At 33.4% G+C, this 130,520-nt stretch overlaps 3 protein-coding genes and 1 long non-coding RNA gene across 4 annotated transcripts; 1 reads left to right on the forward strand and 3 right to left on the reverse strand.

The window, feature by feature from the left end:
- Positions 1–17,565: 17,565 nt before the first annotated feature.
- LOC133171594 (WD repeat-containing protein 97-like) lies at positions 17,566–76,031 on the reverse strand. Its single transcript, XM_061306377.1, has 29 exons — positions 75,929–76,031; positions 74,286–74,576; positions 73,971–74,126; positions 73,608–73,724; positions 73,081–73,233; positions 72,753–72,876; positions 72,282–72,444; positions 71,123–71,251; positions 70,630–70,805; positions 70,112–70,213; positions 66,114–66,322; positions 65,551–65,623; positions 61,020–61,202; positions 59,418–59,465; positions 50,368–50,506; positions 49,715–49,821; positions 47,672–47,819; positions 46,874–47,126; positions 46,338–46,398; positions 45,838–46,094; positions 43,503–43,811; positions 42,923–43,273; positions 35,474–35,802; positions 34,993–35,142; positions 32,646–32,793; positions 30,324–30,408; positions 24,065–24,257; positions 23,320–23,396; positions 17,566–17,858 (listed from the first exon to the last, which is right to left on the reverse strand). The coding sequence occupies exons 2-29, from the start codon at positions 74,553–74,555 to the stop codon at positions 17,614–17,616; spliced, it is 4,755 nt and encodes a 1,584-aa protein (XP_061162361.1). The 5' UTR covers positions 74,556–74,576; positions 75,929–76,031; the 3' UTR covers positions 17,566–17,613.
- LOC133206336 (uncharacterized) lies at positions 54,512–58,758 on the reverse strand. The gene is made up of 5 exons (XR_009723748.1): positions 58,213–58,758; positions 57,703–57,776; positions 57,169–57,217; positions 56,613–56,680; positions 54,512–55,750 (listed from the first exon to the last, which is right to left on the reverse strand). It is a non-coding gene; the product is annotated as an uncharacterized LOC133206336 (long non-coding RNA).
- A 1,270-nt stretch (positions 76,032–77,301) lies between the features above and the next one.
- On the forward strand, positions 77,302–104,961 carry LOC133171943 (sodium- and chloride-dependent glycine transporter 1-like). Its single transcript, XM_061306736.1, has 14 exons — positions 77,302–77,381; positions 93,738–93,981; positions 96,171–96,302; positions 96,566–96,971; positions 98,522–98,654; positions 98,955–99,089; positions 99,508–99,611; positions 100,242–100,366; positions 100,609–100,721; positions 101,750–101,881; positions 102,534–102,633; positions 103,111–103,211; positions 103,595–103,762; positions 104,753–104,961. The coding sequence occupies exons 1-14, from the start codon at positions 77,343–77,345 to the stop codon at positions 104,903–104,905; spliced, it is 2,085 nt and encodes a 694-aa protein (XP_061162720.1). The 5' UTR covers positions 77,302–77,342; the 3' UTR covers positions 104,906–104,961.
- A 2,797-nt stretch (positions 104,962–107,758) lies between these two features.
- LOC133171944 (GTP-binding protein GEM-like) lies at positions 107,759–121,663 on the reverse strand. Its single transcript, XM_061306737.1, has 4 exons — positions 120,849–121,663; positions 115,513–115,598; positions 110,676–110,859; positions 107,759–108,520 (listed from the first exon to the last, which is right to left on the reverse strand). Exons 1-4 carry the CDS (start codon positions 121,357–121,359, stop codon positions 108,264–108,266), a joined length of 1,038 nt encoding a protein of 345 aa, XP_061162721.1. The 5' UTR covers positions 121,360–121,663; the 3' UTR covers positions 107,759–108,263.
- Between the last annotated feature and the right edge of the window lie 8,857 nt (positions 121,664–130,520).

The raw sequence follows: 130,520 nt of genomic DNA on the forward strand, positions 1-130,520 counted from the left end.
CAGTTTTAGCTATATTAGTTACATTACAACTTGTTAAAATTTTTCAAAAGTCTATGGAATTTGGGTCATTGCTGCCAAGCGCTCGATCGAACTAGTTATAACATTTTATTGCAGCTGCTTTGTACGATTGTACATTTAAACCATCGACTTTCTTACAGTGATCATGCAATCTCATGAAAATTGAAGATATACAATTTTCAATTTAAATCATTTTTATACCATTTAAAGGCCTAAATTAAAATATTGTTTGTTTGCCCTCAGCCGACCGACCCACGAAAATTCGCCCGACTCAAAATATTTTATTGCTCTTTTCATTTACGATTTATTTTATATTTAAATAATTTCAAACTAGTTTGTTTTAATCTTGTTAAAAACTTCTTTAAAGTCATTTAGATGCTTTGATTAGTACATATAGCATTTAAAATAAAATGTAATTGGCGAAATCTGTGTTAATTCTAGAATATCTATTTTGTTTATTGAGTGCATGCAGCAATATCGCCTTCGATATTTAATGCACGCAAAGGTGTGAAATGTACAGGAAATCGCATCTCGCTTGAATGCACACAACTGACAAAAGTAGTAATAGGGGATAGAAAATAATGACTGAGAATTGGAGCATAATTCGTAAAAGATATCAAACATAAATCATAATTAAATAAATTTAAAATAATTATCAAAATTGGAGGTGCTTTTTAAAACCGAAAGTAGGGGAAAAAACCCCATCATTGATGAGGAAAAGTGGAAAACAAGGCTGCTGATTTTACCTTCAGATACATTAAGTCAACTTACATAAATGTACTAAAATTTAAAAGATGGATGAGAAATGGGCTTGGAAACACAGAGTATCAAATCAAAAGTCAAATACATTAAATTTATGTTGTACAAACTTTAAAGTTGATACCTGCAGGTCAATGTTTCTGAGCCAGAAAGAAGTTCTCAATAGGATTTACGTCATTTTTTTTTTAAAATAAATTTTAATTTTTTTTTTTTATAAGTTTTCACTTGATATATAATTTTCCATAGAAAAAAATGTCCTTTACATTTTTTTTCTAATTTCTAACCCCCCCCCCCCTTCCTTGATTTTTTCTTTTACACTAATTAATACAAGCAGACAAAAAGTAACTTAACCACCACAAGGTCTTATAAATTTTAAGCATGCAACAGAAAACATGTCTATTCCTTTTTCTTATTGCAGCATAAAGTGCCCTTCTGCCCATGTACATGTACAATCATGCATGTAGGGGAAAGATCAAATTCGGTTATGTCATGTGTCCTTAAGTCTAGGGTGGACCCAAATTTTTTCATGGGATTGTAGAAAATCTTTCAAAAACAACCATTAGAAGAGCAGCAATATCGAAAGTGACACAAATGAGCGTTTTGGCTGTTATGCTTCTTTGTATAATTTTCAAAAGAAAAAATAAAATATTTTTCCTACCTACCTACCCATTGTTAAAAATCTGGGTCGGAAAACGGCAAACAAACAATTTTTTAATTTTGGCCTAATGTAAACTCACTCATTAAGCACTAAGTATCGTAATTGTAAACTCACGCATTAGCTAGGCACTTAAAATCGTAATACATGTAAACTCACGCATTAGGCACTTAGTATCGTTTTTGAAAGGGGAAGCCAGAAAAAAAGTTGGCAGCTTACCTGAAAAAAGTTTAAAAAGCTTAAAAGGAAAATTTTTCAAACTCAAAAATCTTATTTCATGGGGGGGGGGGGGGGGGGCTAGAATTTAATTTTTTCACAACCAAATTTCACAACCACATTACCGCGATTTGACAATACTGCGACATAAAGTGGGGGAGCCTTTCAATAAACATTCTCAACAGTAAAAGGCTATGTTTGAAAAACGAAGGGGGGGGGGGGGCACTGATACTATGTGCTTGCGCATATCAATAAACAGAGAGAAACTTAGGCTCTTGCGCTCTTTTTTTAAAGGAATGAATGTCACCGACGACAATATGTACGTACAGGACCCTCATTTTGGGTTTGACACTTTTCAATTTGATAAGGCACATTCATTCCTTTAACTGTTTAAAAAAAGAGAAAAATATGTAAGCTTTAAAGTTTGAATTTTTGTACAACTTACGTGATCTGCTTTTTTCTTTCTCCCACGGATTCCCACTCTTTTTGCCAATGCCTCTTCCTTCTTTTTTGGTCCTTCGTCTTCTCTGTTTAAATTGCTGTCGTTGTTCAACGCAAGGACAATGTCTTCATCGTGAATAACACTGTCTTGAGTATTTTCCTTAGCGTCACTGTAACCTTTGCCCTTTTTCTTTGAGTTCGGTTTTCTATCTGTTGACCTTTGTTTTGATGTTGTTTGCTTTTGCTCTGTATTTGTCTCTTCCATCGACTTTTTGAAATCCGTTTTTTCACAAACATTCTCTTTTCCCTGCAATGCGTTTCCTGCACCAAGTTTCTAGAATAAAAATGGGAAATGTTTGAGAAATTTATCAAGATAAATTTTCGTTTTTTTTTTTGTTTTTGTTTTTTTTTTTGTTTTTTGTTTTGTTTTTTTTACTTTTTTCTTGCTGCTGAATGTTCCATGTAATAATATTAATTTTTTAATAAGTATCTCAAAGATTACACGAAGGGGTGGCGTTATGTAAAGTAAGCTGCAGACACAGGTACATGTACCATTTACATAAATACCTCTGTGTTTTTATTTATTTATATTTTGTTGGCGACACTTTTTAAAATTATGCTGATGCTTATGACGTGCATTGCAAACACCGTGATAAAATTCTACTTATACATGTATGAGAAATGTCCAGTAAAGATATACATATTATATCAGTGGATCAGTCATTAGTGGTTACACAACACGCTTATCATATCATTCAGTGTGTAGTAAATAGGAGGATCTCTCTCTCTCTCTCTCTCTCTCTCTCTCTCTGTGCGTGTGTGTGGGAAGGGGTATACGTACCTGTGGTTGGTTTGGTTTGCCTGCTAGTTTACCAGGCCGACCTCTGGTTGTTCTCTTACTGGATACAGGTTCCTCTTCATTTTCAGTGTTCGAAATTTTTGATGCAGCAGACTGCAATAGGATAGATCTCGATAATGAAACAACGTATGGTTTTACATGTAAATACATGTGTCATATTGTAATTTTTTAATTTACCGGGTGGTAGTAAATACAAAAATTACAATATGATAACTAGTGTCATATTGTAATTTTTTGTATTTACTACCACCCGGTAAATTCAAAAATTACAATATGACACATGTATTCAAGTGGATAAGGGGGGGGGGGGTTAACACGCTAATCACTACGTTATTTACCTTATTACAATTGGAGATATTTAAATCATGTTTGTGATATGATCCTTGATTAAATATTTCTCGGAAAAAATATGAACATCGTTGTCATTAAAGTGCGTTTTAAGGTACATTTGTATAGTGGATCTCTGCTCCATGTTTTTGTTACCCAGTAATCGTATATTTTTACACGTACTTTGAGCATAATTAATCTTTTAAGAACATGTAGCGAATATGTGGGGGAAAATGTGTTACAGCATTAAAAATGGTCATTTTACCAATCTAGTGTGTGTATGCTATATCATAGACAACTAATTATAACAATATGTTGTAAATTGATGTGATTTTGCATAAAGTATACGTCTTTTGTCGCAAAACAAGCATTTTGCTCCCACGGTTCGCCTATCTTCTTTATATAGTAAAGAAGCCTAAGAGAGACTTTTGACACCTCCCCCCCCACCCATCCCCAATCCAAAAGTTGATAAGAGGAATCATATATAAATACATTTGTAGCTGACGATGGTAAATGACTTGCTGAAGGCGTTGGAAGGTGGTTTTGCCCCCCCCCCCTTACATCCCCAAATAAAATCTCAAAAGTTGGGAATAAATCATGATAAGATCGAAACACAATATTTACTATTTCAAATATTATTGAAACGGAAGTTATTTCATTTGTACCTTTTTACCAAGCCGTACTCTGTTAGGGACATTTTGAAATTTATCTATTATCTTGGAATGGGGGGTGGGGATGAGGCTAGACCCTTTTAAGTCCGCCAAAAAATGACTAAATTTGTATTTTTTGAAGTCACAACATGCTACACTAATTAACACTGCCACTTACATGTCGCAATGTTTTCATTGGTCTCAACTCAAACGACGTGTAAAATAAAAGATAATAACATATATATAGGTATTTTTTTTATAAATACAACAAACACCGGGTAAACACGTGTTCGATAGAAACACGCATATATACATGTACATGTATGTGACTACTACATGTACCTTGAACAAAATCACACGAAAAATGAATGTTGCACGAACTGACGAATGGAGTAAATGTAATATTCAATATAAAAAAGTATATAAACATTAAATGTACAACCTGTGCTGCTTGTCTTCTTGGCATTTTTCCTCTTAGAGTAATACCTTGTGCGATCGAGTGATTTCAGTTTGAGAATCGCTCACCTGTACGTGTGTATATTTACATCCTCGGGCGAAGCGCTCATTATCTCTTACCAATTCCGGTATTTGAGTACATGGTGGTTAAAAGGTCACATAACTGTTCTCAATTAAGTATCTGAATGCTCACAACACATATTAAATTATTTTCTTTAATCCAAAAATAGCAGCAAATGTTAATTCCTACTTTTGATTGAATTGTTCTTTCGATTAATAACGAAACGCAATCATTTATGCCTCAATAGTGCTATGGACAGGAACTTACTCCGCCCAAGCAATAAAAATGGACACCGGGGATTTTCATTTTTATGCCCCGTATCGAAGATTCGGGGGCATATAGTTTTTGCCCTGTCCGCCTCTCTGTCTGTCTGTATGTCTGTCTGTTTGTCTGTTTGTCCGCAAAAACTTTAACCTTGCTAAAAACTTTTGATTGGTTGGAGCTATGGCTTTCATATTTCACATGTGTATTCCTTGTGACAAGACCTTTCTTTGGGTATCACCATATTTGACTTTTTGACCTTGGAGTTTGACCAAGTTTTGCAAAATTTTACCAAACATTAACCTTGTCCATAACTTTTGAACGCTTGGTGCCAGGGCTTTCATACTTTACATGTTTAATCCTTGTGATAAGACCTTTCTTTGGATACCAACAACTTTTACCCTTTGACCTTGGAGTTTGACCTACTTTTGAAAACTTTAACCTTGGCCATAACTTTTGAACGGTTGGTGCTAGGGCTTTCAAACTTCACATGTGTAATTCTTGTGACAAGACCTTTCTTTGGATACCAACAACTTTAACCCTTTGACCTTGGAGTTTGACCTACTTTTGAAAACTTTAACCTTTGCCATAACTTTTGAACGGTTGATGCTAGGGCTTTCAAACTTCACATGTGTAATTCTTGTGACAAGACCTTTCTTTGGATACCAGCAAATTTGACCCTTTGACCTTGAAGTTTGACCTACTTTTGGAAAACTTTAACCTTGGTCATAAATTTTGAACGATTGGTGCTTCGGTTTTCATATTTCACCTGTGTATTTCTTGGGAGAAGGCCTTTTCTTGGGCACCATTAATTTTGACCCATTGACCTTGATGTTTGACATACTTTTGGAAAAACATTTACCTTTTCCATATCTATTCAATGGTTGCTGCTAGGTCTTTTATATTTCACAGGTTTTTTTCCTCGAGACAAGACCTTACTTTGGGTACCAACATATTTGATTTGCATTTGAGAAAGTTTTAATTTTGCTATAAGTTGCCATACAGGGGCATCGATGTTTCACAAACACATCTTGTTTTTTTTCCATAAATTATTTTTAAGTTCTAACATATACATGTATATTAGAAAAGCGTTCCACAACAATTAATTATTTTGAATTTCTTTCATATACTGGTGATTGTAATTTTTAATGAAAATCCAGTAAATATATTTAATTCTTTTTATATGCATGGAACGCATTTCAAATATGTGTAAGAAGAATACTGGTATTTGGAAATCACGAGGGTCTTTTTGGGATGAGTGAGTATAGTTATAGTCCACAAGCATCTGCTAGCTGTGCGCCTACAATTGCGCATGAAAAGGAATCCCAAAGCAAAAAAGACCCCACGGATTTTCGAAGTTTTTTTCTTGCGGGATTTATCTCTTATTTTTGCATCCAAATGATTTCATAGTACATGTTCATGAACAAAGAGATAAATACCGGGTACCTTATCCAGACAATGTTATCAGACTAGGATATATATACCGGGTACATATCAGAACCTGATATTTATATATGTCTCTGATATTATACAAATTTATTGCCCCCCCCGCTTTCGCGAAAGCGAGGGTACATTAAATCTCATTCATCTGTCAGTCCACCCGTCTGCCAGTCTGTCCGTCTGTCAGTTTGTCACAAAAACTTTAACCTTGGTCATAACTTAAACTTTTGAATGAGAAAAGATAAGGCTTTCATATTTCACATGTACGTACATTATCTGTGACAAGACCTTTCCAAATATAATATGACTTTTGAACTGTGACCTTGTCCTTGAAGTTTGACCTACTTTTTAATCATTTTAACATTTCTTTCACCTTGGTCATAACTGTTGAATGAGAGGAGATATGACATTCCTATTTGCATGTACATTACCTGTAACAAGAGGCTTGCGAACATGCTATGGTTTTTTACCCCGTGATCTTAAAGTTTGACTTGATTTTCAAAAAAATTAACATTGGTGATGACTTTTGAATAAGAGAAAATAGTGAGTTCATATTTGACTAATGAATTACCTGAAGCAAGAAGTCCCCAAATGCACAATGATATATGACCAAGTGACCTTGACCTCCAACTTAGACCTTCAATTTGTTTTTTTCATTAATTAAAAAAAATCTGGCTAAAGGGAGGGATTATCCCTCCAGGATTCCCCCATCGATCCCTTTTTTTCAGAAAACTGATGACAACCCTGAGATTCCCCATAAAAATTTGACTCGGCGTTATATATGTCCAGTGAATGTTCATTGACTGCTCCGCCTACATCTCTGGTTCAGTTTTCGGTAAAAATTTTCGTAGTGTACCATACAGATAACAAAATGTAAATTAATTAAGTGTAATTAAGTGTAAAATAATTTAGTTTCGAATTAATTTGATGATGTTAGAGGGGTCGGAAGAGGGAGCCACGGTATTCAGCTTAAGAATATTTACTCTTCAGCAAGGATTGAAAACTCTTAAAAATATTATTTAAATTTAAAAAGTTTCAAAATGAAGCTTGAAATTGAAAATCTTAGCAACGATTTTCATTTCATGCATCTAAATATGATTTGAGGTTTTTTGAAGTCTTAGATGTGCCATATCATAAAACATAATGGTGATGTATATGTAAAGAGTTGGCATTTATATCCCATATAAAAAGTACAAAAAAAAATACACTGTACATTTTTAGAGAAATCGAATTTCCTCTAATCTAACCTTAGATACCAAGGTTATTAGCATGATATGAAATTAGACGTGATTTGTGGTGTCTTGCAATGATACATTAACTTTTTACACTTTGTATTATATAATAATTGAAGTAAAAAGAACTTAAAAACTGAAGTAAAACAAAAAATTCATTTTTCTCCAAATCCCTGGTTACCTATAGTTTTTCTTCCTAAACTATATTTATAGATCATTTTTCAATAAGGAAAAGTTGGTTGCTTTAATTAGCATTTCCTGAAAATATATTCGAGATTTGATAAGGCCAAAATAAAAAATACCTTTGTTTCCCCTAACACGACCGACCCAATTAAAACGCGCCGACTGGAAAGTTTTTTTTCATAAGATTATTCAAATATTTTTTTTATGTTTATCAACTTCTATAAAATAAAATTCCATCAAATCTGTTTTTTATCAGAACGACTGATTTTGTTCTGTGATTTTCAAGCGTTTATTGGAAACAAAATAGCGCCTACAACATGTGGTCACGGAGGGTTAGTTCGTGTTTTAAAAGAAAGGCAACGTATCAACCTTATGCCTTTAGCATATTAGAATCCTGCACTCTCGAAACACTTTGTTTATAAAATATAATATCCAATGACTAATTGAAAGTGTTTGGGTTGTATTTACTAGCCTGTCTTAAAATTAAGGTACGTAGAGAGCATGATTAGGCCCATATGTCCTCCTCATGATACCCCTCATGAGCAGACAAGGGGCCCACCTTGTGGAAACACCAATCAATTTCATTGCATTTTATTTAATTTGAGTTTTGATCTTATACACAGTTCATCAATATTCCAATGTTTACTATATGGGACCATAGGAGTTGTAAATAAGTCTGCATATTTCATCCTAATGAATAGAATTCAAATGTCCTTTCTTCATGCCTTTTAATTATGAGTTAAACTTCGTAACTTTGAAATTGTGTATGACATGTTATCATTTTTAAATATTGTTTTTTAATTAAATATTGTTAATATGCTTTTTCCAAATAGATTTGAAATTATGATACAAGCTTCCTGAGACGTCCATGTATTTTTCTTTAATAAGGCCCTGGAAGATGCATGGGTTGTTTCTTTGATTTGAATCCCTTTGATAATTGTTGGGACAACATTTATCTACACATTTGTCTGGTGAAGGACTCCAAATTTAGACGTGTACGCGGCACTTTAGGCCATGAGCAGTGAGGATTTTTTCGTGCCAGTATCTACTGCGTAACTGGACCTAAGTTTTTACTGTGCCATTCGAAGAACCGGTCGGTCTCAACGTCCCGCATTGGGATTTGAACCTGCAACTTAGAAATAGCTCCTTACTTCGAGACTCCAAAACGAAATGCTCTAGAAGCACTGCACAATTCGAAGCCCTTGAAAAAGTACAAAGCAATAGAAGCTGATAGTAGGTATGAAAAATATACTCTGGTGTCCAGTCTTTGCGTACCCGAGAATCTTTTAAACAGATTTATTCGATTTCAACAAATTTACTCTGGTATGAGATATTTCGATTGAATAATAGTTGTGAATTAATTTACCTTAAATGTTGAGTTTAAACTGCATTTGTATGGTATTCTAGCAGTTTACAAATCACTTTCTTTTGTACTTAACTTATTTATAAAGATATCATTCCATTAAATTTTAAGAATGTAGTTTCAAAGCTGATGTCAAAAAAATTATTTGCCTACCTACCTACCCATCTTGAGATTTTATGGTCGGGTTAGGGGAAACAAAGATATTTTTAATGATGGCCTAATTTTCCATATATAATTTGGTTAACTTTATTGAAGAACTTTGAGGAAATACCACGGGTAATTGAATACACATTACTTCGTGAATTCAGAGACATTTCTGTGAGACTTAACTATTACTTAATTGATGTTTTTTTTTAAATTTCCTTTGACGTAAATGATCCTCGTGGTTTTTTTGAAAATTTGAAACTCAATTAAGTATAGTTAACCTAGCAAAAAAAACCGGAATAACCCATTTTCTCTAAATTATTGAAAATCAAATTTGTATTTAATAATTATCACTAATTCATTATAACATTAAGCAAAAAAATTATTTTTTTCTTATTTCCTCTGACATATATGGGTTGTTTTCGTAAAACATTGAAATTGAAATTCGAGTTCAGTACGTAGCTGAAATCAAAGTTTCTTTCTCTTTAGCAATTAAGATGGAGGTTTTAATTAGCATTGAAATCTCTTATAACAGTGACTTAATAAACATTAAACGAAAACACTTCGTTTTTAGCTCACCTGAGCCGAAAGCGTTTGTTCGTCGTCCATCTGTCCGTTACCTTTCACACTTTCACCTTCTTCATAATCAATGAATGAATTTCAACCAAACATGCCGCAGAGCAATCCACACGTGAAGGGAACGCGATTCAAGTTTGTTAAAATGAAGGGCCACGTCCTCTTCCAAGGAGAGACAATTAAAAAGTTAAAATTTAATGTCATCTTTCAAAACTCTTCTCAAGAAACACAAGGCCAGAAAAGTTGAAAATTATGTGAAAACTTCGGTACATAGTGTGAATTCAAGTTTTTCCAAATCATGACTCCAGGTAGATAGGGGCTACAATAGGTGACAGAAGTTTTACATAGAAATATATAGGGGGAAAAATCAAAAAAATCTTCACAAAAACAGCAAAAACATGATAAGTTATATAGATATGGAAGCATCCTCAGGTAGTGTAGATTCAAGTTTGTTCAAATCATGACCCCCAAGGATGGGTTGGGGCCACAATGGAAGATCCAAGTTTAACATAGAAATGGAACGCATAGGAAAAATGTTGAAAAATCTTTTATCTCAAGAACAGAAAAAGCATGATTAATCGTATGCCATAATATATTTATGATCATATTATAATCATAATGTCAGCGAATACAAAATGGAATTTAATTGCGGTTTTTTCATTGGATATAGTTTAATTTGCATCGTAGAATCCAGTTTTAATGTTTGAACTTAAAAATGATGCAAAATTTTATAAACTAGTGCTACTTGTAACGGGAACCATTACAGATGTTCCCCAAACGGCTCCCCAATCCCTTATGATGCCCCATTCCCTAAAAGCTTCAATAAATTAGACAATACTTTTGTAATATAGATGGACACTTTATTTTCAAGGGTATTTCATTGGAAAACTACTCCGATATAGCCATATGGGTATTAGCCAATCAAATTTCAACGCATGTGCTTGCACATGTTTTCTACAATTTTCACAGTAATTTTCTTATAGTGTCTCACAATACATACATTTGTGTTAAATATTAAAGAATTTCATTGAAAAATAAGAGAGATGTAACCCTTTAAGTATTAGCCAATCAGAATTCAGCATACGCGCATGCATGGCCTTGCATTCAGTTTTGATAGTATCATAATGTAGGAGCTCTATGTGCCTATCCATGTCGTAAATTTCATCCTGTTTTGTTGAAAATCAACGGAGTTATAGACATTTAAAGTTTCAACCAATCAGATTGCAGCACACATGCATGCGCGTGTTTTCAAGAAATTTCCTATATAACATGTTGTAGCACCTTATAATATATACTTATATTCTAAATTTCAAAGTATTTTGTCAAAAAACAAGGAAATTATTGAGATTTTTGTATCAGCCAATCAGAGAAGAGCGCACGTGCATGCGCGTGAGTTCATCCTAATTTGACCATGTTATCTTGTCTAGACTACTAATATATCTTTATATTTTGAGTTTCAAAGCAATTCATCAAGAAATATAAAAGTTACGGCTTCATCAAGCGACTGTGTCGGGTCGACAGAGGATTCTTACTCCTCCCTGGCACCTGATCCCACCTCTGATGTTTTTTAGAGGCCTGTGTTTGCTCTGCTCCTGATTTGTATTGTTTCAATGGACTTTTGAGCTTGATTATTCTGTTCATTATCTCCATACTTCATTAATATGGAAGCATCCTTGGGTAGTTTGAATTAGTTTGTTCAGATCACAACCCCAGAGGTAGGGTCGGGTGACAGTAGGTAATCAAAGTGTAACATAGGAATATATAGGTAATAAGAGGCCCAAGGGCCTTGAATCACTCTTCTGATAAACTGTACAACCTATCACTTCTATTTGAAGCCTCTAAGTCTCCTGTATATTTAGATAAAGCCTTGAAATTCCAAAGGTAGGTCATCATGACCTACATTTAAGATGAAACACTCTGAGAACCCTAGATGATTCTACGCCAATTAGTACCTGAGAGTAGGTCATGGTGACCTACTTATCACTTTTCATTCTCTGAGGACCAAAGATGCATCAACTAAGTTTGATGATTCTAAGCAAATTAATACCTAAAATATTTTTAAAAATATAACCATAAAATTTCAAAGGTAGGTCACAATGACCTCCTTTTCAGATGACAGATTTTGAGAACCCAAGATGCATCAACTGACAAAGTTTGGTGATTCTAAGCCAATTAGTACCTAAAAATATTTAAATAAAGCAATAAAAAATTTCAAAAGTAGGTCACGGTGACCTACTTTTCAGTTTTTGTACTTCTAGACCCAAGATGCATCAACTGACAAAGTTTGATGATTCTAGGCCAATTAGTACCTGAAAAATATTTAATTAAAGCCATAAATTTTCAAAAGTAGGTCACGGTGACCTACTTTTCAGTCGACCTACTCTGAAGACCCAGTATGCATCAACTGACAAAGTTTGATGATTCAAAGCCAATAAGTACTCAAAATATTTAATTATAGCATTATAAATTGAAAAGTAGGTCACAGTGACCTACTTTTTAGTTGACCTACTCCGAGGACCCAAGATACATCTACTGACAAATTTTGATGATTGTAAGCCAAATAGTAACCCGAAAATATTAAATACATGTACAGCCATAAAATTTCAAAAGAAGGTCACGGTGACCTACTTTTCAGTTGTCATATTCCAAGGACCCAAGATGCATCAACTGACAAAGTTTGATGATTCTAAGCCAATTAGTACCTGAAATATTTAAATAAAGCCATAAAATTTCAAAAGTAGGTCACGGTGACCTACTTTTCAGTCGACTTACTCCGAAGACACAAGATCCATCAACTGACAAAGTTTGATGATTCTAAGCCCATTAGTACCCGAAATATTTAATTATAGTCAAATAAATTGAAAAGTAGGTCACAGTGACTTACTTTTCAGTCAACCTACTCTGAGGACTCAAGATACATCAACTGACAAATTTTGATGATTCTAAGCCAAATAGTACCCTAAAATATTTAAATACAGCCATAAAATTTCAAAAGTAGGTCAAGGTGACCTTCCTTTCAGTTGACGTTTTTTGAGGACCCAAGATGCATCAACTTACAAAGTTTTATGATCATAGGCCTTAAAATGTCCAAATCATGCCTCTAAAATGCTTTGAAATCGAATGCCTGCAAAGTTCAAAAAGTAGGTCACTGTGACCTACTTTTTAATAAATATGCTTTATGGCCCCAAGATGCATCATCTTACAAGATTTAATGATTCTAAATCTTTAAGTATTTGAATTAATGACCTTAGTTGTTTTGAAAAAGATTAGCCAAAAAATTCAAAAAGTAGGTCAAGGTGATCCTACTTTTTAGTTGACGTAATCCGAGGACCCAAGATACATCAACTGACAAAGTTTGATGATCATAAGCCTTAAATTGTTCAAAATATGCCTCTAAATCAATTTGAAAAAGAATGGCCGCAAAATTTAAAAAGTAGGTCACCGTGACCTACTTTTGAGTTGACATGATATGAGGTCCTTAGATGCATCAACTGACAAGATTTGATGATCCTAGTCCTTATAGTAAGCAAAATATCAACATTTTAATAAAATGTAATTTTAGGTCAACTTTGAAGTGACCTTGAGACCACGCCCTTTGCCCCAGGGTAATTCCCCATGCAAATTTTAATCTACAACATATCCTCATCGTTTTGTGTAAGTTTGGTGATAATCTGCCCAGTGGTTCTTGAGAAGAAGATTTTTTAGCAACCAGTACTTTTGTTTCTATTTTCCTAATTATCTTCCTTGTTTAAGGGTCACAACCCTAGTTTTATAATAATTGGGAGCCCTTGGGCCAAGGATACCCTGTGACAAATTTGACAATAATTGGCTGAGGGGTTCTTGAGTTATGGCCCGTATTCTAAAAAGTTTACGCACACCGCACGCCGCACACCGCACAAATGGCCATAGCATTAGCCCTTTGAGCCTTTGGCTCAGAAGAGCTAAAAATCTTAGTGTAGATAAAGATTGTTCAAAACAATCCCCCATGTGGGAATAGTTTGGGCCACAAAATGTGATCAAAGTTTTCCATAGAAATATAATGTACATAGGGAAAAAATCTGCTGGGCAATAGTGACTCAGGTGAGCATTATGGCCCATGGATCTCTTAACTTGTTGAAATATCTGGTCTAGGTGATTAGATTTATTCCTAGCTGTAATGGCAATTCCAATTGTCCTTGAACAGGTGGATGTCATGCAATCCAACTAACAAACACCATTGAGAGAACAAAGGCGGTACTAGCACTGGCATGCCCCCCCCCCCCCCTTTCCTGTTGAGACTTTTTTGTTTTTGTACATTTTGTTTGTTTAACTAGTATTATATACTCTCCATTGATCCTTAGGTAACATTCAGGTACATTGTAAAAGGACTCGGAAGGTATCAGAGCAGGTTCATTCTAAAGTCACTATAAACCCTATGGTGACCAAACTTGCATCTTTTAGATGTTTCATCTAGGAATGCATGCTGTCAGACTTGGTTTGGATGCTAGATTTGACCTACATTTTTTTCTAGATGAGTGACTAGATCAAATTTTTGAAGCAGGTTCATTCAAAATAACAGAAAGCCCTTTGGTGACCAAACTTTCATAGCTGAGACATCTAGGGATATAGACTACTGGACTTGCTTCAGATGTTTCAATGGAGTTTTGAGCATGATTACTGTTTGTTAAATCCATATTTTATGCTAAATCTGATGTACATTTTATGTATGTATTATCTATTCCCAAGTAACTAAAAGCCATATTGTGACTTAACTTACATGAATGATGCTTCGAGGGATGCACTGTTGCAACAGTGCACACTACCAGGCTTGCTTTGACTTACACTTTCTTGATGAGTGATCAGGTTGTTTTTGGAGTAGGTTCATTCCAGTGTAATGTTAAAGCCCTATGTATACCAAACTTGCATGGATAATACATGTACATCTAGGAACACAACAAGACTTAAGATGCTGGATCTGACCCGATCTGATCTGGAAAAGTGTCAATGTTAAAGTTTTTGGAACAGGATTATTATAATTACTAGTGTAAGCCTTATGGTTACCAAACTTGCATGGATGATGCATCTGAAGATCCACACTTCCAGACATGATCTGGATGCTGGATCTGACTTGGATTTTCATGATGAGTGACAGGATTAAGTTTCTAGAGCAGGTCCATTCCCATGTAACTTTAAGCCCTGCCTAGATAAACTTGCATGGATGATTTATTTTAGGGATGAAATCTACCAGGCATGGGTTCTGATTCTAGATCTGACTTGTATTTTGTCTGCATGAGTCATTAGTTTTCTTCAGAAGGTTTGTTTCAACTTTACTATTAGCCCTATGCTGACCAAATTTGCATGGAAGGTGCATCTAAATATATACACTCCCAAACATGGTTTGCTGAATCTTACCTATATTTTCTGGGTGATTGAACAGAAAAAGGTTTTGGAGCAAGTCCTGAGTGATTCCAAAGTAAATAAAAATCCTACCAAACAATACCATAAATGTTGCAATTAAGGATACATAATACCAGAATATTTGTATAGTGTAAGAATTTGCCTAAGAGATAACATTCATGAAATGATTGAGCTGTATGTAATCCTTATTTACCCATGTTTTGTGATCTGTTCATTGTAGCAGTGGCTTCTGATCAATAATATTATCTTTTTTTTAGCTCATCTGAGCCAAAGGCTCAAGTGAGCTTTTCTTATCGAAATTTGTCCGTTGTCTGTCGACGGGGCCAATTTCAACCAAACTTGGCATGGACTATTCTTGGATAAAGGGGATTCAAGTTTGTTCAGATGAAGGGCCATGTCCTCTTCCAAGGGGAGATAATTACAAATTAGTGATAAATTAATGGCATGATTTAAAAATCTTCTTCTCAAGAACCACTGGGCAGGAAAGATAAAACTCATGTGGAATCATCCTCAGGTAATGTAGATTCAAATTTGTTCAAATCATGGCCCCCAAGGGTAGGGTGGGGCAACAAAGGAGTTTTACATAGGAATGTATAGGAAAAATCTTTAAAAATCTTCTTCTCAAGAACAGCACAGCCATGATTGGTCATATTTATATGGAAGCATCCTCAGGTGGTGTAGATTCAAGTTTGTTCAAATCATGATCCCCTGGGGTAGATCTGGGCCACAATGGACGATCAAAGTTTTACATTGGAGTACATTGGAAAAATTTTCAAAAATCTTTTTCTCAAGAACAGCAAAGCCATGATTGGTCATATTTATTTTGAAGCATCCTCAGGTGGTCTAGATTCAAGTTTGTTCAAATCATGACCCCCAAGGGTAGGGTGGGGCCACAATGGACGATCAAAGTTTTAAATAGGAATATATAGAAAAAATCTTCCCAAGAACAGCAAAGCCATGATTGATTATCAACTATTAGGAAGTATCCTAAGGTAGTGTAGATTCATTTTTGATAAAAATCATGACTCCCTGGGGATAAGGTTGGCCACAATTGATGATTAAAGTTATGCATAGGAATACATAGGAATTTTTTTTTTTTAGAAATCTTCTTCTCAAGAATAGCAAAGCAATGATTAGTAATATATTATGAAAGCATCCTCAGATCGTGAAGATTCAGATTTGTTCAAATTATGACCCCTGGGGAAAGGTTGGTACCATAATGAAAGTTCAAACTTGTAAGAAAAAAAGTCACAGTTAGTCAAAGAAATATGTAAGCATCTTTTATAGTTAGTGTAGATTCAATTTTGTTCAAATCATAACCCTCCCCCTTTAAGGGGTAGGTAAGGTCACCACTTATGCATTAAAGCTTTTCAATACTGAACTGATTTTTGCTTTTTTCCTAGCCACAGTGCTCAGGTGAGCGATGTGGCCCATGGGCCTCTTGTTTAATCTTAATTATAATTCTCTGGACACAAGGGTTTAAAGAATATGAAGTTAATAATTTTGAAACAAAATCTTTTCTCCAAATGTTGTAATACATTACAGACACATGCAGCTATTTAAGAGCAGGTAAGACATTCACATTATGTAAGCCTTGCACTACACCATTATAATATGCATGGTTAAAATGAGAAGAGAACACATGTACTCCTTTTTGTGTTTTAAGTTTATTACAAAATGGTGATCAAAATTCAAATATTTCCAGCAAACATTACACTTAAAATATCGTCTTCAGAGGAATTGTTTATGCCGCTTTAACCTCTCTTTCTCTCTCCCTCTCTCTTTCTCTCAAGTACATTGGCACATCGTGACTAAAGGAAAAGAAAATATTTTTGTATCACAAAAATAAACAAGTCTAGTCTTTGTTGCAGAACACATGACCTTAATGTTAAATATCACAGCTAAAATAAAGAATGTCAAATTCAATAATAAGGCTTACTATATATACACATATTTATTACATGTAATTAGTTAATATTAATTTACATGTAAATAAAATAGAGGATAATAAAATCATTTACAATAATGAACACAAAAGCATAAACAATAATTTAAAATAGGTCTGAAAAAACCCCCACAAGTTATAGGATAAAAAATATTTACTTCATTTTATATTACTACTTGTATCTACAAAATCTATGTTGTAACCTTAAAATATCAATTATATAATTTTTATTTTGCAGAAGTACATTCTACATGTATTTGAAACTTTGTACATTCAAATTTGAATTAAGTACATAGTCAATCACAATCAAAATATGTATTCAAACACACTTTTGCAGTTGTGAAGATCTCAAAAAAAAAAAAAAAACACTTTTATCTTCCTATAAAAATTTTAAGATAAAAATTGTCATAATTAAACAAATATAAACAAAGCTTGCTTGAGAAATATGCATGTCTGCATTATTAAGTTGCTACCTGCATAGATATATACATGTACATGTATAAATTTACAGAGAATTGAAATGAACTGCATGATCATTTCTATATTTTTTTTTTTGAGTTCTAATGATCTATACTTTGTGATGAGCTGCAGGCAGCTACTAGTGCAATCTTTTATTATTTTTTTTCCTTTTCAGTGAGCTGGTGCTACAGCCGGTTCTGTTTGAAGATAAGACTGGTTATGGATAAAGTACTTCTGTGATGATTTCAGAGTTATTAGAATAGGCTCCTGGTAGCTTGGCATCAGAGCATCAATAGCACTAGGAAATGGGTTTATATACAAGGTCTTCATTGGGAGGTTTATGCTTGGGGTAAAGTGAGAAATGTCCCCTGGTACCGGCTGATTTCCTCGAGCTGTGGTAGCTGGATAACGGTAATCTGTAAAAGAATATAGTCCATTTAACAAAAACAAGAAATCTCACAAATCCTCTACATGGACCTTAAGGACCCTCTAAAATTAAGGTTTAATAATTGAGTTAATCTATTTCATTTTCAACATACATGTAGGGTACCTGAACCATTTACCCCTAGGCCTAGGAAAAGTGTTCCAAAACTAAAGAAGTGATGAATGGAAATAACAATAATTATTGCTTACTTAATGGGAAAAATTCAAATAAAGGGTTAAATTAACTACCAGTAATACTCTGGTCTAATACAATGGAAAAATATTTTGGCTTCAACCTAGGCTGAAGAAGTTATCAATATGACTAACATGGTCCTCATTCTCTGGAGAAGATCTTTTTACGATTATACATGTATGCACGATGTAAAATTTGATCTCTGATTTTAGCCCTACCCCAACCCCAGGACCCATAATTTGAAAAATAAAAAAATTCCCTAGGCCTTGTAACACTCCGATCCCCTATTTCCTTTTACTCCTACATAAAACTTTGATCGGCTACTGTCGCCCCACCATACCTCCAGCAAACCTGATTCGAACAGACTGGAATATACATTATCTGAGGATGCTCGCACAATATGACTAACCATATGGCCCTTCTGATCTTCATCATCAGATTTCCAAAGATTTTTTTCCCTATATAACCCCTTCTGAAAAAACTTGAATCTACACTATATGAGGATACTTGCCTAAAGTGTATTAGTACAGTAAAACTTGTTTAGTATGAACATGGATATAGTGAATTCACGAATACAGTGAAGTTTTTTGAAATCCTGGGCAAAATTCTTAACAATTCCTTTTAAAAATGTTATGGATATTACAAATTTGGGTATAGCAAATATAGGGATATAGCAAACAGATTTTGTGTCCCCTTACACAGAAATTCTTCTCTTTTGGTAACCATGGCAACACTATTCATTGAAATCAAAGGTCAATAAAAGAATAAGGTATCTTAGTGTAATCTACTTGTGTGCCAAGTTATATTGAAATCAGACCAAATCTGTAGGAGGTGGAGTAACATTTTGAAAGTATTTCACAGAAATATCTATTTTCAGTAACCATGGCAACACTATTCATTGAAATCAAAAACCTATATAAAAAATTATGTATCTTAGTGTAATCTATTTGTGTGCCAAGTTATATTGAAATCAGACCACAACTGTAGGAGGAGTAGTGTTTTGAAAGTATTTCACAGAATTTTTTTATTTTTAGTAACAATGTTCATTGAAGTCAAAAACCCATAAACAGAATTATGTCTCTTAATGTAGTCTACTTATGTGCCAAGTTATATTGAAATCAGACCAAAACTGTAGGAGGAGTAGCTTTTTGAAAGTATTTCTGGAAATTCCTATTTTTAGTAACCATGGCAACACTGTTCATCAAATCAAAAACCGATAAAAAAAAATTATGTATCTTAGTGTAATCTCCCTGTGTGCCAAGTTTTATTGATATCAAACTAAAACTGTAGGAGAAGAAGCATTTTGAAAGTATTTCACAGAATAAATTGACCAAGTGATGCAGAATTTCAAAAATCTGGTAAAAATACTCTTGCTTATTACAAATTTATACACTCTGTTTGCCTCCTAGATGCTGAGGAGCAGAGAAGATTTTCAAAGAAATAATGCATTTTTACTATAGATTCAACATATCCACTCTGACACCACAGCCCCTGACCCAGGGGCTAAGAAATTAACAATTTTGGAAGAGGAACCCTTGCTTATTATAACCATGCATTTGCCATGATTGCAGAGAAGATTTTCAAAGAAACAATGCATTTTCCCTATAAATTCTTAAGAACCCAGCACTAACATCAAAACCTATGATTCAGGAGTTATGAATCTAAACTTTTTGAAAAGGCATCCCTGCTCATCATAACTTGTAATTAGTATGTCTGCTAAATACTGAGGGGCAAAGCAGAAGATTTTCCAAGTAAGAAAGCATTTTTACTATATATTCAACAGACCCCCCGCCCCAACCTCAATCCTTGACCATAGAGTCACAAATTTCATAATTTTAAAATAGCAGTCATTGCTCACCATAACTATGCACTTGGTTTATCTGCTAAATACCCAGGAGCAGAGAAGAAGATTTTTAAAGAATTAATGCATTTTTACTATGTTATCAACAGAGAGCCCTGCTCTAACACCAGAATACCTGACTCAGGGACCAAGACATTCACAATTTTGGAAGAAACACCCTTGTTCATCATAACTTTTCTTTTGGTTTGTTTACCTAATGCCAAGGAGCAGAGAAGTAGATTTTCAAAGAAATAATGCATTTTCACTATATAATAAATACCCCCCCCCCCTACAGAACCCCTGACTCTGGGGCCACAAATTCACAATTTTAGAAGAGACACCCTTGATCATCATAACCATGCACCTATTATTCTGCTTTACATACAGGGGCAGAGAAGATTTTTAAAGAATGTATGCATGCATTTCTCTATATGATCATTAGAGCCCCATCCTAACTCTAGAGCCCCTGACCCTGGGGACATGAAATTCACAATTTTGGAAGAAGCACCCTGTTTATCATAACTACCCATTTTGTTTGGTTGCTTAATGCCCAGGAGCAAAGAAAAATTTTTTTCAAGAAATAAAGCACTTTCACAATATAATAAATAGAACCCCCCTCCCGCACCCCTGTTCCTGGGGCCACAAATTTCACAATTTGGGAAGATGCACTCTTAGTCATCATTATATAAAAGGAGAGAGAAGAAGATTTTTAAAGAATTTATCTTATCTATTTACATGTAGTGGGTGGGGGGAGGGGGGTGGGTTAGGGACCATGAAACTCATAATTTATGTACCCCTTCACCCATTGATGCTATATGCCAAACTTGGTCAAGTGGTCCAAGAGAAGCTGAAAATGTTAAAAAGTTTATGACTGGCGCATGTCGCACGATGACTGACGAAAACAGAGAGCAATAAGTCACCTGAGTGACTCAGGTGACCTAAAATTCATATGAAAGATCAATACTGTCTGCATGAACGGCAGAATCATTTAAGAACAAGACACTCAAATATCATGTAGAAACATGTAGCCCTATATTAGGTTATTTTCATAATGGATTGACATGTATTATAATTTAAGGATTTTTCTGTGAGACTAGCTGTTTAATAAAAGGTTGATAAGGACATGTAGTAAACCATTTACTCCATGCAACCACCTTACTATCTCCACATGTCTAAAACTTAACAGTAATATATTTATGTTCATAAATATAGCCATATCTTTATATACTCTACATTTTTTAAATAATCTATTTTCCATGCAAGTCCCACCTATTGATGAATCATGACACACTTTTGTTCATAAATACAAATATGTATGTCAGACTTTTTATTTCTTGGGCAACATGTAATTGACTTTGGAAATACCAAGTAATAGGCATGCTTCATCAAATGGTATAGACATATTTATTTTCTGTGTAAGGGTCATTAGAAATGGTGTAGTAATTAAATATTTGAAACAAGAAGTCTGTGAGCCAATGCTCACTAGTAATACCCCCTACTCTGATATGAATATACGCTCTCATGTGAATATACACAAGTTCAGTTAAAGAGAAACAGGAAGTTGACATTGGATTCTTACAAAAATAAATCACACCATATGGCATGTATAAACAATGAGTGTGCTAAAATATCAAGCATCTGCAATGAGTAGTTGCTGAGAAATTAAACTGCAATGAAAATTTGTTATGGAAATTTAGTACAGACAGACACACAGATAAACAGGAAGTTGACATCAGATTCATACAAAAATGAATCCCACCATATGGCATGCCTAAACAGAGTGTGCTAAAATTTCAAGCATCTGCGATGAGTAGTTGCTGAGAAAACTGCGATGAAAATTTGTTACAGACAGACACACAAGGGTAAAACAGTATACCCCCCTCTCCTTCGGAGCAGGGGTATAAATATTGTAAATATTTACAAATATGGCAAACACTATTTAAAAAAGGATGCAGCATGTGTAAGGTATGATTCTTAATTACCAAATCTTGAGTTACGTACTGTATCCAAAGAACTAAATTTTTAATACTAAAGCAAATAAGTTAAGCCACTAATATTTTTCAGACTGTTCAAGTTTTACTTTATCAGGGATTATTTCCTTTTAATCATTGAGAACATAATAAATTTTTCTACACTTTTTCGTTTACTTTCAAAAAAAAAACAAAAAAAAAAAAAATTCCTGCATCAGTTTGGCAGATCACATGGACCATATATCAGTTGTTGATATTGTTTTTCTTCTGTTTATTTTTCAAATTTATATGCACACCAAATCTGAATTAATTGTGACAAGGTGAAGTGCATAAAAGAAAAAACAAGATGTGTTTGTGAAACACTGATGCCCCCATATGACAGCTTATAGCAAAGGTTAAAGTTTCTCAAATGCAAGTCAAAATCCAGGCCAAAAGATAAAAAATGTTGGTACCCAAAGAAAAGTCTTGTATCAAGGAATATACCTGTGAAATTTGAAAGCCCTAACTGCAACTGTTCAAAAGTTATGGCAAAGGTAAAAGTTTTTTTAAAGTAAGTAAAATGTCAAGGTTAAGGTCAAAGTTGTTGGTATCCAAAGGAAGGACTTGTCACAAGGATTACATATGTGATGTATGAAAGCCCTAGCACCAACCATTCAAAAGTTATGGCCAAGATTAAAGTTTTTCGAAAGTAGGTCAAACTCCTATGTCAAGGTCAAAAGGTCAAAGTGGTTGGTATCCAAAGGAAGGTAATGTCACAAGGATTACATATGTGAAGTATGAAAGCCCTAGCATCAACCATTCAAAAGTTATGGCCAAGGTTAAAGTTTTTCAAAAGTAGGTCAAACTCCTAGGTCAAGGTCAAAAGGTCAAAGTGGTTGGTATCCAAAGAAAGGTCTTGCCACAAGGATTACATTTGTGAAGTATGAAAGCCCTAGCTCCAACAGTTAAAAAGTTATGGCCAAGCTTAAAGTTCTTCAAAAGTAAGTCAAACTCCTAGGTCAAGGTCAAAGGGTCAAGGAAGTTGATATCCTGAGGAAGGCCTTGTCACAAGGAATACACATGTGAATTTGAAACCCCAGGCACCAACTGTTCAGAAGTTATAGCCAAGGTTAAAGTCTCATAAAATTTTGCAAAAGTGGGTCAAACTCCAAGGTCAAGGTCAAAAGGTCAAATATGATGGTACCCAAACAAAGGTCTTGTCACAAGGAATACACATGTGAAATATGAAAGTTATAGCTCCAACCAATTAAAAGTTATGGGCAAGGTTAAAGTTGACAACAGACAGACAGACAAACAGACAAACAGACAGACAGGACAAAAACAATATACCCCCGGGATCTTTTGATCCGGGGGCATAAAAAAGACAAAGAAATAATCATTGCTAATAAAGCACCTGTTCTTATATGGCTGTAATTTTGATAAACAAACAGTATTTGATGTTGTCCACTTACCAACATGTAAATTAGTCTCCCTCTCAGGTCTGCAGGTACTTGTGTGGGTTTCACCCAGACGAACAAGGGCTGGTTTGCTGCAAATAAGATTTTTAAAAAAATTCAGCTGGGAAAGTTTCAAAATAATCTTTAGAAGCAAAGTACTGTCAAAATATGATTTTTTTTTTTTAATTTCTTGCATATTTTGCAGGTTCGTAGGAAGCAAATTCAATTTGGGGGGGCACAGCCATACATTTTCAGTTGACAGTTCTGGGGGCACTACCAAAAATTTCCTGACAAGCAAAAAAAAAAAAGAAAAAAAAAAGAAAGGTCATCAGATGTTTTTATTGAGGGGGCACAAGCATATAGTACCTATGTTTCCTATAGTAATCTATATATCGGCAAAATTATTGCCCCCCCCCCCCCCCCGGTTCCTACGGCCATGTTTTGAAATGTTTAAAAAGATACATCAATCCCTATTTCAACTTGTGTATACATAGATTTTAGATCAAATGCATAAAATGACACCTATATGAACTAAAGGTGTATCTCTTCAGAGTTCATTGATCTCAAAAATTATTCATACATTATCATATTTTACCATTGGCTCTTCGTATCAATAATATGGCCTATGGTGAACAATTGGGATTTTACATTCCTGCAATCTAATACAAAAACATGACCTCATGGAAATAAAATAATTTAAAGATTGTGTATTTAATTTAATATTTAAGAAATCTGCCATCACCATGCACTTTTTACATACTGTGGTATTTTGGGCAGCACAAGCACAGTGTTTTTAGCCTGCACCACATTTTCTTTGGATCCGGGTGGTTTCCTGCCTCCACGCTTCAGTGAATCCAGTGCCTTTTCCATCATCATATCACAGAAATAATTAATTGCATCAATGTAAGTGGCAGAATCGATGAGTGCAGGATCAGGTGGTTTATCAAATGTGACTGAAAAATCATAATTTAGACATTATTAAACAGGCCGGGGTACATTAATCTTTCATATACATGCATGTACGAGGGTTGTTCATAGGTTGACATGGACTACCGTCATAACTTTTTTTACTTAACGTCATATTATATATATCCAAATTTGGAAAAAATATTTCAACTTACAGTAAATTCAAATGATGTGTATTAAAAATTTTTGAAATATCATGGTTTATTTCAAACTTATTAAGAGTTAAAAAATGTGAAAATCAGATCACGGAGCTGGTCAAAATTTTGTAAATTACAATCAAGACACTGAATAATGTCTGTAGTCATATCTTCTGTAAAATGACACAAAAACAGAAAAATTCTACATGTTCAAATTAGAAATTGTTTCATTGTTTCTAATTCCAAATTATGACTTAATATTTTGCATCATTGAAAAGAAATCAGTTTCAGAAGATAGGTATACATGTATTTCTTATTGAAAAAGGCAAAAAAGATGACGTTGTAGAACGTCATGGAGCAGCAGTTAACCATACAATGTTGTGTTGTACTCTGGAAAAGTAAAAAAAAAAACTCTGAAAATGCTGAAGGAAGTAGGAAATATATCAAAAGCGAGCCATGCATGTGTGTTAAGTGGTACAAGTAAATATCAAATACAAGTATTTGAATGATAGACTACTCTTCTTAGAAGATGGTGATCTGTGAGAAAACGGATTATCTGTAAAATTCTTATCAAAAACATTGAAAAGTTAGTAATGTCAAGCTAAGAGTTTGGTGCTTCACAGATGCTGATCTTGTGAAAGCACACTTTTGCAGTGAAAAAAATATAACATTGACAAACAAAATGATGCTACTGGAACAATTGTTAGCAAAATAGATTTCAATTGATAGAGAAATGATTTTAATGAGTGCACTGGTATTGGGCAATACTGTGTGAAATGTATAGGGATAGTATTTTTGAGAACCTCATGTCGGTATGTTTTTGATGTAACAGTGTTCTCGAGTTTGCTCCGTGGTTTCAAAACGTGTTGATTTTAAGATTAAATAGCATGAATTCTATTAAATCACATAGAAAAACTTCACACTTAAACAACATAAATATTTTTTACATATGATAAAGTGCTCATTTTAAATTTCTTGAAGATTATAGTATAACGAAGATTTGCATTGGTCCACAAACTTTTCCAATAACCCTCGTATTTTTGATAAAACACAAAAAATTTACTTCGTGAATATGCTCTTTTATTGCTATGGTATGAATGTAGGCTGAAGATATGAAAGCTAGACACTATGCAGATATGAATATAAGATAGATTCAAAACAAGTAATTCCTTGTCAATTAATGCATGTCTGCACATGACAGCAATTAACCTTTAAATTTAATTCATTAAATGTCAATTTCAGACATTACAAATTAAGATCTCAAAATTTGTACATATTGAATTTACAAATGATTTATAATTGCCAGGGACAGCAGAGATTTCTTTGTTATCCAGTGTATCAGTAATTACATCCTGTGAATGATTAATTAATTACCATTTTCTAGCACACAAAATTAATATGCCCAGCAATAAAGAAAGGGCATATATCAAATTAGCTTAAAAATGAACTTTTCTATCTTGATTATACTGGAAATATTCCAATGGCCTTAATCTTGTTGAAATGTATAAAATGGTTGGTTAAATCATAGCACCTCAGTAGACCATCCACAGTCTATAAGCATTGAAATGTCATGGCCTATAGAGCATTAAATGACTTTGAGTCATGTGATCTTGACCTTATACAAACAACCTCTGAATCATAACTAGACTTCTTGGTGACAATAAACTTTTGTTCCAAGAATGATTTCCTGTTGCTTTGGCCCCCAATACAAAGTTTTTTTCTTTAAAAATTGCAAATTTTCCAGACCTTTAGAATCTGACACTTCTGAACTCTGTAACTTTTACCATTGTTTATATATTGTATGATTAAATAAACTACCCTGAGGGAAAATGTGATTTTCTGAGGAAATTTCATTTAAGGTCCATTGATACTCTGATAAGAGAGGTAACTCTTAATAACATAAATGTCTATTATTCCTTTATAATTTGCAAGTTGAAATGTCTTTTTTGTCCAATTTTGCCTTGCAAGCTAATATGCTATAATTCTTTGTATTTTACTTATAAAATACATTTCTTTTAGAAAACCATAAGAGTTAAAGCAACATTTTATATGAGTGATCAGAGGGTTTACGAACCTTAAAAATTTGTCAGAGTAAACAATAATACCTTGACCATGTCCTAATGACCTTGGTGTATGTTGTTACATACGCTTTTGTCACAAACTACCTTTGTGCCAATACAATCCTCTAATGTTTTCTCCACTTCAAGTTCTGGCCAAGGCAACAAAATCATATTTTTAAAACCTGTGACCTTGACCTGTCAAATTACTCCAGGAATTAAGAACAGGAAATACCCTCAAGTCACAAGCAGCCATTGTCTTAAGTATACGTATAAAGCTTCCAAAGTTTGTCCCTTTCAAAGTTGTGGCTAGAATCAGAATTTAATACTTTTCACCCTGTGTCCTTGACTTTGTCCAAAAATGACCTTGGTACAGTGTAAAGGGTCAAGACAGACCTCTGGTCACACACAACCTTGTATTATGTATGAGCCCTCTCAAGTTTCTCAGTTTCAAAGATAAGTCCAGACAAGAATTTCACTCTTTTTATTCATGTCAAAGAAGTTATGTACAAAGTCAAACCCTTAAACTTGTTTTTTTTTTTTTTTTGGGGGGGGGGGGGGGGGGGGGGAGGGGGGATGAAATTAACTTGTGATATCCATGTTTGCTATATCTGTGTGACTGTCATACTTATTAAATAATAAAAAAATAATTCATCTGGTTCCCATGCTGAAAAAGCTGTAGTCTTTTTTTTTTTCAATTGTTGGACAGTGTTTTGGTAAGTGAAATGAGTTTCCCCAATATTTGACTTGCAGAGATCATAGAACAAAGAACACGAAAAGAAGCCAGCAATTTGCTGATTATAAAGATGTCCTGCATTTCTTCTAGAAAATCCCAGAGAAAAACCTGAGTGAGTGAGTTGCTATATTAATTTGCAGACATTTAAATTTCTTGAGACCTTTCAGAGTTATACTTAAGCCCTTTTACCAGTATAATGCAATGGACCTCCATTTTACTAATACAAAAAAATAATTAAAATTTGATTGAATTTCTCTAATTATTGTAAATTTTTACTAAGTAATCATGTGTACCCAATGGTAATCAATCTCTGGATAACTTTTAATCTTTTCTAACATCTTACAGTGTGTTTTCAGGTTACTGTTCCCATTTCCATCAGGAAATTACAAAGGTGTATTAAATTTTTATCCCTAAGTAGACAGAAAAGAAATTCTTTGATATTTAGTAGTATTTGCTTAACCAGTTAAAGAACACTGAATTTATATTACATGAATTTATTTAATTAATCATGCATATGCTATTTATCTAATGATTGTTTTTTCAGGTTACAGTTAACACGTACATTTTACTGTACAGGTTACACACAGGCCCTCCATCAGAAAAATTATTTCCTTATAGATGGGGAGAAATTTGGTATAAATTTACTAATTAATTAATGGATGCAGCTTTGCATATCAGGACCTCGTTTTACAAAAGGACTTACAACTAAGATAAAAAAATATTTGTGATTGTAAAGTATTGCAAAGCTATGTCAGTTCTTTTGGGTCATTTTTCTTTGACCTGACAACATTATGACCAATGCCTTACAGTCAGGCTAACGTATTACATGTGACTGTCTAAGAAAGATCAACTAACAAGTAAACAATTTCAAAATATTGAAACCGTACTTTTTTTCCACACTAACAGTCAGGTAGAAAATTGTGCAGATTTCTTAAGATTACCACTATATGCCTTCAATGTACTCTAAGTAGGCAGTGGGACAAATTTCTCACAGCAAATTTGTGACTGCGTACATAGCATACATTAACACCATGTGTAAAAAAAAAGTACTTGTACAATAATTAAGGTTCTGATCATGACCTATGTGTACTTTTGGGTTGCAGCTCACATTCTTTCCAAGATTCATCAACTGATACGATTTGAGGATCGATTCCTCTCAATTCCTTTGCAGTATGCAAGATATACCTAACCCTAAAACAATTTGATCATGAATAGCAATATACCATATAGCAGGTTTCTTAAGTGGGTGTAAAATTTTGCGTTTTGCTTGTACGTAAAAATAAATGTATGCCAGTACTTTAAGTGGAACTTTTTTGGCGGACACAGAGATCCATGACTTTTCAAAAGAGAGGAAATTAATCCATCTTTTCGATGAGTTTCGATCAGTATGTTTAGTATACGTTTGAATATTGATTTAAACAAGAGTTTGAGTAAATACCAATACCAGATGAAGGATACAGCATGTAACGAGAGACTGATCAAAGTTATTTATGATAGTTTCCTTGTATTCAGTACTAATAAGCAAGGGTGCAAATTTAGCGATTTTAAATTTTAACGATCTACTACAAAACCCGCTAAAATAAGCAAATTTAGCACCCCGCTAAAATTTTTCGCTTTACAGTAATTCCTATACTGGGTCAAAGTGACCCCTATATTATACCTTATACTTTTTGGTGATGTCGTACAATACAACTTTCCCCCATGATGCACCAACTGATATGGTTTAATTGGTATACATGTATCAATTTGACTTGTCAATACATTGGGTCAGAAAAAGAAGATAACTGGTATAATATTGTGGAAATAAATATAATATAAACCAGTGACTGGAAAGAATTTAAGTTAATAAAAGGTCCCCTAAAAAATGAGAATGGTTAAGAGTTGAAGAGATTAAGAGTCCAAGATCATCAATGAATGGTTTCTAAAATTATGCACTCTAAAAATTGCATTTTCTATGCTTCTTCAAAAGTTTCTCAGAGATTTATTGCTATAATAAGAAATATGTTGCATTTACATGTAATTAGTTGATAGTGTTTCCTTATTTCAATTAATTTTCATTGCTCATTAAAATGAAAGTACAATTGGCTTCAGAGAGAATGACTGATAATAAATAACTTATTATTGGACAGTTTTTATTACATCTTTTCCATACATTACTTTATATACATATATCTAATATTTACTTATCAAATAAAAGTATATATTGCATGTTTTTGTAGAATTTGTTTTGCTGATTTTTACTGCTTACAAAAGACCATGATACTTACATAAATGTGACAGGAAAAATTGCAATTTAATATTACTAAAAAAAAATTATCATTACTTTGGGCCATTTCAATTAACAACACGTGGGGTATATGTGTCTGCTTACTGGTACTCTAGCCCAAGATCTCCAGCCAACAGGATGAGTGTTCTAATCATGAAACATCTTATTTTTCATTGTAATTCACGAAATTCTCTTGGTTGAAACAACACCAAGGCATGCACCTTTAACATTCAGTATATTTTGTTCCTGGTTGGTTCGATAAAATCATAGATTGATCTTATTACATGCTATAATTGTACTTTATTATCACCTGTACTTCCAACTACATTGTAGCAGGAGCATATTTAACAAAACAAAATTTAAACCAGACATCTCTGATGAGACTGTAGCTTTATGTTTTGTACTTATTTAAAATGGAGAAAGAAGGAGCACATACCTGACTTTAAACCCCCCTCCCCCCCCCCCCCCCCCCAACTTTTCATCTAGTTTTACAGTAACAGAAATATATATTTTAGTAGCCAGGGCAACATTGTTGTCAAAATTAAAATACAATATGTATAGAAATATTTACATGTATGCATCTTAGTGAAGTGTATACCTATACATTTTACTGAAATTAGAATACACTGTTGGAGAAATAACATTTTATAACCACTTTACAAAAATTTTATTTCCTAAGCATGGGCCCATAAAAATGCCATTCATTGAAACATAAAAAGCAATAAGCAGAATTACATGTATTATCTTAATGTTTAGGTTCTGTTGGTTTTTTTTTGAATACTATTAGTAAGATTTCTTGAAATAAAAAATCATTTTCTTATCAGTGTTTTTCTATCAGAATGTTAATGTATATTTACCTGTGATGCTTCTACTTCTTGATGTGCGTTCCTCTGGAAGTGTTGTGACTGTCTCCTGATCCTCAGGTATCACATCTCCTCCACCCTGTAAACAAATTTACAGCTGGTTAGATATCAAAATGTAAGTTTGCAAATTGCATTTTTTGTAACATACACATATATAGCTGGTTTAAAATTTCATACTGTATAAGCATTCATATTTACTGCTGGTTAAATGACAGATTGTAATTAAACACATTTACAGCTGACTTAATATCAGGTTGTTACCATACACATTAACAGCTGGTTGAATATCAGATTGTTACCATACACATTTACAGCTGGTTGAATATCAGATTGTTACCACACACATTAACAGCTGGTTGAATATCAGATTGTAACAATACATATTAACAGCTGGTTGAATATCAGATTGTTACCATACACATTAACAGCTGGTTGAATATCGGATTGTAACAATACATATTAACAGCTGGTTGAATATCAGATTGTTATCATACACATTAAACATTAACAGCTGGTTGAATATCAGATTGTAACAATACACATTATTATACTTTCATGTTAAATACTAAAATCTGATTGGTTTAGACACATTTAACAATCCGTAATATTACCCTCAGCGTTAGCAACACACTTGACAACGGGTAACATTACGAAAATATCACATGCGTTCAAATCATGCGCGTACGGTTCACCGTAGAATTCTCAAAACGTCGGTTGTGCGTTTGAAAGAAGCCGAATAAACGACGTCAATAAAAGCTTGCGTCCGATGTAGCTTACTTGAAAAAGACAAACGACAGACGAAACATCCTTGCGAGTGCAAACTTTAGGTGATAAAGGACTTTTTGAGTAGCAAACAAATAATAAAGAGGTTGGTAAATCTTTTACGAAGCTTTCCTATTGAGAAAAATAGAAGCGGGGAGTTTGAAAGCTTTCTAAGCGTGAAGTTAACGACGATCTCCGAATTTTTTTATGACATCCGAAATCAATAAGACATTCAGTATAATAAAATAAATAGTGCACGTTTTTGAGGGTAACAGTTGAAATTGACACCCCTCGGAAAACCATTGTCAACCTCCGCTGACGCGTCGGTTGACAATAGTTTTCCTTGGGGTGTCAATTTCAACTGTTACCCTCAAAAACGTGCACTATTTATATATTAACAGCTGATTGAATATCAGGTTGTTACCATACACATTAACAGCTGGTTGAATATCAGATTGTTATCATACACATTACATTTTAACAGCTGGTTGAATGTCAGATTGTAACAATACACATCAACAGCTGGTTGAATATAAGGTTGTTACCATACACATTAACAGCTGGTTGAATATCAGATTGTTATCATACACATTACACATTAACAGCTGGTTGAATATCAGATTGTAACAATACACATTGACAGCTGGTTGAATATCAGGTTGTTACCATACACATTAACAGCTGGTTGAATATCAGATTGTTACCATACACATTAACAGCTGGTTGAATATCAGATTGTAATCATACACATTACACATTAACAGCTGGTTGAATATCGGATTGTAACAATACACATTAACAGCTGGTTGAATATCAGGTTGTTACCATACACATTAACAGCTGGTTGAATATCAGGTTGTTACCATACACATTAACAGCTGGTTGAATATCAGGTTGTTACCATACACATTAACAGCTGGTTGAATATCAGATTGTTATCATACACATTACACATTAACAGCTGGTTGAATATCGGATTGTAACAATACACATTTACAGCTGGTTGAATTATCAGATTGTTACCATACACATTTACAGCTGGTTGAATTATCAGATTGTTACCATACACATTTACAGCTGGTTGAATATCAGATTGTTATGATACACATTTACAGCTGCATTATTATCCATAAACAATGTACTTTCTATCATTAGTGGACATTACATCATAACTGATCAAGATGGTGCTTGATGAAACAGTTATATCATAAATAGACATGAATGTCTATAAATTCTGCAACATTTCATTGGTGGATTTTGTATCATTTGTAGATTTTAGTCTCCATGCATTAATTGCCAATTGAATTTGCAATACCATTGAATTGTTCAATGTTTTATGCAAAATCTTTTATCTGAAGTCCTTAAAATTTAAAAGAAAAATGTATGTACATGTATTAAATCAAGCTTTTAAAGTAATTTTATTGACACTGATATTTTCATTTTCGTTTATAATTATATTAGTACATGTATATATCATGCAGGTGCATGCAGGAAATTGTTTATTTTTAAATAATAGACATTTCTCTTATAACGAATGAGGGATATGCTGCTTACAATGGCTGGTTTTTTCAGGATGCTCCTGCTGGAAGGGGGCGGAGTTCCCCGGTTTTTCCCACCACCTCTCATCCTCCCTTGAATATTCTGCCCTTTGTTCATTCTCTCAATGGTGTCTGTTAGATGAAGTTTGTATGAAGTCATCCACCTGTTCAAGGACAATTAACATTGTCATTAGCAGCTAGGAATAAATCTAATGAACCACACACATTCACCTAAATCAGACAAGTTCAAGGAAGACTAAGTGTCTGTTCAATATTTATTAAGTTTTGCTGAAAGAGATTTCCACGAATGGTAAAACTACATTTGTATGATCTTCCACAGAGCTGCTTCAGTCAGAAATGAAATGAGCTGCTGTACCCAAATTTCAAGCTTTGAGAAAACAATCAAGGCACATTTTAATACAATGAATTAGTGAAAATTTGTCGTAATCATTGATTTAGTGATAATGTAATTTTTTTTCAGGCTACTGTACCTGCATGAGATTCAAGTTTAAGAAAACAAGACACATACCATAAGGTTCATATTAATTAAAGGAAATTTGAGAAAAACAAACTCAGTATAATGAATTAGTGATAATTTCTTGTTGACATTGACATAGAGAAAATTTATCTAATATATTCATAGTCTAAATTACAAATAGCTAAAAGGGGGTGATTAATATCTTCCTTGGGTGTGAAAAACACTCAGAGGAATTTGGTTATTTGACAAGTTTAACATTTAAAATCCAATAATTCATTAAACAAAGAAATTTCACTAAATATTCTTGTGCATGTCAATCTTTTCTTATGTTCTCTCTTCATCTCAGGTGTCTTTAATAATTCTGTCTGGAACTTTGTTATTTGCAACTTTAGTAACTTAACTCTTCTCTGGTTGAAGACTTTGCAATCTAAAGTTATTCTTGACTAATACAAATACCATAAGGCATTAGAATTTTTTTCTGATTCTTGCATAAGACATTTTTAATTTTATTCAAGTTTGCTTTAAAAAAAAATGCTTTGAAACTATACATGCATATGTATGTTCTAAAGAAAAAGGAACATTTTTATGCCAAAGTCTTTGCAGCATAGTATAACCAGAGTTTTTTTTTTGCTTTTAAATTGATGCTAAAAATCTGATCTACGATTAAAATGCATTCAATTTCAGCAAACCTGAGAGCTAAAGTTCAGTACAATAAAAAAAGGTAATATTTATTGCACAAACACACACAAAAAAAACTCCTCAAGGTTTCTGAGTAATATCTAGCTACAGATCAGCACTTAACTTGTACATGAAACATTTTGAAAAAAATTAAATATTCTATTTTTGGTAACCAAGGCAACAGCTTTGTTTAAAATTAAAAAAATTAATAGAATTATGTATTTTGGTTTTGTTTACTAGTACTTTAATTAGGTTTATTAAGATCAGACCAAAACTGTTGGAGGTAAGGCATTTTTACAGATTTCACAGAAATTTCAGGAACCATTGGCAACAGCTTTCAGTGATTCAGAAATAAATAAAAATATGATACACAGAATTATGCATCTTAGAATTATGTTTCTTATTGTATCAATTTTTCCACCTATAGCCACTTACACACGTATCCAACCTCAGCTCTTGCATCTTCCATTTTTTAATCATCTACCTACCTATTTACTCAGAGCTGACATCTTCCAATAAAATATCTTCAACCCATTTATCAAGCATCAGCTGACACATTTTCCATTTAATTAATCATCTACCTTCTGTCTAGCCATCCCTGACATATCTTCCAAGGACAAATTATCTACCATAGCTGAGACATCTTTCAGTAACAAAATTCACCTACCTATCCAGCCATAGCTGACAGATCTTCCTGTTACAAATTCACATACCTATCCAGCCATAGCTGTCAGATCTTCCTGTAACAAATTCTCCTACCTATCTAGGCTAATAGATCTTCCAGTAAAATTTCACCAACCTTTCCAGGAATAGCTGACAGATCTTCTTGTAACAAATTCACCTACCTGTCTAGCCATTGCTGACAGATCTTCCTGTAACAAATTCACCTACTTATCCAGTCATAGTTGACAGATCTTCCTGTAAAAATTCACCTACCTATCTAGCCATTGCTGACACATCTTCCTGTAACAAATTCACCTACCTATCCAGTCACAGCTGACAGATCTTCCTGTAACAAATTCACCTACTTATCCAGTCATAGTTCACAGATCTTCCTGTAAAAATTCACCTACCTATCTAGCCATTGCTGACACATCTTCCTGTAACAAATTCATCTACCTATACAGCCATAGCTGACAGATCATCCAATAACAAATTCTCCTATCCAGCCATAGCTGACAGATCTTCCTGTAACAAATTCACCTACCTATCTAGCCATTGCTGAGACATCTTCCTCAGTTCACCTTTCCTGTCTTCTTCATCCACATTCCAGATATCCCAGGAATCCATCTCCTTAGAGAAAAACTTCTGTGGATCTTGATGTCCAATGGAAGACAAAAGATCCAGTACTGTCATCCTGTAAAAGTACAGGTAAACCCATTCTTACCGATATTTTACAATAACTTTAATATTCACTGTATCTTTAGGAGACTTGTAGAAATTAGAACACAATTGAATCTACACTATATAAGGGTGTTTACTTAATGACTTGACAATTTGTTACCTTATGCTAATTCGAGAGAAGTTTTTACATATTTCTAGATGAAAAAATAACGTTTAATGTTTTCAGTGGACTTGCAGATTGATTACTATTAGAAAAAAATAGGATGATAATCTATTCTTCAGGGCTTGAGCAGTTTCACTGTTTGAATCAGTGGTAAATGAAAAAGATTTGTATAGCTATTTACCTAACTTCTTTATCTCCATCCAGGAACTGTACCATTAACTCAGAGACAAACTCTTTGTCCTTGACCCCAAACTTGCTCATGGCCCTAAGAGCTGAGATTATAAAATTCTTCTGCTCTTCCACCAGACATGTTGGTGGTTCTTTGTGGTGGTTTAACACAGCAATGAGGTTTTTGGAAACAGAGTGAATGGTCCCATCTCCTATGTCCTCTTGGGTATATAGCATGGCCATTGCATCTGTGACTGCAATTTTGTGCATGTACTCAGCAATACGCAGAAGTCGACTCAAGGTCATCATGAAGTTATCAGCTGTCCAGGGCTTGGGAATATTCTAAAATATAAGTAATACAGATACATAAAATTTAGGCATACATTAACATAGAATAATGCTTAATTGTTTTATGGGAGGGGGAGGGAGGGGGGTTCTGTCCTCAAGAACCTTTGCTTGGTTTCGGAGGATAATAGATCTTATAGTTTGAAGAAATAAAGACAGCCCACTGCTAGTTGTCATATATCGATAACTTGTATTTTCATGGAATATGCTGAGTTTATATTTTTTTTAAATTTCTGCAAAAACGGCCATCAGGTTTGGTATTGTGCATGTATTTCTATACAAAAAAGGAAGTAATTATTCATGCAGCAGACAATGTCCGATGCATGGTTAATTTGTCCGATGTATGGTGAAATATATACATTTGTGGTATCTCTCTATTATATAAACATGCAGAGAGCAAATATCTTCATACCTGTATGAAGTTTTTTCGAAGGTCATAGGTCATTACGTGACCTAATCACATAGCGCAGTAATATCTACATAAAAAGACTTACTCCACTAAGCAATATAGCATGTTTTTCATGCATAAAAATGTACAAAATACGCAAGTAAAATAATAATCATTTTATTTACAATGTAAACGAGTATTTAATACAGTTTTTGATCTGTTTTACATAGAGAATAGAAAACTACATGTTATAAGTTCCATGTCTGAGCTGCATAGTCTCAACGTTTACCCTTATTTTTCTCGCAGACCTCTGAATGCTATATTTTTTTTTTCATTAAACTTTACTCACAATAAATTTGAAAATCTGTTGAAAAATATCAATGTAATGCAATCACGCCACAAACAGCTGACAAACACTGCACTTTGGAAGTTCGGTAGGCACACCTCCATCATCGAGATCGTTGTGACGTTGTCTTAATTAACAATGTAAGCTGTCGCCAGTGTCTCCACGTCAACATCATAAATTAAAAAATATGCCTTACTGAAATCGTAGATTTTATGTTTTTGATCAAATTTTGTACTTGATTTCAAGTTATTTGGTCCGGACAAGTGTCTCCATCCATCCCTCTCCGACCGAAATTCCTCCAACTTTTTATTGTCAAACATCGGACGTGTTTCTTGTGTTTTTTAACATCAAATATGGGTTCTCATGAATACAAAATTTCCCAGACACCAATATGCTCACTATAATTGATCACAAGTAGCCTTTCACAGAATATTCCCTTCGAAACAGAATCTTTTGCCAGATGAATTTGAAGCGTAACCGCTTTTCAAGCCGATTTACACCTAGCGTAATTTGTCAAAATCTACGACGTACAGTTAGTGCAATATTTATATTCGATTACATTCTATTGTCCGTCTCAAATGTATATATAAGTAATAAATAACAAGTTTAAAAACTTCAATGGGAATTGAAGTGGGTCGTTACGTGATCAAATCTTCTGAGAAGGCCTTCGGCCTTCACAGGATTTGATCACGTGACCGACCCACTTCAATTCCCACTGAAGTTTTTAAACTTGTTATTTATTTCTTAAATGAATATACTAGTAAAAAACAGCTCTAAGAAAATTAATACAAACTTTTAAATGGCATTCCTTGAAATTTTCTAATATAAAATTATCAATTAATAACAAAATTCACCAAAGACGTACTCATTCCCGTGAAGTATAATGAAAGAAAGACAACTCTAAAAATTTGCAAAATCATAAAATTCTGGTTATTCCCCTTTGATGATGTCAAATATGACATCACTTCAAGGCCATTATTGTGGTATTTATATCACAACATTATAATAAAAATCGGCATCATTAAAAAGTTTAAACCTTCGGCTTTAAGACAGTAACATGTCAAAGCATTCATGATTGATGTAAATTTATTGCTTGGGTAAAGTTGTCCGAAGCAAGGTATGTGTCCGATGGTGGACTCACCCCAATTTTAACACACTATGGAAAATTAAAGTATTTGTTTCCTTACAATTTATTTTTAAGGGTTGACCTCACTCATACTTTTGATAGCTAGATTATGTTGTGATAAAAATTCATCATCTTATATACAGTTGACATTATGTATGTCAACAACTAATACATCAAACACTAAAGGACATTTTGAAATGAGTCATTGTTTCTGACCATATGGTATAAGTTTTAGTCACAACTCTGATATCTTCAACCCTCAAACATCTGGGTTTTTTTTATACTGTGCAGTCAGATTTCTTCAAATTCGAGATACAGTGTATCAAGGTTTGACTGTATGTTTAACAAAGATAAAACCCGCAGTTATATGTCAATCATGCTCTTAGCAAAGTAAAGAATAATGTACTGCTTACTAAAGAAAAGTTATTTGCTTCAAATGTAAAAAAATTATCAAAACGGCAAATTAAATATTCTTTAAAACATGCAAGATTCATTTATTGATAATATCTTGTTTTCAGTACAAGTAGACAAATATTCTGATGATCTTAATAATGTTAAAATTTGCTAAACATTTAGGACCTATAGCATTATATAACCCTCTGGGGATTTTGATTAAAATTCTAGCCAATAACACATCCCCTTGATTAAATGTTACAAAACAAAGGGCCGTTTGTGATTACAATAAATTAACAACAGCTTGTTAAACTTGCATATATATATTATACCTAATTATAATTCTGTAAATAATATAATTAAACCATGTGACATATACATGTAATCAACAAATCAAACTCACAGGGAGACCAAAAAAATGATTATATTTCATTATAATTGTAGCTCATTTTAGCCAGTTAATAATGATATAGTTTACATTATATGTATAAAGTACAATGTTGGGGGGAAAAGGACTTTATTTTTATCACTGATAAGCACAAATATTTGTTGGATGAATTCAAGGAAATATACATTCCCTGAGTCCACACAGTAGATAAGTCAACAAGATAGAGGTCCATGGGCCACATTTATGCTCACCTTTAGAATGGTCCCCAAATTAAACTTCATAATTATATCCGTTTTCAATTACATTTATTTTATATTGAGGCTTGATGTCAACTTTACATATTGTGGCCCTTGTGTTTTGTGAATATCTGTACATATATTTCTGCACTATTACATTTTCCCCCAATTTTGGTTCATATCTAGTACCTAAAGTCTTGAAAACAAACATTATTCTAAATTATGGGTATGCTAATGCATATTAATGACTTGGCCCATATACATGTTGATGCTTGCATATTTTAAATATGACTATAAGTCTACTTTCTTCAGAAGATGATTTTTAACAAAATTTCAGTGTTAAACTTTTACACCCTATCATGGCTCCGTTTTTGCACCTGGGATAACATAATTTGAACAAATTTACAATTTTTTTCAAATTGATTTGACTAATAATGCCCCCTGCTTTTCTTGTGAAGATTTTTGCTACATATTCTCATGTAAGCTTTATTGACAATCGATCTCCTCCTGTGCCCTCACCCTATCCTAATGGGTCATAATTTGAAACCTGAATATACACAATATGAAGATCCTTGAATTAATATGACTATACATGTATAGTAATTTTGGCCCCCTTGTTCTTGAAAGATTTTTCCTATGAATTTTTCCTTTGAAAATTTGATCCCCTATTGTGGCCCCACACTACCCCCAGGGGTCATGATTTGAACAAAGTAACTGAGGATGTTTCAGTATTGATATGACTTATCTTGGCTTTGCTGTTCTGGAGAAGATGATTTTTAAAGACATTAAATTTTCCTTTATATTCCTATGTATACTTTTGATACCCCGTTGTGGTCCCACCCAACCCCAGGGGTCATGATTTGAACAAACTTGAATCTACATTACGTGAGGATGCTTTTTTATTAATAAGACAAATCATGGCTTTGCTGGTTATCAGAAAATGATATTTTAAAGATATTTTCTATATTCCTATGCATAACTTTGATCCCCTTTTCTGGTCCAACCCTACCTCCAGGGGTCATGATTTTAAAACTTCAATCTACACTACCTGAGGATGCTTCTATATTAATATGACTTATCATGACTTTGCTGCTCTTGAGAAGATTCTTAAAGATAATTCCTATATGTTCCTGTCGAATCATTCGATTGTCACTAGTGTAAGTATAATTCATGCCCCGGAAATCTTGCGAGATTTAGAGTTTCCTCGACTTCACATCAAAAGAGGGGCATTAAGTTAGATAACTGTGAGTTAATCGCGATACTAAGTATCCTTAATTATCTTCCCTTTAAAGAGGATGTGGCCTTTTGCTTGAACAAACTTGAATCCCCTTCGCCACAGGATGTTTGTGGCAAGTTTGGTTGAAATTGGTCCAGTGGTTCTAGAGAAGAAGATGAAAATGTGAAAAGTTTGTGATGACAATGAGGACAACAACAATCATCATATTATGACAACAACGCCATATAATGGACATATTTTGATCAGAAAAGCTCACTTGAGCCTTTGGCTCAGGTGAGCTAATAATAATTGAATAAACGTGAATCTACAGTACTTGAGGAATCTTGCATCAAAATGACAGTCAGTTGTAGCCTGCGGTTCCTAGAAAACTTTTTTCCTGTATGTTCTTATGTAAAAGTCCAAGGTCAAGTAAAAATCCAAGGGTCATAATTTGAACAATTGACTTAAAATTTACACTCTTGGACATAAGTTTTGACAGAAAATTCCAACTTCTTCATGTGGTAGGTTAGTGTGGGTTTGTCAGTGCAGCTAATGCTATATTGTCTAAAGGAGGCACACACTGACAGAAAAAAAAAAAAAAAACCTTAACTCCTGCAGGTAGCAGGTTTGGTACATGTATGGGTCAAGTCACCACAGTCACTAACTTGTCTGATCTCAAACACTTAATTCATTGGGGAACATGCATAATTTTGGTGCATCACCCTTTTGCCACAAAATACATTGTTTAAATTTCAAAATATTTTTTTAAAAAAATGTTTAATTGTACACAATGAAGGGGGGGGGGGCATGTTATGCAAATTCAATACAGAGAAAAATCATAAAATAAAAATAGATTTTACATAACAACATTTGAGTAATTTTTTAATTAAGCATGAAAATTTAAATGGAAATTATATAAAAAAAAAAAAATAACATTGTAAACTAAAAAATTAATGGATGGAGAAAAGCCAATCAAAGACTTCAATTTATATATTTATCAAATAACAATTAAAACTTAAAAATTAATTGCTCTTAGTGGAGGGTATCCCCCAACCATGCTTGCAAGTTTACCTCCAATTTCTAATTAAATAATACTGTTTCTAAAGTTTAAATATACTTAATATTGTTTCTCTCTACTTCAAACTAAATTAACACTTCGTTAGATTTAGTTAATTTGTCTGACAGGTAAAAATATATATTCTCATTTAACGCATAAGATAATGTTAAACTTGTAGTAACACATGTACATGCATGTATCACCACAAATCATGAAATGGTAGAATTTTCATTAAGTGGGCCATGGACCTTAATTAAATATTAGTAGTACTATGTATTATGAAGTACTAAGAAATAATACATGTATTATGTACATGTATTGAAGTTGAAGATATCTGTACATTGTGGAAATGTATATTATAGATGGCTGGAGGCTCATTTAAATATATATTATAAATGGATGGACACAAATGAGTTGTAATTAATCTCTTGATTTACACAAGAACTAAAGTAATATTTTAATTGTGGACAATGATATGATGCCCCCTCCCCCAATTCAATTTCAATTGATCAATCTAGAGAGAGAGAGAGAGAGAGAGAATGTTTAGCAATAAGGAATTTTGCAGGAAAAAAGAGAACCTTATACTTAATTATGACAATATGCATATGTTTTAATTAATGTTGCAGTCATACTGATATTTCGAATTTTTTTATAACTAACAACTAGATATGTCCATATGCATAGGACATGAATGCCCCATCCAGAGTTCATCTGTAGTGTAAAATGAAAATTTGTATTAGTGTATGAAGCTTGATGAAAATATCTTGAAGAGTTTCTATAAAACTGAGTTTTACATGTACAATAAATAGTAAAGTAAAAGGGCATTGGGAAGGTCAAGAAAAAAAAAATGAACAGGAATAATGAATTCTCACCAAGTAATGGACCCATGCATAAGCTTACATGAAAATATCTTATATAATAATAAAATCACAAAAAAAATATAATAATTATAATATAATTTCTTTGAGACTAATTAGCTACTGTACATGTAAACACAAATTTAAGATAAGTGAGGTCAAGGTGAGAGGCAAGGTCAGTGTCAAAAATGTTCCTGCTATTTAATACCTTTCACAACATGTATAAGCATATGCAGTTTAATAACATATCTTTAATAGTTTCTTTGAAACTTGGCTGAACACAAATCTTAGAAAAGTGACGTCAAGGTCAAAGGAAAGTTTAAGGTTAAAAAAGTTGAAAAAATTGAATACAAGCTGTAGCTCTCACCAATATGCATCAGCATATTAAGTTTGATAGAAATATTTTTGAATAGTATCTTTGAAAATGAGTTATAATATAAACGCAAACTTTTTGAAAAGTGAGGTCAATGCAAGGTCAAAGGAAAGGTCAACAACAAAAAATGTTGATGCATTTGAATAGCTTTCAACAATATGTATCAGCATATGAGGGTTGATTTACATATCTTAAATAGTTTTTTTGGAAACTGAGCTAAATGCAGTGTGACAGGACAGACGGAAGGATGGAAGACAGACATGACAAACACTATATGCCCCAGCCATATTCATGTCAGGACATGACATGACAAAGAAAAATTCTTTGTGATATCCCTTGATTCAAGATATCAAAGTTGAGACAAGTTGAAAATTCAAATTAAGGTTGAAACTAAGACACTTATCCCTGGTAGTCAACATGTTGGTGATATTTATGCCAAATGCCATTTTATGTAAATGCCATGAAAAATGAGACAATTTAACCTAAACCTTTACATTACATTTAGACTGAATCTCTTAAAGGATTAAAAATATGACATTCATTCTGACTTTTAGTCTTAAAAAAGTTATCACTATATAATGAAATGCATATTCTATAGAGCTATAATATTTTCTTTAAGTAAATTTGATAATAGAAAATATAATAAAGAAATAAGAACTTGTTTCCTTCATACAGTAGGCCCAAGTTACTTTTATCCTACACTTTCGCATCAAAGAATTACAAGGTAGAAATCTTACTGTTTCGCCAGCATCTGGAAAGAATTTTTCAAACCACTCTGCACCCTTGAACTGTGTAACAAAACCAGGAAGTGGTGTCTCTGGACGAGGTGGTGTCAGTTCTCTCTGAGGTGGTGCCACAGGTCTGGGCTTTGGTGGCAAGGGTTCTGAAGGGGGTGCTGGTTTGGTGTATTTTACAAGGGGTTTCAGGGGTTTAACTTCCCTCTTAGGTGGAGGGACTGAGGGGGGTTTAGGTTCACTAGGAGGTTTATCAGAAAGTGTAGATTTCATTGGTGATTTGAATGCAGTGCCTGACGGCTCTGTTTCTACTGGTGATCGGGGTGTCATGGTCACTGTGGATTCATCATCCTCCTGAAAATTAGTGTAAAGAAAAGAGTTAAAATACAAAAAGATTGTATGATGAATATGCTGTGCTGCAAGGCTTTAAATTGATCATGGGAAATATATGGTTCATGAAAACCATTATTAATGTGAATCATGATTTTATTTACTGTATTTCACATGAATGGACCCTATATAGTTTGCTTTCCTACATCAAAATGCAGAAAATTAAAGCGACTTGAAACATCATGCCATATACCTTTTCTTCTTCTTTCTTGGTCAGCATTTCATTGAACTTGGACATCAGTGAACTTTGTCTGGAAGAGGCTGGAGGGGTGGGAGTTTTGGGAGGGGTCTCTATCACATGGACTGTTGGCTGTCTGCTAAATGTGACCTCCTTCCTGGGTGGGGTATAAACAGGGGTCCTGGTACCACTGGATGGCACTGGGCTCTGTGGAGCTGATTTTTCATCTTCCCAGTCATCAATGATAAGTGTTCGGTCCTGATCCACTACCTCCTCTGGGACCAGATCATCAACTGTCAACTCTTTTTCTTCTTCAACTGGCTCCTTTTTTCATTAAAAGACAAGCTCTAATTAATCTTCAGCTTTTAACATCAGAAAACTTGCAACTGCACATGTACATGTTATTAAAAATCTTTTTAAATTGGTTTAAGTGAATTAGTGTAATGTTACCAAGATACATGTAAATACGTCATATGAAATTCATACTCAATTGGTGCAATATTCCTAAATAGACATTTCAAATTGGAAAAATTTTAAAATTTCACATGGACTTCTTATTAACATTAAAATTTCTTTGAAAGGTATTCTGAATTCTATTGAAATCATGTTCTAAACCAGGATGAAGTATTAATACATGTACATCACATGTAATGGCTGATGGTAATTTTTAAAAGTCACAGATATCAGATATCATTTGAAATATAAAATCATTATCTAGAGAAAACTATGGCTTGGCTACAATGGATATCAATGAGTTCCAAAAACTCTGGGTATTGATATCCGATATTGCTTGATCAACTACATCTGTATAAAAAAAAAATAGCAGCTGATGTTTCTTCAAGCAGTCGTGTAATTCTTGCTTGTCTCTTTTTAAATTAAAATAAACAAAATTCTATCTAAATATATCTATCTACATGTAGCAATGATAAATATTTAAAATGAGAAAAAAAATAGTGAATATAATTATATACATGTACAGAGTACATTTATTTAGTTAGTTTAAAGGTATAAAGGAAATACAAATGTGAAAAATATTATTTCATCAAACACTTACTCAGGAAACTGGACTCCTCTGATTTAATTCTCATTATTTCAGAAATATATTCCAGAAATCATTAACTTACATAGTTCACAAAAAAGAGCTACTATCATATGGATGTGATATGCCTGATATGATGCAATATTTATTTCAATGTGGACTACCCTAACTGAAAAATACTATTTTTTCTATGCTTTATACACAAACATCCACCTTTGTTATAATAATAAATAGGGGTCAAACACAAAAAAAAAAAAGAAGATGAAACAATATTAGACAGGGAATACATGTTTAAAATTTGATTGATTCTCTGTGTCATATGACAATAGGAATATATGTATAAACAGAAGTTAGTAAAAGTAACTTGTATTTCTCCAAATTCATTATTCATTAAGAGACTTGTAACAGGACCATTTTCCAAGTGCAAAAGAAGGATATTTTAAGTGGAAGTTTGTTTTCTGAAAGTTATGCCCCTTTTCCAATTCTGCCCTTAAATAAAAAAAAACTTTTGTATAAATCAGTTTTACTAAATACTTTTGAAATATTTAGACATAAATTAATTCGTATCATTAGTTTAAGGACAGAGATGGATAAATGGGCAAACATTTCAATGAATACAGTATATTTCTTAACTACTGTAATTTGAATAGGCAAGAGTATAAGGAAAGAAAAATAACAATTAAGGTTGAAGCGTACCTGTATACCCAATAACCGGCTCCATCTATGCTGTTTATAAAAGTAACAATGGAGGTCAAGAAAATCAGCTAAGACTTACATTTATAAACAATACAGTTGAACACCAATACAATGGAATAGATGAACTTTTGAATTTCATGGATTACCTTGTGTTTTCATCAAGTGGCGTAAGTGGCATTTATACCTAGTAAATATCTTTGCTTTTGCTTATGTAGGTAATGCAGAAATGCCAAAAAATTGTGGGCTAATTTTAATAAAATATTTTGAGAATGCATGGACGTCAAAGTAAATTAATGCCTGACACCAGATCCTGTACCTGTACTTTGATATAAAAAAAATATTTTTATAATATGGGATTTCTAAGTTTTGAAATAAAGGTGGGAAGTGGAAGGGGACATCAGTAAAACTTGTCTAAAGTTTACTTAAAATACTGGTACATACAAACTACTATCTAAGGGAATAAACCAAAGTCATCAAGGGAGCTAAATTTCCACTCTTGTAGGGAATATACTACACAATTTCACTCACTGGGAATAAATTAAAGCTTTCAGTCAATTTGATATAACTGAAATACATTTATCAGTTAATATACACAAAAAATAAATATAGTAATACCTTTTCTTTTTCTATTTCATCCATTTGACCTTGAGACAAAGATGGTGGACGCCAGGAATCTTGAGATTTTTCTGGCTTCGGAGGAGGAGGAGGCCATAGAATTTTGACCAAAACCGAGTTTGGCACGTAACCACTTGATGTGGCGCTCTGGTATGCAGGCATGAGGGGTTCCTCTGCAGCAGTGGCAGGCCTTGAGGCTTTGTTGATAGGGGGGAAAAACCCTGTTGGTTCCTTTTCTGGTATCCATGGGTACTCCTCTGCAAAACAAAATTGTTTCAAATTTTTTTCATTAAAGCTAAACACAATAAAACTTAATTTCATAATAAAAACATTTTTACTAGGCACCCCGGGAGTTTACTGGGAGCAATTTTGTCATATTTTTTGTAAATTGTCAATTCTTCTATATATTAAGAGTGACAATTTTGAGAATTTTGAAAATTTAACTTTTTATGGGACATATTATGACATTATCCCTTGTAGTCCTTTAAAGCTAAATTTACCTTCTTCAAATTCACCTCTTCTCAAAAAGTCCTCCAAAGCATAGGGATTTTCAGGTGGAAGCTGCACAAAGAGAGAGTAACTGCATGTACTTTCAAATTGTTTTAAAACTTTTGATGAAAAACAGTTGTATTTACAACCAAGTGCAAAACCTGAATCGTTCTATCCTCTCCATTCATAATCAGCACTTTGCTGATAAGGAAAACTTGATTTTCAAAATTCTGTCTAATTTTTGGGGGAGTATGGCATCATAAATTAATATATTGCTGCTTTGAAAAGGTTAATTTTATGCACTTTTAAGACTTCAAGACATTCTCAAGTACTTCACGACAATACATGCCTTCTAAATAAATGCTATATATAATGTGTTTGAAAATTTTACCAGAGTTACAGTAGCAGATCCAGACCACATTTGTTGTCAGAAGGGGTGTGAGAGAGAGATTGGGAGGAATACTGTCCACTCCTATAAATCTTACAGTGATTTTTTTTTCACACAATTTTCTGAGTGGGACATGAACAACATTAAAACACAGCCCACCTGTGGCCTTTCTTTGCTATAGTACATCTTGAAGTAATTGATGAAGGCTTCACTACTGATGTGAACATCTTTCTTTTCCTTCTTTTTCTTCTCCATGGCCTTGGTCCTCTCTGCCTTGATAAGGCTGTCCTTGATCCTCTCTAGCTCCTCCTCCCTGGCCCTCAGTTTGGAGAAGGCCTCCTCCTTAATCCTCTGCTCCCTCCTCACTTCCTCCTCCTCCTCTTTTGTAAGAATGTCCTCAAACTGATTGTATCTTAGATTAAAAAAAAAATATTATGGTAAGAATGTTGATGTTAACTTACATGACACCTCTTTTTTAATATCTGTCATCTACCATGGAATCATTTTCAATTTGTCTATGGGGTCAATGCTTGCAGAAAATCAAAATTAATTGGTTCATGGGAGACATAATTTTCTGGGTAACTTGTATATACAGAAGATTCTCAGTGGGATACTTTGACAAAGTTATATGGCTTATAGGGATGTGAATTTATGGGTAAGGGTGACCAATGAAACCAAACATTGGTCCGGCCTCCACAAACAATGATTATTCTACAGTAAGTTTTTTTCCTGATATTTATTTGTTAGTATTCCTAAAATAGTTTTGCATCTTGCAAGAGATATCACTTCTTCTTTCCTAAATGAGCTCAAATTAAAAAAAAAGAGAGACTGTGTGAGCCTTTTTGTGTGGGCTTCTTTCAAAGGACTGGGGGGAAAACTAAAATGCTTCAGTAACTTGGGGGGGGGGGTTCAATATAAGTTCATCCAAGGAAAAATTCCAACATTAAAACCATTTACTTGAAGGAGGAATGTGACTTTTTCAGGCGTGTATATTCCCTCTTTGAAAGTTTGTTGACTTGGTCTTCATCTAGAGTAAACGGTGCCTCAGGCTTAGGGTCAGCAAATCTCATGGACACCATCTTAAATATGTATGACTTGGGCAAATCTATATAAAACAATTCTGATGTCAATTTGTTTAAAAGATGAAATAATCATTTCAAATACTTAAAGACTACTAGTATCTATACTTCATATCAGTCATGGCCATAGCATATTGTGGAATCATCATTGTTCATGGGGGATCAGTTTCGTAGGAAATCCTTACACATGCATGAATTTACATCCACATGTACATTGAAACACACATGCATTGAACACTGAAGAGTTAGCTATCTTAATAAAACATACAATTTACCCATGAGATTTAGTCCCCATGAACCAGTAAAATCTCGGTTACCCACGAACATTGACCCCCAAGAACAATGATACGATTCCACAGTATATATATACTAAACAGTGTAAATATACATGCATGTACAGTAAAACCATTTATAGCGAACACGCTTATAATGCATTGATGCTTACAGCGAAGTTATTTTCATTCCCCTGGCTCTAAAATATATTATAAACTAAGCGGGTTTAACAAAATATGTTTATAATGAACCAAAATCGTCCGTCCCTGGGACTTTGTTATATGTGTGTTTTACTGTACTTCAATTCTACAAATATTTTCTCCAAGTCTTAAATACTTTTTGTGCATGTTTGTGATATCATATTAAATACCAGTATTGTAATATTATAGTTATTGAGAGAGTAAGAAAGCAGCTTATGGTTTTTAACCTAAACAAAAGAATGATGCCCAAATCCAAATTAATTAAAGACTTAATATGCAACTTTTGTTTGCATGAGGATCCAACAAATAAGATTTGCCTGAATCTCAGTCAATTTAAACTGTTTTGTTTTATTATATGATTGAATAATTTCCCTCTTTCTGATTGGCTGAGATCCAACAATGTTAGAAAAATACTACGTTATATTGACCTACACGTGACCTTCCAGGTCAATATAAGGAATTATTGCAGGTCAATATAATGAATCACGTGACCTTCCAGGTCAATATAAGGAATTATTGCAGGTCAATATCATGAATTATTCCTGTTCCATTTTTTCATGTTACAATGTGTTCTTGTTGAAATTTCTCGTTAAAACTTTCAATTAAAGCAAAGAAAACAGTCTTGTAGGAGTTTGCTATCATTTAATCATATAATAAAACAGTTATTGCTGTTTTTTTGAGGTCAATACGATGATTTAGACACCTTCGAAGTACAATATTCACCTCGCCCTTCGGGCTCGGTGAATATTGTACTCCTCAGGTGTCTAAATCATCGTATTGACCTCAAAAACCAGCAATAATTGTATAATATCCTCCACTAACATTTGACCAAAAAATTTTATAATGCACAAATAATATCAACACCTACTCAATAAAATTTAAAGGTCACTTAGACTTTCCTCAAAGAAAATGTTAGCTATAAGCAGTTTTTAGACTGCATGCATGCTTAATAAATTAACTCAACATGTGCATTAAATAAGGAATGTTTTTCTGCTTTGTGTGAGATATTCGTTCGAAATCACACAGACTTAATTGTCACATAGGCATATTTCATGAAGTGTGCTAGCACTTCATGAAAAATATGCTTACATGCAAGTCTGTGTGATATACACACCAATAATTCACTTAAAACTAAAAAAAAATCCTTATCTGTAAAATGTAAAAAAAAAAAAAAGTAGCAAAAATACTTTTAATGTTTGAATTTCGAGACTCACTGTCCTATATAGTAATATTTTCATTTACGTCTCTGTAGCCTCATTGTCACATCACTTTCTCCATTTATATTTCTACGCATATAAGTACACATGCATGAAAATGGCATTCATATTGATTTCTTAGTTGGTGTAGTAGAAAAACACAGAAAATGCAAATATTTTTGTGTACTTCTGACATGCCAAATATAAACGACTTCTAATTAGATCTGACAATTATTTTTATTAAAAACTTACATGCAGTATATGGGATTCTGTACAGATGATGACTAATCCCGACTAGAAGATCCCCCCGTTCACTACAGAATCCCACACTGTATGGCATGGTCTTCAACTTCAGCAGTCTGTAAGAAAGGACTCTATTGTTTCATATCCTTTTTTTTTTACCTTCAACAATTCAAATGACAAATTTTCCTTTAGAAAAAGATGTGAATATATCCATATAAGATTTATTAGCTTCCTATCTATCCAAACATGCAAATCACCACACAACTTAACCAAGCAGGCTCTTGAATGGAATCCGAAAAGGGAGTGTTGGGAGACCCAGGCAAACCGGGAGAAGATCTATAGAAGCAGGAACAAGAGAGACAGGATTTACTTGGGTCTAGTTCAAGAAAGCAGTCCAGAATAGAGTCCATTGGCGAGGTGTTTTATGTGGCCCTATGCTCGATCCCCATGGAATCAACAGGGATAAAGTCAAGGAAGTCAAGTTTCTAAGTGAACTGGGGGGGGGGGGGGGGAGGGGACTGAAGATTTCCTTTCTGCCCATCCTGTCTGTTTGTCTGTTTATCTGTCAGTCAGTCTGTTTGACACTTGGCTTTTCAGACCTTTTCCTACATGCCTGACAATTTTGAGCTGATTTTTGGCGAGTGAGTCGGGTATTTATTTACCTGATCAGGTTATTGGTTTCATCCCAGATTCGGATTGTGCCGTCCAGACTGGACGAGGCGTACAGCTTCATTCTCTGGCAGCTGGTCAGTCCTGTGATTGTGTCTGTGTGGTCATCATCTGGCTGGTGGTCATAGCGGTCTAAAAATAGCATACTAAGTATGTCAGGAAATCTACCTAATTGTATTATCATTATAATGAAACTATTACATGTATCACTTAAAATTTGACAAAATTCTGATTCATAAAAAAAAAAAAAATCACTAAAATTTTTAACAATTACAATTGTTTGATTTAAACATGTGGAAATCAAATGATTTTTTTTTTAATTTACTGAGATAATAAAAAATTATGAATGGTTCTATTGGAAAAAGATTTCTGAGAAAGGGAATAATTTATTTCCATGAAATATTTCTGAAAATGGAAAAAATGATTAAAGTTAGCAGGTTGATTAGTAACTTGATTCCAGGACACAACTGAGTATTAATTAGAAGTATCAGGTAGAAATTATTGGTATTAATCTTGCTTCCACCAAGTACATGCACCTTACCTTTCACGAAGTTATAAAAACTATCTAGAATCATAACTTTCATAATCTCCTCATTTCAAATTGAAACATTTTTTTTAATTGTGCAGTTATTTTCTGGGGAAAAAACAAACAAAATAAAATCAGGAAATAAAAATCGGAAGGGGTTTTGATAGAGTTAAATCTAGGTAAATGATTTCTTAAACTTTTCATGCATTATAAGCAGTAATAAATAAATTATATATTTCAAGTTTTTTTTTTTTTTTAAAGACATAAGGACTTCACAAATATTACACACAATTTATGTTTACTATAATTATTATTAATTATAATCAAGCTGAATTTAAACCTCTTCAAGTTTCACAACTCATGCATTAATATTGCATGCATATACATCTTATTTTGTTAATTATAAAAATACCAGTAAATTATGATATCACATTCAACAACTTTAATCACTGGCTTACAAACAGATTATAAAGCATTAAAACATCTTTTCCACAAAAAAAAACTGCCATTGCTAGATTTTAGTGTTATTTGCCAAAAAAGTTCCCATCAAGGGAGACAACTCACATTCCTGATCATCTTCCTTTAGCTCTTCTACAGACAATTATTCAATTTTACAAAAATGTAAACTGGGTAAATCAATCTAATTTATGGTGCAGATTTATACAAATCTTTGAATAATTATCCTGCAAAGTATTGCTTGAAGAGGTACCCAAAAATATTTCTCAAGTATAATACGTGTATACATGTATATATATACATGAACAAATACATGTACATGCAGCTTTTTGATGACTATAAATATATACATGCTGGCTACCAATTCTCGTACAATGTCAATGTTTTCAGTATACTATGTAATTAAATAACTGTAATTGATTCATGCACCTAAAATCTATCATGAATAATATCTGACTGGTGAATCTTGTACATAAGTATAAACAAATTGTCAGGGCAAAGTTAATACCTACAAAAATCTAAATCTGAATAATAATGCATTCAAAAAACAGATGAAAAAAAATTACCAAAACGCTTCATTTCTTAAATCAAGATTTAGAAAATTTGAAATAAAATGAAAGAAAACACTAAAATTCACCAACTCCATGATTATTACAAAGAAAATGTAAAGCAAAATGGAAGCTTAGGAATTGAGAGATAAAATAGTTTCTGTAAGTCACTTCGAGAACCAATAAAACCTCCCCAGTTAATATTTCATGTTTAATATTATAGTAAAGGATGCTTCAGAAAACTGTTCCAACTAAAGAAAAAAAAGATCTAAATGAATGATATCAAGACTGTATATATAATATCTGTGGTATAAAATGCTGTGTGTGCTTTCTATCACCTGTTTCTCCTTTAGGCATGCTAAAAACTGTAAATAGTTAAAGGGTACAGACAGTTAAATTGGGTGGGTAACCTGGTCAATGTTATGCAAATCCCATCATCTTACACAAGGATTCAAAATATTCATAAAGTAGCGATAAAAGAGCATACAAATTAAACATTCGTGACATTCAAAGAAAAACACAACTGTGACAAAATCCAAGGTTTAATTCAGATATACCCATATTATGAATAAAGCTTAGTACTTTGATTCATTTGCAACAAAGGTAACTTATGTTATCTTTCTGTTCATAAATTATTGTAAAAGAAATTTATTGTAAAAATCAGATATAATCAAATTAGTTTAACAATTAAATGTCATCTCCTTCTGTTAAATTCTTTAAATGCGTGTCTACGAGAAAACCATGCAGAATGCTATGAAAGCAAGTTTTTCAAAATTTCTTGAAACTTTGCATACAAAGTGAGATCAAGGTCACTTACTTACTGCGTAAGTTTGGTGACGTCATTTGATTTGTTACCATGGATACAGGGAGAATTAGTTTATCGTCAGCCTATTTCTATACCCAGTATGGAAAAATAACACCTTTTGTACATATTCTGTTTGTGTATAAAAAATTTCCATAATATCTTCATAACTAATGGATTTAAGGAATTAAAACCTTTGAAAAAAATATTTACAGAATTTTTTCCACCTACCTTTTTGAATGTGAAGAGCTACGAGTGCAAAAAGGTCACGATAATTGTAAGAAATAAAGATATTTGAATAGTCTGCAGAAAAACAGCTATAAAATTCCAAGAAACGCTTCCATTGATTTCATATTTTTAAAAAGTGATTGTTTTTAAATATATTATTTAGTATTAATGGGATTTTGGTTGCAAATTTAAATTAATGGAGTTTTCACTCTTGTAAGTGCTGAACTGCAAGTGCAAAAAGGTCACAATAATTCTAAGGGATATTCTGTAGAAAAAACAGGCATAGAATTTTAAGAGACACTTCAGTGATTATATTTTTTATCAAGAAGTATTTGTTTTAAGATATTTAAGTAAAAATAACAGGCAATTTGGTGGCACATTTGAATTAGTTGATTTTTTCACCCTAGCAAAATTACACAATATCTGGGTAGAAAGGCATACTAGACTACTAGAGTGATTACATTTTGAACGTTAAATCATTTCAGGCACATGACCTTCAATCTTCATGACTGAAATTAGCTTATATTTATCCAGAATGTCACAAAGATGCATGATTTGAATATTTGTTTAACCAGAAGTCTTTTTCGAGACTGTAGCTCTACTGGTTTGTACTTCTAACAAAGGAAGAGATAAGTAGCAGTTGGACTTGACTTTGTAACAGAAATAAATAGAATAATGATCCTTGATTTGGTCTCTTTTCATGGAAATCTGACTAAAACTAAAGGGGGAGTAGATTTTAAAAGAATTTTACAGAAATTTCTATTTTAGTAACCATAGCAACACCGTTCATCAAAATCAAAATCCGATAAAAAAAATTATGTATCTCAGTGTACTTTACTTGTGCCAAGTAATATTGGAATCAGACCAAAACTGTAGGAGTAGCTTTTGTTGACGGACAGACAGACGACCAACCCCTTACTATCGCATAAGCTCTTCTGGTCTCTAACCAGTAGAGCTAAAAATCATGAGTTTTTGACAAGGCTTAATGTATTATAGCAATGAACTGGCTATACATGTAGCTATGGGGCTCATTTTACAGGATCCCTTAGCATGAAAATGCACATTGCAAAAACTGCAAATACATAAAATTGCAAGTTTAACAGAGAGATTGTTCAAAAGTGTGAACACATCAGTAAATAAAATCCACTTTTTCACAGTGTTGCCCAAATTTCATACAGTTCTTCATTGCAAAAGTTGTTTTTAAACATGCAAAACATTTTATAAAAATGCTGATTTTGTTTGCCCTAAAATTATACAAATGAATGAACAGAACAAAGTTTATGTCTTTTTTAATACCATAAAGTCATAAAAACACAACTAGTATTTAAATGAAATATTTGACAATGCTCAATTAAATTCCTTCAACTGCATTTGAAAAATACCAAATGTATCATGTACATGTACATGTTACTTTTACAGAGAAAATTTAAAGACAGCAACATTATAAAAAATTTTATTACTAAGATGATCTCTAATTTTAAAATGTCAAAAAAAAAAAAAAATTAAAAACTCATTTGAAGCTACTACGCTGAAATAAAGCAAAATAATATTTGAATTAATATGACAAATAATGGCTATGCTGTTCTTAACAAGACAATTTTTATTGATATAACATTTGTATTCCTTTGTATAACTTTGATCCCCTGTTATGGCCCCCCTATTCTCTTGGGGGGGGGGGGGGGGGTCATGATTTGAACAAAATTTGAGTCTACATTACCTGAGGATGCTTCCATTTAAATATGACTAATTATGGCTTTGCTGTTCTTGAGAAGAAGATTTTAAAAGGCTTTTTCCTATGTATTCCTATGTAAAACTTTGATCACCCATTGTGGCCCCACCCTACCCCTGGGGGGAGGGGGGGTCATGACTGGAACAAACTTGAATCTTCACTACCTGAGGATGCACCCATATAAAAATGACCAATCATGGCTTTGCTGTTCTTGAGAAGAAGATTTTTACAAATTTTTCCTATGTACATGTATTATATGCAAAACTTTGATCAACCATTCTGGCCCCACCCTACTCACGGGGGTCATGATTGGAACAAATTTGAACCTACACTACTTGAGGATGCTTCCTTTTAAATATGATCAATCATGGCTTTGCTGTTTCTGAGAAGAAGATTTTTAAAGGCTTTTTCCTATGTATTCCTAAGTAAAACTTTGATCACCCATTGTGGCCCCACCCTACCCCTGGAAGTCATGATTTGAACAAACTTGGATCTACACTACCTGAGGATGCTTCCATATAAGTTTCATATTTTCAAGCACAGTGGTTCTTGACAAGTTTTTAGGTGATGCCATCAATTTTTCACAAATTCATGATTATCTCCCCTTGGAAGAAGGTGTGACCCTTCATTTGAACAAACTTGAATTCCCTTTACCCAAGGATACTTTGTGGAAAGTTTGGTTGAAATTGGCACAGTGGTTCTTGAGAAGAAGATGAAAATGTGAAAAGTTTACAACCACGACAACGACGACGACAGACAATGGACATATTTCGATCAGAAAAGCTCACTTGAGCCTTCGGCTCAGGTAAGCTAAAAAAAAGTTTCATCCTTTTCCTTTGGAATGCCGTCGACAGCTTGAAGCATCAACTCTGTACCTTGGCATGGTGCAACAGGCCCTATTGCTAAATGTACTGACTGTAAAATATTCCTGAACAGCATTGCAAATAGTCCAATTTCTGAGATACTTGACACTTTAAGGGAGGGTAATCTCCATTTGACAGGATATGCTTTGCATGATTGAACAATTTATGCTGAGATCTTTCATCTTTTGACCAATTTATATGCACTGATGATATGAATTCAAAATCTGTAAAAGCAATGACAAATTGATGTTTGAATTAAAGTTCATAATTGATATTGCAATAATTATGATAATCAAAGAAGACATTTTAGTACAGTAAATTTTCATTTATACCCAAAAGCAAAAGAGCATGTATTTTGATGTTCTAAATGACATTGGGAATTAGGGAATAATTTCAATTTTACAACAAAGGGACCTTGGCAATGCTAGCCTGAATCACCTTTATTTCCTATTTTGTAAGAGATCCAAATCCCTTAAATGGCTAATTGAGTTTAATGCAAACCTGCACATGATCCAAATATAAAACAAGCTAATTCAGAGAATTGTGGCCCCCACTTATGGAAAAAAATGAGGATGGAAGAACTGGACCAAAAAAAATGCAGATGGAAAAAGAAAAAGGTCAACCTTAACCTTTCAGCTTTTGGCCTTAAAGTCAATTGGTGTCTTTTTTTATTAAAGAAATAAATTCAAGACCTCAAAGAGAACCAAAGTTATCACCAGGACATTATTTATTGCAAGATATGAATTTTTCAACTAAACCTTTTAACTTTGAAATCAAAGGGGATTTCTTTAAGTCATTGGGAATTATGATATAAAATTTAACAGAAAAAGCTCAAGGGAAACTAAAGTTATTATTTGAGTTTTTTTTGTATTGTAGGAATTTCCAACCTTGACCTTTTGACCTCAAACCAATAGGGATCTTCTCTAGGCTGTAAGGAGTTGTGATATGAAATGATATTGCAAAAGCTCAAAGGCTTTAAGAGATATTGTTCCCAAATTAAAGTGTTATAGTACATACATGTGCAGACAGAATGACCAATGGACAGACCAATAAACATTTATTGGGGGGGTTGGGGGGGGCTGTTACCTGCAGGTATTAGGTCATATGTTTTCTGTTAAGTCCATGACTTCTTCCATTTTCCTCCACTCTTTGCTCTGTAAAATAATTGAAAAAGCCATGAAGTATATATACCCTTATACATTACAGTTAATGCTAAAAAGGCTAATGCTGAAACATTTTGAATGAATCATAATTAAATAATTTTAAAGCTCAAAACTTGAACTATATGGACTGGACTTTTCAGTTTATCAGTCACATATTCAGGCATCTTCACCATTTAGACCTTACTTCACATAAACTGTTCTTTGTTATTTTACTTATCAGTAATGTGAATGAGCAGTTACATGTATATTATCATGATTATAGTAACTTGTATGTATACATTATAAAATGTTAACCACATGTACAAACTCTGGTTCATGTCATTGAACTGCATGAGAACAATGTCCACTTGGTTATATTTTTCAGTGTGGAAATGAAACATATTTGTTAATTTTATTTTTTGAGATATTAAACATTGACATTATCTTTATTATTATGTAGAACCTTAAAAATATTATATTATATTACAGTAAGTGATCACCTGTTTGGTTTGATTCAATTGTTGCCTTGTCAATAGGAACACATTTCTGCTAAAGAATAAACATTAATTTTAATATTAACTATACAATACTTAATAATCCTCATAGTTACATGAATACTTATAACCAGTTATGTACACATAAAATGAAACAGAAATCACACTTGAGATTTTATTTTTAGAACTAATTCAAAACAATATGCAATTGAAATTTTATTTCCAAACAGGATCGGATCATTTACATGTGAAATGATCAAGATTATGAAACTATTGAGTGTAAAAGCCATTCATCAACATTTACTGTAGAATCCTTAATTTATGTGAGTACTAAATATACTCAAATGAGAACAAGAATTAGCAAGTGGACTGCTGCTCAAGAGTTTTCACTTTTTACATGTATTTCAGCTATAACATAATAAAAGCAGGTAATTTTGCTTCATAAGTGAAACTTGATGTATAAGTTACTGAGTAAATTTTAGAAATAATTTGATAAAACTTTTACATATAATTATAAACACACAGTATATGTATATGTACCTTTAAGCTCTTCCTTCAGCTTTACTTCCATACTGATTTTTTAAAGTGTGTTTCTATACATCTTTTGCATATACCTGTAACAATTAGGAATCAAATTAGTTGATAGATATAAATCATTATAGATTGGACATGTAAGTTGTATAAACTTGATATCAATAGGTTTTCACAAACTATAAACACAAAGTCAGTAAATATTTCCAATTATGATATCACTTTGTGATATTATATTTACATGTATAGGGTTGTCCTTAAGACCTGTGGGACTGGGGAATTTCTTCACCTATAATGACATAATTCCCCAATTACTCTGGTATTGCCCTCTCAACCCTCACTAAGGGGAGGAACCCCCAACATGCTTTTTTTTTTTTTTTTTATAAATCTGTTTCATTTCTTATTGACAACCCAAATATCATGTACAGTGTCTCTCTGAAAACTTTAAGGTCAGAAATTAAGTTAATTTCAATGGTTTAGCAAAATTTCTTAAGTTTTTAAACTGCATAATGTTCTTACCAGTTCCAACAGGCAAAACCTCATTCAGCTTGACCCTCTCGGTTAACGGGTTTGCATAATAGCGTCTCCCCTATCAGGTATGGGTGACAACATGTTCTTTTTTCCTTTTCCAGTGTAGACCAAGTATATTTCTGTGTTTGACACATACATGTACATGTAGGTATGTTTACAGAAATTAGACTGTCCAAGTCCCATAACAGCTGTATGGTTCAAGATGGTTAACGATAAGAAGCGTTTCACGGACAGAAATGTCTTATGTGCTGCATTTAAAATACCTTGTATATTCAACTGAATCTATTTTACAATCTTTCAACAAAGCTAGAGATCTTTTATCATAATATTGTCCTCAAATCAACACTTCATCTTTTCGTCTGCCATTAAGACATCACACTTTTAATTCCTTTAAATAAGGAGAGTTCCACTAAGGGAGATAATTTTTCTAATAGTTTCAGCCAACTTCAATCTATTTTTAAATTAGCATAATGCCATTTGCAACCAAATTCCTTTTAACTATATATTGATTTTGAAGGATTTTTGCAATTAAACTGATATTTATAATGTTTTAAGCGTTTCTTGGGTTTTTACAGCATTCTAAAGATAGTGGTATTTTAAACACATTGATTTAATCTAATTTTAGACCCCACTTTTACAGAATCAGTGTTGATAAATGAAATTAAATACAATATTTCTAGTTAGAGCACTTCCTTTAAATTTATTTAATATGTAACATTTGAATAAAAGTGCATTTTTTCCTGCAATTTTTTTCTCTTAATCTATGGGTGTTTTTCAAAATATTTTCATAAAATGTGCTAAAAATAGAATGTAGGGCTATAATAGGGATCCCCAAAGGTACCTGACAGTTTTGATACTGGGATTTATTAGAGGACACATGATGCTAATCAGAAACAATAAAATCAGTCAAAATGATCACAATGCCTTTCATAATAAAATTTGGATTTTGCATGGTTTTCTCGTAGACACGCATTTAAGAAGACATTTAAAATCATTTTCTATAATATTACACTCTTTTTTCCACCTGATGTATCCTTAAATTCTCCTACCATTACATTTTATGTCAACACAACATGAAAGTTCTCTAACATTATATTTTATGAACAGAACATGAACACCAATGTGCTGGATCAAAGGGAGTGAACTGTGTGCATCATTTAAAAGTGCTTGTTATTCTCAGCCTCTCCACTTACTGGAATGAATTTCTAAACTTTTTTTGCTGTCCATTCCTCCCCCAAACACTAAAAGCATTGGTGTAGAAAGCCATGAAAAGGTGCATTAAGATGTTTTTAAGAGAACTTGACCAAATTCCTCATATAAAACACACACAATATCTTGAAAATGACTTCTGTTCTTACAATTACATATGATATGCTTTGCAATATTTATTGAACAGTTGGATCAAAATAAATATATTAGCAAAAAAGTAATGTAAATTAAAAGTAAACTTGACATTCATTTAGACTGGTTTAAAATATTGAAAGTATTTAAGCATGACAGTCTTAATTGCTGTTGAAGACATGCACGTCTCTACAACCGTTTTGGATTTGCACACAAGTCTATATGCTGATATGGCTTAAGTTCCCTAGTTGAAGACATGCACATCTCTACAACCGTTTTGGATTTGCACACAAGTCTATATGCTGATATGGCTGAACTTAAGTTCCCTAGCTTACATTTGAACTCAACAAAAACATCCACATACCCATAACAGATAATAATAATAATAATATTTCTCATCACATACATCTTTAAAAACTGGGTTTTCCTGTTTTCTAGATATATGTACATACATTTAGAAAAATAAAAGTCATCATAAATGTTTTCCATGTTTGCAACACTAAAAAAAGGAAAACCTGGTTTTCAAAGCAACATGGCAATAAAACAGTATAAAGATAATAGATTTTGTACAAAGGACCTCCAAATGTGAAACCTTAAAGTGACCCAAAACAGACATCTCAGTCATTGATACCATATACCAAAATGTCTAATGGTTTTATTACCATGCATTTTTTTTTATTTTGGAAAGGGGGGGGGGGGAGGGGGGTATAAAAATGTTCAGCAGAATCATAAACATAAATTATCCATTTCTCTTTTTTTTATTTTGTTTCTTTTTTTTTCAATTTTAATTTTATAGATTCCTTTAAGAGAACTTGTTATATGTAAAATTAAACAAGGGAACTTTGAATAAATGCCTTTGTAATTCATCATGATTTTCATTTGCTTATAAAATATATTTATGAAAAAAATGAATCATTATGCTTTAAAATGGCATAAATGACTTTGATGTCTGTTAAATAAAAAGAGAATAATAAATATGAACTCAGATTACCAAGAGCTGGTACAAGATCTCCCCACTTTGAACCTACCATAGAAAGTGGGAACTGAAAACATAGCTAAAACATGTGTATCTGACATCATTCATTATTTAAATATTCCCAAAATTACACCACCATGGACAGGTTTCAAATTATCTCCCTTGCTCTTTTTTAAGCTTGTGGAAAAAAGGACCTTTATAAACCTTCTTCAAATTGGGGAAAACATTTTACAAAGTTGGCACTTATTTTTGATTAACAAACATTCTATTGTACCTTTTTCTAATATTAATTTTTTTTTTTAATAAATTAACATACAGGATGTTTAACTTTCATATGAAACATTGTAATCAATACAATAATCAATGTACTATAGGTACTGAGGGTCAATCAAATGTCCTTGGTCTAGGTACTCTAGGTATCATCTAACCTTTTGCTAATTAGGCCATAATATATTACCAATAAAAACAAAACACTTACTTCTGTCCTTGAGATTGTAAATGACAATATTATATGTAGCTGTGGCATGATCCTGGAATGCTACACACAGATTTGTCTTCAACATGGTCATGTGAACAGGGGTGTGAGCGCAATAAAACGACATCAAGGGAGCCAGTGCTTCCTCAGCGAAAGGGTACAGACGCCATACCTTTATAATGTTATCTGTATGGAAAAACACAATGTAGATTGCATTGAAAGCATTGCTTCATATGCTTATTGGTGTTATATAAAACTTCTGATTTTATTGTGGCCAAATCCTCAAACAAGAGGCCCATGGGCCACATCGCTCACCTGAGCACATTGGCTAGGAAAAAAGCAAAAATCAATACAGTATTGAAAAGTTTACAGGGAGGGGGGTGTTGAATTTTAAACTACCTGATGATGCTTTCATATCAATATAACAAATGGTTTTGTTGTTCTTGAGCATCAGATTTTTTTCCCATATATTCATTTGTAAAAATTTGATCCCCCATTGTGGCCCCACCCTACCCCTGGGGCCCTCATTTGAACAAATTTCATTCTACACTACCCAAAGATGCCTCCATATCAATTTGACTAATCATGGCTTTTCTGTTCTTGAGAAAAAGACTTTTTCCTATATATTCCTCTGTAAACTTTGATCACCCATTGTGGCCCCAACCTATCCCCGGGGTAATGATTTGAACAAACTTGAATCTTCACTATCTGAGGATGCTTCCATATAAATATGACCAATCATGGCTTTACTGTTCTTAAGAAGAAGATTTTAGAGATATTTTCGTATATATTTCTATGTAAAACTTGGATCCCCCATTGTGGCCCCACCCTACCCCCGGGGGTCATGATTTGAACAAATTTGAATCTTCACTACCTGAGGATGCTTCAATATAAATATGACCAATCATGGCTTTACTGTTTTTAAAAAGAAGATTTTAGATATATTTTCCTATATATTTCTATGTAAAACTTGGATCCCCCATTGTGGCCCCACCCTACCCCCGGGGATCATGATTTGAACAAACTTGAATCTTCACTACCTGAGGATGCTTCCATAAAAATATGACTAATCATGGCATTGCTGTTCTTAAGAAGAAGATATTTAAAGATATTTTCCTATATATTTCTATGTAAAACTTTGATCCCCCATTGTGGCCCCACCCAACCCCGGGGGTCCTGATTTGAACAAACTTGAATCTACACTACCTGAGGATGCTTCCATATAAATATGACCAATCATGGCTTTGCTAATCTTAAGAAGAAGATTTTTAAAGTTATTTTCCTATATATTTCTATGTAAAACTTGGATCCCCCATTGTGGCCCCACCCAACCCCGGGGGTCATGATTTGAACAAACTTGAATCTACACTACCTGAGGATGCTTCCATATAAATATGACCGATCTTGGCTTTACTGTTTTTAAGAAGAAGATTTTTAAAGATATTTTCCTATTTATTTCTATGTAAAACTTGGATCCCCCATTGTGGCCCCACCCTACCCCCTGGGGTCATGATTTGAACAAACTTGAATCTACATTACCTGAGGATGTTTCCACATAGGTTTCATCTTTCCTGGCCCAGTGGTTCTTGAGAAGAAGATTTTTAAATGATCCCCTTGAAAGAGGGCGTGGCCCTTCACTTGAACAAACTTGAATCCCCTTTACCCAAGGATGCTTTGTGGCAAGTTTGGTTGAATTTGGCCCAGTGGTTCTTGAGAAGAAGATGAAAATGTGAAAAGTTTACAACAACAACGACAACGACGACAGACAACGGACAAATTTTGATCAGAAAAGCTCACTTGAGCCTTTTGCTCAGGTGAGCTAAAAAGGTTCCATAAATCAAAGAGACCTGCATCTGCTTTAGGATGTGTCAATACATTAAATGACACTGAAATATACATGTATGTGGAACGTTAACAAAATTTCTCTTACATTTTTTTTTGTAAAAATCAGACCTCATATGTTTCCAGAGAGAATATAATTATGCCACTTCACTTTTTTTTTTTTTTTGGTCTCTCTAAATTACCATGATTCCAAGCTAAAATGAGCCTTTATTTGAACAAGCTCAAAGAAACTACAGTTATCGTCTGAAAACTTATTTGCAATGTATGATCTTCTGACCTTGACCTTTTGACCTCATAACCAAAAGGAGTCTTCTTAAGGTCATAAGTAGTATAGTGGTATAAAATTTCACTGCAAAAGCTTTTCAAAGGCTTTTTAAGATATTTTAAAGTATTACACACTGACAGAATGTATGAATTTATGATCTTGACCTTTGGACCTCAAAATAAATAGGGGTCTTTTTTAGGCCATAGGAAACTGTAATATTAAATTTTATTGGAAAAATTTCAAAGGAAACTTAAGTTATCATCTGGAAAATGTTATTCGCAATGTAATTGATTTTCTGACCTTGAGTTTTAAACTTTTGACCTCAATATCAATAGGGGTCTTCTATAGACTATAAGGAGTTGTGATATAAAATTTCATTCCAAAAGCTCAAAGGTTTATTAAGATATTAAAGGTTTATTAAGATATTGCCCAGAAATGAAGGTGCTAAACATAGACAAAATGTATGAATTTATGACCTTGAGCTCTGAACTTTTGACTTCAAAATCAACAGGGGTCTTCTTTAGTCCATAGGGATCGAGTTGTGATATCAAATTTCATTCCAAAAGCTCAAAGACTTTTTGAGATATTGTCTGGAAACGAAAGTGTTACACACTGACAGACAGATGGACAGATAGACCCAAATTAATATCCCCCAATTTTAGTGAAAGCAGGTGACAACAAAATCAAATCTCCTTAACTCATAAAGACACTTTTAGCAATTCTTATACTAGCCCAGTAGTTCAGAAGAGAAAGTTATGTAAACAGTGTGGATTTACTGATCCATATTTAATGGTCTTTAAATTTGGATTTTTTAAGACAAAAGCTTGAGTGAAGTGTCCATCTTCCAAACGAATTTCATTAAAAAACAACTGGATTCTCTTTATTATGGCATTTACGAATGGCAGTGTAACTTAACATTTTCCTATTTGCCTCATACATAAGCTGAAAAGCCATTTTTAGTTTAAAACCAAATTTTCGGTACAGATAAAAAAAGAATCAGAAATATGTTTCCTCTCCAATAACATCTCTAATCTTTTTCATGGGCATGAAATTATGGATAATTTTCATAAAAACAATTTAATAATTTTACTGTAGATTACATGCACTTCTTAAGAAAAATAAATTAATTATCTAAAAGTTTTGTCCTTCAAACTTCCCTTGACATACATAATACATGTACTTTATACATTTACAATCAAAATATCTATACATATTGCAATCAATCTTATTTCTATTGGTTAGGAGATTTTGATATTGACATATTTTGTCAACAATGGATCTTACTTTTAAAAATAACTAAAAGAAAAAGTTCTTATGATACATTTAGGTCTATACATGTACTTGTTTGTTCTAGGTTCTATCTTGAACATCAGTGTTCAAACCAATAGTCTTGATCAAAACATACTCTACAGAGGGAGAAGCAATTTGCAATAATATAATGTTCTTTTTCTTAATTAATAGCAGCTAGCCATATATATTTACATTTCCAAGTGTTTTCTCTGTGATAACTCTTTGAAAGTTAAGTGTGTTGATTTAAGGAATCACTGTCTAATTTTTTGGTTTTATGGTGTGATCAAGCAATTGGCTTGTGTGATAATTTGCATAAAAGCCTTTGGCGTTTTTGCATAAAATTATCACACAATGCAATTGCTTGATAATCATCATAAAACAAAAAATCTGACAGTTATTTCTTAAATTTACATGCTCTTGATTCCATAAATTCACATGCTCTAAGCCCAACCTACTTCTCTTTCATTGTCTCTCTCTTTCTCCTGCCCCGTGCATGATTTTTTAAAACCATGCCCATCAATGAACTAGCAGCCATATGTAGAAATAAGTATTTTTATTATTTGTGACAGTTTTTATTTTTGACAAAAAAAAAATGTATATATTTCTCAATAATTACATCTGTATGCAAATTTCGCCAAGTGGAAGATCAAGTGACTATTATGCATGTCAATTTGCATTTGGTTGTCATTATATTTGACATCAGTGGACAAGAACTATGGAAATTAACATGGAATGCCTCATATATTTCATATCTCTTAGACAGCATTTTTTACTTATATTTACATATTTATTTCACATATAAATATAAAGAATCACTGTCTAGTTTGTTGGGAATGCCAGGTACTTTAAGGACAGTTAGAAACATGGGATAATTTATGCATAACAGGCAAGGTGAAGCCCATTATGCAAATAATTCCACATTTCCAACTGTTGTTAATGCCCTGGTATACCCAACAAACTAGACAGTGATTCCTTAAATCAAAACTGAAAACTGATGAACAGATTTATGTACATGCATCAAGTGATCGGGTCTTGTACATCATGCAGTATACTTCATTTAGAACTGAGCAAAGAGAAGCATTCTTAAATAATTCAATAGATGATTCTAGAAATACAACTGTAGCCTGCAGATATTACCTTTGCCAGCAGATATTAGTTGATCTTGTTTGGAATTAGCTTTCATACTTAACACTCCCTTTACTCCATGAGCCTGCCAAAAAAAATATAAATCTATCATGTACATGTACTTACATGTAAATATTTCTATAACCAACTACAAAATTCATTTGAATGACATTTTTACATGCAGTCACATTATTTATATACAAAGGGAAACACAAGGCTACTGAGATGGTAACAAAAATATAACGATATAGGGCAGAGGGATTCAAATATTGAATGCATTTTTTGGGGGTTCTAAATGTATAAAAAGCAAAATAAGGAATATATTTTAGTTTGTGAATGTTGTTAGCCCATTTCATGAAGTATGCCTAAATTACAAGCCTCCTTGATCTATACATTAACACTCACAAAACTAAAAAAAAATTCCTTAAATGTAGTCTCTTTTAAATAGATGAATTTTATGGTAAATTCAAGTAATTGGCAAAATTCAAAATGGAAGATGTATCAGCTAGTGCATAATATCTTGAATAGTTTCTTTGAAACTGTTTAAGTATTAGAAAACATTTAATAACACTTACATCAATGCTAAAAATAACTTTTCCGTCATCCCAATCAAACACACAGATGTGACCGTCTTTCCTTCCACCCAGGAGAATGGTTTTGGCCCGGCTGGTCTGGGAACTATTGTCACCTATCGTGTTTGTTGCTAACCCTCGTTTGAATGCTGCCCAGGCATCAGCCTTGAAGTCTGGGACATACTCATACACCAGAAGATAGTTACAAGCCTCTGAAGAGCCATGATCAGAAAACCAAAGGTCAGTATAATGTTTGAAGCCCGATATATTGATTACCAAAATATGAAAGACAGCAACCAGGATCACATGACCAACCTATTTCATATCCTAGTGAAGTTTTTAACTTCATTTTTTTTTATTTCTTTAATATAAGTGGATGTTGCATTTAATGATGTTCATCTCCCATAGTTTATTATTAATCAACTCATAATCTGAAGGATAACTTCACTATATTTTCTGGGGTGGTGGTGTGTGCATGTAGGCGGGGGGGGGGGGGGGGGGGGGGGATAATTAAGGAAAGCCTAAACTAGTTTTGGAATGTCCATCAGTCATTTCATAAGAACTAATTGTGAGTTAGTTACCAGATTTTATCCAGCTCAAGGTCCATAACACAAGCGGCTTGCAGAGTGTCTAAGCATGTATGTACAATGAAAAAGTTAAGGAATGAGAGTTGGAGAAAACCAGTAACTTACTGGTACACATTATGGAATCCATTTCTCCCTTTACTCTACTAAATTTTTTATGCACAAAACACTCACAAAACTATATAACATAGCAGAATGTGAGGCATAATAGATGTTCGAGAGCAAAAAAAGAATTACTGAATGGGAGTGATGAAACATATATTACATGTATAGCGGAGATAGGATAATATTTTCATGTCTATAGAAGTAAATGTTTGAAATTATTAAAAATAATTACATGATATTTACATAACATTAATTAGTTTTAAATTAATTTAAAATAAAATGACAGTATTTTTTATCTGGATAATATATACCTTGTTTGTGTGAAAAAAAGACTTGTTGACAATAACTTTTGAAATGCCAATTTTATGCAGGTGACAATAAATATCTATTAGTAGATTAAGAGACTAAACTTATCCACAAGAGAAAATGATTGGCTGGCATGTGAAATTATCTCTAAAATAATTGATATTGAAATTATGAAGTGTTATTAATGATAAGTTCTTGTTTACAATTTTTATATAAAATTAATGTCTTGTGTTTCCTTTTATTTCTACACAAATATAGATATTTTAATGAACACGTGTTAATTTGTTGAACATGTTATTTACACACATAATTTTTTGCTTATGCAATGATCACAGAAACTTTTTTTTAAACTCATTTTTTTAAAGATTGAAGTTGCATCAATGGTGCCTTCTAAGCCTCAAATGCATCTACATATATTTGTATTGCCTAAATACATGTAGCTATACAGGTATGTACACTATTATAATTAAGATACAACTATGTAGTGTAAAAATCTTCATAAGGTAAGTATATAAGTACTCTACATTTCCCAGGGCATCCTAAAGTTGATAAAAATGTGTTGAAGATTGCAATGGGTCAAACCCAGGTAACCTTCACAAGGAATTATAAATATGCATGTGAATTTTATGAAAATCAATGCTTATTATAAGATATAGTTTTAAAATTTAAATACAGGTAACTCTCGATACCTCGAAGTCCGCGGGACCGTGGAAAAACTTCGAGAGATCAAGAGTTCGAGTTTTCAAGAGTCCGGATTTTTCCGGGTTTGTTGACAGGTTTTAAAATTAGTCTTACCGGATGTAATGATTTTCATGCAGTGCTAACCTTTTACACGTGGTTTATATAAAACAACGATATTTTTTCGTAATTTAGATGAATATTTCATTAAACTGAGTAAAGCAAAATATGTAAATCATTTCATGTATATTTATTTATTCTTTGTAATATGGACATCATACTACGCATTCGTTACATGAAAACGACATTTTACCGCGTCGCATACATACATGTAGCATTGACTATAAATCCATATTAACATGATCATTGAACGGAGTTCTGTAAGTATTTGTCCAACAATAGTCATCATATTGACATTGAGGCTGTTAATGCTTTTTCATATTTCGTTTAACTTTGACACCGACTCGAAATAAAAATTAAATTAGTGTTTCGTCTTGTAATCAATTACTACTTTTCACTGACATTCCGTCTCTGAATCATCGTAAGACAGTCGATGATAATTATTTTAATAGCATATAGGCAAAAATGATTAATTATAAATCAATTATCACCTTGCAGCATAAGTGTCACCTGAATAAACATCCCGTTCCTCGAGACCCGCGTCTTCTGCCTGGGGCCATTTAAATGTCCAGGTAAAGGTGCCAATTATATAACCTTGTATACACATAGCCACTTCAAGCTATCGAGGGTAAAATCTAATAGAATATGCATAGCGGGACTGAATTTTGACTTCGAGGGATCAAGGGTTTCGAGAGATCAAGAGTTCGAGAAATCAAGAGTAAATTTGCTTAGTTATATAGGGGAAAAATTCGGGACCGGAGACTCACTTCGAGCGATCAAGAACTTCGAGAGATCGAAGTTCGAGCCATCAAGAGTTACCTGTATGCATCTAAACTTAATTGGATCCATAGGTAAATTGAAGAACCAAATAAGGTCCTTATCTTCCCACATCCTTTGATATTTTACCAATTAAAAAGTGTTCAAATTTTGATTTTTTAGAATTTCTTTTTTACACAAATGTTGGTTGGTGTTTATGAATTGTACATAACAAAATTCAATGCAAAACCTTCTATGCCCATCATATATGTAAAAATTTAAGATTTTAGGTAAAATAACTATCCTATGTTATGTGTGAACTCATTCTAAAAACTGAAAAAAATATAGCATTGCATGCTATAAATGAATAAGTAAATCATTCTGGGTTAGAAGTGAATCGAGGTTTATGCTGGAGTGTGACTGTGTAGAGGCATGTTAGCTGGGGTTGGGTTATCTGCTATTAAAAAGGGTTATGTTAGCTTGTTATATATTTTAATCAAATATTGGTTAATCTTTAACTTCAGGTTTCTGAATAGACACTTCATAGACAAGTGACTGTGTCCTGAGATACAAATATATCAAAAAACAGAAATACTTATTTTCCCCATTTAAACATTAAAAAAAATCCATTCTAGATACCTTTTTTTCCAAAAATGTGTATTTAAATGGGAAAAATAAGTTTTTTTTTATAGACTTCAAATCTAACTAGGCTGCATTCACCACAATCAGGGTAGGTTTAGGTGAAAACAAACATTAATATAAACTGTGGCATGCAAAATACAAGAGTGAATCTGAAATTATGAAACATGCATAAAAACTAAGTGTTAAAAGAAATAATAATGTTAAAAAAAAACTTATTAATTTGCACAAGATCTTCACTAATTGTGTTCTACTTAATTAGTCGTGGTGATCAGAATCAAACAGGGGGACTGTGCTTTAAAATTTACACAAGTATATCTATAATAGCAACTTTCTTCCAAATTTCTCTCTTAAGGAAGAATAATGCATGAGAACAGTATGCACAAACTGCAGTTTTCTTTCATATACAGTTGAACTTTGTTATCTCGAACACTGATATCTCAAATACCATGGATATGTCGAAGTGATTTGGAAGTCGCAACCCTTTTATCTTTAAGTTTTTACCCTGGATATCTTGAATTCTCGGATATCTCAAAGTTTTTTCTCGGTCCCATTGAGTTCGAGATGACGAGGTTTGACTGTATGTGACCTGATCAAATGTTGAACCTATGATAAATCTAGATATTGATTAATAATTATTCTAAAATAAATTATTCTAAAATAAATACCTAGCAGATTGGGAAAAAACTATTATTGTATTAAATGTATAGTTACATATTATATCAAATTAACACTGAGTCAAAATCTCTATCTTTAAAACTTGCATGTGTAATCTTAATGGGAGAATTGTAAGATAACTGAAGTGATACTGACCCCTAGGGTTCTGAATTTTCCAGGTTTTCTCAATTCTGACAGGATTGATTTTTGTACAGCACTTTAAGATATCTCCATTGTTCAGAACGACAAATAATTTCTCTGAAAAAGACAACATATTTCATCTAAATTCTAAAGGGACTGATTTTTGTACAGTACTCGAAAACAACATCTCCATGTTCTGACAGAATGACAACAATTTCTCTGTTTAATTCCTTCTCAGAAATGGAAGGATGCAATACATTATGTGCAAACATATTAACCACTACATGTACATGCCCTGATCAAATACAAGTCATAAACATTTCTGAAAACATGAACTATCACAGTAACACTATGGTTGTAGTAAAAATTAGTAATTAAACAGTACAAAAGTCATAATAAGATTAACAAAATGTATAGCTGTACATTGTATTATAAATCTAAAATGAAGGGGAAAAACTAGATGTTATAAACTGGAACATCCAATCTTTTGGCAGTTACTTGTGAAGAGGATCAAGATTTCAAATATAGCTTACCTTCATTGATTGCATATGCTGCATCTATGATCCCCTTTGCTGGGTCCAGCAGTAGGGTGGTGAGGACCTCCCCATTGGGAGGGGTGATGAGACGGACACTACTGTCCCTGCTCACCACAAGGGAGCGGATTGGATGGTGGGGGTGACTTGTCTGTTTTATGGCTACCACTCTTTGTCTGCATAAAATTTTACTTATATACTTAGTATATCATTATTGAATGACATGTCTCAACATATTTATATATCTGCTAAGGATCTAAATGATTCATTGCACGACATGTTATGTGTGACAAAAATATAATATCAAAGATCTCTTATGACATACAACTTCTCCAATACATGTACTGTGAATATTTTGAAGTGATTTTAAAGTTTCAACCACTTTTTCTTTAAGTATTTTAACCTCAATCTTGAATCCCTGGATATCTTAATTTTTTGTGAGCCTATTTGAGTTTGAGATAATGAAGTTTGACTGTCTAGTATGGTTTATTACCCAATTGAAGTATGAATGCTGAACAGGTGCTGGATTCTCCATAGGTCTACTGTTTTCCAAGAGTAAGTGAAGAACACAAAATAATTCAGCTCTGTGGCCATTCCAATGGCTGGTGCATCTAACTTAGCTCTATAAAAAATATGACTTTCATTTCACTGTTGCAATTTTTACATGAAATACACTGTATAAAGATATCGAACAGTAATTAAGTTCAAAAGTCCTTTGAAACAATACAAATTTGGAGCAGAGCAACCATGGACCTCTATAAACATCAGAGGTGGAATCAGGTGCCATGGAAGAGTAAGCATCCCCTGTTGACCAGTCATACATGCCATGTGCTTCTTACTGATTGGGAAAACAGAAAAATCTGTAGACAATTCAGTGTGAAAATAATAGGCCAACAATTTGTATGAAAAGGGCCAGTCAACGTTCCACTTAACAAGAGATTTGCTTACAAAGTCATGTATTGACCATAGAATTTGTAAATGTTAATTTCAATTGAGACTGTTGATATTCTTGTTTCATCAACTTATTTGCCAAAAGTTTGCCTTGTTTTAAAAATTGTTCATATGCAGAGCATGCTCTTGTGTAGCGAATCAACTGGGAGACATAAACTCCACTGCATGTACTCGCAATCTACATTGTACCTTTTCATGTACTCTGTTACAATTTCATGAAAAGAATTAAAAATTTTCAAACAATACTGAAAAAGGGTCTATATCCATACTTTATGATAAAAACATTTTTGAAATTAAATTTGAGAGTTAATTGTTAGACTCATGAACATTTGTTATTTTGACTTTGATTATAAACAGAAAAGTCAGTTGTTTATCACAAAGGTACCCTGGGTTAAATTGTAATTATCACTGAAGTAGATCGTCAACAGAATTATGCAATGGCAAGAAAAAGATTGTTTTAAATGTAATTCTCATAGAACTATAGTGCCTACAGAATAAAGTCCCAGGAGAGTGTAATTATCACAACAGAATTGTTTACAGTATAATTATGATAGAATTAAATTGGTTTACAGCAACTGATGACAGGAGTAGACTGGTTTACAGCACATTTTAATTGTATATTTATGACAGGAGTAGAAAGGTTTACAGTGTAATTATGACAGAAGAAGATGGTTTACAGTCCGTTTCCTGTGATAGCCTACCTGTCCACTTCATCACAAGAATCCAGGTTCCAGACTCTAACAGTACAATCATGACTGGCTGAAATAACAGCTGGGCCATCTGGATACACACACAAAACCGAAATGGCTCTGGTGTGGCCCACAAACACCATCTTTAGGTACCACTCATTGTCCCACACTTTGACTGTAAACAATCCAAGCAAATGAGATTAAGAGTTCAAAGTTCAGATATTCTTTTTTTATCCTGGTAATAAAAAGTTCTGAGAAATTTAAGTCCCATTTTACTTCACTTAGAATGAAATTGGATGTCAAATATCCTCAAGTGTACATATATATATTTATAGACTTAATGTAGATTAATAAGGTGATCATAAGCTGGAATATATAGCAATCATTGCACATGAATTGTTTTTATCTATATACAATGTACTTGTATATAATGAAGCTTAAAATATATATTTGATATTTTGATTTTAGGGTATCAATACTTACTTGATCCATCTTTAGCACCAGTAATTAGATATTTCAGCGGATTAAAAAATGTCATTCCAGTTATCATGCGCTCATGGAGGTCTTTTTTCATTGTGAGTTGATTTCCCCCAAATACATTGTAAACCTGTATAATAAAATTTTGAATTTGAGTGGAAAGTGGATGCTTTAAAATGTAGATCACTACTAATACATGCTTGATTTTTTTAAAAATATTTAATCTAAATATAGTATTTACAGTAAATAAGGGGTAAAAAAATAAACATTTTGTCAGTTTTACAAAAGAATTATTTTTGACCTGATTTTTTTTTTTCACTATTTGGTCACTTACCACAACATCTTTGCCATGAGACAGGTAGCAACGTTGCTGACGGCTCGCAGTTTCTTCCAAAACAAGATGAGAGAAAGCATTGTCTGCTGTGAATACTATTTTGTTCATCTTTCGAGGAATCAGATGTCTTGCACCATAGCGGAAAGCCCAACACTATAGATTAGGTATAAATAGTTGTGATATCAAGTCCAAAGTGATAAAATTAAAACTGATCCTGTTCTAATGACTTTTTTTAAAGTTTAAATTGACAAAATCATATCTTTGAAAAAGCAAATGTTAACATGAAAAGAAAGATAACTCGATCAGAATCCTCTTAAAATCTATATATAACAGGTACCTGTCAACATTAAAAAATCACAGATACATTGTACATTGATTTTCAACCCCCAACCTCACCCCAACCAAATGTATAAATGTTTTACATAATTCATTCTATTAGCAAGCTGAAACGTAAACAGGTAGAGCCAATAAACAATTAACATTTCCTTGGAGGAGATCTTAAAACGACAGCTTTGTTTTATACTTACCACAAAATACCCTGGTCCAAATGTTACAAACTCTGTTGTGTTATGGTTATACTTGGCTAAATTTATTTTGCATGGATTTCTTGCTTGAGAGATGATTTCAAATTCTTTATTCATCAACTTCAAAATAGATAGAAACAATAAGAAATAGATTATTTTTCTTAGATACAGCTGTAAGTCAACTATTCAAAATTTCAAAAATCTAAATCAAAATACCACATTGATTAATTCACTGTAACTATCTTCTTTTGTGAGGCAGATATTACTGAAGATTTAGTGTCCTTTTATAACATGTTGAATTTGAATATAAAATCAATTAATATGAGAATAATGAAAAGGGGAAAATGTTAACTATAATGCTCTTACAAAGAGTTCATCATCTCCTTTGGTGAATCCTACAAACTGGTCAGAGTGTGAACAATAAATAATTGTGTCCATCGTTTCCTCTGGAATGTATGTAGCTTTTTTGCGACCATCCTCCAAAAAAATGGTTACATTCCCTCCATCTGTTGTCAAGTATTCCTTAAAAATATAACAAAAATTTGTGAACAAAACTTGAAAATTTCATACACAGATTCTATAGAAGAAGAAAAAATGTCAAAGCCACAAATATTGAATTAACATCCATACACTACAAATATGAAAAAAATCTATGTAAGAGAAGAGATTATTTCAATTTACTTTTCTATCCTTCATAAAGGCTACTGATTTTATAGAGTGGTCATGATTGAGTTTGCGCAGGTGATGAATTCCATGAGACACAACTTTGTTCTTCAAGTCTGACTCCTTTACGGCATCAATTGTCTTTCTGATGGACTTCCGCAGTATATCCCAATGACCAAGGGCTTTCCTCTTCTCCTCAGTTTTACGACGTTCAATGAGTATTGTCAGCTGTTTACTGATAGGTTCCTCTTCCTCGGAGGGGTCACTCAAAAGACGACTGATCTCCATTTTTTTCCTAGTTTACACTACCTACAAATTCAGTGCTTAATTACACGTAAGAGCAACATCTCAAGTTTTTGCTGTAGTTCGAGGAACAGGTTTTATTGATATTTCTTTTTTTCTTCTTTTTTTTTGCATTTAAAAACTTATACTGTGCCATAATAATGATAATCTACAAAAATCACACCTTTTCTAAATAAAAGAATGTCTCAATCTTGAAGAATATAAACAAGTCTGGTACAATCAGTACATTTAGCTTCGAAGCTTGAATTACTTGAGATTAGCTTTATTCAGCTACTTGAAGTAGCTTTTTTTAGCTACTAAATCATACTTATTTTCTTAAGTGATCTTTTTTTTTCATTACATACAACTTTTTTTTTTAAATTCCCACTTTGATGCAGTGATAGTTTTCAACTTTCAACTGGTCTGAAAACAATTCATGAAGAAATCACTTTTCAAGGTGTCTCTCATTCACTGCATTTGCAATTAAATTTCTAAGTTTTGGGGCAATACACAACAGTAATAATTTGTGACCAAATGGCTATACTTTTAGCATGAAATAACAAAGAAGACAAATTCTGTTCATAATGATGATTGGTAATAATTCAGCACAATGAGAAGTCATAATTCTTATACATGCTTATAAAAGCAGGGTTCGAAATTCACTATTTACAATCGCAAAACGTGAGTTAGAATTCCTGAATTGCGAGTTAAAAATTAGGTAACTCGCAAGAACTTGCGAGTTGATTTTTTTTTTTTTGCATTGAAACTGTATTATATAATTTGACAGAACACAATGTTTTTGATTTAAATCAGTAATTTAACTAAAAGTCACACTGTAGTTGTATTTTGTGTATTGTACAGTAGTTACTTTTTCCTTAAGTTACATGTATTTAATTTATATAAATTTAACTTTATATGAAAATTGCGAGTAGTCTTATAATACTGCGACTTTTTTGCGAGTTCACTTTCTTGGTACTCGCAACTATTTGCGAGTTGTAATTTTAGGGAGTTTCTAACCCTGAAAAGTGTTCAAAAGCAGCAGCGTTTAACTATCTTTGCTTTGGGTTGCTTTTTAAAAGGTCCATAGAACAAATATCAGTAGTCAAATACTTGCATTTTTTTGGTCTATTTTATATAAAATGCAAACTTTTGAAAACTTGCATTGGAGTAGCTTTTAGAGTAGCTTAATAAAGCTACTTCAAGTACGTGGGTAATTCAAGCTACGCAGCTAAATGTAGTGATTGTACTGGGCCTGATAAAGTATTGTAAATATGTATTATAACCCTAATATTTACAAAACCTGAAAAATGAACAAACCAAAGCATGAATTGTTTCCCATGAATAATCCATAATGAAGTGTTCAAGAAAAATAAAGGTACCTTGGAGTTATCTTTTTTAAAAACATAAGAATAAACTGTTTTTTTCCTAATCCCCGGAAAATATCGTTACTTCCGCCATATTGTTGATAGTCACCATGGAGTGCAGAATTCGCGGGAATGATTCTATTAAGTTGTACGTACAATTATTCGAATTAAACCAATGTGTCAGCTTTGATCGATTAAAATTTGATTTTGTTTAAATGTACTAACTCGATGGTAAGGAATGAATCTGTGCCAAATAATACATTAATGTGGAAAATTATAACATTTTCAACAGTGAAAAACTGAAATTTATTTATTGAATAAAAAGGATATTTTGTCACAGTGTGAAAGAATTTCAGAAGTGCGGCAAAACTCTCGATTTTCCTTCCCTTCACAAAGAGTGTTGTAAAAAAATACTCACTGGCCTTTTATAGTACAGAGAGAGAGAGAGAGAGAGAAAGAGAGAGAGAGAGTACATAAACCATCCTGACAGAGACTAGAACTGCCAAAGTTTCTCCAAATATGTTGGAAATCCATACTCAAAACTTTTGGAAACTGTGTAAATACTAATATTCTATCAAATCAAGTGAAAATAATAGCAAGTTCCTGGAAACAACTGCCGCAAACACAAACCAGTACAGATCTTCCATTTTTAGTGGACACCGTAACCAAATGGAACCAGCTTCAAAACTCTATAGAATACGCTAGTATACGCTATTTAAAACGTATTTCCACCCTCCTGTGATGTCAAAGGTTTTTGCAAAATATGTTATTAATTTAAATTTATGCCCAATAGAAACATATGTTTTGCAAGAATGCTTTTCAATAGGTATAACGAAAAATATTGTTTAGTAAAAGAATTAAAAATTGAATATTTTCTTCATTTAATCAATTATTTAATCTTTTAAAAAGTGGTGCTAAGGGCAATAACTCCTTCTTATGCATTTTCTTTGTTGTACTTCTAATGTAAAATGGTTCCCCTGATATTCAGAATTTAAACATGTTTATAAAGAAGCAATTATTTTGGAACTTTCAGTATCAGAATTATGTATTTGAACCAGTTTTTACATAATTTTATAAATACTGTTGACTAAAAATGTATGTTTTTTATGCTGACAGATACTTTTGTTTATTTATGTCTGACATCTTTAAAAAAAATATGGCAACCTATACATTTTTGTGATTATTTATTAATTTCAACTCTATTAATTGAAAATAAATGCACTTTTCCTACTTCGAACCCAGAAAATTGAGGGAAGAGTCTATTACTTAACCACTAATAGACTCTACCAAAATTGAGAGGGTGTAAATGCCTTGACGTCGGGATCGGGATTTTGGTAAAACACGTTGTCTGCTCTGAACAAACTCGGGAAGAAACGCAGTTGAGACTGTTGCTGATCTGGTCATTCATTCACTAGGCTTACCTATAGAAATGGGAGGATTTAGGACTGACCAAGTACTTCAAATTAAGGTTGTGATTTTGCTATGTAGAAATGCTGTCAAGTCTCCTGTTTTGTTTATTAGTACTACTAGTAGTTACTGGTAGATTCTATAACCGGTCCCCAGATCCGAAAGATCTGCAAGAGTGTCGTTTATTTCGAACTTAGCCATATTTCATTGTAAACAAACTAGCAAAATGCTGTTGAAGCTGAAAGATATTACTTAGAATTTCTTAATTAATCCAAAAGATGTGTCTGTGATAACAGGACATTAACCCTAATCTCTTGGGGGGACTCAAATCTCCAAGGCCGATGCGGGTCTAACTCTAATCAGTCAAATAGTTTGCGATGTCTAACCCTAATCTCTCTGATGGGTGCGAGACTAACCCTTGTCAGTTGAATACTTGTGCGAGGACTAACCCTAATCTCTCAAGTGGGTGCAGGCTAGACTAACCCAAATCAGTTGAATGGTGTGCAAGACTAACCCTTATCAGTTGATCCAGTAACGTAAATCATGTTACTAAACATGCACTGCATGTGCTTTGTTAACAAGTATTTCTATCTATTTTTACTGAATAAACAATATTTATTGATTGTTTTTAGAGAATGAGGTTAAAAAATTCTTTTAAAAACAAAGTTTTATACTAAACTTTTAACCATAAAATTCAATTTTGGGGGGCAAAAAGGCCTAATACTTCCATATTTTCCCCCTTTTTATATGGCTCAGGTGATCTTAATATCTGATCCTTCCACATATTTGGCTGCAGTCTTTGGCACGTCCACCTTTTTTCAGCTCTTCCAAGTCTTTTTAAAATGTTTTGGATTTCCAAAGTTTCGGCATGAGACATAATTTGTCGAAATGCACATCTGGTGCATCAAAATTGGTACCATATATGATTTACATTATGACCCCTGGGTCAAGGCCTCTGCTGGTGGATTGTTAGTCCCCAAGGGTCTCTACAGCCAAGTAGCTAAGTACTTTGGTACTAGCTTGAAAATACGGATATATATTTAGTTACTGTGGTAAAATTTAGAAATTTATTTCAAAATTAAGGATTATCTCCCTCATGCATAGCTCTGATTCTTTGACGTATTTGGCTGCAGTCTTTGGCACCTTTTTTCAGCTCTTCCAAGTCTTTTTAAAATGTTTTGGATTTCCAACATTTCGACATGAGCATCACTGAAGAGACATATGCATCTGTTGCATCAAAATTGGTACCGTATATGATTTACATGTATAGTATTGGAGTCATGAATGGCGACACTGTATTTTATTGTGTTTTTCTGGGGACTGTTAAATTTGTTCCATAGTTATCCTTCCGATGGATAATATATTGACTGATAAGTCACATACAGTGGTGATATTTTGACATACTTGATATTATATAAATACTGCATGTAGTTGAGTATAACATTGAAAATTTTCACCCCAAGAAAACCATTGTCAACCAAGGCGCAGCCGAGGTTGACAATGGTTTTCAAGGGGTGAAAATTTTCAATGTTACACTCAACTACATGCAGTATTTATCATATTATACTCAATGTTTTTTACAAATACATATTACAGTGAACCTTGCATGCACAAATTCTGCACAGGCAATATTTTTTGGAATATCACCTGTCGTCAAGCAATGTCGACTGTTGCTATGCTAGAGGGCATGGCTTCATTATTCAGGGGGTAATAGTGTTTTTTAGCAAATGTTTCTCGAAGAATCAGATTCAACTAATTCACATGAAAGTATAGCATTTGTAAATATTAACTAGACTCAGTCATCATTAGTTAACTCGAATTTCTGAGATTGAAAAAAGTTCCAAGAGTATGATTTAAAAACTGCCCAGTTTCACATCTTTCTTCTCAGCATCTGTGTATTTATATATTCTATATACATGTGAATTTAAGGATACAATTCTACAAGAGATTACTTTTCTTCCACATATTCATTCAAGTAATGAGTTGTCTGAAATTTCTCTATGCGGTACCAATTTGTAGATATTTACCAATTAACCAAGAAAATCATGTATATTGTGTAAAACATAGGGATGTGCGATTTTATCGGCATACCGGTATATCGCGATTTTTTATTGCATGATACATATCATCATACAGAGTCTAAAATACCAGTATTTGGTACATAACTATAAATTCCAGAAATTATTCATTTATTTGTTCAAACTATTGAATTACAATTAAGGAAGTGTAAAAAATGTTGAAAACAGTTAAACAACGGCATCCAAACATGCTTTTTATTAAATAAATAAAAATTTAAAAAGTAGAGTTATGTTTTTATTATAGCATATTTTTAAGAAATATTATGGAAATTCATTTGAAAATGTAGTAAAAATTGTGTGTAAAAATATCGCAATTTATTGTGATATTATTGGGAAAAAAACGTGATATATCACGATACAAAATTTTTGCCGATACCCACCCCTAGTAAAACAAAGGGAAAAGTTAGCACACTCTTGAACAAACCAGTTACATGATTGACACGATACATTTTGCATGTACATGATTTTGTGTCATCATGTATCAGATAGATTCTACAGTGAGTAAGATCAATGTCGGTGAAAATCAAATGTAGAACAAAAATGATAAATCTGTGAATATTTACATTAGAGCTCTATGTAGATAGTGAACTATGTAGAGTGAAAAGCTTTGCAAACTTAGTGAGCTCTAGCCAAAGTTGTCTGTGGAGTGCTTTAGAACAAAAATGGGGCTCTTAGTTTTTTTTCCAAAATATATATAATTATACAATAATTAAGAAATACAGAAAATAGGGTGGAGTCAAATAAAAATCTTTTTCCCAAGATCCTTTGGGCCAGTAAAGGGATAAATTTGTTCAAATTATGTCCCCCTGGGGCTAGGATGGGGCCAGAAAAGGAATAAAAGTTTGTATTACAGTATTATTGGAATATATTTTAATCTTTACCTCAAGAAATGCAGGGCCACAAGTCATTTAAATATATATCTTCATGTCGTGTAGATGCAAGTTTTTTCAAATCACGAGCCCTTGGATGAAGGTTGGGTCACGATAGAGGGATTAAAGTTTTAAACAAGAATATTTATTATACCACACAGGTTGTGGAGGGTATCATGTATTTGACCAAAACCCCTACCTGAATTTCATGAAACTATAGAGTTAATAAAGACCTAGTGTGTAGATGTGCATATTCGCAAGAAAATTCCAATTCAATTTTTCCCATGAGTTATGCCCCTTTTCAACTTGGAAAGTTTGGCCAAAATCAACTGCTGAAACAATTTGTCAATACAACTCCTCTGAAACCTCTGAACAAAATTTCATGAAACTTTGTAGTTGATAAGGACATACTATGTAGATGTGCAAATTTGCAGGAATTTCCAATTCAATTTTTTTCTTGGAGATATGCCCCTTTTGAACTTAGAAGTGTTGTCAAGCTTGAATATACAGTTGAAGTTTGGTATCTCGAACACCAATATCTCGAATATTATGGATATGTGAAGTGAATTGGAAGTCCCAGCCACTTATTCTTTAAGTATTTTACCCTCAATATCTCAAAGCCTCAGATATCTCAAAGTATTTTCTCGGTCCCGACAAGGTTTGACTGTACTACTGCAATGGTTTGTCGATCAGCACAATTAACTCCTCTTATACCACTTTACACTTGCCAGAATTTCATGAAACTTTATAGCTTATAAGCTAGAACATACCATAAGATTTGCATATTTGCAGGACATTTTTTTTCCTGGGAATTAAGCCCTTTTTGAACATGGAAGTTTGGCAAAAATACACTATTATTTTGTGCAACTTGTGTGAAATGTTTTAACTAGTGCATCATGATTTAAAATGATGAAGAGAAGCTGTTTTCTCATTTGGAAATGTTTTATTCAGTTATCCTCAGGACATTACAAATAGATTTGATTGTGCTGTGACAAACATCTGTAAAAGGGAAAGGGGGGTGTAATTATTTGTTTTAATGCATAGCATTGCCACTCATTATGTGTAGCATAATCAATCAATGTGGGAGCCTGGGGTATGTGAGCTAGTTGCTCACTTTTTATCATATTTTTTAATTTCTTTTATGAACAGTCGGGAGACAGTAATATTATTTAATAAACAAGCATATACCCATGTAGTTTAGATTCAAATTGTTCAAATCGTGACCCTTGGAAGAAGGGTTGGGAAACAGGGGGATCAAATATTTAGATGGAATCTGTAGGAGTAAACTGTTTAAAAAAAAAAGACGAAACAACCCAACAAGCAAAACTAAAAGCAGTGTGTTCATGTATTTGAATATATAATCTTACATTAATATTCCTCTGTATTCCTCTAGGCCCAAGAAAAAAAAATGTTTGTGTACTATTATATGCTAGTTAAAAATAATTTCGGTAGGTAAGATTTTGTTGCCTTTTTTTAAAAATTTTTTTCCCTAAAGGCTGAATATCGAAATTCAATTTAAAAAAAACAATTTGTTTGTGAAACACTGATGCCCCCCTATGGCAACTTAGAGCAAAGATTAAACTTTCTCAAATGCAAATCAAATAGGTTGATACCCAAAGTAAGGTCTTGTTCCGAGGAATATACCTGTGAAGTATGAAAGCCCTAGCAGCAACCCTTGAAAAGATGTGGAAAAGGTTAAAGTTTTTTCAAAAGTAAGTCAAAGGTCAAATGGTCAAAATTAATGGTGCCCAAGGAAAGGCCTTCTCACAAGAAATACACATGTGAAATATGAAAGCCCTAGCACCAACTGCTCAAAAGTTATGGCCAAGGTTAAAGTTTTCCAAAAGTAGGTCAAACTCCAAGGTCAAGGTCAATGGGCTTTAATTGTTGGTATCTAAAGGAAAGGCCTTCTCACAAGTACACATGTGAAAAATGAAAACCCTAGCACCAACTGTTCAAAAGTTATGGCCAAGGTTAAAGTTTTCCAAAAGTAGGTCAAACTTCAAGGTCAAAGGGTCAAAGTTGTTGGTATCCTAAAGAAGGTCTTTTCACAAGGATTACATATGTATGAAAGCCCTAGCACCAACTGTTCAAAAGTTATGGCCAAGGTTAAAGTTTTCCAAAAGTAGGTCAAACTTCAAGGTCAAAGGGTCAAAGTTGTTGGTATCCTAAAGAAGGTCTTTTCACAAGGATTACATATGTATGAAAGCCCTAGCACCAACTGTTCAAAAGTTATGGCCAAGGTTAAAGTTTTTCAAAATTAGGTCAAACTCCTGGGTCAAGGTCAAAGTGTCAAAGTTGTTGGTATTCAAAGAAAGGTCTTGTCACAAGGATTACACATATGATGTATGAAAGCCTCAGCACCAACTGTTCAAAAGTTATCACTAAGGTTAAAGTTTTCAAAAGTAGGTCAAACTTCTATGTCAAGGTCAAAGGGTCAAAGGTGTTGGTATCCAAAGGAAGGTCTTGTCACAAGGATTACACATGTGAAGTATGAAAGCCTTAGCACCAACTGTTCAAAAGTTATAGCAAAGGTTAAAGTTGGGTAAAATTTTGTAAAACTGGGTCAAACTCCAAGATCAAGGTCAAAGGGTCAAATATGATGGTACCCAAAGAAAGGTCTTGTCACAAGGAATACCTATGTGAAATATGAAAGCTATATCTCCAACCAATCAAAATTTAGGAGCAATGTTAAAGTCTTAGTGGACAAACAGACAGACAGACAGATGGATGAACAGGGAAATAACTATATACCCCCAAATCTTTGATATGGGGGCATAAAAATAAGGATTAGTTGAGTAACTGTAAACAAACATATTTCTTTCTTAGGTCTTATAATGTGGTCTTTCTGAAGGTCTTTTGAGCCATCATTTGATTTAAGTTTTCATTGGCATTTTATCATCCAAGGTTTGTAAACTTCCCTACATTTTCAATGTTTTTAAATGTTCCTTTTTGTTCTTCCCTGACAATTTGTTTTTGTTGATTGTAAGGTTTTGTGTTTGTAAGTTCTTGCAAGTACTTGGATATTTAAGAAACCACTCACTTGGTTTTAAACTCCAGCAAATGATATTCAATAATAAATCATTGTGAACAGGGATTAATCTAGGGCATATTTACTACCGATATTCGGTATTTTTCCCCTAGAAAAAATTACCCCTGCTGGGTGAATATCTCATTTTCCCCTTTTGATGAGAAAAAAATCCCCTTACAATAATAAAAAGCTAAAATAATTTTTTTACCTTCATAAAATCTTGAAATTTAATTAAAGTAAAAATTTTCAAAAGATGTGAATTTTGATTTTACTTTTGTATTTTATGCACTCTAAATAGTTATTAAAATGGTGAAATTCGATTTGGCCCACCAGCAGGGCTCAACCCTTCACCTGCTGGGGGCCTTGAGTTGCACCCAGACCTCAGCTTATTTTCCCATTTTCTCCAGAAAGGGTACTTTCTCCCAAAACCTTGATTAATCCCTGGTGAAATTCCTTTAAAATGCTACATGTACTCCTCCTACTGTTTTATAGTATGGTTCCAATAAAACAGACTAAGCCAAGGATCATATTTCTTTTTATTGGTGTTGCCATAATTTGTAGTTTAAGTGCTACATTTCTCTTCTGTTTGCTATGAGAACAAACCAGTAGAGCTACGGTCTTGTGAGAGACCTCTGGTTTCTGCTACTGAAACTGTAATTAGACAAAATTAGCTGATTTCTCATACTAAGTGAAGAAATTCAGGACTCATACATAATTTTACACTTATGCACATGCTACTCAACATATTAAGAAGTAATGGTCTGAGGGAAGCATAGATTTGATCTTGTCAAATCACATCAGAAGTGAAGGGTATGTGTGCTAGTACATAGGTCAAACAGAGTTTGCTGAGTAGAAATACCTCTGTAACTGCAACTTCAAAGGAAAAGGTTTTTGTTTCAATGTAGGGAAAGTTCAGGGAAACAGGTTTTAACTTTGGGACAAAATGGTTTCCATATTTAGATTAAAGTTTATATCTAGCAAAAAAAAAAAAGTAGTGAGTTGTATGCTTTAGAACAGTCAATGTGTCCATTATATTCACATCAAAAGAAAGTGTGTGTATTTTCAAAAACTGTGGAAACATTTTAATGTTTGAAAGAAAGAAAGGAAGTTTTTAGATTTTTTTTTGTTTTGATGATGTTTTGGTTTTTAATTTCAATGAATAGTGTCATCCATCTTTCGCTAGCCAAGAGTGATCAACAATCTGCTCCTCTCAAGGAAAAGAGTAGAGGACCAGATCGTCATCCTGCTAGTGAAGATGCCCTGCTTTAAGCATGTTAAGAGACTATATCTATCATATGTGACTATTTTAGAATTTCCTTTCATAGGTAGCTTAATATAGGTTTGACTGTATTAAAAATTTAAGCAACTCCAATTTAAAAACAAAAACAAAAAAAAACAAGATGTGTTTGTGAAACACTGATGTCCCCGTATGGCAACTTATAGCGAAGTTTAAACTTTCTCAAATGCAAATCAAATATGTTGGTACCCAAAGTTAGGCCTTGTCTCGAGTAATAAACCTGTGAAATATGAAAGCCCTAGCAGCAACCCTTGAAAAGATATGGAAAAGGTTGAAGTTTTTCAAAAGTGAGTAAGACATCAAGTTCATGGTCAAATGTTCAAAGTTAAAATTAATGGTGCCAAAGGAAAGGCCTTCTCACAAGAAATACACGTGAAATTTGAAAGCCTTAGCACCAACCATTCAAAAGTTATGGCCAAGGTTAAAGTTTTCCAAAAGTAAGTCAAATTCCAAGGTCAAAGTCCAAGGGTCAAAGTTCTTGGTATCCAAAGGAAAGTCTTGTCATAAGGATTACATATGTGAAGTATGAAAGCCCTAGCACCAACTGTTCAAAAGTTATGAGCAAGGTTAAAGTTTTCCAAAAGTAGGTCAAACTCCAAGGTCATAGGGTCAAAGTTGTTAATATCCAAAGGAAGGTCTTGTCACAAGGATTACATATTGAAGGATGAAAGACTCAGTACCAACTACATGTATTCAAAAGTTATAGCCAAGGTTAAAGTTTTCCAAAAGTAGGTCAAACTCCAAGGTCAAAGGGTCAAAGTTCTTGGTATCCAAAGAAAGGTCTTGTCACTAGGTTTACATACATGTGAAGTATGAAAGCCTTGGTTTCAACTGTTCAAAGTTATGACCAAGGTTAATGTTCGGTAAAATTTTGCAAAACTTGGTCAAACTCCAAGGTCAAGGTCAAAAGGTCATATATGATGGTACCCAAAGAAAGGTCTTGTCACAAGATATACACATGTGAAATATGAAAGCCATAGCTCCAACCAATCAAAAGCTGTAGGCAAGGTGAAAGTTTTTGCCGACAAACAGACAGCTAGACACATGGACAGGGCAAAAACTATATGCCCCCGAATCTTCGATTGAGGGGGCAGAAAAAGAAAAGGAAAAGAAAATATGAAAGAAAACTGCCAAACTCCATTGGGGGGGGGGTAGTAGCACCAGATTGTTTTTCCCTTGATTTGAGGACAGATTATTTATTTTCAATATCTCAAAGGACAGATTTTTTCCCCCAAAATCTGCTACCAGCACCCTCCCCCCCCCCCCCCACCAAAATGAAAATTTGTCTCAATAGCCATCTGACTTTTCTGACATCTTACCTGTTTGCAGTTTTTGAGGATATGAACTTAAACTCAAAAAGTCTTGATGAGTTATCTTAAATGTTGGTCTTTATTTCATTTACCAATGTGTGTGTTTAAATGTGTGATATGTTTAAATTACAGTATACATGTGTAATTACATACAATGTATATGTAAAATGTGTGATTATGAAAATGAATTAAATCAAATTTACTTTATTAGTATTATTATTTTATTTTATTTTTTTTATTATTTTTTTTGTATGCATAACTACACAAATTGATGTGAATTTACTGAATTGATATTTGATTTCTTTAATAGTACAAAAGTAAACCAATGCCCTCAAATAAATGATTTCATCACCCATTAGAGCATTGACATTTGTGTGTTTGTTCTCTGCCAGTGACCCAGTTGTTTGTACGTTTTTATGAGATTGGGGGGTAACCCATCAGTCTTGGGTGAAGGTTACCAGAAAATTTTGTCAGTAACGTGCAAGGCAGCACATTTGCCAAAGATTCTGAAGAAACCAGTTGATTGCGGTGTGGGGGAAAAACGTAGTATTTATTTATTCCATTTCTTTCCTTTAGGAACTTTAAAGATTTATCAGTAGCTATATTATAAAGGTAAATAGGAATAAAATCTTATCTTAGATTTATTTTTAAGTGTTTTTCATTTCTTGCAAGCATTTTATTATGATTTACCTTCCTGTTTTAGTTCTTAAGTTCAGTAAATTGAAAAAAAAGATAATGTTTGATTTTAACAAACTGCAAATTTTAGGAATTAATCATGTGTTTAGTATATAAATCAGAATATTTAGGGATGAAGGAAGGGGTATGATCTTGTTTTTCTCTAGTGGAATATGAAGTATTCAAAATATGTACACATGTCTGCAGAACATAAAATTACCAATCTATAAAAATAAACAAGCAGTGAAATTTATCCTTTTTAATTTCAAGTGCAAAAAAAGTCTGATTTTTTTTCATTCAAAAATATTTTAATCTGAGAAAAAACAGACACATTTCCTCAGATAGATTAATTTCTCTCCAATGTAGACCAGTACACTGTTCAGTTTGTTTGCACACTCGGATTTAGTTCATGCACTGTAAAATTTCCTTCAAGATTGTGCAGACATAAAGGATATTTCTACTGCTGTGATATAAAATAATGTGTTTTTGATACCTATATTTGAAAAATTAAACTAAAAGCTGTATAGCATATATTTGATTACACAGTTTTGGTATGAGATGTATATGTGAAGTACTATACCACAATGAAAGTCTTGATTTGACATGTCAGTCAGTATGGTAATTTTTCTCTTTTTTTTTTAATAAGCTAAATCATTGTATGTAATATGTAATGGTAGATATCATTATAATATTATATGCTCTTTGCTGACATTTTGTTAATCGTTGTTTATAATAGACATGAAACTTAGAGCAAAAAATTATGAACGTTGTAAGGGTAGACATCAAATCTGCACGTAACTGCAAAATTTAGCTCATCTGATCCAAAGGCTCAAGTGAGCTTTTCTGATCAGAAAATGTCTAGCGTCTGTCTATCTGTCATGTGTTGTCTGTAAACTTTTCGTATTTTTGGACGGAGGCTCATAGAGCCTCACGTCCTTTGCTATCGCAAATCTGCGATGGATGGGAATTTGTGATCGCCATCTAGCGGCAAATCTTTGAAAGGCGCGGCCTAATTGACGACCTACACGTAATTGAAACCTACAGGAGACCTATAATAATGTGGGTTAGATACAGCAAAACGATGTGATATTCTGATTAAACATGTCTTAAATAATTTAAATACACAAAACGTTTTATAAAGAGAAACTTTAAAATGTATCTTTGAACTCGGTATGGGAAACTAATTTATTCTTTCAGACGAACCTTGCGCAAGAACGATAACTTTGGTTGAATTGTAAACAACAACACAATGTTCACATTATTGTGAAGTATGTTTTGAAAATAGGAATTCACAAATTTAAATAAATACAGATTATTTTTAATGAGTTTTAATTAGGACCCTGCAAGGATTTGCGGGTGCCCTATAGTAATCACTCTGTCTGTCTGTCTGTCCGTCTGTCTGTCTGTCTGTCATTCTTCCGTCCACAAATTTTATGTTTTTTTCTTAAAACTTTTTTTGTAGATGATCAATTAAGTTCAAATTTGGTATGTTGGTTGAAGAGGCAGTAAGACATATTTTGATGCTAAGTTTGGTTTTCTATGTCATCCAGTTTGGAGCTGGGGTGGTGGGGTAGATTCCTTAACTTTACATTAGAATGAATGCCAGGGCAAAGAGAGATAACTGCTGAGAATGTTCCTATTGTAAACTATGAAAGCTGCAACTAGTCCCATGGGATTAATTAACTTTCCTCTTGAAGAAAATCCAAAGCATTATCTGTTGCTGTCAAATTGAGATTAATTAACACCTCTGTCTGCAAATGAAGTTTGTTTTGAAGTTAAGGTCAATTCTGAATGATGTTTACATTCTCTGATATGTGGATTTAAATAATGTTCATACTTTATTTTGGTAAAATATACAATGAGTTATGAATTAATTGAATTCTAAAAACAAGATATACATAAAGATATGTTTCTTTTTTTTTTTTAAATTCTGTTTTTATTTATTTATTTAATTTATTTATTTATTCAATTTTTTTTTGGCTGCCGTATGTAAATTCAAGAATACTTTTAATTTTAATGGGTAGTCCAATGATAAACTCCTTCTATCATTACTGAAAGAGTTCTTATTGTAAACTTGAAAGAAAAGGATGAGAGAGCAGTACAATTAATTCCTTGGGATTAATTATTTTGACTGGGGCAGAAAATTTTCTAGGCTTATCTTTATTTGTCATTTTAAGATAAATTAACCTTTGTCTGCAACTGATGTTTGTTTTGAAGTTAAGGTCAAGTCTGGGTGATATTTGTATTCACTGAAGCCTGGCATTTTATAAAACACATGCTTTATTCTTGTTTAAATATACATTTATTTGAGTTATTATAGATATGTTTTTTACTGCCTTACCGGTATGTAAATACAGGGATACTCTTTACAGGTTGTTGGATATTTAGGAATTATCTTGAAATTTTATAAATACAGTTGTTATTGCATATTCTCCTTCATATATTTTTAAATTTTTGTAATCAATTAAAATTCTCATTTTGTAAGCTGCACCCTTATATTTCTACCCCTCGGCGGGGCCCTTGCTGACTGGTCAGTTTTCTAGTTATGTTAATAATAAAGAAATAAGATGGATTATTTTTTTTTAATATATTAAACATATACATGTAAATCTTTTCACAAACCAGTTTGACATACATAGTTATGCAAATCTTAACTATAATAGCTATGAGAATGACCATTATATCATCTGGCTCAGTGAGAATCAGCATAAGGTCGTATATTTTAAGCGGGTCATAAACAGAGCAACACCAATTTTTTTTTTGTTTATTTAGCATTTTCTATTATTATACTGGGGGCTAAACTGGTTTTGCTGACATGATCAAGACAGTATTTTTTTCAGCTATTCATCTGTGACAATTAATATTTCAAATAAATAGAATTATATACTGACCTTATGAAGTACGTCTAATTAATACATAATTTTATAATGCTGGACATCCACTCTATCGAGAACACATTTAATTGCTAGTTACAGCATATATGTTTAATAGAATATTTTTTTTATTCTTAGTAGATTCAGTTGAATCACTTCATGTTGTTGATTCACACATCAAGTGTAATTTTAGTATTCTTATTTCTGTGGTACAATTAGAAGATATGAACAATACTTTTTGAAATGAGCCTTATTATAACTTACTTTCAAAGAACGCAGTGTAAGAAATTCACACAATCCCTTGAAACTCATCAGATTACATGTATCAGGAAAATTTTATGATCACGATAAGCTGTCATAGTATACTTGACAATATTTAGATAAATGTATCGTATGTATCCGTAACATTAAATTACAATTTTGTCGTACTGTGGAGAAACTTCAACAGACTTTCGTAAACTCGTTTTTAGCAATCTGCACTATAGCAGGGTTCTCCATGAGCTGTTCTACTGTGTCAGCCCCGACAAAGTAAAATTTTCCCCGACTCAGTAGGCCTAACGATTCAAATTTATGCATGTGACACAGAAAAAAAAAGCGAACACAGTAAGATCCGTAATCAGAACATAAATTATCTCTGAAACTTTAATCAAACAAATCTATCGTCTTTCAATTTTTATAGCCAGAGCACTTAATTTTCTCTTAGATTAGGGCACATTGTCTTCCTTCACCTTGCAGTATCAGTTATCTCCTAAACCCTCGCTGGACTTTACGCATGAAGGAACAAAGACAATAATTTGTTTTCACAGTTCAATGTAACCGTATTATATTTACTAGTTGAATTTTTAAATACATAATTCGAGATAGCGAGGTTTGACTGTATTATTTAAACATTTAAAAATTAAGTGAATAATTGTCTTTACTTCAGAACCACGTCTCTAGAATTTTGTTGGCATTGTGAGTCAAACATCGTGCCATAATCATTAAATTGATGTAAATGTATTGTTGAAGAATTTAAGGACACCCCCTGAAAGTATTTTACTATTCTAAAGTTTCTTTTTTAAATTCAAAAACTTACTGGTAATTCGATCAAGTGACCAAAAATACGGCAAAATTTACTTTTAAAGATGCTAATTAGTTCGGTTGTATTAACCAGAATTTCGCCTGCATGCTCTTCAGTGCACATGTAAGAAAGTTATATACAAAAATATCAAGTTAAGGTTTAATACAGGTACACCTTGTACATAGTGATACAAGTATGTAATTTTTATTTTTAAGCGTACTTATTTATCTTTAAGTTGTGTGTTGGAGGGGGTGGGGTGGGGGTGGGGGGTTGAAGTTGGTTGGTGTTATAGTATGTACATTATGATATACAGGAGACATTCTGATTGTTTTCAATATCGATTTATTTATTTTTCATTAATATGTACGACCACAACATTTGTGTAACGAATTAGTGATTCAAAAAGTTGTGTGTGTGTATATCTGCTTTTGTAATTATAATAAATAGTGGATAAATTTGATCGTGAAAATATCACAAATATGAGTGCTTTGCGGAAAATCTGCAACACCGTAAAATTTAAAATGATTGGGAACCCTGCTATAGTTTCTATTGTGGCTTTTGATGACCCCCCCTTTTTTGTTTTTTACATTATACAGTTTTGGTAAAGTAATTGACGAACTATTAATAATATTTTTGCAAGTTGTTCATTGCAAATTAACAAATCAATCACAAAAGTGATTATTAATCATTAAGTATCAATCTTATGTTCGCTATAAGGCCAAGATTTGTATAAATAAGCGTTTTCTATGGTGTCCTGATAGGGTCATTTGCAAAAGTGTAAAAGCGCGTGAGGAATAATGCGAAAGTGCAAAGTGACAACGCGCTAGCATAGGTGACAACGGGCTAGCATGTAGTTCACAACGTGCAATTGTTTCTAACGCATTGTTGCACTTTTGTAAGTGAAAACGCGCCGCAAAGTGAAAATGTCCCGGCGCGTTGTTTATGACACGTTGTCACGCTAACACACAACACACCGTCATGCTAATGCAACTTTACACAACACACCGTCACGCTCATATAAACACGCCATCGCACTAACACACAACACACCGTCAAGCTATCGCATCTTTACACAACACGTCATCTCGATAACACACAATAGATTGCGTAAAGTTGTGTTAGCGCGACGGCATGTTGTGTAAAGTTGCAAAAGCGTGATGACCTGTTGTGTGTAAGCACGACGGTGTGTTGTGAACAACGGACTAGTGCATTGTCACTTCACGTTAGCGCATTGTTCCTAACGCGCTGTTACACTTTTGCAAAAAGCCCTATCGGGACACCATAGTTTTCTCATACTTAAGCCATTCCTCCTTAAGGAAGCTCTAAACACTAGCAAAAAGTGCTTTTTGGACTTGGAGAAAAACATAACATATAATTAAAGGTGTGCATATTGAGACTATTTAGTTCATTTTCAACATAGGTGCCTTATTTCAGCAGAAAAAATGTTAAAAGACAATTGACTATTTGTGAACAGAAATCAGTGTTGTTTACTTACACTGGGAAGATTAATGGAAATAATGAATTCAGTTACTTATTCTTGGTGTAATATATGGTTAAGAATATTTTAATATATTACAAATTGTATAATTAACTGTAAATGACCATTTTTTTCTATCTTACTTCTAAGGGCAGATCACTTTGACTGCATAAAACTCCTACGAGTTGAACTTTTTAGTGCATGTGCAGTACGTATTTAGAGCTTCCTTAACACTGTACTTAAAAAAAAGCCCACAGAAGTATCTGCATTTTTTAAAGTTATGCTTCTAGTTTTCATGCGGAATTAACGTGAATTACCTATTATTCTCAACAACCTGTATTTGCAATTCACCGGGGCTCTTTTACGTATGCCTCCGTCATTCAGTACTTTCAGTACTTTGATTTATTTTCTTCTTAAGACCCACTGGACCAATTTCAACCAAACTTGTCACCAAGCATCCTTGGGTAAAGAGGATTTAAGATTGTTCAAAGGAAGTGCCACACCCTCTTTCAAGGAGAAAAAATAAAGAATTTGTGAAGATTTTATGGCATCTTTTAAAAATCTTCTCAAGAACCACTTGGCCAGAAAAGATGAAATTCATGTTAAACATTCATTACATCTGTAGATTCAAGTTTGTTTATACATGTATCTTGATCCATGGGGATAGGGCAGGTCGACTCCACCGCAGGATGTCAAAGTTTTACATAGGAAGATAGAGGAAATGTCTTTAAAAATCTTCTCAAGAACAGCAAAGCCATTATCAGTCATGTTGATACAGAAGCATCCTCAGATAGGGTAGATTGAAATTTGTTCAAATCATGACCCCTGGGGGTAGGGTGGGGCCACAGATAGGGTAGATTGAAATTTGTTCAAATCATGACCCCTGGGGGTAGGGTGGGGCCGCACGGGCTATCAAATTTTTACATGGGTATATATAGGAAATATCTTTAAAAATCTTCTTCTAAAGAAGAGCAAAGCCATGATTAGTCATATTTATATAGAATCATCCTTAGGTAGTGTAGATTGAAGTTTGTTCAGATCAGGACCGTAGGGTATGATGGAGGGGCAGAAATGGGGGATCAAAGTTTATCATAGGAATATATAGAAGAAGTCTTTAAAAAAAATTTTTCCCAGGAACAGCAAAGCCATTAGTTATATTTATTTGGAAGCATCTGCAGGTAGTGTAGATTCAAATTTGTTCAAATTATGACCCCAGGAAGTAGGGTGGGGCCACAATGGGCAATCAGAGTCATAATTAGGAATATATAGGAACAATCTTGAAAAAAGCTTCTCAAGAACAGCAAAGCCATGATTAGTGTAGATTTAAGTTTGTCCAAATCATGACCCACCTGGGATAGGGTGGGGGCCTTATATGTGATCAAAGTTTTACATAAGAATATGTAGGCAAAAATCTGCTGTTGAAGAACAGAAGGACCATAGTTACTCAGGTGAGTGTTGTTGCCCATGAGCCTCTTGTTTGAGAATTCTTTTAATGACACCCTCACACAATATTAGGCCAGTGATATTTGCTACTACCTGGTAGTTAGAATTGCATGTCATGAAAATGGTAAATTGTGTCAGTTGAGTGATGTGGCGATACATTTCAGACTATTTTGATACATCTTTTAGTTTCGCAATGTTTGTTGGAAAAAGTTCTACAGCAAATGTTTATGGTGAAAACGTCATATACAACAATCCCCATTAATGATGCTGTTTGGAATATGTTCTGTTACTCTCTTTTGTATAGATGCGCAAGACTGATGGAAAATTTCCACCCAAGGATTTGCAGAATGGGGGGAAGATTGAGGATGGGGTTTTATTAGAGGAGTTGCAGAATGGGGGAAAGATGGAGGATGGGGATGTATCAGAGGAGGACTACCAAAGGGGTACTTGGAGCCACAAGCTGGATTTCCTGTTGTCTGTGATTGGATACTCAGTGGGTGTGTCTAACATCTGGAGATTTCCATACTTGTGTATTAGGAATGGAGGAGGTATAACTTTTTAAAATATACAAGTCTGTAGTATGTGTCACACATCAGGATCTCTGTAGGTTTTTATTTGTTTTAAAGAATCTAGAGACTTGAAAAAAGCTGTGACTTGAGGTCAAGAGAGAAATTTGAAGCACAGCTGGATATAATATTTTTTTAGTTTTTTTTAGTTTTTTTTTTCAAGATGTGTATGGCTACGGTTGTAAGTTAAATTTACGAAGAAAATCAGTATACAAGTTTTTTTTTTTTCAAATTATTACCCTTGATTAAGGCACAATAAAAATATTTTAGAAAAATTGCATAGGAATCAATTGTAAAAGTTCTTTTGAACTTGAGTTTCTGATTTTAAAAAAAATGATAAAGTGATATGTGCAGGTATTTTTCTTAAGTGTATATACACTTGAACTTCGGTATCTCAAACACTGATATCTCAAATACCATGGATATGTTGGAGTGAATTGGAAGTCCCAACCCCTTATTCTTTAAGTGATTCTTTAAGTGTTTTACCCTTGATATCTCAAATTCTCAGATATCTCAAAGTTTTTTTCTCGGTTCCATTGAGTTCAAGATAAAGAGGTTTGACTGTATATGTATAAAGCATTCATCTCAAAGGCCATTTTCAGAGAGGGACCACAAGAGGGGCCATATTTGATCAGATTACATTAAGAAAATCATTGAAAAACCTTCATTCAAAGAATACTAAAATAACAGATTATCAGAATTGCTTTAAATTCAGTTGACTTTTGCTTATTTTTGTGTTTTTAGCTCACCTGAGCCGAAGGCTCAAGTGAGCTTTTCTGATCACTTTCTGTCCAGCGTCCGTCTGTCTGTCTGTCTGTCTGTCTGTAAACTTTTAACATTTTTCAACTTCTTCTCAAGAACCACTGGGCCAATTTCAACCAAACTTGCCACAAAGTATCCTTAGGTGAAGGGGATTCAGGTTTGTTCAAATGAAGGGCCACACCCTCTTTCAAGGGGAAATAATAAAGAATTAGTGAAGAATTAATAGCATCTTTAAAAAATCTTCTTCTCAAGAACCACAGGGCCAGGAAAGATGAAACACATGTGGAAGCATCCTCAGGTAGTGTAGATTCAAATTTGTTCAAATCATGACCCCAGGGGGTAGGGCGGGGCCACACTGGAGGATCAAAGTTTTACATAAAAATATGTAGGAAAAATCTTTAAAAATCTTCTTCTCAAGAACAGCAAAGCCATGATGAGTCATATTTATTTGGAAGCATCCCAGGTAGTGTAGATTCAAGTTTGTTCAAATCATGACCCCAGGGGGTAGGGCGGGGGCCACAATGGAGGATCAAAGTTTTACATAGAAATATATAGGAAAAATCTTTTAAAATCTTCTTCTCAAGAACAGCAAAGCCATGATGAGTCATATTTATTTGGAAACATCCTCAGGTAGTGTAGATTCAAGTTTGTTCAAATCATGACCCCAGGGGGTAGGGCGGGGGCCACAATTGAGGATCAAAGTTTTACATAGAAATATATAGGAAAAATCTTTAAAAATCTTCTTCTCAAGAACAGCAAAGCCATGATGAGTCATATTTATTTGGAAGCATCCTCAGGTAGTGTAGATTCAAGTTTGTTCAAATCATGACCCCCGGGGATAGGGCGGGGGCCACAATGAAGGATCAAAGTTTTACATAGAAATATATAGGAAAAATCTTTAAAAATCTTCTTCAGTCTCAAGAACAGCAAAGCAATGATGAGTCATATTCATATGGAAGCATCCTCAGGTAGTGTAGATTCAAGTTTGTTCAAATCATGACCCCAGGGGGTAGGGTGGGGCCCAATGGGGGATCGAAAGTTTTACATAAGAACATAGAGAAAAAATATTTCTTCTCAAGAACAGAAAAGCTATGTTAAGTCATATTGATATGGAAGCATTCTCAGGTAGTGTAGATTCAAGTTTGTTCAAATGATGACCCTTGCGATAGGGAAGAGCCACAATGGGGGATCAAATTTTTACAAAGGATATATGGGAATTTTTTTTTTTTAAAAATCTTCTCAAGTACAACAAAGCCATTTGTTATATTGACATGAAAGCATCATCAGGTAGTTTAAATCTTAAGCCCCCCCCCCCCCAGTAATCTTTTCAATACTGAACTGATTTGTTTTGCCTAGCCAATGTGCTCATGTGAGCGATGTGGCCCATGGGCCTCTTTTTTTTTTTTCAGGAGCCTTCCTGATTCCGTTTTTCTTCTTCCTGATCTTCTGTGGAATTCCCCTGTACTTCCTGGAGCTATGTTTAGGACAGTTCTCGGGAGTCAGCTCCATATTTGTGTGGAAGCTCTGTCCATTGTTCAAAGGTAACAGATAATACAGAAAATGTGGGCTGATGTATGTTTAGAATAAACAGGTGATGATTATGAGGTGTCAAAAAATGTCAAATACTAGGTCAATATGTCATATGGTGCTAAGCATGTATTTATATGTGAACATTGCTGAATTTGCAATTGATAGTGCCATGTACATGTATACCATTTTATAGGACTGAAAATATGTGATATATTGACTTTGTTAATGAAAACATTTTATCAGTACTTTTTTTTAATGAAGACATGCACTGTAGGTTTAGGATTTTTGATGGTGATCGTATCAGCTTTGATGTCATGGTACTACATCACTGTGATAGTATGGGTGCTGTACTACCTCGTCAATTCCTTCTTTGACCCATTGCCATGGTCAGTCTGCACAGAGAGCTGGAACACTGAATACTGCATCGAGTCCAGGGCCAAAGCAGCTGGTAATGTCACAATAGCAGCAGCCAATTCATCATTTTACAATATCACAGGGATGACCAGGTCTGGATTTCAGAATGGCACATTTACTACTAGTGCTGCAACACAATCAGAACTTCAGAATACCTCCCCTGTTCTCACTAACAGTGCTCTAGCCAATGTTACCATAACTGGGACAGGGTATAGTATTCAGGATATAATCAAAGATTCACCAACAGCAGCCAAGGAATTCTGGCAGTAAGTGGGAGACTGATACTACTAATGTTACGAAACATTTAAGCTTGGAATGATCATTTTTGCATTAATTATATGTGATGTACATACAAACTGAAGTCTGTGTGCAGTAGGAAATTGTTTGTGCACATGGTGACATTTATAACTCAGTGCAAATACATGTACATCCTTGTCAAATAACATCATTGAGACATCACATTTTCATTGCATTGACACAGGAATATTGCTAGAATTTTGTAAAGATATGAAGGAAGGAGAACAATTGTGAATGTATATACTAATACATGTATTAATGTTGAAAATCATTGTTCAAAGAAAAAAAAGGCCTTTTTTAGCCAAATCTAATACATTTAAGAAAACAAACACTGAAACAGTCTTGCTTTGGATGCTGCATATGACATATTATGCCCCCCTCGAAGAAGGGAGGGCATATTGCTTTGCTGCTGTCTGTTGGTCAGTCGGTTGGTCTGTCTGTCTGTAGGTCCTCCAACAGTTTCCGTTCATTTTCTTTACAGAGGTTGCACATACTGAAATGAAATTTGGTATAAAGATTTATCATAAGAATATCTAGGTCAAGTTCTGTTTTGGGTACGATCGAGCAATTTCTGACAGAGTAAAGCCCCTTGGACTTATAAAAAATCCAATTATTTGTAGTTTCCATTCATTTTCTTTGCAGAGGTTGCACATACTGAAATGAAATTTGGTATACAGATTTATCATAAGAATATCTAAGTCAAGTTCTTTGAAACTTTTATTTTCACTAAAGCCCCCACATGGGGTATAGTACAATAAGAGTTTAACAATTGAACAAATTAACATGTGAACAGTTAACATAATGAACTACAAAAAGATCTTTGATATGGACAGTACTGACGGTTGTTAAAAAAAAAAATTGTTTAATGTTTACGTTGTAGGAAGTTCAGGCATGAAAGAATTCAAGAACAGTTTTACAAAACTTAGCTAAACCTATTAGTTCATATATATCAGAAGTATTCTCAAATCATAAAAAGATATGGTGTTTGGATTTGTGTAAATATTGCTAGGTATAAATTTCTGTCTTTCATTCTTAAAAAAAGGACACTTAAATAAATAATGAAACTTATCACCAAGTTCATTGTTATTGCAGAGGTTACAATGTCTCTCAGATCTATCAATACTATAAAATCTACCAGCTTCAATTGGCAAGTTATGACTGACACAACAAAATTTACATAAATATTATCTAAGATCATTTGGTAACATGTTTAGGTAATTTTCAAAACCAAAGTCACACTTGTACATTGTATAATTAAGGTTTTGGAGAATTTAATACATTTACATTCCAGTCTTCGATAAAACTATCTCTTAATGTATTCTCAACCAACACACCAGTTCTGTTTTGGGTACGATTGAGCAATTTCTGAGTTAAGCCCCTTGAACATGGAGAAAAATTGTTCAGGGGGGGAGGGGGGGGGGGGCAAGTGTTTCACAAACATCTGTTGTTGACATATTTTTCTCAGAGCATTGACTACAATAATAAGTATGAGTACAAGTGGACGACTGTTTTCTTCCAGGCGTCGAGTGCTGAGAATTTCCAGTGGTTTTGATAATCCAGGCTCAGTAGAACCTCACCTCATAATTGGCTCATTAGTGGCCTGGGTGCTTGTCTTTTTCTGTCTTATGAAAGGTGTCAAATCTGTTGGAAAAGTAAGTACATGTATGTCTACCTTTTCTATAAAGGGAAGTAACTGTTGATTGTCCACATTAATAAAACTGAGTTTTCTGAGTTGTCTCATTGCTTGTTATATATGGCAAAACTGTCTTACTTATTTATCAACATTCAGTGGAAGATAAAATTTTAAGTTTGATAAAAAAGCATCAAGGAAAATGCAGATTTAAATTCCCCAATGCTTGAATTTTGTCTCATCTCTAAGATAAATACATATAAATTGGAACCGTTAGAGATACTACAGCTAGGTTATCCTCCTTGTCTGGTTTCATTTTCAGGTTGTATATGTGACAGCAGTGTTGCCCTATATTTTGCTCACTGTATTCTTGATCAGAGGCCTAATGCTGGAGGGGTCAGTTGATGGCATTATGTATTATCTGACCCCTGACTTCTCAAAACTGTCAGATTTTCAGGTAATTATTATTAAATATCCATAGTTCAGAAGATCAAGATCTGCATGTTTTAGATGGATGTAAGAGGTTTTGAATATTTTGAAGAACAACTTGTCAAGTTCAACATAATCTAACATATTTTAGAATGTTCTCAATCTCATTCAGATATCTTTCTATTTCTGAATCAGAATAAGAAGTGATGGAGCTTTTTAAAAGATATGATGAATTTCATGCATATTCATACATGTGCTTGAAAAGCTCAATATTTCACATCCATCTTTCAATTAAACCCTTTTTTCTATAGACTATAATTTTTTTTCTTCTGATTATTTAAAACGGAGATAAAATCAAAATCACTGCAACCACGTTTATTTTATGTTGACATAACCTGTATTAAATATACAGCTTAATTAATGAGACAGAAAAATCTCTCCAACAGGTGTGGCTTGAAGCTGGAATTCAGGTCTTCTACTCCTTGGGGCCAGCATGGGGAGGACTCATCACAATGTCTAGTTACAACAAATTCAATAACAACTGTTTTAGGTACATATATTACTTAAATTTATATCACTAAGTGTTATCTGCAAAAACATTTGCAGTCTTGTCATGGAGTATGAGATTTATTTGTGCAGAATGTTTTATATTGAAGGAACTACCCTGTACTTTCCATTCAGTTCTTTCTAGGTGCAAGTACCTTTCTCAGATAAGGAGAAGGGGGCTATAGAACAAATTACAGTAAAACACGGTTATAGCAAACACGCTTATAATGGATTCAAGCTAACAGCGAAGTGATTTTCAATCCCTTTGGTTTTAAAACGTAATCTTAATGGATATAATGAATTACGTTTATAACAAAAATCAAAATTGCATGTCCCTGGTACTTCGCTATAAGCATGTTTTACTGTATTTGGAAATGTCATGCTATTTTCATGTAATATTCTTTCTTGTTTCCATGTTGTTTTATCTGCCATTCAGTTTGGTAAGAATTCATGTGCAATAGTTAATATGAACTGTAAGTGAAAGAAATGTCCCTAGTTAACAGTTCTGAGAGGCATATCAAAAGCCTTAGCATTGCTTAAATTTATTTTTTTTCCTTGCTAGCAAACATGAGCACTGGGTTGTTAATTAGTTTTTAGTAATGATTGTGGAGATTTTATTAAATTCTAATTCCAGAGATGCAATCATTGGAAGCTTGGCTGATGGACTGACAAGTTTTTATGCTGGTTTTGTCATTTTTACCGTACTGGGCCATTTGGCGGTTGTGACAGGATTAAAAATCAGTGACATGGCTGATTCAGGTACCATTTTTTATGTGGCATTGTGCAGAAGAAATTAAATTGATACTAAAATTTTTTGTTGACTTCTTTTTTTATTAAGAGCAGAAAAGGTAAGAATTTATTTATTAAATTTATTTTTTAAAATAATTTCATCAGTTTTCCCTCTGAGAATCATATAAATGGTTTTATTAAAATAACTGTACCAAAGTGATGTTTGTTGAAGTTTTTCTTGCACCTTTTAAAAATCAAATTAATAATTATAGGTCCAGGACTGGCCCTTGTTGTATACCCTGAGGCCATGTTGTCCCTTCCTTTTCCTCATCTGTGGGCTGTGCTCTTTTTTCTGATGCTATTAACTTTAGGAATAGATAGTCAGGTAAGTATTTTAGTTCATTCTAATGGTACACAGATCAAATTACTAGCATGCACAATACATGTATAATGAATTACTGTCTCAGTGAAAACACATGCCTACAGACTGATATACTGGTATGTCAGTCAGATTAAAACCAGCTTGAGGGGCTGTGATTGAAAATAAACATTATCATTTATTTCTGATAGAGATAAATTGCAGTTATAAGTTGTAGATCTGAGAGAGAATAATTGAATATAAAACCAGAAGACTCTGATGAGACTGTATCTCTGCTAGTTTGTACTTATGATAAGAAAGAGAAAAACAGTACCTGGAAATGGAACTTACTAGCCATGCCAACATTAAAAAATAAGAATTATAATACTCAGTTCGATTTACTTGCGTACCAAGTTATTATTAATTTCAGACCAAAAACAGACGAGTACCGGTAATGATTCAAATGAATTCCAACTTCATCCTATTTTAGTATACACTGTACATTGAAACAGTATTCATTTAACTCAAAACCCAGTAAACAGAACTATGTATCTTAGAGTAGTCTACATGGTTACTAAATCATATACTGAAATAAAACCAAAACTGTAGGAGAAGTAGTGTTTTGAGAGACAGAAATTTCAATTTTTATAAACCATGGAAACAGAGTTTGTCAAAATCAAAAACCAATTTATAGAATTAAGTATCTTAGTGTAGTCTACTTGTGTACCAAGTCTTATTGAAATCAGACCAAAACTGTAGCAGTAGTAGTGTTCTGAAAGACAGGAATTTCTATTTTTATAAACCATGGTAACACAGTTCATCAAATTCAAAAATCAATTTATAGAATAATGTATCTTAGTGTAGTCTACATGTGTACCAAATCTTACTGATATCAGACCAAAACTATAGGAGGACAGATGTGCATATTACCATAAAAAGTGCAAATAGCAAAAATTGATCGCTATATGGCCAAAGAAATGTCAGGATTAGTCACTGATTGAATTAAATTTTGGTTTTGTTACTTGGTGCCTTTTGAAAGCTTTGATTTTTTGTAGTTTGGAACCTTTGAAACAGTGTCCAGTGGTCTTGTTGATGCATTCCCTCAGTATTTTGGTGGAAGGAAAACTCTTTTGACAGCTGGACTGTGTGCCATTATGTTTATTTTGGGTCTACCTTTTACTACCAGTGTAAGTCAGATCAGCTATAATTTCTGCAAACTCATGATACCAAAATAAGATTTTGTATTGTGAAAAGAAATATTTTTATCATTTTTCTTTCAATTGCTTTTTTACATTGTATATAAAGGAGAAATAAAACAATCAGTTTTTTTTCTTCCAAAATTCAGATAGCTTAATTTGCTTAAATAGGTTTCCTCTCTCACTGAAAAAGTGATATCTATTTAGTTTAACAACTTCTTGTTTGACTAAGCCACAGAATTTGGTGAAAAGTGGAAAAAATGTAACTTTACAATTCAATGTAATTTTTAAAATTTTTAAAAAATGTATGAAGTTTTGTTCCTGTAAATAGATTTCCTGGAACATTTTCAAGGGTCTATTTTTACATATTACAAGATTAGAATTTCCAAATTACCTTCCTTTGAAAGAAAAATAAAAAAAAAAAGAAGCAAATTAGTTCTTCTATGTCGGAGATAAGAAAATTTGTTTGTGATATGTATCTTTAAAGGTTAACTGTAAGGAAAATAACATGTATATTGAAAGTTATGTTAATCCTTGATTATAAATGAATAGAAGGATGACAACACTACATGCATGAGTCTGTATTTTTATCTTTTATACTAGTAAGAAGGGGGAGAACTTCATTTATTTTTGTCTATTGTAGGGAGGGATGTATTATTTTCAAATTGTTGATTGGTATGCAGCCTCACTCTGTGTCACATTGACCTCATTCCTAGAATGTGTCATAGTTGGCTGGATTTATGGTGAGTGTTCAAATAGCTTTTCTGCTCAAATAACTATTGTAAACCAACTGCAGTTGAATTTCAGTATCTCAAACATTGATATCTTGAATGGATAAGTTGAGATGAGTTGGAAGTCCCAAGCACTTTTCTTTATTAATTTTAACCTCTGTATTTTGGACCCTTGTATATTTCAAAGTTTTTTTTCTGGGTCCCATCAAGTGTGAGATAGTGAGGTTTGACTGTATCGTTTGGTGACATCTGTTAACAGAGTATTATTCGAGATGTAATTTATTCAGGAAATCCCTGATTTGATTTTAAAATATTTTTTTCATTATAAGAATGCCACATAGTGTGTGACAGGCTTACAGTAACAAATATTGGCAAACTTGAGTCTGTCACAAACTTCATAATGTTTCTCACTGTGGTTTATGGTATGTTACAGACATGTGAAGTCAGGCTTGAAAATAACTGCATTGATCCTTCTTCATTGTTGTGTAGGTGCTGATAGATTCAGTAAAGATGTGAAGATGATGCTAGGAATGGAGGTGAATGTGGTTATACGTGTCTGTTGGTGTATCATCACACCTCTTGTTATGTTGGTAAGGGCAGTTTGAAATCAGAACTGACATTCAGTTTATTGTTAATCAAACTTTTTCTCTCTCAAGTGTTTCCCCAGGTTTACAGTATTTTTGCCTAATAGTAAAGAAAAATGGAAATTGTTTGGTAAACTTAGAATGCTTTGATAAAGAAAAGACATAGATACATGTACAGTTTAATGAACTATAGTGAAGGGCAAGGAACAAACAATTCTGATTCATTATATATGTAATTCATTATATCCATTAACTTTGTAATGCAATAAAGAAATACAAGGAATGCCAATCACTTTGCTGTAAGCATGAATTCAATATAAGCATGTTTGTTTGCTATAACCATATTTTAAGTGTACTTGCACATAAGGACCATATTTCTCTGTTTTTAGGCAGCTTTCATTATAACCCTGACAAACTACCAGCCCCCTACCTATGAGGGATATGAATACCCTATACACGCCCGTGTTATAGGCTTCCTTCTCTCTCTCATTCCACTGGTTCCATTACCAGTAACAGCCATTTATTACTTCTCCAAGACAAATGGAACTTGTTTACAGGTAGGTCTGGTGTTTGGACCAATCATTTTATACCATGTTTGAAGCTTCTGTAAATGTTTCTTTCTTCTGGAGATATTTCCTCTTCAGATCCAAGAAACATTTATATAAGTATGGAGTTATTTTATGTCATCTGAGTCCCTTTCAGAATCTTGTTCTATACTACTTTTTATGATTAAACTGAGCAATGAGCCCTCTTCCAAAGGTAGTGTAAATTCTAAATTGTTCAAATCATGGCCCTCGGAGGTTAGGATGGGGCCACAATAGGGGAAGAAAGTTTTACATTGAAAGATATAAGAAAAATCTTTTTAAAAAATCACTGGGCCAGAAAAGATGAAACTTATGTGAAGGCTTCCTGAGGTAGGGAAGATTCTAAAATGTTCAATTCATGGCCCTTGGGGTTAGGGTGGGGCCACACTAGGGGGTCAAAGTTTCACTTGGAACTAAAAGAATTTTTTTTTGTTTTAAATCTAAAGAAACACAATAGAAATTAATTTGCAGACACTCTCATGTTATGTGAATTTAATGGTTTTTAAATACAGACTCTGAGTTAGAGTTGTCTAAAATCAGGATCAAATTTTCCATAACGCATGCATACCAGAAAAGAATTTTCTTCTCCATAACTGCAAAGCCATATTAGTCCTATTGATATTGAAGCATCCCCATTGTATGTGGATTCGGAGACCTCTTAGAGTTAGAATGGAGCCGTAATATACATGTATGGTCATATTTTTCAAGGGAATATAAAAATCTTTTAAAAATCTGATGAAGAACAGTAGGGCCAACGTAACTCAGGTGAGTGTTGTGGCCCATTGGCCTCTTGTTTTTATAAATTGTAATACAGGAAGTTTATAGGTGACTTTGCAGGGGGATTACGTGTAGAAAGTACAGCAAGAAAAGTTGCTTTGTGATGTAACATGTTACCATCCAGGGCCATTTCCCTCTGGTTTGAAACTTGATGAATTACTTTGACTTATTCTTGTTTAATTTCAGAGATTAAGAAAACTCACCCAACCATCAGCTGATTGGGGTCCTCATTTAAATAAATACAAGAGAGAGTACCAGGAAAACCTACAGAACACTCCTGATGAGGCACCTCTCCTCCTCACTGCCAAAAGGAACCTCCTCGGGAATCTTGTTAGATGATCTTAGTGCTTTTTGAAGGATTTATTTTCCGGCTTTCTGTTGTGTTTCATAAATTACTTGTCAATGAATTGTTATAATGGAGTCCTATATACATAGATTTAATCAGAAAATTTTCTGTCAAAACTGAAAGCTTCTGCAAAAGTGTTGTGTATTTTGGCTTTTGTTGTGAAACTATTGTCATCATATTCACCAGCAAAGTCACCTGGTTTCTTAACCATTTCAGATGGAGAAAATGTTCAAAGATAAGTTAACTTAAATATATTGAATGAAAACTAAGAAGTTTACAGTTGTAAATGTTCTGTTTTGTTGAATATGATTTATAACTGGAAACTGAATTCCATGTAACTATATAAATTTAATAAATCTACAGATCCAAATGTTTTATGAATTACACTCTTAGATAACTCTCTGAAGATGTTTAAAGTTCAGGTAGGGTGAAAATTCTAATGCTTAACTGTATTTTGATTACTTAGAAATGTTGAATTACAAGAAGTTTTGAATACTGTACAGCACATAAAAATTATGTTGGAAAAAATCACAATTTGCTCACTTTGTAGCAAATTGCTGTAGTCTGAATCTCAAGAGGGTTTTCTTTTAACACCTGAAATGTGAAATTCAATGTAACCACACCAACAATAAACTTTGTATCAGACATGTATTAAGATTGTGAGCTTTCAACTCCGGATTTCTACAATTTTTGATATTTGAAGGAAGGTGGTAACTAATCAACTATATTACAATGTAATTATATTTTAACAGACAGGGCTTTCGTATCCATATACAGACAACAGTATATTTTCTTCAGTTTATCCTTATCATTATGCTTAAGAATTTTTCACTGCATGTTGAATTTGTGAAATTTTTATTTTCATGAATATAGCAAATATTAACTTGCAGAGTTAAATTATTGCTATAGTCACAAAAATTAATTCTACAAGTTAATTTCCTGCTGTACAGTACATACATGTGTGTTATTGTTTTTTTTTCTCAAATGTTGTGCAAAAGCTGTGCATGGAAACATCTCTTTTGAGGCTTATTGTGTTGTTGCAGCTAGTCATCCATGCATGTGCAATCAGTACACTTGAGAATCTTGCTAGAAGCATAATTATAATATTTGCATAATTATATTTGTATACTTATGTAATGATTACTTATATTTGTATCGAAGTATTATTTTTTTTTAATTTGTTGACAGTCAAAATCCTTTTACTTCAGATGTTCAGTGAAAGAAAATATGAATTGCTTTTTACGTTGTTTATTTTAAGAATTTGGTGCAGATTTCGTTATAGAAGATAGTTTATATTAATTTATTTTTGATAGCGATATAAGACATATTTTTAGTCTTGATTTGAAGAAATAAGTTTTAAAGGCAGTTGTCAGGTGTTTTTTTAAACATTCTTTGTAAAATGTGAACACATTTCCAAAAATGAAGCATTTATTTTTTAAAACGTGCTTGTAAATGAATTGAAGGAGTTGACATTGTAGGTCCTGTGCCTCAGTTCTGTGTTCATTGTTCATAAAACCCAGTACATGTATTGATCTTCAAAGCATGATTGTAAAAATAAAAACTGATGTCTGTTATTCAAGTGATTGTCCATTTCATATGTCTCTATTTACATTGTGCTATTTTATTTTTCAAATTTGCGTCCATTGTATACAATCTTATTTTATTAGTGTGCAGTATGTTTTGAAAACAGCAACTTTGTTTCAAAATACACAAGTTTTGTCAATACATACCAGTATTCAAATATACATGAATTTTAAAGAAATCCAAAGAAATGTTTGAAAAAAATTTTGTCAGCAATCTTCATTTCATCACTATCTCGAAAGTTTGTTTGTTTGTTTGTTTTTTGTTTTTTTTGGAAAACCTGGATCAAATTTTTCTAAGTATTTGAGCTTATAGATCAATATTTATAAGTAATCTAATCATAGATTCATTAATTTGCAATTTATAACATGGAAATTTTGTTTATTTTCTCAATTTTGATAGAAAATCTATGACTTTTTCATTATTATATCTCTTTATCATTCATTTATTGTTTTAATAACTTCAATAAAAAGAATGAACAGTTTCATACTGCCTCCAAAGCAGTAAGACAGTCAAAACTGTAGTGGAATTACCACTTAGAGATTGACATCTTATGAAACAAACAGATGTACAGTGTATGGGTTCAATGAAATTTTCATTTAAAGTATGAAATTTGAAAACAATGTTCAACTGTAGATAAATTTACTATGATATTTGTACTTGTATTTAGGCCTATAGAGTATTTAATAGGATAAGCCAACTGACTGTATACATGCAGGGACCTGTATACAACTGTTAGTATATAGGTCCCTGATGCATGAATTTATTTTTAAACAATTTTGCCATTTCTTTCTTTAATAGGAATTTGCCAGTGACAGTGAATGAAGTTTTATAATTGTCAATAATTTATGTATAATCATCAGGAAGAAGTTACAAATATTTTGATACATTTTTTTAAATTATTGTTTGCACAAAATGTATAGTTGACATATTAAAATTTAATTTTTACTGCATTCTAGTTGCCAAACAATCTTTGTATTTGTGAATATATTACCATCTCATTAGATGAAATATGCATTGACCTTTAAATTTTGCTGTCACAGGAGCTAAAAATTTGTGTTTAAATATGATACATTATTGTAATAAATGCATTTGGTAGAAAATGTCAGGTAGTGGGAATTGTGTTATTCTATGCTTTTAAAAATACATTAAGACCCTTTTTTCTGGAAAGATTGAATTTCAATACTTAGAATTGATCTACTATGACAGTTTGCATATACAATGTAAAAACACATCCGATTCGCAGAAAAAATTAAGAAGAATAATTAACTTTTACACACTGCATTAGACAGCTTTATCTGGGATATCCCTAGAAATTAATATACCTATTAATAGTACATTGCTGCAGTAATTGTTGGGCAGATGACTCATTCTCTCTTAATATCAAATGCTTAAGAAATGTCTGGTTTGGTGAACAAATGGAACATTTTACAGCTTTATAATCAGAGTCCATTACTAGATCTCTTTATGAACATTATGGACATGGTTATGTCATTTCCATTTCAGGATTTCAGTGTAGAACAATATCTTTATCAATAAATTTATGACCAGCATTATAAAGGATTTTCACTTCTTGATTATTAGCATAATGGTGAAAATGCCATAAAACAATTATCCCTAGTTTATTTTAGTTATCTGCGTATTGCTAATGACTGTATTCAAAAAGCGTTTGCTTGAATCTCGTTCTTGGGCAACATGAGGGGAATGGCATCCTAAATGAGTAGGAAAATTGTCCTTTTGATATCAAAATAGATGTTGGAGGCTGATAAGTCATGCATCATACAGGTTGTCACAGGTGCTTCCGGATTTGGGCTTTCGAGCAAATAGTCTATCCAGCAGACCCAGAGCACCCGACCTTTTGACCTTTGGTTTGGATGTGGACTCGGATATGACGTCAGAGGGTTTCATGTTTCGTTTTAGTCTGATTTGCCGCAGAATTCCGACCAACAATTCGTCGACCTGATGATTCAGGGCCACAGATGTCTCTATATATTTACAGTTATATGTGTCTGCCAATTTTTTTGCATCTGAAAAAAGAAACAAAGTATTGTTAATGCAATAACCCCGCATGATGAGAGACGACAAAAGATGAGAGCTAAGTTTGTGTGTTTGTGTTGTTCTAGTTCTTTGAAAACAATGCACACTAAAATGTCTGAATTCCTACCAACAGGTCAACCTTTTCTTGGAAACTGTGTGAAGTGATTTCCTACAATTATTTATGTCACTTAAAAATACTTCTAAACACCATTCTTAATTATTTATGTTGATTATATATGTACCTGCAGTACTAAATATATGTACACTTTTTAATACAGAAAGTAGAAAATAAATCAATTTATTATGACTGAATAATCCCTTGCCCTCTGATTGTAGAAATCATTTGAACAATAAAATGCTTTCTTTGGTTGTTAGTACGGGAATTAATGTCGCAGTTGTTGCAGAAAAAATACATAACCCGCGTAAGCGGGTTATGTGCATTTTTTCTGCAATAGCTGCGACGTTAATTCCCACACTAACAAACAAATAAAGACATTTTATTGTTATTTATATCTTTAAAAAAAACATTCAAAGTAATTTAAATATGTTAAATATTGTATTCTAGATGTGTCTGTCATTGTATGCATAACTGTTGGAACAGCCCTTGCTTAAGAAATCTATGCAAGTGGCTTGCTAAGTGTTGTTTATGAACTGATTAACAGCAATGGGTTTTATAAGAAATAAAGAAAACAATATTCAGTGGATGTAAATATACTGTTATATTTACCTGCACGAGACTGTCCAGGTCAACATAACATTTTTTTTCTACATTGGACCAAACGTCAACATTGATACGATTGGATATGAAAATTCATTTCACCTGCAACCGACTTCCAAGTGAATGTAACATTATTTGTCCTACATCGGAGCATTTTCCAAATTAATAGATTTTAATCCCGCTTCTCTCGCTGCGATCGACTAAGACTTCAGCAAATGTAAAAATGTAACCAATCAAGAAAAGATTATTTTGCTAAACGAGATTGTATTGTTTTATCATTGAATAAAATAATGAAATAATTTTGCTGGGGTTTTTTTTTTCAGTCAATACGATGATTTAGCAACCATTGAAGTACAATGCCCTTTGGGCCTTGGTGAATGTTTTACTCCTCGGGGGCACTGGACATTTTGACAGAATTTCTAAATTTTTGCGGGAAATTTAATGGATATTTTAGCGGAAGTAAAATTGGTTGCCTGTAAAAATTCTATGAACATTTTAGCGAATTTCTTTTTAAAGATATTTTTTCAAAATTCTTTTTTAAGTACATAGTTTATGGGTTACTAAAATCTTGTGCTGTTTCTTTGATTGATGGTATGAAACGTTAACCGTAATAAAAATATATTCTTCTCAAAATCCCTGTTGGTAAGCAAGTGGTAACAGACTTCGCCTGGTTAAGAGAAAACTTATAGTATGTGTATGACTCCCGCTAAAAATAGAATACCGCTAAAATGTCCTACATGTATTAATCTTCCACAAATTCACTAATTTTTCACTGAAACGTCCAATTGCAAAAATTTTTCCTGTTTTTGCGTCACCGTGTCTCTTTAAAATAAATCCTGCTTTTACTTCTCTGATGAACAAGGTGAGAAAGTTTGAAATGTGTTTGATATATTAACGATGACATGTCTTCTCACAACTCCAATAGATATACTAATTTTCCTGTTGATTGGAAACGAGAGTTTTGAGAACTGAAAGATAATTTTTTGACTTTTCGCCAGCGATCTGCTTTTCTCGTTATGATGTTGCAGAGCGTTCACCTAGTTGGTACGACAGATTAATTATTAACCACCAGAGCTTTATTCTCACTTGACAATTAGTTGCTTTCTAGACAGCAAAGAAGCCTATATCTTAGATCCTAATCAAATTCTGTTGTTCTATAAGTTCTCGTGGAGTTGACCGACTTAACAATATATGGAATATTTGTGCTACTTGAGAAGTATTATTTTTATTATCTAAGTACTTAATAGCATATGTATACTGAAAGTTTTCTCTGAAGACTAGCTAACAAGAATTTTATTAAATGTTTTTAAGGGCAATGCAAAAGAAATACAAATTTGATAAGCGGTCTCTGGATGTGCAAAAAATATTACTCATTTTGCAAATTGCAAAAGTGTGTTGTGTCATAATTCCAAAACAAAAACCCATACCAGACTCTGGCACAGCTCTCTTTCGAACCAGATCGATTTTATTTGCGACTATAATAATGGTCTTGTTGATTTTAAGTTCTTTTCGGATTTTGTTGAGGTTGTCCTTGGCAATCTGGAAGGTCGTTGGGTTATTTACAGAAAAGACGACCATGTATGCGTCTACATTCAGAGTCCTCAACAAGTCCTGAAACAAATGGATAAATGAAAGATCACAGTTCCTTTGTTGGAGAAAACAAAACTTCTGGTTCGATGGTTATTAAATAAATATATTTTTTTGCAGACACCCAGTGATATGATTGATTCAAGGAAAAAACAGTTAGCCTACAGCTAAAATCTGATATCTGTACCTAAGACAAACGAGATGAAAGATTCCAATATTATTTACGAAATAACGACACACACATTGCATCCAAAGGTTGAGCATGCCATGAATGCAACATTTGGCACCCACCATACAGCTTTCAAACAGTACGTTTTGGATTACGTGTGTTTTTTGTTTAGCTCTCGGTTTCACAATGCTGTTTGATGTCGCTATTTGCCTCTAATAAAATAAAACAAGAGGCCCATTGGTCACAACGCTCACCTGAGTTACGTTCTTCAGAAAATTCAAAAAAAAGAGACTTTTATATTCCCTTGAAAAATTGTGACTCCCTATTATGGCCCCACCCTAACTCTAAGGGGTCTCTGAATCCACACACCATAAGGATGCTTCAATATTTATGACTAACATGGCCTTGCAGTTATGGAGAAGAAAATTCTTTTCCTGTATACATGCATTAAATAAAATTTATTAGTTATTACGATTTTAGCCATCTCTAACCCGGGGTCCATAATATGAGAAAAAAATCAAATTCACTCAGCATGGGATGGGAATGTTTACAAACTAATGGTTTTATTGTGTTTCTTTAGAAGATCTTTTTTTTCAATTCTTAAATAGCCCCATGCGAAACTTTAATCCCCTATTGTAGCCCCAAACTACCCCAGAGGTCATGAGTTGAACAGTTCAGAATCCACACTACAGGCAGGAAGCCTTCACATAAGTTTCTTTTCTGATCTACATTATGTCTGGAACTTTCACAAAAAATTATATTTTTCTACTCCATTTTTTCTTGAGAAGGAGATTTTTAAAAGATTTTTCTCATATATATTTGAACCCCCTATTGTGGCCCCACCTTAACGTACCCCGGGGGTCATGATTTGAACAGTTTAGAATGTACACTTCCTCAGGAAGTTTCCATATAAGTATCACCTTTTCTGGCCCAGTGGTTCTTGAGAAGAAGATTTTTAAATATTTTTCTTATTTATTTCAATGTAAAACTTCCATCTTCTTTTGTGTCCCCATCCTTACCCAGGGTCACGATTTAAACAGTTTAGAATCTACATTCCTTTGGAAACGTCCACATAAGTTTCACCTTTTCTGGCCCAGTGGTTCTTGAGAAGAAGATTTTTAATTATCTCACCCTATTTTTGCGTTTTCTTGTTCCCCCTTGAAAGGGGACTTGACCCTTCATTTGAACAATTTAGAATCCCCTTTACCCAAGGATACTTTGGTTAAAATTGGTCCAGTGGTCCTTGAGGAGAAGTCGAAAATGTGAAAAGTTTACAGATGGATGGACGGGGGAACAGACGGACAAAGGGTGATTAGAAAAGCTCACTTGAGCTTTCAGCTCAGATGAGCTAAAAAAAAAAAAAAGGCACAAACTTAAATCATTCTTTCGTCGTGCAGTATGCTTTATAAGAAGCTTAACGTATACTAATTTACTATATGGTTCCCAGTACAGAAAGTAAAAAGCAGAAATCGAGTAAAATCCAAAAAGAAATAAATACAATAACTGTCGCTTATTTTCCTACAAAATGGAGACTGTGTTTTATCAAGATTTAATTGTGTTTTGACAGGTTTTCAATATTTCGTGACTCGAATCATTTTTGTTTCTCTTTTAATGTCATTAACGGTATATAGTCTTACTTCCTTTTCAGGTCACCAAAGTCGTTTATCATTTTGAAGTTGATAAAGGCTTGTTTTCTTTATCAGCCTTCGGTATAACCTTCCGTATCATTGAATTAATTGTAGATGGGTCTTTGAAGTAAACCGTAATTGCTCTAATTATATCTTATATAGTTTTTTCATTGACATATCTATCATAATAATTCAAGTAAATATTGTGATGAAATGCTTGTAGATTATTTATTGAAAACAACAGGAAAAAAACGATTAAAAAATACGTCAAAGCTACCCTTAAAGGAAAAAAAAGTATTTAAAAATGGATAACAAATCAATAAGTGTGTGTACCTGTCAATCAGATTATATACAGCTAGAATATTAAATGATGTTCATGACGATGTGATATTTTTTACTTTTTTTACAAACCATTTTCTGACAAACATCTTTTGCCTGGAACCGTATTGATCGACAGTTGTTGATTTTAACTATCGAAGAAAATGTAACATTGTGATGATCTTCTCTATGAAAACTAGTTCTTTTGAAATAAATAATGAGGAACATATAGTGCGTAGTATTTTCTAGTGATCTTACAAAGACACCTTAGCTGCTACTGAATTTAATTATCAATTTTTTCTAATTGATGTAACTTTAAATAAATTTGTTTTGAATTATTTAGAGTAATATTAAACTGTTTTGTAACCTCAATCCTACTGATAAATGATGCAACATTATGACCATGAAACAATCCAATGCTCAGAATAAGCAATGGCAAAAAATGTCTAACTGTGCAATATAGCCGACTACAAAGTATCGGCGGGGTGCAACTAAAATATTGAAGTGATATCAAAATGCAGCAAATAGAGTGCAATTTATATTTACAAATCGAAAGTGCACGGGTATGATTTACATTTAACATCTGTCGAGTTTTATTGCACAGGTATAGTAAACAAATTGTATAAAATTTATCAAAGTTCAAATTTACAAACTACAAATTTAACTGTACATGTATTCGTTTGGAAATTCAAATACTCTGGCTTTTCATACCAAAAAAGATTGATGAAATATGTGGAGATAACAAACAGTATTCGAGCTCAAAAGTCCATTAAACATTACAAAATAGGTGCAGAGCAAACACGGACATCCAAAACATCGAAGGTGGGATCAGGTGCCATGCAGGAGTGAGCATCCCCTGCCGACCGGTCACACCGTGTCGCTCCTTGTCATGATCGAGAAATAGCGGAAAAATCCGTCGACAATTCAGTGTGTAAATAATGGCCTAACAATTAATATGAAAAAAGTCAGTCAGCATTTGACTTAATGATAGATTGTATTTGCTGACAAGGTCATTGTATAGACCATAGAACTTACGAAATGATGACTTTAATCGAGACTGCTGATATTTTTGTTTCACCAATTTGTTTGTCAACAACTTACCTCGTTTTAGAAATTGTTCATACGTAGAGCATGCTCTGGCGTATCGAATCAACTGAGAGAAATAAACCCCATATGCAGATGATAAGGGTATATTGCTGCATAAGTAAGGGAAATTGACGATTGAAAAGTTGAAGTCATCACGTTTATCATAAAGCTTTGTTGTTTGATTATCATTAAAGTCTTTTAACCCTTGATACCGTCTTAACCCTTGATCTATCGAGATTTAGTTCATAGAAATTCCATGCAGAATTCTTGTATCTTGCATGTTTATAACCGTACTTGTGTTTTAGCGAATATGCCAACAGATCTAGGGGACGGAGTACTTGGTGCTCTAAGAATAAAAAAGAATGTAACATTTAAAGATTGTCAGACAGTTTTGAAGTTGTTACTTTAAGTATTTGTCTATCATTGAAAAATGTCCGTGTTTTTTGTACATCCTATCGAACGACAATCATATAAACAACAATATCTATCTTTTTTGCATTTACAAGAATATTTATCTTTTTTGTGAGTTTTTAGATTAAAAAGAACCTATATAGATTTGTCATAGGATTGGCGTGACGTCGCTGTCTAACTTCTCGATTTTCTTGAGTTCAGATTTGAATCTGAGAAACTCTCCAGAGGAAATTTCAGTAGAGTGTTTCGTAGATCATTTTGTTTATGACGTATGAACATTGTTTCCTTTAAACCATTCTGAAGTACATGTAATTGCATACCAACAACATTATATTATACAAGCCAAAGTCCTTGTCTCCGTGACCCCAGGCGAAAACAAATGGTGCAAATAAGGAAATAGCAAAGCGGACTTTTCACAAGATAATGCAAGGAAGGAAAAAAAATATTACAGGAACCAAAAAAAATATCACGACCTTTAAACCCCTGACCCCAAAACAATCCCAGCGGAATCTTCATCAGATGAACCCCAGGGGCAAATTTGATATCATTCCAATAAAACCCTTTTTCAAGCTGTTGAATAAACACCAAAAATACTAATAAGCAACAGTAGCTAGATTCATCCTTTCATCCCTGACCCCAAATGCAACCCAAGCCTGGTTCTGTATCTGTACGAATTATGGAGAAAATATAATCGTCATAACCAAAACCTTTATATTTTGTGCTAGTATTGCTTGCAAATTGAAATATTTTTAGCAACAGACATAGCAGAAACCTCACCTCTTGACCCCATTACCCTAATAGCAATCCCAGGCGAGTTCTTTCATCAGACCAACTCATCATGCAAATATGAACTCATAACTTGAACCCTTCTAATACATAGAAATCAAAACTGGTGAAAAAAATAATCTTTGATGTATAGCCTAAAAGTATATTGATTATATTCATGGAGAAAATTGCTAAAGTGCCACCAGCATGATTGGGTCTGACACTTGGCTTACAAATAATTTATAAAGTTTATACATTTGTATATTATATACAGAAATATTTTGAGACTGTTCACGATACCTGATTTTCAGTGACGTCATGGAATTCTAAAGTAGATTCCTCTCCATCTAAAAGAACCGAAACAGTCATTTCATCATCTTCATCGCCTAAAAAAGGGGAAAACATTTAAAATGGCAAGAAATAATCCAAACATTCAAACATTTTTTTTTGCACGGGAAATTTAATCAAAGATCCTCTGTATTTGTTCACTGTTAAAACATTGAAAAGCAGAACTTTGTGTAAAGTGTGCCTAGATTTATGAGAGTGTTTCTTTAATGTGCTAGAGATTTAAGCTTTATATATATATATATATATATATATATATATATATATATATATATATATATATATATATATATATATATATACATATATATATATATATATATATATATATATATATATATATATATATATATATAATTCGAAGTTATTTTGAATTTACAGGATGGCAGTAAATACCGGTAATATAAAATTTACAAGATGACCTAGTAAATACAAAATTTACAACATGACACAGTAAATACGGAATTTACGTGACTCAGTAAATACAAAATTTACAGCATGATATCCTCTTTTAAAACTAAAATACATTGCAAGTTTTCAAAACATACATGTATATCAAACACACATACAAACTGTCGAGGGTTTATTTCCTCAATTTAATTAGCGTGAAGTAGCGCCGCCGTCGGAATATAAAGACGAAGAAGGGGGAAGAATACCTGAGGGCAATGAAACGGCCACTTTGTGATTTGAATATGTCATATGTCCTGTGTTACTGTTCAGGAAATCAATGCACTGTGTTTTCAGTGAAAGTTCAAATATTTTGTTTCCAAGAATATATTTTTACCAAAATTACGGCCTTCCACGATAAGCAATATTAAACTTCATTTTCTTCAAATTCTAAACGAACATTTCAAGTTGCTTCAAACTGCATGGTGATTTGTTGATTTCTTTTCTTGGAATATTGATGAATGCTGATATAAACTTCAACTAATCTTGGATGCATCTCAATAAAATATCAGTCAGCAAAAGGCAGTTTTGAAATTTCTAGTCAAATTGAATTATATACAGGATTTTTGCTTACTGAAGACGTGTTCAATAAATAAATAACAATGATGACCGGGTTTTTGATGATTCCGATTACAAGCTGCAGTTTTTACTTATAATAACCATTCTCTGTGCTTTTTCTTCTGATGGAAATTATATATTCTATTTGTTCTTTGTAATTTAATAGGCTTAATGGAACACAGCAATAAGCAAATGAAGACAATTTTTACTCCTCCCAAAGTGAAAAACCCTAAGAGCATCAGAATTGAACTGGTCAGTGTTCGACTTAGTGAGATTCATCCTGAAATTAATTAAGCTGGGTATCTCAATAAGTCTTCGGCTTTGGTGACAGCTGCTGATCGACCTTCCGACCACTTTTGGATTCATTTCATAAGGACAGAATCTTTAAAGCCCTTGTTAGCTGTAAATGATGATTTTCTTCTGAATCACACAAAAAGTCGATATCGTAGCCATTAAATGATGTTGTCAGAGCTATCTACCAGACGTCATGGGGCGACTGTATCTGCACTTAACTCATTTGATTTACTTTGCTGACTTCGTGAAAGTAACATGATTCAGATTACAAAGTTGTCATTTAAAGATTACTACTGACCAATATATATATATAGGGCATACTTAAGTTTTAAAAAATATGTATATTTGCTATTCGTTTATGCAATTGGAAGTTTTTGAGATAAACGAATTGCATTTAACAACAGGTAAAAAAAATCCAAAATTAAATAATAAATATTTAATGGAAACAAACTTATAAGAATCTCAAAACAAGCACAAGAACTTTTGTAGATGGTATGCATTAGGCATTTTGGTAATCATTCGTGAAGTAAAAGGTCTTAAATCTTTTGTGTTCAAAGAAAGCCACAAAGTAACGAATTCTTAGATATTTCGACAAAAGAAGCAAGACCCAGTGTCTGTTCCAAGCATGTGTGACTTTATTTACTTTCTGTCAATAACGCTCTTTAATCCCAATCCGGAAGATGAAGTGGTGCCCTCCATAAACAACAAAATGCGAAATAGACAAACAAAGAGTTTGTGGCAAGACTCCAAAGACTTACTCTGTTATTATTCGGATCGCTCTTGCTTTATAGAAACAGAAAATTAATTTCCACGCCGGAATACCGACGGAATGGGATTTTTTCTCTTGCATATTGAATGTAACCTTTTGGCAAATTTGATCGTCGAAAAAGCAGCGAACTATTTGGCGTCTAATTTGAATTTCTAATGAATTATAGATTGTATTTATTGAAATTGGGATGGGAGTCGACCAATAACTTTCTTTTTAATGTTATCAGCCTTCTTAATGGCATGCCGTATGGATTGATATCGAGACGATAAAACAGCACGCGCATTTCTGCTTGATACATTTTCAGGAAGCAGATAACAGAATCACTGCAGAAGTCAAATTATGAAGGGAAAAACATCTCTGTCCCTTATTACTTTGCCTGGAAACCTTTGATGCATTATTATTATCAATGAAAAAGTTTCTAATCTGTATGAAACCCTGCATACTTCTGAACGAAAAATATATAGTTGCATTCTTTCCAGACAAAGCACCCCACTTAACAAAATAGAATAGGACTTCAATCTACTCGTTCTTCGTTAATCATTCTATCCATGTCTTTTATACGCTTATGAATCCCTAAATCTACTGCAAGGGCACTGACCAGAAGAAATTTTCTTTCTGCTTGCTTCAAACTCGGTGTGTACTCTACTGTAATATACGTGTATACGTATATTTTCAAATTCGTTGGCTCAAACTGATTGCATTGAAGTTTCAAGGCATTTATGAAATTTATACTTCTGGGAGTGGAGAGGACATACAAAACCAATTTATAGTTTATTTTATACCGGTATTCATATATATTGGACACATCATATTTATTTCATTATTATAGAGTTGTAAAATTATAATCTTTATAAATTTCCGTGTGGCTCTTGTATTTATAAAGGAAAAAAAATACTGTATACACAATTGTGCACTTTAAAAAAATGTTTTTAAAGCATATCCACAACAATTCATTTTCTAATCATCGAACTGCCTTTCACGGCGTTTCTCCCGGAATAATTTGTCGATTGATAAAATAAACTAAAAAAAAAAAAAGGAAGAGAAAAATAAGAGAAACGAAACGCCACGTAATCCGTAAAAAAAGTTCACACCAACCCTAAACAAGCAATTAATTCTCTCCCTTGGTAAAATATCTGACATCTTTATTGGCGATAATAAGATTACTCTTTCCTTAAGACTGACTAGAAGGGTCTTTCTCGGTACAAGAAGAATGAATTTACGTTGTCTGAGGACCTAATTTACTGTACCAAGCGGGAGTAACGTTGACACATCAGAGAAGGTCTAAATGACAAGCTTAAAATGGGATTACACAGTACAAATTGTCTTCAACGTCTTTGAAGCTGCAAAATATTCATACCTTGGGTCTAACAAAACTCTGACACTTAGATAAATTGAACACATTTCAAAGACCCTTACTAAGCTTCCAAAATTCTTCATTTCAGCAGTAGTTTCTATGAATTTGTGTAGGGAAATTTTGTTTAACAAATATAATATTTTATATCAAAACTCTTGAATTGGTTTAATAGAACAGTCTGAAAGACCATCCAAAATTCTTAAGCTAAATGATAGAACGGAGTAAATGTTCATAGACATAAAATTGTAACGACCTGTTATATGGCATAGACAATGACCATTCAACTCTCCATCTTTGAAAGGGGGAGCATATTTAGAGAAGGGATAAAATGGATGAATACATTTAAAAAAAATGAATATGCAAACTCGAAAACTATCACGTTCTTGTTAGAACCTAAAACACTACCAATTCACCCACAACGCTTCCAATACATTAATTATTACATAATAACAGAATTAAAGAAAAGAACGACTGGCTCGTTCATAACTTAAGCAAAGATTGAAAACACACACTCACACATATAATTTTGGGTCCAAAATAGGTGGCTTTAAAAATGTTGAATAAATAAGCTCATATTAATGAAACATCAAGAAATATGAAAGCCGGGCTTCTAAATTTTGCTAAGTTTCTCTCTATCTTAAACGAATATTAATTGTTCGTGAATGACAATGAATACAGTATTACATTTACTGGGGGAGTACCGGTAGTATGCATGAAGGTATAGTTGACCGTCAACATATCCTTGAACTCACTTTGAATTAGTCGATAGATATCGATCAGGCAGTATATTAAATGCTTATAAGTAATCCTTATTGGTCTTCATGTATGAACATAGTTTATTAAAAGAGCTGTATCACAAATCAATAGCAGGAAAATCCAAGAGAGAGATTGACTTCCGGTCCCACAAGGTCTGTTAGTGCGGCGGTAAAGAGGCTAGTTGTACTAGGGGTATTGATATAATCGAGTCCCTTAACAATAGATGCCGACTTGGAGCTCACCATAATTAGGAAACTAATTTTCATTTATCACTAATCCCCCGAGATCTTCTTGCATATTGACATGTTTCAAGATGTAACCCGGTCAAATACGACAAACCAGTTACAGTAGCATAAATATTATACAAGTAGCAATGAATTATTTCTCTCTAAAATCAATTTCAAACTGTTTTGAATAAAAGAGTCACTGAGAAACAAAGCTGTCATTAGTCTTAACTACATACAAAATTATATTATATTCCGTTCATGAGTTGCTACCGGTATTTGAAAAGAGTAACTGAGTTAACTTGTACAATGTACTGTCATATAGGTTCTGTAGTGTTATGATGGCGACAGATAATGTATCTTAAAACATACCGATATGACATGCACAGTGTCAAATTGTACCTGTAAATTACATTTTTAAAGGAATTCTATATTAGTAAATAAAAATAATTAATAGCCTTTCGTAGTTTTTAAAATTATTACATATATTTGGAATTTTCCTACTATGAACAGACGCCCGCGTGGCGCAGTGCTTAGAGCGTCTGCTCTAGAGTCGCGGAGTAAGGAGATGATCCTTACGTCGCGGGTTCGAATCCCACTGTGGGACGTGGAGACCGGTCCTTCGGATGAGACCGTATAAAGCTAGAGGTCCCGTGTCGCAGTAGGTGCTGGCACGAAAAAGGTCCCTCACTGCTCAATGGCCCTAAGTGCAGAGTTTAGGTCAAAATTTGCAGCTCTCCACCGGCAAGTGGTGGTGTCTCCACATGAGTGAAAAATTCTCGAGAGGGACGTTAAAAAACAAACAAAAAAACGATGAACAACTCTCTTTGCGCATCTTACAAATATTATGGCTAACACAATTTTGAAAAATAAATAAAATAATACAAACCAATTGAAATTTCAAATCCACCCATATACTCGGAAGTCTTGAACTGGTTAACAAGAGCAGTTTTTCCAACACCCACGGATCCACATAGCGCCACCCTGTACACATTCGGAATAGAAGTAGAGGTAGCCTGTTTATTAGCGTTGTCAAAGTCCACACTGTCCGATTCACTCAATACTCTTTGCCTGTGTTTTTCTCTATGTGAAATATGTTCAGAAAAACTTCCGTCAGACGCTAAACTTGAATTGCTCTGGCGAAAGGTATCGCCGCGGTTGACAATACCTTTTGACGTCATTTTAAACGACCGCACGCGACGTAATGGTTCTCCGTCGGTGCCGCCTTTCACCGAAAGCAACTCCTTGCCCCCAGTGTCGGGCATGCTATTTCGCCTCGGGACATCAATGAGTTTTTGCACCCCACGGGAACGAGGCTTATTTTTGAAAGAATTTGTCCTGGATGAGGGCGCGGATCCATGATTGTTGTATCGAAAGTGACTTGAATTTGCGAGTTCCATTGCAAGTACACCACAAGGTTAAACAAACCGCTTGATTTTATCCTCAGTGAAAATCACGTGGAATTACATTTTTTGCTCAAAATTTGCACTTTAACACGTTTGCAGCGTCCTTAAAGATTATAAATCCTAGTGGAGTTTTATCTACGGCATCATTTTCTTTTTATATACATGTATCTTCAAATATTGATCCATGTCATTCAGGCGATGGCAAGGATAAACGTTCGTTGCCAATTGCAGCAGATACAGTTTTCCACGTGACTGAAGAGAGTTCGCGCCGAAACAACAGCCGCCAGCATGCATGCACATTCTGAAGAAATAAAAAATATTAGGGAATCTTATATTTACGGGAGATGTGATTTGCCGCTATGTCAATCTCTCCGAAAAATAACTAAGCAAAACAAGACTTCGTGTTTTATATATTGGATCGATCTCATCAGCAAACAATGCCATGACAAATGTAATCGAATTATTCCTGATCAAAATAATACAGTGTTTGAAAAATTGCAAATGATGTGTAATGGACAGCTTCCCATCATATATATTTTAAGGTATTTTTGGAAATAAAATGAGAAAATTGTCATTAGTGAGATCTTCATGTAAGCGTTTTTGTGCATTATTGATGCCAAAATTAATGTGCATACACATGTAAATCTTTCTGTTTTATATACCTCGGGGAAGCAGCAGGGTTCAATCACTATTAATATGTTCTTATTCGTTTCAAGGGCCCGTGTTTTTTGCCCTGTTCACGATTGGTAATATTTAAGTGGATTTATTAGCTTGACGACTGTTCGTTATCTTCACTCAGACAATTTACATGTATAATACGAGGGTTGATCCAAAAGTAACAATTGCTATAAAATCTTTAATAATTGTAAGTCATCAACACAATTTGACATAATAAAAACCCTATCTATTTCAAGTTTTGCTCAAAATGTCATTAGATTATATAAAATACTTTTTTAAAATAGTAAGATAAACACAACGATAGGTTTTGTCTATCGCCACACGGCAAGAATGTTACTGACCTCGTTATGACGTTGCTTTCCGCAATCATTTTGAGTTTATTTTCCGTTATTTCCCGATCATGACAAGGAGCACACTGCGGGTGTGACCAGTCGGCAAGGGATGCTCACTCCTCCATGGCACCTGATCCCACCTTTGATGTTTTGGAGGCCCGTGTTTGCTCTGCTCCTATTTTGTAATGTTTAATGGACTTTTGAGCTTGAATACTGTTTGTTATCTCCATATATTTCATTCGTATATATTCTTAACCTCTCACGTGCTTCTTTTTACTATAATCTTTATATATACTACCATTTTGCAATAGAAGTCTTGTTTTGAGTTGTAGCATTAAAATTATTTGAACTTTGTCCAAATGTTATTTCTAAATGCATTCCTATTTGCGTAAATCTTATTTATCAGTGTCCAAGAAACGTCATAACAACGTCGGTACATTCTTGCTGCAGCGATAGACGAGATGCAAAGTTGTGTTTATTTTAATATTTTATAAAGAATTGTATAATTATATCTAAATGAAATTTTAGGACAAAAGCCAAAATAGATAGAGGTATTAGTATGTAAAGTTTTGTTGAAAACTTACGATTATTAAAGATTTTATAGCAGTTGTGAGATTACTTTAGGATCAATCCTCGTAATAAAACAAAACACTTTTAACGCTCAAGAAGCGCTGGTATGCATTTTTAGGACGTACAGAGTATACACAGGCCTTTACGAAGCATTTCAGTTAAGGACATACGCAACGTACCTTACCCACTGATAATTTTTCAAGATATTCTTAATGTAAGATTATAGTGCCATCAGATGTTCGTAGACAAAAAATCAGCATGCATTACCAGGGATTTTGAAAAGATATCAATTGATGAAAATTCTTGTATATTTCAAAGAAAAATATACTAAAATTACTAAACATATATTCTAGATGTTTTGTTTATCCAAACTTCTTTTAAAAGAAGTGTACAACAGCATACATAAACATTAAAATGTAGCACACAGTTCCTTTAGGTATTTGGAACTCTTCACTTCCAGGGAAAAAGGCAATAAAGTTCAAACTACGTTACGTATGTCCTTAAGGGCACTATCAACTACTATACATTCCTTAACAAAAAAGGGCATCAGACGTTATTAATATGGGGGCACAAGCATATAGTAGCTATGTTTTCTATAGTGTTCTATATATCGACAAAATTATTGCCCCCGTGCCCCCCCCCCCCCCTCGGTTCCTACGGCCATGATACATGTACATAAAACAAATCTGCAATGGTACTAATTCTTATACTTCCCTTTAACATGTTCAGGAATTAATATAGCTTTTTTTTTTACCTTTATCTTTATTTATTTGCATATTACACAAATGTGGGTCAAGCAAGTACATAAATAAAACATATATCACATACAATAAGTTACAATATACATTTTAACACAACTATCATGTCCATACATTGCTTGATAAGAACAATTTGTTCAATTCTGAAAACAGAATTTATTTGTAAATAATTTCATTTCTATTATAAAACACAAAGTGGGTTGGAAGGTGGGTATAATTATAAATGCGGCAAAGAAAAGCCTTCGTGTGAGTGAAAATCGTGCTTGAATTGAATACGTGTTCTACAGATATTCGAACTTGAAATACTGACCAATAGCTAAGGTCTTTTTTACTATTATATTATAAACAAACACACGTATTCCTAGTACATACAATAAAAATATTAGTACAATGTCGATAGTGTGTCATGTAAATGATGGGTGGTAAGGGCATAAATGTCTCAATACTTTGAGCCAAGCACATGTCAAACGAAAGGAGTCGTATACTTAGGAAAACAGTAGGCAAAGTTCCACTGACATTAAAACCATGAGAGAAAATAATAAAGTTCCGTTTTATTCCTCGTTTGCCGCTAGGGATAAATGTAACTGCCAACTTGAAGAAGTTCCTTCAATTAAGCAACCCACAGAGACAAAGCTATGAAACTCAAAATTGTTGCAAAACCAAAGCATGATGCATCTATGCGTTTTGGATGATGAAATGTACAAGATTGTCAAAGGAAAACAATACTGAATATCCTAAAGAAACACGTGCCACTTGCACCGAACACGCATGGGACAGTGTTAAGCCCCCTATCGCATACGTCATACAAAGGGTTCCAGTTTGAAATCTCAGGGCAATCGTAGGTAACTGTCATTATTTTTTTTTTCATTATTGTAGTTTTGAAAATTTTCCAACATTTGTTTTTCCTCAAGCTAGCTGTTTTTGTGAAGATTCAACCTCACCCGTGGTATGCGGGTGTTAGGGGAGGGGAGTCACCAGACCCCCTTTTTTAAGAATTGGAGAATAGTCGTTTGCTGTAGTTTTAATACAAAATTTTTCATTGAAAAGCTGCTTTCTCCCTCTTTTCCGCTTTTTGTTTGTTGCTACAAGTTCAACCTACCTACCTACTTATCCTCTTTGCTCCCAGTGGAACATAAGGTCAACACAAGACTGCGCCACTCAGGTCTCTTCTTGGCCATGGTCTCTGCCTCTCCACAAGTCAGATGACGGTCTTTCAGTTCGCCCTCGACTCTCTTGCCATAAGCTCGAAGTCTGGCAGATTCTTGCATTAAAAAAATTACCGAAAAGTTAGAGAAAAATTATCCCACTCGAAATAGGATTTTGGAGTTTGGGCAGTTTGCTCCTTGTCATGATCGGGAAATAACAGAAAAATCCAACAAAAAAAAAAACAACAAAAAAACAAAAAAAAAAAAAAAAAAACAAACAAACAAAACAAACTATTCAGTGTGTAAATAATGGCCTAACAATTAGTATGAAAAATGTCAGTCAGCATTTGACTAAATGATAGATTTTTTTGTTGACAAGGTCATAGAACTAATGAAATGAACACTTTAAACGAGACTGTTGATATTCTTGTCTCATCAACTTGTTTGTCAATAAATTACCTCGTTTTAGAAATAGTTCATATGTATAGCATGCTCTAATCAACTGAAAGATATAAACCCCGTTTGCAGGTGATAAGGGTATATTGCTACATAAGTAAGGGAGGCTGACGATTGAAAAGTTAAAGTCATCATTTATCATGAAGCTTTGTTATTAGGTTACAATTAACGTCTTTTTCTAGTTAAATATCCAAGTATGAAACAGATGTGTCAAAATTTGTGGTATCTTTAATTTTAAGGTCATTGGGATATGTCAACATATGAATGGATTGATTAATTGTGTGTTATTTTACGTCCCGTTCGAGAATCTTTCATTCATATAGAGACGTCACCATATACCGGTGAAGGGCTTCAAATTAGACCTTTACTCGGCATCAGAGCCATTGAGCAGTGAGGGCTCTTTATCGTGCCAACGCCTACAGTGACACGGGTCCTCGGTTTTTAAGGTCTAATCCGAAGGACCCGCAACTTTCACTCCAATGTACCGAGCGCTTTGCGAAGGAACAGTTGCTACCTATTTTTTATCGACATAGGTCAGTCGCGGTCGTGATTCGAACACATGACCTTCCGATCACGGAGCGAGCGCTCTACCGACTGAGCTACGTGACATATGAATGGATCGTTAATTGATAATATGTCGTCGATATATCTAAATGTCGAGTTGAAGGCCACAACAAGTGTTTTCTTCTTCTCATGAATAAGATTTTGAATAAATTCTGCTTCATGTGAATACAAAAATAAGTCTGCTAATAACGGGGCGCAATTGGTACCCATGGAAATTCTGACAGATTGTTGGAAGACCTGGTCTCCAAAAACCACATAGATATTGTCAATCAGAAACTCAAGCATCTTTTTAATATCAGCTTCAGAGTACTTGTGTTTACAATCAGAATGTTTTTAACAAAATAATTTTACCAGTGACCAATGGCAAGGTAATTAAATTTACGAGTTCCGTTTTTATTGAAAAGCAGCTGTCTTTGATGTCAAAAAGCCTGGACTTTAATTTGTCTTGGGGAATGGTTGTATATAGAGTTGAAAAGTTGTACGTTTAGATGTTACTGATTTTAATAAAATTTTGTGATTTCAAATTTTCCAAAAGTTCCTTCGAATTTTTAAGTACCCATATCTTATTTACACCACTTTTCGAATATATTGTTGCACAATACTCCTGAAGTTTCTTCTTCACTTCACTGCTTAATATTTTGGGAGTGAAGAAAGAGGCTTAAAGGGACTTTACTGGAACCCGCTAATTGATAAATATCGTTAAATAAAATGACATTAAGAAAATGATATAAAACTGGAAAATTTAAACAAAAGTTAGAATTAGAATAAAAAATAAAACTATAATTTTGGAATAAAGTTGGAAAAACATTAGAAAAAAGAAACATTAAAAAAAATTGTAACACTGTTATATCACCATAATTTCTCATTATTAAAATTCAACAAACTTTTAGACTTTACTTTTGTAGATTTGTGAACTGCGCGGCTATATATATAGATAGTAGTGAACTGATTGGTAATTTGCCACGCATCCAAATATCTTTAACATTATATAGAAACGATTTCAAGCTCTCTCTCCCCATTATCTCTATTTCTCTGTTCTCACTCTCTCTACCTCTCTCCCTACCCCCTTTTCTCTCCATCACCTTCCCAAATTCCCCACTCTCTGACCACTCATTCTCCCCACTCTCTCTCACCCTCCCTTTCCCCCACTCTCTCTCCCCGCCCCACTTTCTTTCCTCTCTCTCTTTCCTCCCATTCTCTCTCCCTCTCCCTCCCCCACTCTCTCTTACCCTCCCTTTCTCCCTCCCGACCCACTCTCTCTCTTCTCCTCTCTCTCTTCTCTCTCTCCCCACTCCCCCTCTCTTTATTTATTTCTTGTCCGTCTGACTTAGTTACTATTAAACCTAGAAATAAACTATATATGTACATAATACATAGATGTTTCATAGTTTATTTACAACAAAAAATAATGGGGAAAAATTATTCTGTAACAAAGAGTAAATTCTTATCGTTTTTTTAAGAGAAATTATGAAATGTTTATTCTTGATCTTTTTACTTTACATTTGCTTTTGCAGAACTGTTTATTTATGCAAAAATTGAAAGTAATTTAAAATTATAGGGGCGATAACTTCACACAAGAGAAATTACTTCTTCCCAGTTCACAACTAGATCATTGCGTGGTTTGTTTGCGTATTTAATGAAGAAGAATTGTATAAGCTTGAAGAGCAAAACTTATACTAACATGCCAGAAAAATAATATGTCAGCTTGAAATCCCAGTTGGATATTATTTGTTGTACCGTTATGAAAATTAGATGTCCGGCTGATGTCCTAAATTATCCACATGCTGAGAGGAGGTCTATAAAATATTCTTTGTTTGACCAAGTATGTAATAAGGGTTTGAAATTCACTATCCCTTTCCCTTGTTATGCATTCAGTTTACTTAAATTTTATATTTTTATATTTTTTGTCCTATTCAGACATCGTTTCGTTGCATTGAATGTTAGCAAAAATGCACTTGCATCATGACTCTCTCGTTGTTCTACGCATTATCCGGTGTCATACTTTCTCATTGCATATGATTGTTCGTTTGGTGCTTTGTTCAAATGCGTACTGTTAATAAAACCTACATGTAACCTTTACTTGTTGCATGGTTCTACTCTATTAACCATAGATTTATACTTTACGTTTTTGAATGGATAGTGTTAAAATGATTTACCGTTGGGCCATTAGTGTAATTTGAGTAAACGTTCATCTTATAACAAGGCCTTAGCCATGCTTCTGGGAAAGTTACAATCATTCAATTAAGCAGTAGAGCTATTCAATAAAAAAGAGAGCCATGCAAATTGTGTGATTAAAATTGTTACAATGTTGCCTCTGTTGCGCATAGCGCCCTCCTCTAGTCATATAACATTGAAGAGATAGAGTTTGTATATCGCAATGAATTTAAAACAATCTGCATTACAATGCACATAAACATTATGTAAATAATATCCTTGTAAGAGGATTTTCGGTGAAAGGAAAAAAATTCTTTTCACTTTTATCCTAAAAACCTTTTTATTTATTTTTAAACCTAGTATCAGGTAGCAAGAGCGCTTTATTCGTTTATAGGAAAGGCATACATGGCCAGAAGGGAATTTTTTCCTTATAGGCTACTAGTAGATTTAAAGAGTGGGTTACAACCCCCAACCCTCCCCCCTCGAAATTCGCTACTATAGATACGCTCATTCGAATCTCGCATGGTACTTGATTCTAAAACAATGTGTTACAATACTATTTTGTACAGTTCTATATTATTGGCACACGCAACTTCAAATGTGCTAATATTGCATCATACTCAGGAAAATAATTATGTAAATTAGACTGAGAAGCTTTTTTCATATGCAACATTCGTTTTTTTTCTATTGGTAAAATTTTTACATGTACATGTAACAAGCAAATTCAAAGAATTGTGGTCTCCCACTTTCGGTGTCTTCGTGGATGGGATGCCATTATTTATGGCATATTCTTACTGACTTTGTGTGTCCTGTCTTGTCTGTGCATCATACAAAAAAGACATGAATTATTGCATTAATAACAGTTATGGCAAAGATTATATCTTCTGAAAACTACATCAATTAGGCCAAACTTCAAGGTCATGGGGTTAAAAATCAGCCTACATTTGGAAATGCTTGTCACAGGTAATGCACGTGTCAAATATAAATGCCCTATCTTCGCTCCTTCAAAGTTAGCAACACTGATAAAACGTTTGAAAATTACGTCAAACTTGAAGGTCGAGGTCACGGGGTCATAGCACATTCGGAAACATTTATATTTATATACATATATATGCCCTATATTTTCTCAATCAAAAGTTATAAGCAAAGATAAAATTTTTGAAAAGTAGGTCAAACTTAAAGGTCAAGGTAACAGGGTCAAAAATCATAAATCATCTGAAAAGGTCTTGTCATAGATAATGAACATTTTAATATGAGAGCCCTATCTTTCCTCGTGCAAATTTTATGAGAAATTTAAAGTAATGTTAAAATGTTTGAGAAGTAGGTCAAAATTCAAGGTCAACGTCAAGGGGTCCAAAATCATAAAGTGTTTGAAAAGTTCTTGTCACAGGTAATGCACATGTCAAATATAAAAGCCCCATCTTTTCTCAATCAAAAGTTATAAGCAAAGATAAAATTTTTGAAAAGTAGGTCAAACTTCAAAGTCAAGGTCACAGGGTCAAAAATCATAGAATATTTGAAAAAGTCTTATCACAGGTAATGCACATGTTTATTATGAAATCCCTATCTCTTCTCATTCAAAAGTTATGACCAATTTAAAGTAATGTTAATTTTTATGCCCCCGGATCGAAAGATCCCGGGGGTATATTGTTTTTGTCCTGCCTGTCTGTTTGTCTGTTTATCTCCGTTTGTCTGTTTGTCTGTCTGTCTGTTGTCAACTTTAACCTTGCCCATAACTTTTGATTGGTTGGAGCTACGACTTTCATGTTTCACATGTGTATTCCTTGTGACAAGACCTTTCTTTGGGTACCATCATATTTGACCTTTTGACCTTGACCTTGGAGTTTGACCCACTTTTGCAAAATTTTATGAGACTTTAACCTTGGCCATAACTTCTGAACAGTTAGTGCTTGGGGTTTCAAACTTCACATGTGTATTTTTTGTGACAAGGCCTTCCTTTGGATACCAACAACTTTGACCTTGACCTTGGAGTTTGACCTACTTTTGAAAAACTTTAGCCTTGGCCATAACTTTTGAACAGTTGGTGCTTAGGGTTTCAAACTTCACATGTGCATTCCTTGTGACAAGACCTTCCTCTGGATATCAACCACTTTGACCCTTTGACCTTGACCTAGGAGTTTGACCTACTTTCAAAAAACTTTAACCTTGGCCATAACTTTTGAATGGTTGGAGCTAGGGCTTTCATACTTCACATATGTAATCCTTGTGACAAGACCTTCCTTTGGATACCAACCAGTTTGACCCTTTGACCTTGACCTAGGAGTTTGACCTACTTTTAAAAAACTTTAACCTTGGCCATAACTTTTGAATGGTTGGAGCTAGGACTTTCATACTTCACATATGTAATCCTTGTGACAAGACCTTCCTTTGGATACCAACAACTTTGACCTTTTGACCTTGACCTAGGAGTTTGACCTACTTTTGAAAAACTTTAGCCTTGGCCATAATTTTTGAATGGTTGATGCTAGGGCTTTCAT

This window comes from Saccostrea echinata, unplaced genomic scaffold, assembly GCF_033153115.1.
Source record: "Saccostrea echinata isolate AGI-Se365-2 ecotype Australia unplaced genomic scaffold, CSIRO_AGI_Sech_v1 ptg000054l, whole genome shotgun sequence".
In the NCBI taxonomy this organism is placed as follows: Eukaryota; Metazoa; Mollusca; class Bivalvia; order Ostreida; family Ostreidae; genus Saccostrea; species Saccostrea echinata.

What these genes read in the sequence shown, in the direction of transcription:
- LOC133171594 (XM_061306377.1), bottom strand. Translation starts at nt 74,555, where the DNA reads ATGGAGATCAGTCGTCTTTTGAGTGACCCCTCCGAGGAAGAGGAACCT. An exon ending in AAGTTTAGAAATTCATTCCA is followed by an intron (nt 50,507 to 59,417) that starts GTAAGTGGAGAG and finishes TGCTATTTTTAG; the next exon opens with ACCGCTATGACCACCAGCCA. An exon ending in CAGAATCCCATATACTGCAT is followed by an intron (nt 47,820 to 49,714) that starts GTAAGTTTTTAA and finishes TGTTTTATATAG; the next exon opens with ATTTGCCCAAGTCATACATA.
- LOC133171943 (XM_061306736.1), top strand. Translation starts at nt 77,343, where the DNA reads ATGGGAGGATTTAGGACTGACCAAGTACTTCAAATTAAG. An exon ending in GTGTATTAGGAATGGAGGAG is followed by an intron (nt 93,982 to 96,170) that starts GTATAACTTTTT and finishes TTTTTTTTTCAG; the next exon opens with GAGCCTTCCTGATTCCGTTT. An exon ending in CAGTGACATGGCTGATTCAG is followed by an intron (nt 100,367 to 100,608) that starts GTACCATTTTTT and finishes TAATAATTATAG; the next exon opens with GTCCAGGACTGGCCCTTGTT.
- LOC133171944 (XM_061306737.1), bottom strand. Translation starts at nt 121,359, where the DNA reads ATGGAACTCGCAAATTCAAGTCACTTTCGATACAACAATCATGGATCC. An exon ending in TGGATTTGAAATTTCAATTG is followed by an intron (nt 115,599 to 120,848) that starts GTTTGTATTATT and finishes CCCCTTTTTTAG; the next exon opens with GCGATGAAGATGATGAAATG. An exon ending in ATGACGTCACTGAAAATCAG is followed by an intron (nt 110,860 to 115,512) that starts GTATCGTGAACA and finishes CATTTGTTTCAG; the next exon opens with GACTTGTTGAGGACTCTGAA.